A 136,753-nucleotide genomic window follows, 5' to 3' on the forward strand; every position below is an offset into this window, starting at 1 on the left:
GGCCCTTGGAGCACTATTTTACCAATTGACATCATCGATCATACCTCCCATTTAGACCAACAATGGGCACAATTCCTTCCATTCAAATCAAGGATGGGGCATTGTTTATGCCCACTAATGCCATTTTCTGCTCCCACTGGCCACAGTCCAGCCCCCTAAAGTTTTAAGTTTGGAGACCCCTGCTCTAACCCCTTTCCCTAACGACCCTAACGAAAAAAAATAATAATGAATTATTAATAAGAATTTTAAAAAAAGCTAAAAAAGCTGAAATACCTAGCAACATATGACATTTTTCTCTATTGGCTAATAAAAAAAGGGCAAAGCTCAAAAACATGCTTAGTTTAATCTCTGATATGTTTATTTTCATTATGCTGAGGTGCATTATTCTGACCCTTCAGCCCCGGTTCACACTTGTGCGTGTGCGGGGTTCGCATGTAATGTCGGAGCGCACTGCTCCTTCATTACATGCGATCGGCTGTGCGGTGCGAGTTTAGCCATACAGTTTGTATGGCTAAATTTGCACCGCAGCCGCACCAAACACGCACAGGGACCCTTTTTGGAAGCCGCATCAGGATCGGATCGCACAGCGGTTCACACTTGTGCGATCCGATCCTGTGCGAACTGCACGATCGCACTGCGATATACGATCAAACTGGGGGTGTCGTTAAGATTACATTGACACCCCCAGCGTATCGCATATGGCAGTGTGAACTGCCGGGGGTGCGTGTGCGATGCGGGAAAAGGGTGCGGATTCGCAGCCTTCCCGCACTCGCATAAGTGTGAACCGGGGCTCAGTCATATAAGAGGCTTCTCCTTTTACAATATACTTATGTTGATTACTTTCTTCTTCTCTGTATTTGTACTTGTTACATACTCTGTTTCTTTTTTTGTATGTCAAAATGTAATTTTGGGTCAGGGACTTTTTTTCTCGCAGCAGATTGCGTTTTGCGTGCAATAGACTTCAATAGGCCCACACCAAAAACGCAAGTGTTTGCGTCTTTGATGCATTTTTACATGCGTTCTTAACAACCGAATGTAAAAAAAAGAATTGTCAGCAAAGAACAGACAAGAAAAAAAAGCGCGTTCTACCCCCCCCCCCCCCCCCCCCCCCCCCGCCAAATTCATGACAGGCCCTTCGGGTCTGGTGTAAGTTTTGGGGAGAACCCCAGGCCAAAATGTAAAAAAAACAATGGTGTGTGCCCCCCCCCCCCCAAAATCCATACCAGACCTCATACGAGAATGCAGCCTGGCAGGTCAGAAAATGGGAGGGACGAGTGAGCTCCCCATCCTGAACCATACCAGGCCACATGCCCTCAACATGTTGGGGTGTTTTGGGGACAAGGGCCTCTTCCACACAACCCTGGCCAGAGGTTGTGGGGATCTGTGGGCGGGGGGCTTATTGGAATCTGGAAGCCTCTTTAACAATGGGACCTCCAGATCCCAGCCCCACCTGTGTAAATGAGTATGGGGTGTAGGCCCCTGGCTGATGACATCACAAGGGGTGGGGTCACCTAGTTACATCACCGGGTGCCTCGCCCCTTAGTTATTTAGGAACTGTTAGGCGGCGGAGCTGGCAGATAGCGGGAGTGGACTGTTTGTTTGTTTGTTTTTTCAGGTCAGTGGTGGTGGTGGGCGTCGTGATTGATGATGGATCTACATCGGGGGGACATTGTTTTTTTATTTTTGTTTTTTTAATAATTCTCTTGTCAAAAACTCTCTACTGTCATATTTTACACTACACTTTTTTTTGGTAAATTAGTAGGGGATCTGGGGGTCCCCAGTGTAAACAGGGGCTTTCAGATTCCAATAAGCCCCCTGCCTGCAGACCCCCACAATCGCCAGCCATGGTTGCGGGGAAGAGGCCCTTGCCCCCATTAACATGGGGACAAGGTGCCTCCCTGACCCAAAGCACCCCCTCTCATGTTAAGGGCATGTGGGCTGGTATTGTTTAGCAGGGGATGGGGGCGCTCACTCGCTCGCCAGCTTGGCCCAAACAAACTATGTGAAGTGCATCAAAAGCTGGAGTTTAGCTTTAAGTTGCTTTACTGTCTGGCTGCACTCACATGTTCTAATTCCCCATAAAGACGAACTGCATGCATCATTTTTTAAAGTGGTTGTAAAGGCTGAAGGACTTTTATCCTCATGTGGGTGTTCTTCCCCTCCCGTATCTGCTTTTCTATGATTTTTCAGCCCCAAAGGACAGTTCATACCTCCCGAAACAAAGGCAGTTCTGAAGCTTTGTTATCATTTCACATATCAAAAACAAGAGCGATAACACCTAGCTCCTTCATCTAGTGAATCTATAAAATATGTATTATGTATGTGACACCCAACACCCACCAACTCCCCATGCATTAAATATTATGTAAATGAGAGCTAGCTCCAGGGTATGAGTCAGGTCTGCGGAGATCCTTGACACCTCACTAAACACCCTCTATTCGACATTCTGCAGAGCCAATGCCCCATAAACATCTCAAGTCTCCAAATCTCACATCCTTGTCTATGTACAAATCTTAAAGAGACCCTGTCACCCATTCTAAGTAAAGCAATGGTGTCTGTATAAGCCTCCGTTCACACTAGGTCGCTCCGACTTCGGGGGCGACCTGTGAAGACTTTGGCGCGACTTGCACGGTCTTCATAGAATGAATGTCTATGCAAGTCGCCTCCACTTCGCTCGAAGTAGTACAGGACCCTTTTTCTAAGTCGGAGCGACTTGTGTCGCTCCTATTAGAACGGCTCCTGTACTACACAGTGGGAGCGTGAGGACCGCAACTTGTCAGGCTGACAAGTCGCCTGACAAGTCAGATCAATGTGAATGTGGTGTAATGCCCACCATAGACCACTTTATTCTCACCTCTCCAGCCTGTCCTTCCCATTCAAAATGAATTGGGATGGCCTACTGTAATGCATGACATAAACCTGCCGACTGCCTAAAGTAAATGTATGTCATTACTTTGGCGTTAAATACCGAATTATTTTTTCGTTAGGCGGCTGGCTTTCTGATAAAAGTGTGGCGGTTTCCCCATGGGATCACTGTTATAGGCGGCGGGAGAGGTGCCCCCCCCCCCCCAACACTACCGGAGCCATCGGTAAGCCTGGAACCAATCCGGTGCAGCCGATAGCCAGGCAGGAAGTCGAGTAATGGGTGGCGGGAGAGGTGCCCCCCTCCCCTCCCACCACTTCCGAGCTTACCAGAGCCATCGGGAAGCCTAGAACCGATCCGGTGCGGCCAATAGCTAGGCAGTAAGTCGAGTGAAGGCAAGATAACATTCACTCGGCTCTATGCCCTTAGAGGACTGGAGTCACATCTGACGTCACTTCCTGTTCTCGGGTAGCCCAAAACGTTTTTTTTTTTTGCTTTCAAAAAGACCCCAGATCTCTGAATAAAGAGAATCTGTCATGCTTGTTTCTATTACAAAGGATGTTTACATTCCCTGTAATGGTAATAAAAGTAATAAAAACAATTAAAAAGGACAGTGTAAAAATAAAAAATAAAAATAAGTAAGAAAAAAATAAAATAAATAAAAAACGCCCCATTCTTCCAAACTTGCGTGCAGAAGTGAACGCATACGTAAATTGCACCTGCTTATGTAAACGGTGTTCAAACAACACACACACATGTGAGGTATCGCCACAATTGTTAGAGCGAGAGCAATAATTCTAGTACTAGACCTCCTCTGTAACTCTAAACAGGTAACCTGTAAAAATGTTTAAAGCATCGCCTACTGTCGTTTGTTGCCATTCTACGAGTGTTCGCAAGTTTAAAGCATGACATGTTAGGTATCTATTTACTCGGTCATCTTTCACATTATACAAAAAAAAATTTGCCTAAGTTTACAGTTCTGTTTTTTTTTTTTTAATTCATTAAAGTGTATTTTTTCCCCCAAAAAAATTGCGTATGAAAGACTGCTGTACAAATACAGTGTGAAATAAAATATGGCAACAACCGCCATTTTATTCTCTAGTGTCTCTGATAAAAAAAATATATAAAATGCTTAGGAGTTCTAAGTAATTTTCTAGCAAAAAATACAGATTTTTACTAATAAACAACACATTTTTAGAAAAAGGCCCCATCAGCAAGTGCTTAATGCATGGTAACCTGCATGTGATAATGCAAAAGCGTAAATAAGGACAAAGCAGATTTTAAAGCAGAATTAACAATCCGACAATTTTTTTTTTTCCAGTTGGGCCTTATGAGCTTTTAGCCATAATGTCCTAGAATGCACAGCATATTTCCAAATTAAGGCAGACTTACCTGGTTAGTGATCTTTTCCAGTGGTGAAGAAAAATGGGGGAAATGAAGCTGCCTTCTGGCGGTGATATAAATAAGGGTAAAAATGTATATAATATTATGATCTGTATAATGATAAAGAAATGAGGAATAAAATATGAAGCAAAGCTAATGTACAGTATACAAAATATATAAAAGATTAATAAATAAATATTGTATCAAATAGTCAATATAATGGCATGTGCATGAGTGCCTGTAGGTGACGTGTGCACATAAAGGTAAATATATAAAAATGGGAAAGTGCTAATAAATATATACATACTGTAAACAAGGATGAAGATAAATATGAAGCAAAACTAATGTACAATATACAGAATATATAAAAATGAATAAACATTGTATCAAATGATCAATATAGTGGCATGTGCATAAGTGCCTGTAAGTGACATGTGCACATAAATTATAAATATATGAAAGTGACCAAGTGCTAATAAATATAGAAATAACTATTAATACTGTAAAAAAGGATAAAGTGATATGGAGAAGTGATGATGTAATAATCAACAGTAGTGACTTCAGTAAATATAAAATATCAATGGTGAATAAAGTGACGAGATGATGATATAAAGGTGACTCAGTGACTATAAATATCCAAAAAATGATGAATAAGGTGACTTAGTGGCTATAAATGTCCAAAGAATATATTAAATAAAGTGACAACATTTTTCGTGTAAATAATACACAATGCCGGTGACCCTGTGGTGGGTGGTGAGGTGAGGTGCCCCGTGACCCCTATAATAGGTAGCCTATTCACCAGAAATACCCACCCCACACAGGGGTATAGAGCGGGTATGTAAATAGGATGTTGGTCCCTCAGATGGATCCTTGTTCCCTCTGTAGGTCCTAGAATAGACGTGCTGGAGGGTTCCTGTAGGGAACCAGGGTACAGGGCCGGCCTTTGGGGTGTGCGAGCTGTGCAGCCGCACAGGGCGCCATGGGCAATAGGGGCGCCGTGCGGCCATCACAGCTCGCAGTCAGTTGCTCCTGATGATCACGCCGCACAGCGGGAGGTAAGCGGCGACCACGGTCTGGACAGGGTTAACACAGGCCGCGGTCGCCACTTTCCTCCCGCTGTGTGGCTGTGCCTGTGTCACCTACGGACTGCAGGACTGAGCTGTGTATGTCTCACACAGCTCAGCCTCACAGAGCCGCGGCTAAGAGATCCCCTCCTCCTCTCTGTCTGCAGGGATGCCAGAGGAGAGAGATCTTCAGCTCCTCCTCCTGCTGCCCCTTCTCTTCCTGGTCTGCCCTGCCCACATCCCCCACATGGGGATGTGTGGGCGGGAAGTTTAAATAGAAGAAAATAAAAACTCCAGACATCCTGAGGCTCCATACTGTGGTAAGTAAGCTTTCTCCTGCCTCAGTATAAATCAAATGTAAGAGGGGTTCTGTGTGTGGGGGGTCTCTGATGTAGGGGGGCTCTGTGTGTGGGGGGTCTCTGATGTAGGGGGGCTCTGTGTGTGGAGGGGGTCTCTGATGTAGGGGGTCTCTGATGTAGGGGTCTCTGTGTGTGGGGGGCTCTCTGATGTAAGAGGGGGCTCTGTGGGGGGTCTCTGATGTAAGGGGGGCTCTGTGTGTGGGGGGGCTCTGTGGGGGGGGTTCTGATGTAAGGGGGGCTCTGTGGGGGGTCTCTTATGTAAGGGGGGCTCTGTGGGGGGTCTCTGACGTAAGGGGGGCTCTGTGGGGGGTGGGGCTCTGTGGGGGGTCTCTAATGTAAGAGGGGGCTCTGTAAGGGGTCTCTGATGTAAGGGGGGATCTGAGGGGGGTCTCTGATGTAAGAGGGGCTCTGTGGGGGGGTCTCTGATGTAAGGGGGGCTCTGCCGGGGGCTCTGGTGTAAGAGGGGGCTCTGTGCGGGGTTCTCTGATGTAATGGGGGTTCTGTGTGTGCGGGGCTCTGTGGGGGGAGTCTCTAATGTAAGAGGGGGCTCTGTGGGGGGAGTCTCTAATGTAAGAGGGGGCTCTGTGGGGGGGTCTCTGATGTAAGAGGGGGCTCTGTGGGGGGGTCTCTGATGTAAGAGGGGGCTCTGTGGGGGCTCTCTGATTTAAGAGGGGGCTCTGTGGGGGGTCTCTGATGTAAGAGGGGGCTCTGTGCGGGGTTCTCTGATGTAAGGGTGGTTCTGTGTGTGGGGGGGCTCTGTGGGGGGAGTCTCTAATGTAAGAGGGGGCTCTGTGCGGGGTTCTCTGATGTAAGGGGGGCTCTGTGTGGGGGGGGGCTCTGTGTGCACTTTTTACAAAAGAAACAGATTTGGGTGATATATTTATATATCATTTTAGGGTAAATACTAGGAGTATTTTTGCGCTGATTTTTTCCCTGTTTTTATCTTGCTGCTGCACCCACTTGCAGTCAATTAGCAGCAATTATACTCTTAAATCGTTTTTCAATATATACAGCCATGTTTAGGGTGGCGAGGGGTGAGGATGGGGGGGCGCTACAGGATTAGCTCGCACAGGGCGCCTGAACACCTAAGGCTGGCTCTGCCAGGGTATATCGGGATTCCTAAAAGAGGATGGCCGGGGTCTGGTGGGGTAATGGCTCCAATGCTCCAGAATAAGGTCAACCAGTCTCAGCGGGACAGATCATGTACACATAGGCCATATAGGATAAGGAAAAGGCACATAGTAGTGTAATACTGTATGGCAAGTGCTTTAATTTTTATTTTATTTTTCCTTCCGTAAAGTTTTTCTTTATGAAAAAACTTGTTTTTCAGTAGGAATATAATCACTGCCATTGGCCAGACATTCTTTTCATTAGCCTTCCTTCCACCGCGCTGATGAAATGTTATATCTGTTTGAAGTAGGATAGAGAACATCTGTCCTGTTGGTGCCAGGCTATTAATTAGGGTTCATTATTGCACATGGAAAATATAAAGCTGATGGTCCAGATGCACTGAAAGTAATTATCCAATCACCTGAAACGATCGAAGGTGTAGACGCACCGCGTTCTATTACATGTGCATACCATTTTTTTAATAGGAAATGCAAACTGCTAGTTTATTAATTGTCTTTATATATTTAACATTTTATGATCAATCTAAAATGTAACACCTAAAACACATTCTAATTGGGTATTTGTGAAATATTGCATATATCTTCTTCATATTTACCATTTTTAGCCAGCAGTTCGCGACGTCTGAATAAGAGCGTCGACTTTCTTGAGGTTCAGATAACACTGAAATAGAATTTGAAGAGCAGGGAGATCAGATTACACAAACTTCAGAATTACTTATAGAAGAAGGATGCACCCCCTACCTCGCAGACATGACTTTCTATGTCTAAGGCCCCTTTCACACTTGTGTGACTTGTACTGCGATCTGGGGCTGCAAAGTCACATGACAAGTATTACTCCATGGTTTTCAATGAGTACCGTTCCTATCTGTGCAACTTCAAGTCGCAACGACTTCAAAGTAGCCCCTTGGTCCGATTTTGATTAGTTTTGAGGTTCATTACAAAGTCCAGTCAAAATCATGGCAAAAAATTGTGGGGGGAAAGGCGTTCCGCGATTCTGTTTGCGTGATTTTTACAGCGATTCCTCGGGTGACAATCACGACAGTGCCCATCTGGGATGCCAATAAATCGATAAGCATCTCTCCTGATAGGGGGGGTCAGCACTAATAATCAGTGCATTGATTATCATTTATCAATACAGCCTCATCAGTGATACTTGCCAGTGCCCACCTGTGTAAACCAGTAATGCCCGCCTGTGATGCCAATCAGTGCCCACCAGTGGTGCTAATTAGTGCCCATCAGTGATGCCAATCAGTGTCCATTCATGCTGCATATCAGCGCCGCCTATCAGTGCCCATCAGTGATGCATATTAGTGCCTCCTCATCAGTGCCTGTCAGTGCAACATCATCAGCGCTCATCAGTGAAATGGAAAAGTTACTTATTTACAAAATTTTGTAACAGAAACTAAAAAAAAATGTTTAAAGTTTTCAGTGTTTTTTCATTTTTTGGGCAAAAAATAAAAAATACTGTGCTGATTAAATGCCACAAAAAAAGAAAGCTCTGTCTCAAAAAAAATGATAAAAATGTTGTTTCGTTACAGTGCTGCATGACCGTGCAATTTTCATTCAAAGTGCGACAGCGCTGAAAGCTGAAAATTGGCCTGGGTAGGAAGGGGGTGAAAGTGCCCAGTATTGAAGTGGTTAAGCCAGTTTGCATTGACTCTAAAGTGACAGTTTTTTTGGAGGTTTTTATTGCCACCTGTGTCCCCAGGGGAGAGATTCCCAAGTACTTCCTGTACTGGAGACAGGATTAGAAGTCCGGAAAATTCTCCCCCATAGAGACACAAAATCGCGCTGCGTTTGGGGTGACAATGCAAGTCACGGTTTACAACGATTCGGGATAGCGGGCAGAATCGCAGTAATTCTGCCCCTGATCTGGGATGCCAATATGTGAACAGAGCCTAAAAGGGGACTTAGTCAGTTCTACACAGGCAGAAAGCAAGCAGGCAGGCATTAGGAGGTTAGTGCTGGCACCAATAGCTGCCTATGCTTACCTTGCTATCACTCTTCTATTGGGCTGTGTTCACACCTGGGCGATTTTAAAACTTTCTGCCAAAATGATAAAATCGCACAGCGTGAAATTCAGAAGCTATTTATTTTAAATTGCACTCAAAAATGCGGCACAGTTCTGCCGCGATTGTTACGCAATAAATTGTGGTGCAATCGCAGTAAAATGCATCACGTGAAGCTTTTCAGCCAAAAAGGATCAGGAGATTCTTTTGTGCTACAAGCTTCACGTGATGCTGTTTGTCGCGATCACAGCGAGATTTATCGTGCGACAATGGCTGCAGAATCGCACTGCTTTTCTAGGTGCCATTAAAATGAATGCCATCTAAAATTTGCGTTGTGCAATTTGGCATTTTAGCAGAGCGTTTTGAATTTGTGGGTGGAATCGCACCGGTTCTGCCCGCGATTCAAAACGCCCAGGTGTGAACGGAGCCTTGGGTCTCTTTCAGACAGGCAACAGTGCTTACCAATGGATCACTTTTCAGAGGGCAGAGGAGGAGCAGCAGGCATTCAGGCTACTGCTGCCTCCTGATCCTTTTTTTTTTCCTTTTCTTTTTTTTTATTGCTGAAGTTTTAGAGTGCTGCTGCACTTTGGCAGCTCAAAAAAAATAGATAAGTGACTTAATGCAGCGCCCCCTTAACTGTGCGTGTGTAACTGCAACAGGCTGGTGTAATCCGTCCCTTAGTAGTTTGTGTCTCCTTTCTAAAATGAAGAGATCTCACAATTGGGCTCCATGTTTCTTTGTTATCTATTATAGAGAGTCCATCATCATGTGAGTGTGATGCCATCATCTGGCTTTGGAATTGCTTTAGCAGGGGTACAGATTGAGGAGAAAACTAAAACTTCATAAGAAAAGAGCTAGAATAAGCCAGCCTATGTTATATTGTATATTGAATACATCCCTCAATAGCCACAAATTATATAAATCCATTTTGTTAGCACCAAAAGCCTTTGCAAATCAAGATATTATATTGTACAAGTAGCAGTGACATTATCATTGTGCTGTACATAGCCTGTTCAGAGAGCAGACTCAATGCACTACAGCCTGCCTGTAGAAAATGACAGGAGGGGGCGGAGACAAGACCAGTCACCCTGCACAAGGAGAGAGAGTTGCAGTGAGCGGTCTTTATTACAGGAAGGCAAAGTTTCACAATAAACTACTATGTACAGATCTATCCCATCACCATCTCTATGAAAGCGGTCGTGAGGGCTTGGTCCCTGGTGTCCCCCTACGCTAAATCTGGCCCCAACAGGTTTTCTCAGAATTCTGCTTTGTAACGGAATCTGGAGCTCCCTGTATTTCTCTCCATCCCGGACCCTTCTATCTGGGCCACTAAGGGTATTCGGCAGCTGTCCCATATATGCCGGGGGGATGCACTTATGACTTTTGATCAGTTGAAATCCAGACTTTCCCTGCCAAACTCCTGCATTTTCCGGTTCCTGCAGCTCCGCCACGCCTTCCAGGTTCAGTGTGGGGGCGTTTCTCCTGACTTCTCCCCAGCGGATTTGGAGTTGCTCCTCCAGGATGGGGATCTTCGGAAGCCGCTTTCCTCCATCTACGGCTCCTTGTTGCCTAGTGCACATGTTGGTCTGGAGGGGTTGCGTGTGTTTTGGGTGGCGGAGGTGCCGGAGCTGGACGTATGTATGGGACTATCCTTTCAAATATCTGGTCTCTTCCATGGACCGCCTAGTGCAGTTCAAATTTCTCCATAGATTTCATCTCACGGCATCTAGGTTACACAGAGTGTTCCCCGATATCCCTAACTCCTGCTGGCGTTGCCACTCAGATGCTCCTTCCTACACCCACATGATTTGGCACTGTCCATCCCTGCAGCTGTTTTGGTCTGAGGTTCTGCGCTTTATCACTAGGTTGACTACCATTGCTGTACCCTCTGGGACTGAGACCTGTATCCTGGGGTTTGTGAATGCATTAGCCTATTCTATTGCTACTAGAACCCTGCTGGGGCTCCTACTCTTCTATGCCAGGAAATTGGTGGTGATGCATTGGAAAGAACCTAGGGCCCAAACGATATATTGAGTGGAAGGCTCTGGTGAACTCAGTTGTTCCATTATATAAGGCGGTCTACACACACCGGGGTTGTCCCAATAAATTCACTAAGGTCTGGGGTCTGTGGCTTGAGGCAGAGGACACTGTTGTTGACCAGGATATTGTCGCTACTAGGACGCCTTGATCATAGTTACATAGTTTGTGAGGTTTAAAAAATTTGTGAGGTTTAAAAAAGACATCAGTCCATCCAGTTCAACCTATGATGTGTGTGTGTGTTTGCTGTTAACCGTACATTGTATACCCCTGTATGTTGTGGTCTTTAAGGTGCCCATCTAATAGTTTTTTGAAACTATCGATGCTCCCTGCTGATACGAATGTTTGCGGAAGAGAATTCCACATCCTTACCGCTCTTACAGTGAAGAACCCCCTACGTACTTTAAGGTTAAACCGCCTTTCCTCTAGTTTTAGTGAGTGGCCACGTGTCTTATTGTATCTCCTTTCTCTGAATAGTTTGTTCCTTATGCTAGGGTCGCCAGTACAGTATTTGTACATTGATATCATATCCCCCCTCAATCATCTCTTCTCCAGAGAGAATAAGTTCAGTGCTTGTAGTCTTTCCTCATAGCTGATGTCCTCCATTCCCCTAATTATTTCTGTTGCCCTTCTCTGGACTTTCTCCAGTTCCAGCACATCCTTCCTGAGGACCGGTGCCCAGAACTGGACAGCATACTCCAGATGTGGCCGGACCAGAGTCTTGTAGAGAGAGAGAATAATCTCTTTATTTCTGGAGTGAATCCCCTTTTTTATACATCCCAGTATTCTGTTGGCTTTGCTTGCAGCGGCTTGGCATTGCATGCCACTGCCAAGCCTGTTGTCTACCAGTACCCCCAGGTCCTTTTCCATCCTAGACTCACCCAGAGGTTCCCCCCCTAGTGAGTAGCTTGCTTTCTGGTTTCTGGCACCCAAGTGCATTACTTTACATTTTTCAACATTAAGGGCTCTTTCACACGGGCGTTCCTTTTTTTTTGCCCGATCAGGTCCTTTTTTTTTTTTTTTTGTAACGGACACGGATGACACTTGTGTCATCCTGTCCGTATGTCCGTTTTTCATCCCATCCGTTTGCTGATGAAAAACTGACATAATGCATGTCTATGTAAATACGGATGTCTGCGGATGACACCACTGACATCCGTTTTTGCTTCCGTTCCGTTTTTTGAAAGGAAGAAAAAATAGGGTTCTCCTCCGTTCAAAAAAACTGAACTGAACTGAACTGACAAAAAACGGATGTCAGAGGATGATCATCCGATGACATCCGTATTTACATAGAGATACATTATGTCAGTTTTTCATCCGCAAACGGATGGGATGAAAAACGGACATACGGAACGCCCGTGTGAAAGAGCCCTTAACCTCATCTGCCATACACTATCCCATTGTGGCCAGGGGGTAAGTGAGGGCCCTGGTTGGCTCATGTTGCACACGCTCCCCGTTGTAGTTTGATATCCTACACCTTGATACCTTTCCATGATGCTCTAAGGTATGCACATGCTTTTCCTAAAGCAGCAGCCACGGTTTGGGTTTTTTTGTCGTTATAGTTAAAGTTTTTTTTCCTGTTGTTTTTCATGTTTTTTGAGCCTGAGTATGCCCGACGGCTCTGTTTGTGTACCTCATTTTAAAACTCAATAAAAAGAATTTTCAAAAAACAAAAAAACGACTGCACAGACGTGGAAAAAATACACAAAGCACACCAAGATTTAGGAAAGAAGAAGAAGCCATGTGAGCGGAAGTGGCGTAACGCGTAGGGCCGCTAGACCGGAAGTGACGCATATACGCGAAAGTGAGGACCGCAATCTTCCCTGTTTACAAACGGAAGGCGCATTGTTTGAGCGTTATATGTAGGTGTTTTTAATCTATGTTAATAAAGTTGGGATTATATGGCAATATTGCACTATTGTGAGCCTTTCATTTGAGATTCGCTGGCCACCTGGAGATTATGGGATCTCGATCCATTTAAGGCATACTGAGCACCATCCTTGATTGGAAAAAAAGGAAAGAGAGGCGAGGAGCCCTGAGTATTTATCCCAAGGCGCATGATCTGATATATGGAAGTGAGCGATTAGCTCACCCAGAGGGGTACACGAGTGAGAAGAAGCACCCCACTAATTTAACACGGTGTTAGGTGGAGGGTGTATACCTCGATGAAGTTTTTTAACACCTGGATATAGTATTGAAATATCTGCATTTCATCTTTTGAACTTGTTTGGGTCACCTGCGGCACTTTATAAAGGACTGTGTGATTTTATACACTTTTGTTCTAATGCACTGAGCACTTTACCTTGTCACCCTATTAATTGTATGTATTTACACTATTTCAATGAGCTAAGAGTGCGAGTTCTATATTTTTTTACCATATTTATTACACTAAGGCACCTTACACCTGTTTTATTTATATACAAACGAACATTACTATTCATTTTTTCTTATTTATTAGGTATCTAAGCATTTACAAATAATATTTACTATTTATAATATTCACCAATTCACATTTAATCTGCACCTACGTATTTATTCAGAGAGTAATTAATTCACTTCCCAGAAGCGCGGTATCCCCCACCTCTTAATATTGTTTTTTTTTTTGTTGTTATAGTTAGGGCCCTTTCACACGGGCGCTCCGTATGTCCGCAAATCATCCTATTTTTTTGCGGATGATTTGCGGACATAATGTAAGTCTATGGCATTGCGGATGTCAGCGGAATACCATCCGCTGACATCCGATTTTCTTCCTGTCAGTTCTGTTCCGTTTTTTGGAACTGAACAAAACCCTTTTTTTGTTCCGTTCAAAAAAACGGAAAACGGAAAGGAAGGAAAATCGGATGTCAGCGGTGTCATCCGCTGACATCCGCAAACCCCCATAGACTTACATTATGTCCGTATATCATCCACAAACGGATGGGATGATATGCGGGCATACGGAGCGGATGACAGAAATGTCATCCGCTCCGTGGAAAAAAAAAAAAAAAAAAAAAGGACCGCAGCGGAGCTCTCACATGGAGCGGCCGTGTGAAAGAGCCCTTAAAGTTTTTTTCCTGTTGTTTTTCATGTTTTTTGAGCCTGGGTATGCCCAAAGGCTCTGTTTGTGTACCTCGTTTTAAAACTCAATAAAAAGAATTTTCAAAAAAAAAAAACTACTGCACAGATGTGGAAGAAATACACAAAGCACACCAAGGTTCAGGAAAGAATGCACACGACACATGTATTTAGGCAATATTTGCTTTTTCTGGACTTGGGCTTTATTGGCATAGTTTGCTAAGATGTAACAAATAAAATTATAGTTTGACAGAGAAGGAAACAGCTAAATACCAACTGAAATGTGCCATTATCACAGGAATACACGTACTATATGTGAAAAGTATTGTAGAAATAGCCCACAAGACATGGGCATGGGTCTGTGTGTGCCAGGCTGGTGAATTGTAGCTCACTGCTGCCACCTGCTGGCACATACAGGTTTTCATTTTCTCATTGAGAATAAAGTCTAAGTAATCCTCTTTTCTTCTGTAATCACAAAGCTTCTTACTGCAGTGTGGTTCCACCACAATACTTTACAAGGAACAAAAGGGAAAAAAAAGAAGTCCTAAAAAAAAGTGCTGTGAGCACAAAAAAAATAAATCTTTGTCCTGGAAAAAGGTTAGAATTTTTATAAGGGGGGGAGGGGGGGGGGGGTATTTAATTTGCCAGCTATGCTTCAATTAATGTGAATGTAATCTCTAACAATGGATGTCTCTTATCTGCTCCGAGATTTGTTAAAATACCATTAAAAGTCGTTGTTTTTTTTTTGGTTCAATAGGTACTGGTCGATCGTGCCAGAAATCCAATGTTGTCCGATGCACTACATGTCCAATTAGCTACTCAGTTATAGCTTCAGTACACCCCCCTCCCTGTGTTATGGAGATGAGGACAGTCTCCACTAGGATGCAAACACACAACTGTCTTTACAAAACACACGGAGGGCGCACCGACCTAGTGCATTATCCCGAGACAAATAATTTATTGTATAAAAACACGGTAAGTATTATACTCACATAGGCAACAGAAAATTGCCCATCACAGATCTCAGTAAATTCCATCCAATGCATGACCACTTATGGATATAACAGTCACTGAAGACCCTGTAAGCTGACGCGTTTCGAGGAATTACTCTTCAGAGTTCTGAAAAAGAGGAATTCCTCGAAACGTGTCAGCCCACGGAGTCTTCAGTGACTGTTATACCCACACATGTTGATACATTGGATGGAATTCACTGAGATCTGTGATGCACGATTTTCTGTTGCCTTTGTTAGTATAATACTTTGTTAGTATAATAACCTTGTTTTTATACAATAAATTATTTGACTCGGGATAATGCACTAGGTCGGTGCGCCCTCTGTGTGTTTTGTATAGTTGCAGTGTTAGACCTCCCTAAGTCTTTGAGGGCAGCAACACCGCAGTTTCCCGTCTCTAAAAGGTAATGAAGATATAAGCACATCCATCCGGAGGGGCCATTTTCCTAAGCGTAGGAGGCATTGTGTGTGTGACACAACTGTCTTTGTCATAGCATTACCAGCACCCTTCACTGGAAGCATCGTCCTAAACTCAAAAACTTGGAGGGGTGTTACCATACGTTTGGCCATATGCAGGGCCGGGACAAGGGGTGGGCAGGAGGGACGGCTTCCCTGGGCGCAATGGTTTCTTTTAGGGATTTGGGTGCCCTGATCTTAACCGTAAAGGAAGAAGAGGGCACAGTTTGGCATCTATGCCCTGGGCACTGGATGGCCTTGTCCCGGCACTGGCCATATGTGTATATTAGAAGTACAATGGGCATTCTATTCACAAAGAAGCTAAAACCTGACAACATTCTGTGATGATGTCATATGATTGTACTATCTTATCAGAACACATGACATTCTATTTTGGCCTTATGAGATGTCTGCAAGTCCCATAGGGGGTTATTTACTAAAACTGGAGAGTTCAAAATCTGGTGAGGCTCTGCATTGAAACCAATCAGCTTCTAAGTTTTATTGTCAAACCGCTTGCCGACCGCAGCACACACACACAGTGAGAAAGCACAACCTAAGCACACATTTAACCCTTTGATCGCCCCTGATGTTAACCCCTTCCCAGCCAGTGTTATTAGTACAGTGACTGTGCATATTTTTAGCACTGATCGCTGTATTAGTGTCACTGGTCCCCAAAAAAAGTGTCCCAATTTGTCTGCCACAATATCACAACCCCGCTATAAGTCGCTAATCACCGCCATTACTAGTTAAAAATAAAAAATAAATAAAATATCCATAAATATATCCCATAGTTAGTAGACGCGATAACTTTTGCGCAAACCAATCAATACACGCCTATTGGGATTTCTCTTACCAAAAATATGTAGCAGAATACATATTGGCCTAAATTTATGAAGAAATTTAATTGTTTTCCTTTTATTTATTGGATGCATTTTATAAATTTGATTTTTTACATTTTTTTTTATAGCAGAAAGTAAAAAAAGCTGTTGATTTTTTTTTTTTTTTCAAAATTGTTGGTCTTTTTTTGTTTATAGAGCAAAAAATAAAAACCACAGGAGGTGATCAAATACCACCAAAAGGAATCTCTATTTGCGGGGGGAAAAGAACATCATTTTTATTTAGGTACAGCGTCGCACCAGCCGTCGTAGTTTTGCTGCGACAGGTCAGCTCTGTCCTGTAAGACTGTACGTCGCTTTGCGGGACCGCTAGCGGGGGCAGGTGCGCAGGCGCCCATTTGCCACAGGGGAAGCTCATCAGTGGGTCCGGCGGCCATGATTGCTGCCGGACACCCGCGATCGCTCCCCGTGGAGACAGAACGTCAGTCTGCCCTTGAAAACACAGCAGACCGCTGTTCTGTCAGTTATGAACACAAGGATCCTGTGTTCCTCTTATTTAGGAACACGGGTCTCTGTGTTCATGCAGTAAGCCCATCCCTCCCACAGTTCGAAAGCACTCCCTAGGGACACATTTAACCCTTTGATCGCCCCTGGTGTGAACCCCTTCCCAAAAGCAAGAAGAACAAAAAACAAAAACAAAAAAGGACGCACCAACCTAGCGCATTATCCTCAATATAAGGCTTTATTTGAATTACATAAAAAATGGCTACTCACAGACGTAGATAAAAATAAAGCGTATCAAGCTGGATTGCTCAAAAGTCCGTGTTTAGTCCATATAATCGTTCATGATGAGATGACTGACGCGTTTCGAGGCCTAGCCTCTTCCTCAGAGCCACTCCCCTGCCAGTGTCATTTTTACAGTAACAGTGCATATGTATAGCACTGATTACTGTAGTAATGTCACTGGTCCCACCAAAAGTGTCAAAAATGTCAGTTAGGTGTCTGATCTGATCCCCAGTTTGTAGACACAATAACTTTTGCGCAAACCAATCAATATACACTTATTGTGATTTTTTTTACCAAAAATATTTAGCAGAATACAAATTGGCCTAAAATTATGAAAAAAATGTGATTTTTTAAAAATTTTTATTGGGAATGTTATATAGCAGAAATTAAAAAAATATTGTCTTTTTTTTTTTCAAAATTGTTGCTCTTTTTTTTTTTGTTTATAGCGCAAAAATAAAAAATAAAATTGCAGAGGTGATCAAATACCACCAAAAGAAAGCTCTATTTGTGGGGAAAAAAGGACATCAATTGTATTTGGGTACAGCATCGCATGACCGCGCAATCGTCCGTTAAAAGTGCTGAATCGCAAAAACGGCCTGGTCATTAGGGGGTAAAACCTTCGGGTCCAGATGTGGTTAAAGTAATGCAGTGCTGGAATGCAAAAAATTACCTTCTGGAGGTCAAGTGGATAATTGAACAAATTGAAGTTAGAAGCTGATTGGCTAGCATGCACAGATGGGTCAGATTCTGAGTGCTCCAGTTTTAGTAAATCTCCCCCATAGCACCTGATCTGATCATGGACCTCCCAGACGAGCATTGCCAGTATAGGAGACACCAGATGCTTTTCTAGCAGAGTTGAAGAACACGACCCTGTGTTATGTTAGCTGTCATTGCAAGGAAGATAACGCTGGAGATTAAAGTTCTGCATTTTATGAGAACCGTTATTTGATTTGTATGCTCACCACATTTTGGATGGAGTAGGGAACAATTTGTTGGGTTTTATACTGCTGTCTGTGCCTGTGCTGGGGACTTTCACCCTGTGTAGTTGTCCTGGCAACCACTATCATGGAGAAAAAAAGTGATGGGAAATCCAATATGTCACAGTTGTCACCAGACAAAGAGGTGAAGGGAATCTTCCAACAGGGACACCTGGCTAATGCCTCGTACACACGCATCGATTATTGGCTGGGAATTTTCGGCCAACGTCCGATCTGCCGATTTTCGGCTTGTTAGTATGATGCTTCCGACAACTGACTCCGACTTTTCGGCCAAAAAAAATCTGGTGTGCAGAATATAAAATTTTTGTTGGCCGTCAACAGAACGGCCGATTTTCCGTCAGTCAGGAGAGATTTTGGCAGACAAAAATCTGATGAGCAAGTCTGGGCATGCTCAGAGAAGAAAAAACACACGGAAAGTAAACCAGCACATGACATCACTTCTGAAGTAGATTTTTGTTGGCTGAGAAAATTTGTGTGCAGTCTAGGCACATTCCAACCAACAAAACACCACTCTGGACAAAAGTCGGACGTTCGGTCGGCCGATAATCGTTGCGTGTGTACAAGGCATAAGGCTCAATTCACACTTGTGCGACTTGTCATGCAATTTTTGGGACATCAATGTTGTATAACAAGTCATTCCCCATGTTTTCCAATGATAACCATTCCTATATGCGTGAAATAGGCCCCTTTCGAACTTGTGCCACCTAAAAGTCGTGCGATTTTGCTGCAATTTTTTGCCGCAATTTTGACTGCACTTGAAGCAATGCCTGTGTAATTTTGAGGTCTATGAACCTCAAATGCATCAAAGTCAGACCAAAGTAAAGCAGGGACTACTTAAACCACTTAAGCCCCAGAAGATTTTACCCCCTTCCTGACCAGGGCAAATTTTGTGATTCGGCACTGCGTGACTTTAACGGATAATTGCGCGGTCGTGCGACGCTGTACCTAAACGAATTTGACGTCCTTTTTTTCCTACAAACAGAGCTTTCTTTTGGTGGTATTCGATCACCTGTGCGAGTTTTACTTTTTGCGCTATAAACAAAAAAACAGCATCAATTTTGCAAAAATAACAATATTTTTCACATTTTTTTTATATGAAATTCCCCCAAAAAAAGTAAAAATCAAAATTTTTTAACATTTTGGGCCAATTTTGTTTTTTACCATATGTTTGGTTAAAAAAGAAAAAAATCGCAAAAAGCGTATTTTGATTGGTTTGCGCAAAAGTTATTGCGTTTACTAACAAAGGGAAAGATTTTTGTCATTTTTGTTGTTTTTTTTTAACGCGTAATGGTGGCGATCTGCGATTTTTTTGCGGGACTGCGACAGATCGGACCCTTGACTGACATTTGACACTTTTGGGGTTACCAGTGACATTTCTACAGTAATCAGTGCTATACATATGCACTGTTACTGTAAAATGACACTGGGAGGGAAGGGGTTAACCTTTTTTTTGAGAGGGAGGGGTTATGTGTGTCCCTAGGGGCGTGATTCTAACTGTGATTGGCTGTGGCTTGAGGTGTAGGAACAGTGATCAACGGTCCTACATAGTAGAACCGTATGATCACTATTCTTACACAGGGGAGAATGACAGGCGGCTTGTTTACATTAGCCGCCTGCCTTTCTCCCTCTCCACCTGACGATCGCGAGTGCCCGGCGGGGGCGTACGTGACCACACGGGAGTGCGCCTCCGGCGGCGTGCGCTCGCTCCTTAGACCCTCACAGGCTAGCGACGTAGCCCTACGTTACTCTGCCTGTGAGGGGCTGACCACCGACGTAAATAGTCGTGCGGCGGTCGGCAAGTGGTTAAAGTCGCTGCGACTTGAAGTCGCACAGATGTGAACCATACTCATTGGAAATCATGGAATACGACTTGTCATGCAACTTTGCAGTCCCGAGTCGCAGTACAAGTCGCAAAAGTGTGAAAGGGGCCTTAAAGTTACAGCAACTTCAAAGTAGTTCATGCACTACTTTGGTCAGACTTGAGGGCCGTAGACTTCAATGTTAACCCTCAGAAGTTGCATGAAAGTCATACCTAAATGTTATACAATGCAACTTGTGTGCAACAGTTGTCCATTATCACTGGTCAAAGCCAAAGTCGTACCTAAGTTGCACCCATCCAAAGTTGCGTCAAAGTTACACCCCGAAGTTGGCGCAACTTTGGAGTCATACAAGTGTGAATGGAGCCCTAAGGCCCCTTTCACACTTGCGCGACTTGTCCTGCGACTTGGGACTGCAAAGTCGCATGGCAAGTCGTACTCCATGATTTCCAATGAGTACCGTTCATATCTGTACAACTTCAAGTCGCAAAGACTTCAGAGTAATCCCTGCACTACTTTGGGCCAATTTTAATGCATTTTGAGGTCCATAGACATAAGCATTGCTTCAAGGCCAGTCAAAATTGCGGCAAAATCGCAGCAAAAAAAATTGCAGCAAAATTGCGTGACTTTTAGGTCACATAAGTGTGAAAGGGGCCTAAAAGAGGACTTCCTCTCACATTGGAGATATTTTCACTAATTTCCCATTGAGCAGATTCCCCTTTTCTTCCTGTCCCAGGAACACAAGGGGAATCTACTCAACAGGAAGAGGAATTCTAACCAGCTTCTATTCTAGCCAAAACAAAATAAATAATGCTGAGCCAATAAAACATTTCAGTGTGAGTTGTTGCACAAATAGCTAAAATATTTGAGACTCAAACCATTAGGCTTTAACAATTATTCGTTATCAGCAACCAAAACCAAAAATATTGACTAAGAATACCAGGCATCTTGGCAAATATAATGAATTAAATTGTTACAAAGCACACAAAAGTAAAATCAGTCTGTCTATGCAGTAAAGCATGCTTGTTATACTGTTATGGAACCTAAGGGGTTAATCCTCCGCATTGTGTAAAAAAGGCTGTTTGATCCTGTCTTCTCTGACCCTTTTTCCACTGTCCCCAATCCATCTCCTGATTGTACAGAGCCTTGGGGGCACCCTGCACGTGCTCAGTTTGGTGTGTATTGCTAGAGAGTTTTTTTTTTTTTGGAAGAGAGCATGTGATCGGCACAGGGCCGAGCGTCAGAAGTCATGCAGCCTCATAGGACAGTCAGAGGAGAATAAAAACTCCTATAAGCTTTAACCAGACACTGATAGAAGTCACAAGACTGCTATATACTGCTGATGAGAAAAGGTATTTAGCAGTTTATATTTACTAAAATAATTGCATTTCTGTTCTGTGTACTGTGGGAGATCAGATATAGTAAATACAGGCAGGGCCGCTGATAAGGCAGTACAGCCAGCCCTCCTGTAGGGGGCCCGAGCCTCATCAGTCCAAAATGGGGCCCGGGCACCTGCAGGAGAGGAGAGCGGCTGTACTGTCTTGTGACTCCTGTGAAACCCCCGGCACTGCTGCTAGCTTTCTCCCTCTGTTCTCCAGTCACTTTATTTAACCAGCTGTTCTATGCTGGCTTTGTTCTCGGGCTGCATCCCGATTTTGGAGCAGTGGGGACAGCTAGACTATCTCTCTCTCTCTGCATTTGCCTTGCAATTGTTACACTGCTGGTGCTGGGTCCTGCAACTTCCCCTCCCCCTGTGATCGGTAATGTACTCTTGCAGCGAGGAAGAAGTCTTTTACCTGCCCCTCCTCCTTCCTGAATCCCGAGCTCTGCTCTCCTGACCTCACCATGCACTTTGTGCACTGTAACCTGCAGTGGCTGAAGGGCTTGAATGTTGTATGTATCTGCTGAAAACGGGGTGAGTGGGGGGGGGGGGGGGGGGAGGGGGTGAAGCTGAAAAAAGTTCAGAATTCCTGCTGATGCACATCTCCACCAGGCCATTTCTATAAGACACCCCTGAGATCCCATTCACACTAAGCAGAGCAGGAATGCATGTTACCGCTCATATATATATATATATATATATATATATATATAATTTTTTTTTTTTTTTTTTTTTTAAGCTTGTTTTTTACACATAGGGAAGCCCATTCACTTGAATGGGCTGCCCTACCTTTTGACAAACACACCATAGAAGGTCTAGAACATTTTCAGGTGTGCGGCTTTGCAAGTTTACCACATGATTAAAAATGAATGCCACCACAATCACTATGTGATTTTGCATTACATTTTTAAAATGCGTGAGAAAACATGCGTTTCCCATACACATGTTCAGGAAATTCAAAGTGTTAATGCAGCCTAAGGACTCTTTTACATGGGTGGCTGAGCCATGGATTTACTGCCACCCCTGGCTGTGTATCCGAATCCTAACAATGCAGTCACATAGGGCTGTACACATGCTGTGGCTGAAATGTTTTACTACACAGCTGCTGCAGAGTTGGACATGTAGCACCACCTATCACACTGGGTTCACACTGTTGTGTGGAGCGGCTCACAATAGGGGATCTAGTGCGTTCCTGTTCTCCATTTCAGGAATGAATCAGGCCCAAATTCTTGGCTCAATTCAGACCTGAAACAGACCAGAAAACGCACAGGACTCTTCTGCAAACCGCTCTGCAGCCACCCCAGAGCTTTGTGAACTGGGTGCATTAAGAGCCAGTCACACTCTCCTGACATACGAATTGGATGCAGAAAAACCCACGTCCAATTCGCATCATTGTGAACCCAGCCTTACCCCCCTTTTCAGTTAAAAGGGGCTGATCTGCAACTGCAAGCCAAACACCTGACTCAGTTGCAGCGTGGTCTCGCAATGTAAAATTACCATTCAGCAATTTTAAAAAAGTATAACAAAATACAGGTGTCAGGAAGCAGAGTTAGCAAGGGTATGATTTCTGTCATGGCTGCAAAACCGCATTGTGACCATGGCATTTTAGCAGAAATGAAATTTGATATTTTTTTTTGGGGGGGGGGGGCCCTATCAGGTAGGCTGTAGGGGGCCCCGTAATTTCTAACAGCAGCCCTGAATACAGGGTCCTGGGTTTAGTAACACTTTAACCACTTAAGCCCCGGAAGATTTTACCCCCTTCCTGACCAGGGGGTATTTTGCAATTCGGCACTGCGTGACTTTAACGGACAATTGCGCTGTCGTGCGACGCTGTACCTAAACGAATTTGACGTCCTTTTTTTCCCACAAACAGAGCTTTCTTTTGGTGGTATTTGATCACCTGTGCGATTTTTGATCATGCGCTATAAACAAAAAAAGAGCGACAATTTTGCAAAAACAACAATATTTTTCACATTTTTTTATATGAAATTCCCCCCCCAAAAAAATGTAAAAATCAAAATGTTTTAACATTTTCGGCCAATTTGTTTTATGCTACATATGTTTGTTAAAAAAAAAAAAATTGCAAAAAGCATATTTTGATTGGTTTGCGCAAAAGTTATCGCATTTACTAACAAAGGGAAAGATTTTTGTCATTTTTGTTTGTTTTTTTTTAACGCGTAATGGCGGCGATCTGCGATTTTTTTTGCGGTACTGCGACATTGCGGCGGACAGATCGGACCCTTGACTGACATTTTTGACACTTTTTGGGTTACCAGTGACATTTCTACAGTAATCAGTGCTATAAATATGCACTGTTACTGTAAAATTACACTGGCAGTGAAGGGGTTAACTTTTTTTGAGAGGGAGGGGCTATGTATGTCCCTAGGGGCGTGATTCTAACTGTGATTGGCTGTGGCTTGAGATGTATGAACAGTGATCAACGGTTCTACATAGTAGAACCGTATGATCATCATTCATACACCGGGGAGAATGACAGGCGGCTTGTTTACACTAGCCGCCTGACTTTCTCCCTCTCCCCCGACGATCGTGAGTGACCGGCGGACGATCGGGTCCGCCGGTCACACGCGCGGGGGTCCGTGACCGCGCGGTAGCGCGCCTCCAGCGGCGCGCGCTCGCTCCTGAGACCCTCACAGGCTAGCGACGTAGACTTACGTCGCTCTGCCTGTGAGGGGCTGACTGCCGCAGTAAATATACTGTGAGCAGTCGGCAAGTGGTTAAAGGAGTTGTAAAGGCAGAAGGTTTTATTTTAATGCATTCTATGCATTAGGCTAAAAAGCCTTCTGTGTATAGCAGCCTCCCCAGCACCCCCTGATACTTACCTGAGCCTCATTTCTGTCCACGAATCACTTGGGCGTCCGGGACTCTCCCTCCTGATTGGCTTAGCCATTGGCTCCCTTGGCTGTCAGTGAAAGCCGGTTAGCCAATCAGGAGAAGGAGGGGCAGGGCCGAAGCCCAGCTCCGTGTCTGAATGGGGAGGTAGGAGGGGTGTGGTCAGCACTGAGATCAGAGCATGCAGCTCCAGCTCTCCTGTTCACTGTGCTGTGTCTGTCAGACATGGCAGAACAAAACTTGTCGATATTAATTAAAGCGGAGTTCCGGGCACAAAAAAGATTTTTTTTTTTGTGCCCCTCCGCTAGGTATGCCGCACCTGAAAAGGAATTGGATAGTTATTTTTTTTTTTTTTGTTTACTCACCTTTTTATTGACGATCGTAAATACTCACCTATGACAGCTTCCTCCTCCAGCGCCGATGCTCACCCCGTCACTTCCTGCCTCGCGATGATTCCTGGAAGCTAAACGTCATAGCTCCCAGGAATCAATGCGCCGCACCGACCCCACTCGTCATTTCCGGGCGACGCCGCATTCCCCTGCTAAACAGCTTCTGGGCATGCCCAGAAGCTGTTTAGGAATGCGGCGCCGCGCCGGAAGTGACGAGAGGGGCCGGTGCAGTGCATTCTGGGACACGAAGACGCGGAAGAAGACAGAGAAGAGGACCGCGCCGGCTTCAGCTGCCCACAACCGAGATGGAAACGCTGTGGAAGAAAATTTCTAAGTAAGTATTTCTTCTAAAAGGTAAGTGCGAACCGGGACAGATCAGAGGCTAGCCATTGTGGAATGTGCTAGCCCTGACTGTCCCGGGGGTATGTTCAACAAAAAAACGTTTCTCTGCCCGGAACTCCGCTTTAACAAAGTGACTTGCACCACATCAGCTTCTGCTCTTTTTTTATATTTAGAAGAGTGAGGCAAGCATGGTGCTTACATCACTCTTTGTTAATTCCTCCCATTGTGTTTATTCACAAACTGAAAAGCATTGGGAACAACTGAGTTGGCATAAACTACAAATTTGGCCTATGCTGACCATTTTGGGAGTCTCTACGTTTTAAATGGACAAGGTAATCCCAATAGAGGTAAGTGCAGGTTGTGGGACTGACATCATCAAATACTTAGATAAAATGTTAAAATTAGAGCTTTATTTCACAGTGGCGTTGCATAGTTGTGGGATTATTCTAAAACATCTCTCATGTCCTGGATTGCTATAGTTAATGCTTGGTGAGAACCGATTTATAAAATGCTGTACCAAATGGGATACGATTTGAAACTCCTGACTTTCTTGGCTTAACACATACAATGCTGTAAGTTTAGAATGTACAAATGATAAGAAGTTGCATTGCTATTGAGTATATAAGATATAGACCAGGAGGCTGGTCTGGTTTTTTTCGGCATGAGATTCCCAGGATCAAGAAATAGTGAGCAAAGTTTTACAAAAGTAAGTATCTTCTACATCAGCTGTCTCCAAACTGCAGCCCCGGCTTGCTTTTATCTTACCTTGGGGCAATATTTCATCCTCTGACACCAACACTGGGGCATTATTCCCCCCCAACGACACCAACAAAGGGGCACAATTCCTCCCAATGAACCCAACAATCTGGCACAGTTCCTTCCTGTGACATCAATGATGGGGCATGATTCATCCTCCCAATGACACCAACATTGGGGCACAATTCCTCCCAATGAACCCAACAATCGGGCACAGTTCCTTCCAATGACATCAATGATGGGGCATGATTCTGCCTCCCAATGACACCAACAATGGGGCACAATTCCTCTCAATGAACCCAACAATCGGGCACAGTTCCTTCCAGTGACATCAATGATGGGGCATGATTCTGCCTCCCAATGACACCAACAAAGGGGCACAATTCCTCCCAATGAACCCAACAATCAGGCACAGTTCCTTCCAGTGACATCAATGATGGGGCATGATTCTTCCCTCCCAATGACACCAACAATGGGGCACAATTCCTCCCAATGACACCAACAATGGGGCACAATTCCTCTCAATGAACCCAACAATCAGGCACAATTCCTTCCTGTGACATCAATGATGGGGCATGATTCTTTCCTCTCAATGACACCAACAAAGGGGCCCAATTTCTCCCAATGAACCTAACAATCAGGCACAGCTCCTTCCTGTGACATCAATGATGGGGCATGATCCATCCTCCCAATGACACCAACAATGGGGCACAATTCCTCTCAATGAACCCAACAATGGGGCACAATTCCTCTCAAAGACACCAACAATGGGGCACAATTCCTCTCAATGACACCAAACATGGAGCATTGTTTACTCCCACTGTTGCGGGGACATTTTCTACTTCAAATGGCCCCAGTCCAAACCGCCCAAGTCTGAAGGACAGTAAACTTGCCTTTAGTTTAGAATGTTTGGAGACCCCAGTTCTATATTAAAGCCCAAAACAGTTAACCCTCCACCCCAGCACTCGGCCCCTGTCCCCTACACAGATAGCATGCATTTCTGCATATCTGAGCCAATCAAAAAAAAAAAAAAGCTGGGTATAAACTTGTAGATTTTCAAATACAAATTCTTACGAAGATTTGTATGGAAATTCTCAGTACTTTCGACAGATTGACAAAAGTCGTTTGAAATTTAATTTGGATTTGATTTTGGAATGAATGCAATATTTTCCCTAATGAAAACGTATATATCCAAAAAAGATTTTCATCCTGCTCCTTTAAATTTCCTCTTCAATATGGTTGAAAATGAACATTGATGTCACCCCACTCATTTTTCTAAAATTGAACGATCATTCTTAAAGCGGTGTTCTGCCCCCCCCCCCTCCAAAAATTAAAAGTCAGCAGCTACACATACTGTACACATACTGGAGCTGCTGACTTTTAACATTAGGATACTTACCTGTCCTGGAGTCCAGCAATGTTGGCACCGCAGCCGATGTTTCCATCGACTGTCGGATTCTGCCACCGCCATTGCTGATAGGGGAACCCCGCAGTGAAGCCTTGCACTTCACGGCTGGGTCTCTACTGCGCATGCGCAAAGCACGCTGCGCTCTCTTACTGGCCTAGAAGCAGAGGAAGGAGGAGGGGGCCAAACTTTTGATGTACCTCGTCACGACAAGCTCCGATGGAAGTAGGGACAGGGTACCTGTCAAAAACAGGTACCCGCCCCCCTATGAAAGGTGCCAAATGTGGCATGGGGGTGGAAGCAGTGCTGTATCTTGGCCTAGGCCAACAAGGCCCAGGCCTAGGGCGGCACTTTGCAGAGGGGGCAGCAAAAAGCTGCACCCTGCACGAAAAAAAACCAGCCTCCTCCCGGCACGAAAAGGGTCACTGCCGGCTTGCGCTACACTTTTTGTATAGTGCCAGTCTTATGTGGTGAATTGGGCCGGGAGACAAATCAGTCTGGTGCCCCCATAAAGCGGTCACACTGCTACCTACCAGTATGATAATACCTGCCAGTCAGGACATTTTGACAGACCGCAGGCCGTCGACCACACTTAATACAACTGGCCCGACGGCCGCCAATGCTAAGAAGTGTGGCACTGCAGCCAAATGCTCCGCCTACTTTCCTCTGCCCCCAGGCACTGATGGGCACTAATATGCTGCTCTAATGGCCACTGATGAGGCGGCAATGGTGGGTACTGATAAACTGCACTGCTGGGCACTAATGAGGCTGCACTGATAAGGCAGCACTGATATGCTGCACTGATGGGCACTGATATGCCGCACTGATGGGCAATGATGAGGCTGAACTTATGGGAACTGATGAGGCTGTACTGATAGATTATGTTCGTGGTCTGTGGTTTACAGATGACAGGGTGGGTCATAAACAGGAAGGGGTGTGGCCTTTATAGGAAGGGGTGGGTCATATTTAAATTAGGGGGTGCACAAGTTTAGTCAGGCCTAGGGCAGCACAAAACCTAAATACGCCACTGGGTGGGAGACAGATAGACAGACGTTCCACTTTTGAGTGGAACTCCGCTTTAAGATGAAAATGTTTGTTCCAAAATCTACTAGTGTATCCCCAGTTTAAAGTGTTTGTAAAGTCAAAATTAAAAAAAAATAACAAACATGGTATACTTATCTGCTCTGTGCAAAACCATTGCACAGAGCAGGTTTTGCACAGAGCTGCCCCGATCCTCCTCTGTTCAGGTCCCCCACCCCGCCGAGTGCTCCGATAGCAAGCTGCTTGCTATGGGGGCCCTTGTGCGTGCTTGCTCCCGAGCCCAGCTCTGTGTCCATAAGACAGAGACCGCGACTCAGCATTCACCATCCGCCTACACCCTCCTCACTGGCTCTGATGACAGCAGCGGAAGCCAATGGCTACTGCATCTCAGCCAACGTGGAGAGAGAGACCTAGCGGAGCCTCTGTTCTCGTACAAATTGCTGGATTGAGATTGGGCTTAGGTAAGATTTAGGGGGGAGGCTGAGTGGGGAGCTGCATACTAAAGGCTTTTTGCCTTCATGCATAGAAAGCATGTAGGTAAAAAACCTTCAGCTTTTAGAACCATTTTAAGACTGGGTGCATCTGAGTTTTTTTCTTTATTAGTTTGTAATGCGTTTTTCATGTGCTCTAATTAAAGTATATTTAGGACAGTGATGGCGAACCTTGGCACCCCAGATGTTTTGGAACTACATTTCCCATGATGCTCAACTACGCTGCAGAGTGCATGAGCATCATGGGACATGAAGTTCCAAAACATCTGGGGTGCCAAGGTTTGCCATCAATGATTTAGGATGTTCTACAGAAAAAAGCTCCTGCACCTTTTTCCAGGTTTCACAGAATTGCATAGATGTGAATGGACCCCATAGACAATAATGGGATTCCTCTAGAGCAGATATCCTCAAACTACGGCCCTCCCGCTGTTGCGTAACTACACATCCCATGAGGCATTGTAAAACGCTGACATGACTAGGCATGATGGGAATTGTAGTTCCTGAACAACTGGAGGGCCATAGTTTGAAGACCCCCTGGTCTAGAGGTCGTTGTTGTGTGCCAGCCAAAGCATGGCAAATCGTACAGTTCTTTAGATGGTTAGCCAAGCCTTGTGCTTACAATAACATTTACATAGAAGGGGATGAGCCATAGTTTTACCCACAATCTATACTACCGCAATCATTTTATTTATTGACCCCCCCCCCCAGATTTTAAGCCATGATCTTGAATCCAGCTAATCACAGGGGAGAAGCATCCAATTTATTTAATACTGACAGCACTTTACAAATCATTATTGGGTAGACTGGTCCTTTAAATCAGCAATAACCAGCAAATATTTAATAGTTTAGATGCTGGACTCTGTGACTTTGTAAACCGACATAAGATGGATCAGCGTCGCACTGTTTTTACCATCTGTTTCCTTTTCCTCCATGACTATACATTGCAGCTTCCCAAATAATTCCCTGCAGCTTGCCCGTTCGGCTTTGCTGAGGAAGATCAGGTTGAGATCGAAACGTTGTGTCTGTGCCAGGCAACCCAAGATGTCCACCACTTCCTGCCACTGTACACTCAGGATGTTCCCCTCCAGTACCTGCAGGATTTCTCCCAAGAGGGCCGAGCAAACCTCCGCATGGAAGATGTGGGACAGTTTGTTGGCTCCAAGTTGCAGCAGAAAGTCGTATCTTTTCTTTACGTCTATCCTGCGCCACTCACGGGTAAATTCAAATGCATTGCTGGGTTCTAAAGGGGATTCCTATAAATAAAAATTAAAGAAAAAAAAAAACTTTAAATAAATACAGTACGTTACAGTAGGCATGATTCATATATGCAGATACACTACATTGTCAAAAGTATTAGGACGCCTGCCTTACACGCACATGAACTTTAATGGCATCCCAGTCTTCGTTCCTAGGGTCCAATATTAATCTGGCCCACCCTTTGCAGCTATAACAGCTTCAACTCTTCTGAAAAGGCTGTCCAGAAGGTTTAGGAGTGTGTCTATGGGAATGTTTGACCATTCTTCCAGAAGTGCATTTGTGAGGTCAGGCACTGATGTTGGACAAGAAGGTCTGGCTCACAGTCTCTGCTCTAATTCACATCAAAGATGTTTCTATCGGGTTGAGGTCAGGACTCTATGCAGGCCAGTCCAGTTTCTCCACCCCAAACTCACTCATCCATGTCTTTATGGACCTTGCTTTGTGCATTGGTGTGCAGTCATGTTGGAACAGGAAGGGGCCATCCCCAAACTCTTCCTACAAAGTTGGGAGCATGAAATTGTCCAAAATGTCATAGTATGCTGATGCCTTAAGAGTTCCCTTCACTGGAACTAAGGGGCCAAGTCCAACCCCTGAAAAACAACCCCACACCATAATCCCCTCCACCAAATGATTTGGACCAGTGCACAAAGCAAGGTCCATAAAGACATGGATGAGCAAGATTGGGGTGGAGGAACTTGACTGGCCTGCACAGAGTCCTGACCTCAACTTGATAGAACAACTTTGGAATGAATTAGAGCGGAGACTGCGAGCCAGGCCTTCTCGTCCAACATCAACGCCTGACCTCACAAATGCGTTTCTGGATGAATGGTCAACATTTCCATAGACACACTCCTAAACCTTGTGGGCAGCCTTCTCAAAAGAGTTGAAGCTGTTATAGCTGCAAAGGGTGGGCCAACTCAATATTGAACCCTACAGACTAAAGACTAGGATGCTATTAAAGCTCATGTGCGTGTAAAGACAGGCATCCCAATACTTTTGACAATATAGTGTATGTCTATATTTGCAAGAGTAGAGCTGGGCTTTAAAGGGAACCTGTGCTTTGTCCATACTATGGCACTGTAAAGAAAGGCCCGGAATTTAATAAGTAAAACAATAGACGGCATGACAGAGGGTAAAGGGGCTTGGGCATAAGAGGGGTCAGGAAAGTTAAAGCGGAGTTCCAGCCTTTTCACTCACCTGTCCAATGGTCCAGCGATGCGGCCGCCCGAAGCCTCGATCCTCTTCCCTCTGGTCTCGACGGCGCCGGCATCACTGCTGTGGGCACCCGGCTGTGACAGTTTGCGGCTTCACAGCCAGGTACCCACTGCGCATGCGCGAGGTCCGCTGCGCGTCTTGATTGGCCGGCAATCTTCTGGGACCTCTGACATGTCCCAGAAGATTGCAGGGAAGGAGGGGGAGAGGAAAACTTCCGTTCAGGGCGCCGCGGCGCTCCGAGCGGAAGTGGGAGCGGGTACCTGTCAAAACTAGGTACCCGCTCCCCCCCAAAAAAAATGACATGCCAAATGTGGCATGTCAGGGGGTTAGAATACCTAAAGCGGAAGTTCCACTTTTGGGTGGAACTCCGCTTTAAGGTTGTAATATATTTAGGGAATTTATGGGATTGGGGAAAAGATTGGGAAGGGAGGAGTTTGGGAGGAAGTAGTGTGCTAACAAAGGGGTGGTCTTCAGTTGTAGGGCAGACAGCAAAGAACATCTTCCCACCCTACCGCCCTGGATTTGGTTGTGGATATGCCGTGTTGGGTATCTGAAGTGGTGAGAAGTTGGGTATGGAGTTTGGCGGGGTGCAAGGTCCTTTTAGGTTAATATGGGCTCAAAAAGGTACAGTGTAGGGACCCGCCTGAGGTACGGATCCCTGGTGGTGGGATGTGTATCTGCGAGTTGTCCTCAGGCCGGTGGTTTTGCGGCTGGAGGCCTGAGAAGTGGCACGCAGGTACTGTCCTTTGGTTCTGTGCCTATAAGGACCTTGTGGCTCCATTCTTTATGCACTATGTGTCCATGTTATGTTATTTATCATTATTTGTGATTTATGTTTTGGTTAATGAAAGGCTGCTATAGCCAATTAACTCCAATATCTTGTATGTGGTTATTATTCTAAAGGGTGGGGGTATAATCACAAGCCATATTTAATACCTTAGTCATGTGTAGCACCCTCCTAGATAGGTGCTAGTCAGTGTGAATAGTATGCTCCATCTGCTTATCAGGGAAGCCTGATCAGTAGTTAGGCCTGTTACATGTGTCCAGGGTGTGATTCATCTGGGCTGAGGGAGTGTCCCCACTGTGTCCAATAGGGGAGCCTGTTGGACAGTGGAGGAAACCCAGCCAGTGACACACAGGCTTTTGTAGCTATCCCAGTGAATGAATAAAAAAGAGGGATGGTGGTGCTGCCTATAAAGGAAATATAAGGTGCAACAAAAATGCTAGTGATAAGGTGACTAATGCATATGAATGGTATTGAACCAGTGATGTCAAGTGATAAATATCAAAACAAAGTTGCAATCAACTGTAAAAATATTCTTACTAGCAGTAAATATCAAGGTGCGATATTTTAAGGTGCTAACTACACAGATTAAAAAGTGACTGGTGCTTACAGATAATATTGAATCATGTGATGCATGTGATAAATATCAAACGAGATTGACAATAAACAATAACCAGCAAATATATTAAATGTGCAGTGCATAAGGGGGTGTTTGTTAAAAATTGAACAGTGTACCAACATCCCTGTCAAACTATTCAAGAAAGGACAGGTCTGTGCAGGATCCGGGTGAAGGGTCCAGCACCAAAACCGTGCTTTCAAAAAAAGAGAAGGGAGGAGAAAGATAGAAAGAGAAAAGGAAAGGGGAACAAGAGGAAAACACAATAGAGGAATAAAGATGGAAAAAACAGAGTGGGTAGAAAAGGAGAGCTGAGAAAGAAAGAGAGAAAAGGGAGAGGGTGAAGAAAAAGAATGAGGGCTAATGGGATTTTTACGGTACTGTAATTAGAGATGAATAAACATCATATATAAAAATGTATAAATTTATTCTTTAGATTAAAAGCATGACAAAAATAAGACAACACATGGACATGAAATGAAAAAACATGTATAAAGCAATATATCAGGAATATACAGATGTGTTCTAATAGGCAATAACAATATATGTAAACCGGTGATTTACACCAAAAACACCGGGTAATGACCCAACATGTTTCGCGGTATTCAAGTATCCGCTTCTTCAGGGGTATATTGATTTTAAAGTAGATAAATTTGCCTTAGAATTCCTGTGTAAAAAGGAGATAATACATTAGAACAAACAACATTATTGTATAGGGAAGTTTGAGAACATGCACCGAAAGTGTCTCAGATCTCCATCACCTCATGACATGCAAGAGTGGTCACCCAGTGAACGCCTCCCCCACGGATGTGGAGGGGGTGGAAAAGAGGGCAGCATACCATATGTAAACGTCACACATTAGTGGATACCTGTATATAACGTACTGGCTGCTCAGAAGTTGCCTAGAGGCTGTTGACTGGTCTGTAAAGCATTTTTTTCTCTGAGAGATATAAAGTGGTGGCATTAAGATGTTATATAAAGCACAAAGAGATCATCTGCAAAGAGGTATTAAATGCTGTACTAGAATCAATCTTACCAATACTGGACAACATATACTGATAGTATATGTGCGCTGAGGTAAGCTACAGGTATGGCGTCCTCTCCAACCCAAAGAGGTGTCTCAACACCCTACAATTCGAGGGACATCAGCGTTGGTACATCTGTCAAGTAGACAGCAGGAAAAGATAGCTTGCTAAGAGGTGATTCCCTCTATTTTTTTCTTTCCCCCGGTGGCTCACTAAGGAGCGTCTAGATGGGATGGAAGGAGGTACGTATAAGCAGAGGAATAAATTTGAATAGTGCAGCATTTCAAAGATCTCTTCCCCGTGTGGGGCTCTGTGGTGCTTACCGTGCATTGTATCAGACGGCGTCAACCCCGGCAGCTGCGAGGGTAACGCCGTCTCGCCGCTCTTAAAACACCCACTCAACCCAGCGTGCATACGCACCTCCCGACGGAAGTGACGTAAACTCGTAGTTAATACGTCATCAGCAGCGTCATTAACTACGAAACGCGTACAGCGTGTCGCGTCATTTCCGGTTTTCACCATTCGAGATCGAGGCTTGGACCGCATTGCGCTCCTTCCCGTTACACGCTTGTTTGATTCTGCTCATATGTGAGTACCTCTCTACATTGTGTATGAATAAATACCTTACGGAATTACACTATGTCCCTTGTTTATGATTATTCCCTGGCATATACTTTGGAGTGATACCGGTGGGCACCCTGGACCTATCCGCCATTAGGAGCCTATTAGGATCCATTTACATCATAGGGGATACCTTATACTAGGATCAGCTAGGTTTCCTATAGGACGTCCCTATCCAGGAACAAGTGGAATCGTTGGATCGCTGGATACATTTCATACACCCGCTATATACCCCTGTGTGGGGTGGCTGTTTCTGGTAAGTGCGTTTTTTTACCAGAAGGATCACCCAACACCTCACCGTCCACCACGGGGTCACTCCTTATAAATTATCACCAGAGTGTTGTCACCTATATGGATTTGGAATCTTTTATACTTGCCTTTGGTCACTGCATGTGACATAGAGACTGTTTATTTATATTGGACTGTCCTCTGTGTGCATATTGAATATTATTTGCTGTTGGCACTTTATATTACCCCCATACCATATTATATGGTAGGGTGGGGTTTTTTATGCACTATAGCACTTTTTTTGATAAGCACTTTATATACTGCACATTTAATATATTTGCTGGTTATTGTTTATTGTCAATCTCGTTTGATATTTATCACATGCATCACATGATTCAATATTATCTGTAAGCACCAGTCACTTTATAATCTGTGTAGTTAGCACCTTAAAATATTGCACCTTGATATTTACTGCTAGTAAGAATATTTTTACAGTTGATTGCAACTTTGTTTTGATATTTATCACTTGACATCACTGGTTCAATACCATTCATATGCATTAGTCACCTTATTACTAGCATTTTTGTTGCACCTTATATTTCCTTTATAGGCAGCGCCACCATCCCTCTTTTTTATTCATTCACGGTTATAGTCTTCGGACTATTATTTAGGGAGGCTGCAGCCTATTCCTATATCACGTTTACACTTTACACATTTAAATTTGCACATACAGTTTGCACACATATCCTCCCCTCCGAATAGACCATTAGCGCAGAAGTTTTACATCTTTCAGCTATCCCAGTGAGTTGGCACAAACAGTGGTGCATTCTGGGATATGGGATAAAAGCCAGGGGCACTTGTGACAGGGTGTCTTTGGTCAGGAAGCCAGGTCCCAGGAGGAGGGTGACGGCTGTCTGTCCTGTTTGTTGTCGAAGGTGGTCACAGGCGGTCGGCCTAGTGAGCAAGAAGTGTGGTGCTGAGCCAGGAGGTCCTATGGATGCTGACAAGTGGAGTTGGAGGCAGAGCAACCTTGAGAAAAAAAAGTGTCCGTGAGTACCGGGAAGCTTGCCTGGGGCCTGCCCAGGAAGGAGACCGCTCCAGTGGAGAGTCAGTGGACAGGAGCTAGCACACACACAGCAAGTGAGAAAGGGGGTGCCAAGTTAGACCCTGAAGAGTAACTTTTAACAGGATCATATTCATTATCTTCACTTCAGTGGCAAGGTGAAGCAGCGGCCTTGCCGCAGACTACAGCTAGTTGTCCTCAGAATTGTGCATAATTCATAATTGGAGTATCCCACTCATCCCTTCTCCCATCCCAGTTCTAAATAAAAACAAAAAAAAAACCAACATCCCCTGGATTGATTATTGATTGAGCCAAGGACTTTAAATGCTATTTATCTGCTATCAGATGCTACGGGTAACCCAGGGGAATCCAGAAAGTGCAATTCTCAGCAGTCCTTTAGGGGGCAATGCTCAGTGCCATCTTAAGAGCATTAAAGGGCCCCGGGCAATGCAGTGCACTGGGGCCCGGCCTACACAATCACCCACGAGAATAAAAATGAAAATTATTGATAAGGCGATATTTATTGGTAGAGCAGTGTCAGGTAGTGACAGCTTCCAAGTTGGGCGGCTGGCTCCGGGGAACATATACACAGACGGGAGACAGACTCGACTGTCCTGTGTGTGCCTGTTCCCGTGGAGGTGGACAGGCATTCCTGCAGTTGTGGGCTTCATGGCCCAAGTGGCCTGACAGCAGCCAGTGCCGCCATCAGGGGGGTACAGCCAGTACTCCTGTATGGGGCCCGGGCACATAGGGGGGCCCGGGCAGCAGGCGGATTGGTGGGGAGAGGGATCAATGACAGAGCGATGCACTCTCTGCCTTTTCCTCCACCGGCTGAAAGCAGGTTTCTCTTCCTCTCACCGGCTTTCAGCACTCTTTCAGAGCTGGGACATGGGGACGGCAGTCTGAAGAAGTGGTGGAGTCGTGGAGAGGTAAGGCCTGGGAGGAGGTGCGCTGTGTGGTGCTCTGTGGGCTCCCCCCTCCTGTCTGAACAACACTCGTCCATGCAGCATAAGAGACAGGATCGCTCTTACATTGCATCGCACTGTACACTCACACACACACAGTTTGATTACCACCCCCTATCTCCTCCATGGGCTGCTCATCTCCCAACAGCAGGAAATGTGGGTAGGGGGCGGTGTGAGTGTACAGTCCGATGCAATGTAAGAGCGATCCTGTCTCTTATGCTGTGTGTTGTTCAGACAGGAGGGGAAAGCACAACACAGTGCACCCCCTCCTGGCTTAGTAGTGGTTTCTCCCTCTCGGTTTGGGGGGCTTACAGAAATAATAATGGGAAAATAATTTATGCCTGGGATGTTTGAGGGATTGGCAGCTCTCTTTGCTAGAAAGTGTAATGGGGATTTGGGGGGGGGGGGATTTGGTAGAAGGAGGAATGGGGGGGTATGTGCTTGTAGGAGGGTTTGGGGGATTTGAGCCAGAAGGGGGATTGGGGGGAAAGTTTGTGCTAAGAGCGGGGCTGGGAGATTTGTGCTAGGAGGGGGGAATTTGTGCTGGGGGGATGGGGTTGCGAATTTGTGGAGTTATTTGGGGGGTTGTGCTGGGAGGGATTTGTGCTAGGAAGAGAGATTGGGGGGTGATAATATAAGTTTGATATTTCTGTGGATAGTGGGGGGGGGGGGGGGCCCTGTCAGGTAGGCTGTATGGGGCCCTGGGATTTCTAGCGGCAGCCCTGACAGCAGCGCAGGGCCGACAGGTGCTTGCCACCTGCTAGGTTTGGCGGCGGGATGCACACGGAAATCGGGACTAATGCTTGGCTGGGGCTGGGTCGCTGGGCAGGTGGGGCCCCCGGGCAACTGCCCAGCGTGCCCATTCAGTAATATGGCCCTGGCAATGCTACACATGTAAGCTGTTAGCACTTTCTATCCCTACGCTTCCCACTGTCAAAGCAATATCTTATACTTCCAGGTACAGTGGAACCAACTCTGCTTCTTTACAATGCAACACTAAATGCCTGAGTGGCCCTTGTAGGTCTCACGGGAACAGGGGGATCATGCACAGGACTTTAGAAACACAAGATCAGGGTGATAGGATAAGTACTGATTACATTGTCACCTGTAAAGTGAACCTCTCCCAATATACTCATAACCCAAATGCAAAAATGTCCAGAGAAAAGCCCATCAGGACACACCAAATAGGCTCAGTGGGAATACTTTCCTAAAACAAGTACCATTTCACTTGTACAATGTGATAATTGAAGAAAAACTGCAACATTTCTGGAGGTAATCAGATGGACATATCTGGATTAAAAGAGAGGAAGGAGTTTGCAGTAATGTCATGGAGGAAAAAGGCGAGCGGCCAGGACAAGCAGATGCAATCAATTTCTTCTTCCGCCTCACCTGTAATACGGTACAAACTGCCTCTCTGGATGAGCTGCTTGTTGTAGCAGTTGGATTCCATGGCTGCTTCCTATCTCCTCCAATCTTGTCCTTCCGCTCCAAGGGTTTCAGGTTAGATGCGAGTACAATATCTCTGCAGAGTACAAGAGAACATGGAATAGATTGTTCAAAAGAAAAGTCAATACTGACAATGGCACTATATTGCTTTACTGAAACATCATCCAAACTCCTGTTACATTAAAAAAAATATATACATTTTTTTTTATAGAAGGAATTATTGAAAGCATATATCTAAATGGAGGCAAAGAAATTCTATAGAGTGTAAAAAAAGAAAAAAAAAATGTTTTCATCCAAGAGTTGGCTTTTGTAGAATTTCTAGAGAAGTTATTTTGTAACTTTTAAAGTTATTTGACCCTCCCTTCTAGATTGTAAGCTCTAACGAGCAGAGCCCTCTAATCCCTCCAGTATTGATTTGGATTGTAACTGTATTGTCTTCCCGCATATTGTAAAGCGCTGCGCAAACTGTTGGCGCTTTATAAATCTTGTATAATAATAATAACAATTTTGAAGTTATTTTGTAACTTATAGCTCCCAACTGTCCCTGATTTCGAACAAAGTCCCTCTTTCCTCCTTATTTGTCCATCATTTTGGTCTGATCTAAATAGTTATATGTTAAATGCACCTTTTATCTTTCAAAAAATGTTTCCCTGTGCTAAACCTTTCATCTAATTTCTAAATTGCTGCATTTGTAAATTTCAAAAGCCAATATAAAGGAATAGGTGTGGTAAAGAAAAAAAATGCACTTGTGTGTTTAGCTAATCATTTTTTTTTTTTTTTTTTGTATAATTCTCCTATTAACCACTTAAGCCCCGGAAGATTTTACCCCCTTCCTGACCAGGCCCTATTTTGCGATTCGGCACTGCGTGACTTTAACGGACAATTGCACGGTCGTGCGACGCTGTACTCAAATGAAATTGACATCCTTTTTTTCCCAGAAACAGAGCTTTCTTTTGGTGGTATTTGATCACCTGTGCGATTTTTACTTTTTGCGCTATAAGCAAAAAAAGAGCGTAAATTTTGAAAAAATAACAATATTTTTCAAATTTTTTATATGAAATTCCCCCCAAAAAAATGTAAAAAAATCAAAATTTTTTAACATTTTAGGCCAATTTGTTTTCTGCTACATATGTTTGGTAAAAGAAAAAAAAAAATCTCAATAAGCGTATTTTTATTGGTTTGCGCAAAAGTTATTGCGTTTACTAACTAAGGGAAAGATTTTTGTCATTTTTGTTGTTTTTTTTTTTTAATGAGTAATGGCGACGATCTGCGATTTTTTTTTGCGGGACTGCGGCATTGCGGCGGACAGATCGGACCCTTGACTGACATTTTTGACACTTTTGGGGGTACCAGTGACATTACTACAGTAATCAGTGCTATAAATATGCACTGTTACTGTAAAAATAACACTGGCAGGGAAGGGGTTAACTTTATTGGAGAAGGAGGGGTTAAGTGTGTCCCTAGGGGCGTGTTTCTAACTGTAAAGGGACGTGGCTTTTCGTGTAACAACAGAGAAATACGATCCTGCATAGCAGAACTGTATGATCTCTGTCATTACACAGGGGAGACTGACAGGCGGCTTTGTTTACATCAGCCGCCTGTCTTTCTCCCTCTCCACCCGATGACCGCGAGTGACCGGCGGACATCGGGTCCGTCGGTGACACGCGCGGAGATGTTAGGGAGTGAGCGGGGAGGGAGCGCGCCTCCGGCGGCGTGCGCTCGCCCCCTAGAGCCTCACAGGCGAGCGACGTAGATCTACGTCACTTTGCCTGTGAGGGGCTGACCGCCGACGTAGATAGTCATGCGGTGGTCGGCAAGTGGTTAAGGTGGGCGCAACAGGGGGTGTGTCCTATGCCTACATACTTTTGCTAATAGGTGTCCCTTATTCTCATCTCAAAAGTTTGGCGGTATGGTGGACCTTCACTCTCAAAAAAGCATTTTGAATATCCGTGACAGATCCACCACCCCCCCTTGAAGAAACCTTTTTTTTTTTCTTGCTTCGGCCCACCCCCTTCCTCCATTCTCACCTACTCAAGAATGATGTGTACACTGCTCTAGCAGGCTCCTGGGATATCCACTTCAGATATCCCATGAGGCATCTGCAGAGAGACAGTGGCTGCAGGAGGACAGACCTGGCAGCACGTCATCAGAGGGGCGGCTGCAAGAACAGCTGGTCCCCATTGACATAAGGAAAGAAAATGGCAGTGCGGGAAAAGTTGTGCAGTGGGGATCACAACAGAACAACACTGGATTCACAGAGCATGTGAATAGATTAATTGAGCATAACGCAGCAAAAAACGCAGGGGGTCAAAAGCTAAATTAAGCCCAGTGGGTGTCGGGTTGAGGTTTCATTTAGGTATAGATCTAACCCCAATCATTAAAATGTTATCTAAGGCTTAAAGTAGAATTCTAGTCAGTTTTTTATTTTTTTTCATTTTGAATAGAGTAAAGCCCTGCACACACGATAAGAAATTCGGAAGGGAAAATTCGTACGACGACCGATCTGCCAATTTTCGGATTGTTAGTATGGTGCTTTCGACAGCCGACTCCGACTTTTCGGCTGACAAAATCCTGATGTGCAGGCTATAAAATATTTGTTGTCCGTAATACAACATCCGATTTTCGTCTCATTAGTACAGATTTCGACGGAAAAAAATCTTAAGTGCAAGACTAGGCATGCTCAGAGACGAAAGAACACATACAAAGCAATCCAACACATGACATCACTTCTGAAGTAGAATTCTGTCGTACGGGAAAATTCGTATGAAAATAACCTCTTCACTTTCCACATCAGACTAGCATGCCACAAAAATGGACGACAGATCGTTCGATAATATGACCGTGTGTACTGGGCTTTAGGGAGGGTTATTACCCTTGTTGGTTAATTTTTTACCACCTGTGCCCCATTGGGGAGATTTCCCTTCACTTCCTCTCCCAAAGCCAAAACAGGAAGTGAGAGGAATTCCCTGCAAAATAAGGGAATCTGGGACCCCCCCCCTGGGACCCCCTGGGAAACCCCCCCCCCCCCCCCCCCCCCCGCCATCAGAACTAGGTTCCTAATTGGAAGATTCCCCCTTTATTACTTTTCTGGGGACAACCTAAAAATTTAGGATTTTGTTTCACTTTTAATTTAAATGATAATGGTAAACAGGATAAAGAGAGAGGGTGAACCTCCCTAATGGGAGCAGAGACAGCAATAAAAACCCAACAGGAGGTCTAATCCCTATGCACTCTATCCAAAACTAAAAAAAAAAAGTTTGCTTTTAGGTATACGTTAACATTTTCTTGTTGTCAATCTTTTTAAATCTGCAACTTTCATTAAGATAATATCTGGTGATCTTGCCATGAAGGTCCTTGTTTAACCCCTAGGCGTTGAAAGTACGCAAATATGTGGCCTCTCACCGGGTGGGCTTTGGCGCTGAGCGGCTGCATATTTGCGTACCGATTTGCAGACACAAAGACGCACTCTGGGCACAGTTACTGGTGGCTAACGAAAAGCTCCTGATAGCTTCTTGTGATTGAGAGCTTTCTGATCATGTGATCGCCAGCCAATCACATGATCATAAACCCCTTCCTGCCTCTCAGCAGCTGAAACCTAAAGGGCCAGGAGGCACCATTTCAAAGGGGCTCATCTCTCCCTGTTATAGGGTGACAACTTTCTTTTAGTTGTGTTCTACTGTTGTTGCTCTGTACATGCACCTCTGGTGGAGACTACAGGCAGCTGTGCACACACACATTGTGCAGGTATAGTCCACCACCAAGCAGGCCCAAAGTAATGATCTAAAGCTGACATGTAGAGAGGTGGTGGGTGAAAGAGGCTGACAGGGATTAGCAGCAATAAAATAAAAAAAAAATTTAACACACAGTGCCTTAGTAAACTAAAATGTGTAAAAATGTTTCTTGCAATCAGGGAACAAGTATTGTTAAAAAAAGGATTTCCAGTAATCATCGTCCCCTTGACTGCTTCCTTAGAAGCCCCATATATTGCTGGAGGTCAAATTACAGGCACCCCCTGCAACATCCTTCCATTTACAGAACCAGAGATTTTTTTGTGTGGTAAGAGGCAGCAGGCTCTATAAATACATAAGGGGTGCATTGTTTCCAATTACACATGGACCATTCAAATTCTGAATAGCTAATTTAAAAAAAAAAAAACTTAAACTGCAATTAAACATTTACTTGAAGTAGATGGATGGTCTGAGGTGCACACAGGAACATACGCTAGAGACTGGTCATCCAGTAGTCTTTGGTCTATGGCCAGTTCCAAGGGAAACGAATTGTTTAATAATTGGTATATAGAATCTTTACTTTGCACATTAATATTTATTATAGGGTGAACTCATTGCAATATGCGTTTTTTTCTAAATAGAAAGTCAAGCACTGTTTGTATGCTTTCTGGCATACTGCATTATTACAGTTAACACATCAGCTTTACTAGTAGAAGAGGAGGGGTTGTCTGCCCAAGTTATTTATGCCTATCTTTGCTATTGTAGGAGAAGGGGCTTGGTCCCTCCTCCAAGTCCTTCAGGTCTATCTTTGCTAGTAGAGGAGAAGGCGACTGGACCATCCTCTGGGTCACTGAGTCATTCAGGTCTATCTTTGCTAGTAGAGGAGAAGGCGACTGGACCATCCTCTGGGTCACTGAGTCATTCAGGTCTATCTTTGCTAGTAGAGGAGAAGGCGACTGGACCATCCTCTGGGTCACTGAGTCATTCAGGTCCATCTTTGCTAGTAGAGGAGAAGGCGACTGGACCCTCCTCTGGGTCACTGAGTCATTCAGGTCCATCTTTGCTAGCAGAGGAGAAGGCGACTGGACCCTCCTCTGGGTCACTGAGTCATTCAGGTCCATCTTTGCTAGTAGAGGAGAAGGCGACTGGACCCTCCTCTGGGTCACTGAGTCATTCAGGTCCATCTTTGCTAGTAGAGGAGAAGGCGACTGGACCCTCCTCTGGGTCACTGAGTCATTCAGGTCCATCTTTGCTAGTAGAGGAGAAGGCGACTGGACCCTCCTCTGGGTCACTAAGTCATTCAGGTCCATCTTTGCTAGTAGAGAAGAAGGCGACTGGACCCTCCTCTGAGTCACTGAGTCATTCAGGTCCATCTTTGCTAGTAGAGGAGAAGGCGACTGGACCCTCCTCTGGGTCACTGAGTCATTCAGGTCTATCTTTGCTAGTAGAGGAGAAGGCGACTGGACCATCCTCTGGGTCACTGAGTCATTCAGGTCTATCTTTGCTAGTAGAGGAGAAGGCGACTGGACCATCCTCTGGGTCACTGAGTCATTCAGGTCAATCTTTGCTAGTAGAGGAGAAGGCGACTGGACCCTCCTCTGGGTCACTGAGTCATTCAGGTCCATATTTGCTAGTAGAGGAGAAGGCGACTGGACCATCCTCTGGGTCACTGAGTCATTCAGGTCCATCTTTGCTAGTAGAGGAGAAGGCGACTGGACCCTCCTCTGGGTCACTGAGTCATTCAGGTCCATCTTTGCTAGTCGAGGAGAAGGTGACTGGACCCTCCTCTGGATCCCTGAGTCATTCAGGTCTATCTTTTCTAGTAGAGGAAAAGGTGACTGGACCCTCCTCTGGGTCACTGAGTCATTCCGGTCTATCTTTGCTAGTAGAGGAGAAGGCGACTGGATTATCCTCTGGGTTCAGGTCCATCTTTGCTAGTAGAGGAGAAGGCGACTGGACCCTCCTCTGGGTCACTGAGTCATTCAGGTCCATCTTTGCTAGTAGAGGAGAAGGCGACTGGACCCTCCTCTGGGTCACTGAGTCATTCAAGTCCATCTTTGCTAGTAGAGAAGATGGCAACTGGACCCTCCTCTGGGTCACTGAGTCATTCAGGTCCATCTTTGCTTGCTAGTAGAGGAGAAGGTGACTGGACCCTCCTCTGGGTCACTGAGTTATTTAGGTCTATCTTTGCTAGTAGAGTGCAAGAGTATATAGACAGCAAGCAAGCTGACATACTATTAGACACTAGAGAAAACATTTACAAATGCCTACAGAAAATGATATATACAGTGCATTGCGAAAGTATTCGGCCCCCTTGAACTTTTCGACCTTATGCCACATTTCAGGCTTCAAACATAAAGATATAAAACTGTAATTTTTTGTGAAGAAACAACAACAAGTGGGACACAATCATGAAGTGGAATGAAATTTATTGGATATTTCAAACTTTGTTAACAAATAAAAAACTGAACAATTGGGCGTGCAAAATTATTCAGCCCCTTTACTTTCAGTGCAGCAAACTCTCTCCAGAAGTTCAGTGAGGATCTCTGAATGATCCAATGTTGACCTAAATGACTAATGATGATAAATAGAATCCACCGGTGTGTAATCAAGCCTCCGTCTAAATGCACCTGCACTGTGATAGTCTCAGAGGTCCGTTTAAAGCGCAGAGAGCATCATGAAGAACAAGGAACACACCAGGCAGGTCCGAGATACTGTTGTGGAGAAGTTTAAAGCAGGATTTGGATACAAAAAGATTTCCCAAGCTTTAAACATCCCAAGGAGCACTGTGCAAGCGATAATATTGAAATGGAAGGAGTATCAGACCACTGCAAATCAGTCGTATACTGCACAAATCTGGCCTTTATGGAAGAGTGGCAAGAAGAAAGCCATTTCTTAAAGATATCCATAAAAAGCAAAATGTTATGTTTGGCGTAAAAGCAACACAGCTCATCACCCTGAACACACCATCCCCACTGTCAAACATGGTGGTGGCAGCATCATGGTTTGGGCCTGCTTTTCTTCAGCAGGGACAGGGAAGATGGTTAGAATTAATGGGAAGATGGATGGAGCCAAATACAGGACCATTCTGGAAGAAAACCTGATGGAGTCTGCAAAAGACCTGAGACTGGGACGGAGATTTGTCTTCCAACAAGACAATGATCCAAAACATAAAGCAAAATCTACAATGGAATGATTCACAAATAAACATATCCAGGTGTTAGAATGGTCAAGTCAAAGTCCAGACCTGAATCCAATCGAGAATCTGTGGAAAGAACTGAAAACTGCTGTTCACAAACGTTCTCCATCCAACCTCACTGAGCTAGAGCTGTTTTGCAAGGAGGAATGGGCAAAAAGTTCAGTCTCTCGATGTGCAAAAGTGATAGAGACATACCCCAAGCGACTTACAGCTGTAATCGCAGCAAAAGGGGGCGCTACAAAGTATTAACTTAAGGGGGCTGAATAATTTTGAACGCACAATTTTTCAGTTTTTTATTTGTTAAAAAAAAGTTTGAAATATCCAATAAATTTCGTTCCACTTCATGATTGTGCCCCACTTGTTGTTGATTCTTCACAAAAAATTACAGTTTTATATCTTTATGTTTGAAGCCTGAAATGTGGCAAAAGGTCGAAAAGTTCAAGGGGGCCGAATGCTTTCACATTGCACTGTATGTATGTATATATATATATATATATATATATAATTTTTTCACCATGCCCAAGTCATGTGGGGTGGGGGAGTCATCAGCCTTGCTCCATCACAAAGTTTAAGAAGGACTTTTAATTCAGCATAACAGAATGAAATAGGAGTGTGGGTAAATAGTTATTGTAGATATAGTAACTTAGAAGAGAACCTGTCATTCGTTAAGGTGAGATTTGTACACAGACAAATAAGGAAAGGTTTTCTGCGTTGCTTTAAAGCAACCTCTAAAAATCTTAATGCTTATAGTAAATGTGATTAATTCATAATCTCAACAAGTGTTGACAAGACCAACCAATCAGCTTCTTTATTTTGCTTTCAGTTGGAATCTGATTGGTTGCTGCTGGCACATACCTGAACTCCTCATAGGATGCCACTTTCTGATGGATGGCACGGAACTTGGCGTCGTTCTCCCTTCGGTACTTCTCATCTGCAGCCACAGCATTGGCCAGCTCCCTCTCCAGCTCACTGAAGTCGAGAACCTCGGGGCTATTCATTGTTAAGAGCTGAGAATATGGAGGTTATTAGAACAGATACACCAATGGCTTACCATCCCCACCCCCTCCCCATAATTCTAAAGTTTTGCATTAACATTTACAAACATAAGATGCACCCATGTAACGTCCCCAATCATATATTTCCCCAAACTATACTGAGGGTGGCGCTCTAGATCAGTGGTGGCATCGATATACAGTACGGTGGGCAAATGGATAGAAATCACAATGGACCATATTATGATAAGGATATCAAAGAGAAGCTGTCATGAAGTACCTGTGCTGAATTGTGACAATTGCTGACCATACACTCTACATTCTGATTGTACAATCTCCTTTAGATCTACCATCAACTATAGTGCAAGGGCCTGTCTGACTGGATACAAATTGAAAGGATTGTTTAGATTTACTAAATCTATGTAATAGAATGACAACCCTAAAGAACATTGTATAGTGCAGGGCCAGCTTTAGGAACATGCCTATTTGAAATTCCAACTCCAGCCCAAGCAGGGGGATTGCAGGCTGCTGTAAGCATGTATAGGAACCTCTGTGTCCCTACATTTTATACTTGTTGCCACATTGGGGGAGATTTACTAAGGCTGAAACACAGATCTCTCTAGTAAACTCAGTCCCCCATACAGTTAGAAAGCACTCCCTAGGAGCACACTTACATCCCTGGTGTTAACCCCTTCCCTGCCAGTGTCATTTATACAGTGACAGTGCATATTTTTTAGCACTGATCACTGTATTGGTGTCACTGGTCCCCAAAAAGTGTCTCTAAAGCCCCGTACACACGTACCGATCGTCTGCCAAACGATCGGCCGTCTTTTGTCCCCGGGCTGTCATGTCCGCTGAAAAGTGCAAAAGACTGCACACGAATTTTGTCGGCCAACAACAGCCGACTGCAGAAGTGATGTCATGTGATGGTTAACTTTCCCTGTATTTTTTCTTTTCTGAGCATGCCCAGTCTTGCAAATCTGCTGTCTGTCGGCCGAAATCTGTACTGACTGGCGAACAATCGGCCGTTCTGGTGTCAGCATACAAAAATTTTAATGCCTGCACAACAGATTCTGTTCGGCCGAAAGTGCGCTGTCGGCTGTCGGAAGCATCATACTAACAAGCCGAAAATCGGCCGATCGATCGTCGGCCGAATCTTTTCGGCCGACAATCTGCACGTGTGTACGGGCCTTTAGTGTCAGATTTGTCCGCCACAATATCGCAGTCCCGCAAAAAATAAAAATAAATAAATAAATAAAAAATAATTCAAAAAAAAAAATAAAATCGCTGATTGCCGCCATTACTAGGAAAAACAATAGAAAGTCCATAAATGTATCCCATAGTTTGTAGATGTGATAACTTTTTCGCAAATCAATCAATATACACTTAGCCCCCGTTCACACTGGGGCGACCTGTGAGGCGACCTGGTCGCCTCACAGGTCGCCGCAGGTCGCCTCCCATAGGGAAGCTGCGGACCCGTTCTGATAGGAGCGACACAAGTCGCTCCGACTCAGAAAAAGGGTCCGGAGCTTCTTTGGGGCGACCAGGAGGCGACCGCCATAGACTTCAATGTTATGAAGTCCGTGGTGGCCGCTCCGAGGTCGCGGCGCGCTGCTCGCACCGCGACCTCGGAGGTCGCGGTGCGAAGTAGCGTCGCCCCAGTGTGAACGGGGGCTTATTAGGATATATTTTTTTTAACAAAAATATGTAGCAGAATACATAATGGCCTAAATTGATGAAGAAATTTGAGTTTTAATTTTTTTTTTTTTACTGAATATGTTTTATAAGCAGAAAGTAAGAAATATTGTTTTTTTTTTTTTTGTTTTTTTTTTCAAAATTTTAATTCTTTATTTATAGTGCAAAAAATAAAAATCGCACAGGTGATCAAATACCACCAAAGGAAGCTCTATTTGTGGGAAAAAAAGGCATCAATTTTATTTGGGTACAGCGTCGCACGACGGCGCGAGTGTCAGTTAAAGTAACGCAGTGCTGTATAGCAAAAAATGGCCTGGTCATTAACCACTTGCCGACCGCTCACATTGAGCGTACTGCGGCAAAGTGGCTCGTTATCGTCCAGCGACATAGACCTACGTCGCTGGACTCCTCCCTTTGTGGGCGGCGCGCGTGCCGCCGGAGGCACAGACACAGCGGGAGTTGGGCTAGGGGAGGAGAGGCGGTGATCACCGCCGCTCTTCCCCCCGATCATCGGGGATCGAGTGTGGAAATCCGCCCGCTTGTGTAAACAAAGCGGGCGGATCTCCTATGTGACAGACAGGGACAGATTACAGGATTCAGCATAGCTGAACCTGCGATCTGTGCCGTTCCCTCCCCCCACACATGTCAGTAAGCACCAGCCATACATTAACCCCTTGATCACCAATAAAGTTAACCCCTTCCCTGCTAGTGTCATTTTTACAGTAACAGTGCATATTTATAGCACTGATTACTGCAGTAATGTCACTGGTACCCCCAAAAGTGTCAAAAATGTCAGTTAGGGGTCCGATCTGTCCGTCGCAATGTCGCAGTCCCGCAAAAAAAAAAAAAAAAAAATCGCAGATCGCCGCCATTACTAGTTGTTAAAAACAAAAAACAATAAAAATTACATAAATTTCCCGTAGTTAGTAGCTGCGATAACTTTTGCGCAAACCAATCAAAATACGCTTATTGCGATTTTTTTTACCAAACATATGTAGCAGAAAACAAATTGGCCTAAAATGTTAAAAAATTTTGATTTTTGCATTTTTTTGGGAGGAATTTCATATAAGAAAATGTGAAAAATATTGTTATTTTATCAAAATTGTCGCTCTTTTCTTGTTTATAGCGCAAAAAGTAAAAATCGCACAGGTGATCAAATACCACCAAAAGAAAGCTCTGTTTGTGGGGAGAAAAAAGGACATAAATTTAATTTGGGTACAGCGTCGCACGACAGTGCAATTGTCCGTTAAAGTAACGCAGTGCCGAATCGCAAAATATGGCCTGGTCAGGAATGGGGTAAAATCTTCCGGTCTTAAAGCGGTTAAAAATACGCTCATTGAGGATTTTTTTTGTCAAAGTCATGTAGCTAAATACATTTTGGCCTAAATATATGACAAAAATTGAATATATTGGATATTTTTTAATTGTCAAAGTAGAAAAATATTGTTATTTTTTCAAAATTGTCGCTATTTTTTTATTAATATCGCAAAAAATGAAAAGCACAGAGATGATCAAATACCACCAAAAGAAAGCTCTGTTTGTGGGAAAAAAGGAACGTAAATTTCTCTTGGGTACAGGGTTGCATGACCGCGCAATTGTCAGTTAAAGTCGCACAGTGCCAAGTTGCAAAAAGTGGCCTGGACGTAAAACAGGAAAATCCTCCGGTGGTAAAGTGGTTAACCACTTGCCGACCGCCGCACGACTATCTACGTCGGCGGTCAGCCCCTCACAGGCAAACTAACGTAGGGCTACTTTGCTTGCTTGTGAGGGTCTAGGGAGCGAGCGCTCCCGCTCCCGCGTGGTCACGGACCCCCCCCGCGCGTGTGACCGGCGGACCCGATGTCCGCCGGCCACTCGGCGATCGGCAGGGGAGAGGGAGAATGTCAGGCAGCTTGTGTAAACAAGTGACCTGTCATTCTCCTCGCTGTAAAGACACTGATCACATGGATCTACTATGTAGATCCGTTGATCAGTGTCCTTACAGCTCAAGCCACAGCCAATCACAGTAAAAAGCACGCCCCTAGGGACACACACAGCCCCTCCCTCCCACATAAAGTTAACCCCTTCACTACCAGTGTATTTTTACAGTAACAGTGCACTGATTACTGCAGTAATGTCACTGGTAACCCCAAAAGTGTCAAAAATGTCAGTCAAGGGTCCGATCTGTCCGCCGCAATGTCGCAGTACCGCAAAAAAATCGCAGATCGCCGCCATTACGCGTTAAAAAAAAAACAACAAAAATGACAAAAATCTTTCCCTTTGTTAGTAAACGCGATAACTTTTGCGCAAACCAATCAAAATACGCTTTTTGCGATTTTTTTTTTTCCAAACATAGGTAGCATAAAACAAATTGGCCGAAAATGTTAAAAAATTTTGATTTTTACATTTTTTTTGGGGAATTTCATATAAAAAAATGTGAAAAATATTGCTATTTTTGCAAAATTGACGCTCTTTTTTTGTTTATAGCGCGTCATCAAAAAATCGCACAGGTGATCAAATACCACCAAAAGAAAGCTCTGTTTGTGGGAAAAAAAGGACGCCAAATTCGTTTAGGTACAGCGTCGCACTACCGCGCAATTGTCCATTAAAGTCACGCAGTGCCGAATCGCAAAATACCCCCTGGTCGGAATGGGGGTAAAATCTTCCGGGGCTTAAGTGGTTAAGAGGTAAAACCTTCCAGAGCTAAAGTGGTGAATAATATAAAATATTCAAACATTATCAGAGGCTGGGATTGGAGACAGTTGTAATATCTGCCACCCTGCACAGAACTCACAGCGATCACACATGGAACTCACCTGGTTACATTCGAATCGGTAAAGTACAGCATCGATCACCATAGCAACAAGCTCCCTGCTTTTAGATATCCTCACGAGCCAATCAGAAACACGAACGTCACGCCCGGAGCCTAGGGAAAGGCTGCCGCCTTCTCCTTCAGCCATAGGTGTCTAGTTTATTGCCAGAAACCTATCTAGCCGTGTTTAGGGAGTTTTATTTTCAATTAAAACCAGCAGGAAATTAAGTGTATTTTAAAAACAAACTGAGATAAAATATTATCGTGTTATTTTGCAGCGTTACATATTTTTAGGCGCTAAAAGGTCAGCGCGTGTGTTGGTTGCACGGGGTCCTTCGCTGCTGGTGTCGCCGGAAGTGTTGTGTGGAGCGGCGTGAGGTGAGTGAATGGGACGTATGGGGAACGTTCCCGGGGTACAGAGCTTCTACCTTTGTATGTATAAGGCTGAGTGTATGGAGGGGGGCAGGAATGCTGGGGTTTTGTTGCTGTAAAATACTCCTAAAGTAGGCCAAAGACTGGACCCAAATCCTTCTCACCTGTCCCTCCTTTCTGGTCTGCTGTATAGACCTGTATGTATTACTTAAAGAGACCATGTCACCAACTTAAAAAAAAAAAAAAGCAAGTATAAGGGTCCAGTCACACTGTGCGCATGCTGAACTCTCCATTTTTCCACACTGTGCGCATGCTGAACTCCATTTTTCCACACTGTGCGCATGCTGAACTCTCCATTTTTCCACACTGTGCGCATGCTGAACTCTCCATTTTTCCACACTGTGCGCATGCTGAACTCTCCATTTTTCCACACTGTGCGCATGCTGAACTCCATTTTTCCACACTGTGCGCATGCTTAACTCTCCATTTTTCCACACTGTGCGCATGCTGAACTCTCCATTTTTCCACATTGTGCGCATGCTGAACTCTCCATTTTTCCACACTGTGCGCATGCTGAACTCTCCATTTTTCCACACTGTGCGCATGCTGAACTCTCCATTTTTCCACACTGTGCGCATGCTGAACTCTCCATTTTTCCATTTTCTGCTGCAATGCACCACAAAGAGGAGGTGGAGCTGCGTTGTAGCACCGCTCGCTGCGACGCAGTTCCATGCACCGCACTTCTGCGCTGCGGGAGTGAACAGGGCGCGTGGAAAACCATTGTGTTCTGTGTACCTGAGCGGTGGCCGGCGTTTATCCAATGCGCCAAATCTCCAATCACCGCACTGTGAGGGGAATTTATCATAACTGCAGGGTTTGGAGCAGCTGTGCATGGCAACCAATCACCTTCCAACCTTCATTTTCAGAGCTTTGCGGAGCAAACTGAAGCTAGAAGTTGGTTTGTTGCCATGCGCAGCTGCTCCAGTTTTGATGATGATCCCCCTGATGTGTGATCAAGCCCTAAATTCTTACCTCAGGTGAGCGCGGGTGCATTGCAAAAAAAAGCAGCAAATTGCAATGCATGTAAAGGGAGAGCCGCGCTAAATTGATGTGTTGAAAATAAATCAAACTAATAAAACGTGATAACAGTGAACTGTGCTAAAAAATAGTATTAACCAATTCTGTGTAAAACAATCAGTGATGAATATTCCATAAAGAGCAAGAAATAATCTGTTGATTTCTTGCTCTTTATGGAATATTCATCACTGATTGTTTAATGTTTTACACAGAATTGGTTAATATTATTTTTAGCACAGTTCACTGTGATCACTTTTTATTAGTTTGATTTATTATCAACACATCAATTTAGCGCGGCTCTTCCTTTACATTTACTTTTTGGTGTTTCCCACTACAGCCGCAGCTTTATTTCACATTTCTCATTTATTGCTTTATTTATTTTTTGTGCTTAGCGCGGTTATTTTTATACACTATATTGCAATGCATCACAACCCACCTCAGGATAATGGGTGTGAACAGCCACATAGAGAACAGTTGTTAGGGTCCTTTCACACGGGCGGTCAGTATGTCCGTTTGCTGATGAAAAATGAACATAATGTATGTCTATGAGACTGTGGATGTTAGCGGATGACCATGCGCTGACATCCGTTTTGCGTCCATTCTGTTCAGTTCCATTTTTTGAGATGGACCAGAGCCCTATTTTTCTTCCGTTTTAAAAAGCGGATGTCATCCGCTAACGTCTGCAATCCCTTAGACATACATGGACCCTACAAAAGTGTCATCCGTGTCCGTTTAAAAAAGTCACTGAGCCGGAACAAAAAACGTAACTGACCGTGTGAAAGGACCCTAAGAGTCCATCCACACTGCCGCGACTTGTCAGCCTGACAAGTCGCGGTCCATTGATTAGCACAGGACCCGTTCTAATAGGAGCGACACAAGTTGCTCTGACTTAGAAAAAGGGTCCTGTACTACGTTGGGGCGACCTGGGAGCGACTTCCATTATGTGAAGTCCCTGCAAGTAGCACCGAAGTCGCGGTGCACGTGACTTCACAGGTCGCCCCCCGAAGTCGTGTCGCCTCAGTGTTAATCTGGCTCTAATCCTGTGCAGATCTACATAGCTCCTGTGAGCTGGTGTGGGTGAGCCCTCCAACTACAAAGTTAAGCTGGGCTTTAACCACAAATTTAAACCAGTATTTTTTGCTAGAAAATTACTTGTAACCCCCAAACATTATATATATATATATATATATATATATATATATATTTATTTTAGCAGAGAACCTAGGGAATAAAATGGCGATCCAGTAAGGCTGCTCTCCTGCACTTAAGGCCCCTTTCACACACCATGTCCGTTTTTCTCAGCGGGAGAACAATCCCCCCACTGAGCAGGAGGATGACAGCTGTGTCTCCGTGCTGTGTGCGGAGACACAGCTGTCAGTTCCCCATGCATCTCTATGGGGGAAATCAGATGGAAACGGACCGTCCGTTATCATTCGATCCGCTGGACAGATGGAAAATAGTGTTTCCATCCGTCCAGATTTGACTTATCGGATCGGATGTCAGTGGACATGTCTCCGCTAACATCCGATGCCCCATAGGGATGCATGGGGGGACCGTTCAGATCCGCCAAAAAAACTGACAGGCGGATCGGAACGGTCTGCCTGTGTGAAAGAGCCCTAAATGAGTTGTAAAGAACTAGTGGGCTTTGGGAGTAGTTTTTGAGCTGTAAAAACTCTCTGATAAAAGCTTAAAAACACAGAAAATTTAGCTATTCGGCATTTATCAACGTTTTTGAGCCATAAGCTTTTGTGGGAGTATAGTTTTATAGCTACTGCAAAAAGCTAAAACACTTCTCCTACAGCTTTCTACTGATGTTTTGATAACGTCCAGTGTGCATGAGGCCTCAAAGTATTTGTTACCCTAAAAAAAAAAAAGAAATAAAAGAGAGATCCTGTTTCCTTATAGCAGGTTACATAGCACGGTGCTTGTGCTGTCTAACCTGCTCCTCTGAAAACTGTAAAAAAAAACCTGGCTGATCCTGCCACTTCCTGTGTCCCACTCTCCGTGCTGACCACGATAATCATGGCTAATGAGCCCTGACCACCGTGGTTGGCCTGCGTGCCTCCGTCACCCATAGCTTTAGGTCTGTCACGTGACTCCCCGCCACTCTGATAACACAATCCAGGGTTACAGCAGCAGGAGGAGCAGAGCCCCCAGCTCAGGGATCACGTGACTCCCGGTTGATGTCAGAGGGAGCGCTCGGCTCCTCCTGCTGTAGCCCCGGTTTGTTTAATGAGAGCGGCCGGGAGTCACTTGACAGACCTAAAGACACTTCTCAAAAAGGTATTTAGAGGCATTGTTTCATACAAACAGGTATACAATGCAGGATAGGAGATTAAAAGAGAGGAGCTGGCAGCAAGGCAATGTCCCCTTTCTATCCAGGGATGTCCTTGAGTTCCTCAGCCGTCCAGGACTCTCCCGATTGGTTGATACACAGCAGCGGCACCGTTGGCTCCCGTGGCTTTCAATCAAAGTCAATTAGACCATCAGGAGAGGGGGGGACAGGGCCAAAGGGCAGCTCCATGTCTGAATGGATACAGGAGCTACAGCCTGGCTTGGGTGCCCCCAAAGCAAGCTGCTTGCTGTGGGGGCAGTCAACAGGAGGGAGGGACCCTAGAAGAGGAGGATCTGGGCTGTCCTGTGCAAAACCAACTGCACAGAGGATGCACAAAAGCATGATGTATACACTTATGTCAATACAAGTGGAAAAGGTTGCCTCCCAAACTACTGGAATGCACCAATGATACAAGGAGACCAGATGGTGTCCATGGGGGCTTGGCTGATGCGTTTCAAGGGAGAACCCTCTTCTTCAGAGCTGTGGCATGTTTGCCAAAGATGTACTAAATTTTATATATTTTTAATTTTGCCTTTAAAATATCATTTTTGTGGGCGGTATATTGTACATCTATCTGCCCTGCTTCTACTTGTAACTCCTTGGTTGCTTGTCTGTCTTGTCAGATTAGGGTATGGCTTTTTTGTTAATGATGATGTGTTACATCATGTAACATTTGTTGTATTTACTTCCAGGATCTGCAGACATGGACACCGACCCTTATGATGAGTTTGGGAACTACATTGGTCCTGAGCTGGACTCAGATGATGACGACGATGATGACGATATGGGCAGAGATGACAGGGATGTTGATGTGGTGAGACACATTTCCATAATAGTATTCTGAACTGAACAAAAATGTAATGCATGTGATGTAAAGCAGCGCAGCCTGTCTGTCAGCTGAGGATTTGACATCCATTTTAGCACATCCCAACAAACATACCTTTTCAGTGTTCCTTCTCTTTGGAAAAGCCATTATCTTATCTCCTCCTCTATCTAAGATGATGTCATTCAGGAGGACTGGAGAGGCTGGGCATGTAGCTAAGAAGTGGTGCCATGTTGGGAGATGAGAAAGATTAGTGCGAAGATTGACACAGGATTAAAAATTAAGGCAAAACTTGACACCACAGGGGAGCCAAAGTTGAGTCCAACTGTTTATATGAAGGTAGATCTGAGAGTAGATGTTCTTACAAATAAATAGATAAGAAAGTTCTATAGCTTTTATTTGATCAATGGGTGGAAGATATTTTAAAAGTCAAAGTACCTTCCTAAACTGTACCTGTGAAAATGCAAGTATTTTTTTTTTATATATATATATATATAGTGTGTGTGTGTGTGTGTGTGTGTAACAAGCAGTAAATGAGCCCCCACTGACTTAGGGGCTTATTTGCCTTAAATAGCAATTCATCCTTAAAGCGATTGTAAACGATCACCTTGTAAAACAACCCATTCAGTTTAAAACTGAAACAAAAGGCAAAACGTGTGTGTGTGTGTGTGTGTGTGTGTGTGTGTGTGTGTGTGTGTGTGTGTGTGTGTGTGTGTGTGTGTGTGTGTGTGTGTGTAATATATAAAATATTATTATTACATTTTCCCCCTTTTTTTTTTTTTTAAATGATCTGCTTCCTTGTGTGCCCTCTGTTCTCAACTTCATAGGAGCTGGGGGAGAAGCAGCAACACACTGATCTTTCCAGTGATAGGGTGGGTGGGTGTCAGGACAAGTCTGATCATTGGAGGATTAGTTCCCAACATAGCTAGAGAACTGACCATGGTGTGTTGTCAGGGTTTCTTTTTTTTTTTTTTTTAGGAAAACAGAGTGGCTGGTATGAACACCAGGGATTTCACACAAAGGAAGCAATACAAAGAGAACAGGATACTTTTTCATACAAATGCATAGTACAGCAGATACATATGAGGAATGTGAAATGCTAGTGTAACAACTATTTTAAGGTTCACAGCAGAAGTTCTCTCAGTAACTCAGCTCACCCTGCCCCATCCTCCCAGAGCTTCTGCATTGGATATACATGAATTATTAGAAGGCTGTAAGACTACATGGGTGGGGAGAACAGGGTAGGCTGAACTGCTGATTCACTTCTGTCAGTGGGAGAAAGGTGTGATGGGAGGTGAAGCAGAATGCACTGAGCTGCTGAATCAGAGCAGGGTAAGGCTCCATGTACACGGGACGTTAGAAAAAACGTCCTGCAAAGCTATTTCTGACGCCGGGAAAAAGCAGCTGTTAAACGTGCTTTCAGTAGCTTTTTCCATTTGTGTTATTGCACGTTTGGCCACGTTGCTTTTAGCAGCGTTTTTCTGCCTCCATTCAAAATCAATGGTTCCCTATGGGAGCCTATTGATTTGAATGGAAGTCGCACCGCAAGTCGGATCCGACTTGCGGCACGACCTGCACTGTGAGAATCTTGAGGGGGAACTCCACGCCAAAAATGGGAAAAAAAACTGCGTGGGGTTCCCCCCCAGGTTCCAAACCAGGCCCTTCGGGTCCGGAATGGAATTTGAGGGTAGCCCCACGCCGAAAAAACGGCGTGGGGTCCCCCCCCAAAATCCATACCAGACCCTTATCCGAGCATGCAGCCCGGCAGGCCAGGAAAGGGGAGGGGACGAGCGAGCGGCCCCACCCCCCCTGGACCACACCAGGCCACATGCCCTCAACATGGGGGGGGTGTTGGTGCTTTGGGGCAGGGGGAGCTCTGCACCCCCCACCTCAAAGCACCTTGCCCCCATGTTGATGAGGACAAGGGCCTCATCCCCACAACCCTGGCCGGTGGTTGTGGGGGTCTGCGGGCAGGGGGCTGATCGGAATCTGGAAGCCCCCTTTAACAAGGGGGCCCCCCAGATCCCGGACCCCCTCCCTGTGTGAATGGGTATTGGGGTACACTGTACCCCTACCCATTCACCCCATAAAAGATAGTGTATGTAAATAATGACAGGAGACGTTTTGGAAAGTTTATTAAAAATCTTCATCCGGCTCTTCGGGGTCTTCTCCTCTCCGGGGGTCTTCTGCTCTTTTGCTGTCCGCCCTTCTGCTGTCCTCTCTTCTTGTCTTCTCCTCTCCGGGGGTCTTCTGCTGTCTTCTCTCCGTGGGGTCTTCTGCTCTTTTGCTGTCCGCCCTTCTGTCCTCTCCTCTCCGGGGGTCTTCTGCTGTCTTCTCTCGTGGGGTCTTCTGCTCTTTTGCTGTCCGCCCTTCTGATGTCCTCTCTTCTTGTCTTCTCCTCTCCGGTCTTCTGCTCTTGTGCTGTCGGCTGTCGGCTCTCCTTCTTCCTCCGGTCCTCCTCCGACGACGTCTCCAGCGATTATGCCGGCCTCTGGTCTCTGCAGCTTATTATATAGCCATTAGGGGCATGGCCGCCAGATGACGTCATCGGGAGACCACGCCCCTTGTGTCACATGTGGGTTCATCACGTTCAGTCACGTTTAGTCACGTTCGGCCGCGTTTCTGCGTTTGAAACGTCGGGAAACACACGTTCGAACGCAATATAATTGCGTTCTAAAAAAAGTCCCTGAACGCAACTGCCTGCAAATGACTGTAAACTACCATGTGTACATGGACAGATAAAATAACATGGAGCTGCGTTCAGGGACTTCTGAAAAAAACGCCCAACTGCTCCTAAACGGCCATTTCCAGCGTCCCGTGTACATGGAGCCTAACAGCTGCAGAGTCACTGCTGAAAGACGAGGAGCAGGTGTGGATCAACTACTATGTCACTTTTGGAAGAAGGGGGAACGGGATGAACTTTGCTGCTAAATCGCTGACGGGAGAGCAGGGGGGATTGCTGAGTCACTGCTAGGAGGGGGGTGCAGAGTGGGCTGAGCTACTGATCCATTACTGGGTGTGGGGAGCTGAGCTGCCTGCAAAACCAACTTTAGTGCTATTGCTGTGAACCTCAAGCACAAATAACCCCAGAGAATTTAATTCCACTTTAACTACTTGGTGCTCGCCCTATAGCTGATAGACGGTTACAGTACGGGCTTAAAATGCCGGGAGGGCGTAAATGGATGTCCTTCCGTTCTGCCTGGGGCGTGCGGGTGCGAGCTCTGTGATCGCAGAGTCCTTGGGACTCTGCTGATCACAGATTGGGTAAAGAGCCAATCACAGCGTGGCCCTTTACCACGTGATCAGCTGTCAGCCAAAGACAGCTGATCACGGAAGTAAACAGAAGCAGCTTTTTTTTTCCTCACGCTGTCAGCGTTAAGAAAAGAGGGAAGCCGTTACCCGGCTTCTGTTGGAGGGACATCGGTCCCATACAGTGTACATCAGTGCCCTGCAGTGCTGCTAATTAGTGCCCATCAGTGTCACTTATCAGTGGTGCCCATTAGTGCAGCCTATCAGTTCACGTGTGAAGGAGAAAAATTACCTGTTTCAAAACTTTATAACATAATATGAAAAATGTATTTGTTATTTTTTTTCTAAATTTTTATTTTTTTGCTTGTTTAGCAAAATATAAAAAACCCAGTGGCGATTAAATACCAACAAAAAAAGCTCTTTGTGTGGGGAAAAAAAGATAAAAATGTCATATAGGTAACAGTGTTGCATGGCCGCGCAATTGTCATTCATTAGTGTGAGCGCTGAAAGCTGAAAATTGGCCTGGAAAGGAAGGGGTTATAAGTGCCAATTAAGCAAGTGGTTAATCTGAAAAAATGCTGGCCTGTTGTATTTCATTACAAAGCATAATCTAACACTCCTCTTAAGATAAAATTAACGAGAATGTTTCTTTTAGCAGGAATGCAGCTTGGCATTAATTCACTTCCTGACATTACTCCTGTCCTGTAACAATACATTATTGGTCATTTGTCTCTATCCAGGCAGAAGATGACGATGATGATGATTATATGGGAGATGCCGATGAGGATCGGGGTGGCATGGAAGTTGTTCTCCATGAGGACAAGAAGTATTACCCCACTGCAGAGGAAGTGTATGGGCCAGAGGTGGAGACTATTGTGCAAGAGGAGGATACTCAACCCCTGACAGGTAAGTAAATACTCTATTATTTAGTTTTGGACCTTCTGTGTTTAAATGCGCTGAGGTACTTTACTTAAACCTTCATTAAGTTTTATGAGATGCCACACCCTATTTTTTAGATGTCATAGCAGCTTCTGCTGCATTCATCAGTATGCCAGATTGTTAGGCCCCTTTCACACAAATGGACAGTTCATTTCATCACGTTTTTTTGTCATCAGTTTTTTTCAGTCATCATCAGTTTCACATCCATTATCATCTGTTTTTTGTCCGATCCGGTTTTTTTGACGGATGAAAAATAGGGCTTTCATCCGTTCAAAAAAAACGGATGTTGACGGAAGCTGATGTAAATGGATGATTATCCGTTGTCATCCGTTTTTTCATAGCAATGCATTAATGTCCATTTTTCATCCATCAATGGATTGGATGAAAAACAGATGAACTGTCCGTATGTATGTGTAGCAGGTTTTCCAGGCATTGGGCCTGATGTGGGTCTGCCATTGTTACCGGTTACCTCTCCAGCCCATGTGAGCTGCGACCCTGGGTGTGAGAACTGAGACATAGACAACTCCGGCATCTTTGTTTTGTTGTTTTATTGCATTTTAGGGGATGGGAGAAGGGAATGAGTGGGATACTCCTTTAGGCTCAACTAAGTACAACTTGGGACTTTCTCAGAAAATGTCTGTCAACGCTGTCTTGACGCTAGCCAACGCTCAGAACACACTGTAACTTGAAGGAAGTGCTGAATCCCTGACTTTGGGTCCAGAAGATCCAGGACTATAGAATAATGAGCTTCTAACATTGTTGCACTGCAAAGTCACTGACTTCTTCCTCTAGCCTTTCACTGGCTTGATTTAGATTGATATGAATTCCTGTATGGCTGCAACTCTCAACCAATACACTGTACACTGTCTCTTCAGGGCCCTCACTGCAGGTTCCCCCTTTTACTCTACAGGGTCCCCTGACTAGGTACCCCCTCTGTCACTTCAGGGTCCTCAACCTAGGTACCTCCTTTACAGCTAGCTGATATCTTGATCCTAGAACCTTCTCCGGAGTGGTCCCCTCTAACATTTCAGGCAGACCCCCAGGGGCAATCCTCAGTACTCACGACCTGTGCAGGCTTTCCTGGGACTGGACTCCTCTCGCTTTCCGCTGGTTTTCGGCACTCCGGGTCCCCTCAGCTCAACTCGGCACTCTCTGGATTCTCAGGCAGCACCCGAGACATCCTCTTCCTCAAACAGGAGTCTCCATCCTGGGACTCTGCTCCCGCAAAGACACCCAGTCACGCACTTCCCACAAACTTCTACCCACTCCCAGAATCCCTTGCGGCATAATCTGCCTTCTGGGGTAGTTACAAGCCTGAATGTGTCCCCTGATTAGGTTTCCTCCACTGCCCTATGAGAAGCCTCTCACAGGGACCAGTGGGGAGACTCCCCTCTCAGCAGACACACCTGGAAGCCATGACACCATGGCAAAAAGAAATCATGGCCCTGCTGTTAGGCAGACAAGGCCCACTATACATTTGCCTAGTACCTACCTGTAGGGTGCTACATATGAAAGGGGCCTTACAGTGATTATAGATTGAAGCTATGTAACTATTTGTTGCAGTTTTTTTTTACCAACTGTGATCTGCTGGAATGTTTAACTGCAGAAAACCTTTAAAAATGTTTTTTGTTTTTCAATAAAGGTGCTTTTTTTTTTTTTTTTTTTACTATGTAACCTCTAGTTAATATTCACAAACTTCTTTTGACCAGCATTTTTACTTATCTAATTCTCTGCATTCTCTATCACTTTCCTATGCTCTAGTGGTGGACTGTACTGTTGCTTTTTACACATGCAGTTTCGCAAAGCTGACCGCCAGAGCATAGGTGAGAAAAGGATGCAGGGATGTGTCTTGTAGTTCAGAGGTACTAGCGCAGTGTTTCTCAACTCCTGTCCTCAGGACCCACTAACAGGCCAGATTTTAAGTATTACCTTGGGGGGCTGCAGATCAGAATACTGCAATTACTGAGCAGCAAATTATATCACCTGTGATCTATTTCAGTTATCTTGCAAACCTGGCCTGTTAGTGGGTCTGAGGACAGGAGTTGAGAACCACTGTACTTGCGGGAGCAGAGGGTCAGGTAAATTAAACTGCTTTTCTTGCTCCCCTAAATGTAAACGAGCATATAACACTTGCAACTTTCCTCAGTGATCAGCTTTAAATACACCTGTTGATGTCCTCACAGTCTTTGTATAATCCAGTGTTAACGTTTGTTTTTCATAGAGCCCATTATTAAACCAGTGAAGACAAAGAAATTCTCAATGATGGAGCAAGGGCTTCCTGCCACTGTATATTCCATGGAGTGAGTGTCTATTCCCACGACTTCATCCCTCAGTGCAACTATATCCAGATTGCATCTCATCATCATTATTTTTATATTTATAGGTTTCTTGCTGATCTAATGGATAACTCTGAGCTTATCAGGAATGTCACTCTATGTGGTCACCTCCACCATGGAAAGGTAGGTGATGGATGAATTGTAATATCAGATGTATTTTGCTTAATCAATTATGGCATTGAAGATGTATAAAATATAGAAAGCTGTAGCAGTCAATCAGGAGTTGGCTTACTTTAGTTACATAGGTAAAATAATGTTGTTTCGCTTTTAGTTTTTATAACTTTGCTGCGCTTTTTAAATTAGTCTTAATAATAAATCCAGATATAAAGCTGAACTCCAGACGTATGAAAAAAACAAAAAGGAATGTGGCTCTGAAATGATGAATACATCTTTAAATACATTTAAATGTAATCAGTATGCGTACCTGAATATGACTTGTATCAGCCTCTTGCAATCCCATTCGACAGCAGAGCTAAGCCTTGGAGAGAGGTGCAGGACTGCAAGGCATTTGGGTGTGTTGCATTCAAATATGTGACACTGAACATACTAATAGGAGAGAGCAGAGTGACAGAGATTACCTCTTCTGTCTGCTGCTTCTCCTTTCAATGTCCAGTCACAAGACCTGTAACTACAGCAGAGAAAAATTAGGTCTCCTAATATGCCAGACAGAGCTATGATTTGTGATTGGATTGAAAATCTTGGGGCTGGATGAACAGAAAAACAAATTCTTTGCAGGGCCGGCCCTACCATGGGTCCCGCTGGGTCCATTGGACCCAAGCGGCACTTGGAGAGGCAAATTGACTCCCATGTTTTTTTTTTTGTTTTTTTTTTCCAGCAGTTTTGTGTGTCGTTAGTTTGCAGCGCGTTACAGGTGGCATTTCCCCCATCTCATACTGCCGCTCGTAGTGAAAACTGATGAGTATGAGGAGGCGGAGCATCCCCTGGGGAACGTCCCTTGCGTGATTGTGGTGTGCTCATTGATGTCAGACATCAGTGTACTCCATCTCACGAGGGACAGGCTGGATCCTCTAGGGGGAGGGCTGCAGCAGACACATTAGTGACCAGAGGACAGACAGTGGGTTTTTGGTGCACTGGTCCGGTGGTAAAATATGGAAGAAAACAGTGTATATAATTTCTTAATGTTATATAAAATAATTGATGTGGGGGGCCTTTTGGTGGGCATGATTTTTTATTCGGGGGGGGGGGGGTGGCATTTTATTCTTGGACCCAGGCAGCACAATGTCTTGGGCCAGCCCTGATCTTTTGGCATGTAAAACAATTAAATTGTATGTATTTTTTTATTTATATGTATTTTGCTATTTGCCTGGAGTTCAGCTTTAAGCACAGTAGAAATACTCAGTACCATACTTATTCCTACCCCTTCTTTCAGACCTGCTTTGTGGACTGTTTAATAGAGCAAACTCACCCAGAGGTCCGGAAGCGCCATGATCAGGATGTGAGTACCTGTCCTTTTTATTCCTTTTTCCTTTGACAATGAACTGCATGTAGTGTGTGGACAATATGCCTTCAGTGTATTGGTATTGCCTGCACTTTGGGGGAAAAGAGTATAGGAGCACAATTTAGTGATCCTAATGTGCCATGTAAATATAACAAATTTAAATAGAGTTTTTTTTGCCATAGCAACCAATCATACTGTACTCTTCCTTCCTCAACTGTTACAAAATGGATGTATATTTGCTCCTGTTGTCATCAGGCATGCTCTGTTTTGCTGGCTATATAACTGCAGTATTTGATTTTGTTTGCTGAATGCCTTTCTGATGAGCCATTGAGGCTGATTTACTAAAGGATCTGAGAATAATTACAAAATAAATTGTGTAAAGATTCCTTATACTTAAAGTGAATATTTGCACATTTTATTGTGAACATTGGGTTTTACCAACTATATGGGAGGGGTATGTTCACAACCAGATATAGATTCTCAAATTTTGGGGCAGTCCTCCCATCACAAATATACAACAAACCAAATAAAGAGTATATAGAAATGGGATTTGAGCTGACTACCCCAAACTGAGGATTGACCATGTTACATCTGTTAATTTAAAATAACCGTTTTTTATTAAAATATACTGTATTTTTTAAAACTGTATCTAAAAATACTCATCCTCTATGGATGAGATGCAATACAAATGTTAACTTTCAGCAGCAATGATAAACAATTGTATTTCCCAAGGGAGGAAAAGAAAGCAAATATTACCTATAAGTAGGATAAACTTGTATCTAATACCCTGTGGATGCAACTCAAGATGTAGGCCATACTGTCCCTGATTCTGTTAAAGAGGAGGAAACATCCATAAAAATCATGTAGCATGAAAAGCAAACTACCATACCCAATAAGAGGAATGCAGACTACATCTAAAACAGCACCTATACCACATAAAATCATAATCGTAAAGATTGGAAATACCTGTATCCACTAATCAAAAGGCAGGGTATAATCAAGACCACTACCTGCCTCTCTACCTCCCTTAAATTCCCTGGGCTTCCCAAGGACCTCAATCCAATGGGGGCTGGAGAAGCTATAGGGCTAGCTAAGGAGGTTCTTTCCCACTGCTCCCACCCACCGCCCTAACAGAGAAACATAGGCAAGACCCACGGCATCTCCTAAATAAGGAGAAAATGCTAGGGCTGCCACTCTATGCAACCTATTGCTGTACAGTCAGAAGTGACGTACCTCAGGACTGGAAGTGCATCACCGGAAAACGGCCACCTTGCCCCACAGCTTGGACAGCAAGCCGAGGGCAGGGGTGCATGAAGCAAGGAGAGCAGGGGGACCCAGGGCATCAAGGGTCCATCAAGGATTCCCACTCAGCACCCACCAACAACAACATGGATGACAGAGGCAAATAACCCCTACAACCACCGAACGAACAGATACAAACAACAACACAAGAAAGAGAAAACGATCCAGAACAGGACACCAAAACAAGTCAAGAATACCTTGACATACCACCAAAACAGAATAAAACCAAAACAAAGTATTTGTGTATGAAAATGTAAAGTGGATAAATGTGTATTGACTGAACTGAGATTGTGAAGCATGTTGATTATGTAATGGTTTTTCATTATTGGTAATTTTGTTTACCCTTATAGATGTAATTTACCTTTTTTAATCCATCTTGTAGTCCTGAGAAAGCAATAAAGCCTTGAAACCCATCGACTGCTGCTTGGATTTGAAAAACATGTATTGTATTGCATCGATAGAGGATGAGTTCTTAGATGCAGTTTTAACAAATATATTGTAATAAAGCTTTGTTTAATTAACCACTTGCTGACTGTCTTATAGCACTTTTACTGCTACAGGGCGGCATCTGTGCGCCGAATAACGTGTGTGTGTGTGTATATATATATATATATATATATATATATATATATATATATATATATATATATTGTGGGAGATTAGCTCGGTGGCGGGTGTGGATGACCCCTTGGGGGGGTGCGTTTACACAGGGAGATAGCTGAGAAGTGGTTGCAAACAACAGTTTGGTTTATTCTTGCAATTCTCTTCACACAAGTGCAAGCTTCAAAACATCAAAATAAAACACAAAAAACACTGTGGGCGGCTACCTTCTCACATACAGGAACCTACCTACGGAGTATGTCTCCAACCTACTGTTGGGCAAACTTTGCTGATCCTACAGCAGACACTCAATAGTCCATGTTTTTTCTTCACACAACAAATGTCCATTGAACATGTCCCTTTTCCTCTTCACATTGAACATGTCCCTTTGCTTGTCTCTTCGCATAGCAAACAGTTCATTGATTTCTTCCACATAGAAACAATCCCAGACCTCACCTTGAGTAGTCTTCACACTTTTTACCCTCCTCAGCGCACATCGCTTCAGGAGGTCTTCTCCCATGCTCACACAGCGTCGGGAGGAACACATCTGACTGTCCTCCTCTCCCCAGCTTCACACAGCGTCAGGAGGCAGCAATCCTTCTCCCAGGCTTCACACAGCGTCGGGAGGCACACATCTGACTGTCCTCTCCCCAGCTCACACAGCGTCAGGAGGCAGCAATCCATAGACTTCCTTTGGACAAATTATAGAGGCCTTAATTTCCTCATTCTGAACAGCTGAAGTCTGTTCACCGTCCTTAGACAGTTCTGGCTACCTTTGCAGCCGACACCCTATAGTAATTGGTGAATTCTCTAAACCCAGCATAAGTGTATCTCCTGTCTGTGACAACATCCACAGATTTACCTGACTTCCTGTCACAAAAATATATATATATATATATATAGTGTATGTGTGTGTAATTCTGGACTTCCACCTGCAGGGGACACACGCCGCCAGTGGGCCTCCTCTCTGTGATAGTTTTACAGCAGAAGCCGACCCTGGGTGTCGGGCACGCAATGTCCTCCGGCACATGCCGATCATCGGGAAGACACAGAGAACTGAGATATGTCTATGTAAACAAGATAGACTAAAATCAATCTCTTCCCCTAGTGAAAGCAGCACACAGTGTACACAAAAACACTGGCTAGGCATGCAGTGTCATTAGTACAGTGATAGTGCATTTTTATTTTAGCACTGATCACTGTATTAGTGTCACTGGTTCCAACAAAGTGTCAGTGTCTTATTGTCCAGTGCAATATCGCAATCCCACTATAAGTTGCTGATCATTGCCATTACTAGTATAAAAATAATAAAATTTCCATAAATATATGGATTATGCAATGGTCAGTTAAAGTTTCCCAGTGCCCTATCACAAAAAATGGCCAGGTCATGAAGGAGGGTAAACCTTCCAAAGATCAAACGGTTAACGGATGTAAAGTGTTTATTCCTCAGTTTGGTGTAGTCAACTTCAATCCCTTTTCTGCATATTCTTCATTTAGTGAACATTCTCAATCCTTTAGTAAATCGACCCCATTATTTCTCTGACAGGTTTTAAATTAAAAAAATAAATAAACTATATATTAAAAAAAATAAAAATAATTACTAATCCCCTGGTTTAAATTATATACACTACAGCCTTTAGTATTTGAGTCACTAGCCATTATCTTTGCATGAAATGTTTCTTCCATTTTCAAGCACTATGTATAATTGTAGCATACATGGAGCCACTATTCTTAATGGGAAAGCTATGTTTTAGTTTTACTTTTTAGTGAATTACTGTCTTTGTGTTTGGTTAATCTGATGTATGTTCCTTTTTTTTTATTCCCCAGCTTTGCTATACTGACATTCTGTTCACAGAGCAGGAGGTGAGTGGTCACATTGTTCATGGGATGTATGCATGTAGTAGTTTGTGGTTTTGAACACACAATTATGATGTGCCTTCCTTGCAGAGAGGAGTCGGTATGAAGAGTACGCCAGTAACTGTTGTTCTACCAGACACCAAAGAGAAATCTTACCTCTTTAATATTATGGACACGCCTGGTATGTTAAATCATTAGAGGTGGTGGTGGGTAATTTGTTTTGTTTTCCTGCTCCCTGCAATGACCGATTTTTATGATCATCCTGATGGCCGCACACATTTTAGTGGTTTTCCTTTATCTACATAGTTTGTAGTCCTAGTTATGTAAGCTAGGCTCATTATATAGAGCTATATTTTGGAGCAAACCTGTGTTTTTGTTCATACAGGCCAAAACTACAGTTTCGGTTTAATGCCCCCTCTTACCCTGCACATTTTTTTTTTCACTCCTTTGATACTTCGCTCAAACAGCATGCTTGCGTATGGAGTAACATGGCTCACTCCCTTTCATACTATAGCAATGGTGCTTGGGAATTAGTCCAGTACTGTAACACGGGGCTAGAAAGAGGCCTTAGGTCTGTGTAAGCTCTGGTTAGGGCCACTAAAAGCTTACACAGGGACTCCATACATTGTTTTTGGTGGCTCAGTGGGTTATGAGGAAAGTGTGTGTGCCCTGCTGGTGAGTGGAGCACTGGAGTAAACCTTTTGCTTTGTCATTTAAATGTCTACAAACCCTGGAAAATAAAGGGAAAAAAATATATTTGTTGATGGCATGACATTCCAGTTGGAGGGAATGTTACCTCAACACATTTTAAGCCAACCAAAACTGATCAGAACAATGTTCTACCTGTACTAAGAGAATTATGTAGGGTGCTATTACTGACCTTTCAAACAATGCTAATTGCCTGGTTGTCCCAGATTGAAAGGATAAGTTCAACTTTGGGAACATGTTCCACCCGATTTTAGGGTGGGACATGTAAATAGTTCTCAGTAGTGCACCCACTGCCCCCCCCCCCCTTCCTGTTGCAGCAGTATGAGGAGAACTTCCTCGTACTAGCTGCCACTATTTAAAAACAGTGTGGCTTTGCTGGGCTCCGCCCACACGGCTGCGTCTTTCAGACACGCAGCTCCTTAGCGGCTGTCAGCTTGTATTTCTCAATGACCTACCACAGCGCTGTGGAGCGCCATGGTAGTTCATTGAATCCTGTCAGGGAGTATCTGCTTACCATTACGGAATGTACAGGTAAGCAAATAAACTGACAGTGCTCAAGAGATCTGAGATCAATGCTTTACAGGCTCCTGCAGTAAAAAAATAATGTACATTTGTTTACCTGCAAGAATAAAAAATGTGCATTTATTCATTTTAAAAGTGATTTTATCCTTTAAATGCTTCCTGAGTCACAGACCCAGAACAAGCATGCAGCAAGTGAACTCAGAAAGACCGTCTCTATATTTCATGACTAATTTTTATACAGATAAAGCATTTCTTCATTTATGAAATAGTCTTGCTTCTATCTGTGTTTTAAAGGAAACCTGTTACAAGAGGAACATGGAGGCAGCTATTGCGGATCTGTGCTCCTAAAAATGTTAGTTGCCTAGATGTCTGTTGTGCTGATACTGAATTACATACACTGATTCACCAGCCCTGAACAAGTACACAGGCACTTTTTTTTTTTTTTACTTCTTTGCAGGTCAGTCATTCAGCTTTACTAGCCAGGCTGGTGGCACTAAAGGAGGTCCAAAATGACAGCCCGCATGTTTCTCCCTTGGCAGGATGACACAGTGCAATAAGAGCATTTTTTGCAGAATGAAGACATTGGGGTAGATCCTCCCATCCTGCAGCATAAAGATATGTATTGTTACCTCCTGTGCTTTCTAGGTCATGTGAACTTCTCTGATGAGGTGACAGCTGGGTTCCGCATATCAGATGGGATTGTCCTATTCATCGATGCTGCTGAAGGGGTAAGCTTTCTTGTACCACATCTGGTTTGTGCACCCATACTTTACATCACTTGGTTCCCTTCTATTTTACATTTTAAACCATAAGGGCAAAGAGACCTTTGCTACATGTAATATGGAATAGCTTTCTATAAAGTGTTGACATTATCATAGATTTTAATCTTGTGTCCAACCAAATGTTTAAAATCGTGCAGCTTAACCTCTTCAGGAATCCTCCCAAATGAGCAGCTCATGCAAAGTTCCAGTTTTTCAATCTTTGATTTATTCATATCTCTTTAGTATTCTCTGCCTCTTTACATTGTTTATTTCTCCCTATACAGGTCATGCTGAACACGGAGCGTCTGATAAAGCATGCCGTGCAGGAACGCTTAGCTGTCACTGTTTGCATTAACAAGATTGATCGCTTGATTCTGGAACTAAAGCTTCCACCTACTGATGCTTATTATAAACTGAGGCATATTGTGGATGAAGTTAATGGGTTGCTGAGGTAAGTGGACATTTTTAGTGCTGCAAATAATATAGGGAGTCTGTCCTTTGTCTATGTAGGGCAAAACATTAGATTAGCTTTATTGCCGGCCCCCTTAGCTGCTTATATTTGCCTTTTTGCCACTCCATTTGTCCAGGAAAGCAAAATGATATATCAGGTTCATCTGTATCTAGGGGAGCTCCCCTTCCTCCCACATGACGGTGCTGGGGCTTAGTGATTGGCTGTTCAAGCCTTGTCATGTGAAGGTACAGCATGCGTTTTCAACTGTGACTTGGAGCTTACACAGAGCTTCATCTAATTTCCATGGGTGGGCAGGGGGTGAAAGTTTGTTTTGAAGAGACTTTGTTGTCAGACCATGCGTTTCCACAGATGTTTCAAAGTTACAAATTTATATAAAAGCAAGAATATTATACGTTCTTTTTAAATCAATCTTTTGCATGTTCTTTACCTGTGAAAGCCTCCTGAGAATATTGATGGGTTACGCCATCTTGGATATGATATTGGCAGCTCAGCTGACTCAGAACTGTCAATTGAGTCACACTCTGTAGTATTCCCCTTTTAATTCACCCCTGACAGTTACATTAAAGGCTGTGTAGAAAGGTTAGGAACAGAGGAACTCCAGCAAAGACAGTAATTAGCCATTCCCAAGGAAGAAGTTGTGCTACGAAATTGACTCTCTTGGAGTAGACAGATTTTTCAGCTAATTCAGAAACACATTAATAGTAATACAGCAAAAAAAAGAAAGGGGAAAAAAAACTGCAAGCAAATATTTAAAGCCCAACTTGGGGAAACAAAAGTTTCCCTTGCAGTGGGACTGCACCTGCACTTTTAGAGTTAATTGCTCATTTAGGTCTAGGGAACATTGAAAAGATAACTTACCCAATCTTCTGCACTGCTAGATTGGTCCACACAGCATCTTCTCCTCCATGCTTTATGTCATCAAGACCAATGCAGGGTCCATAGTCCTTGGGTGTTAAGACCCAGAGGGACAGTCCACTGCCAGATTATTGGGAAATCTAGAATCCGGTAAGTAAAATCACTTCTCTCCTCTAGGCAAAATGAGCAGGTAGCCCACTGCAAAGGATAATCTTAAAGTTTACTACATTTGCGCTTTAAATACTTGCTTTGTCTGTACTTTTATATGGATTTTGTTATGTTGTTGACGGGTGCTACTGGTGTATTCCTCTCTTCCAGTAATAACTGTTTGTCTCTGTCTTCAGCATGTATTCCACAGACGAGAATCTCATTCTGTCTCCTCTCTTGGGCAATGTCTGCTTTGCAAGCTCACAGTACAGCATATGTTTCACCCTGGGCTCTTTTGCCAAGATCTATGCGGATACTTTCGGTATGTTAATATTCTGTACTAATTAATGTATGACAATGCAAAATTGTATAAGCTAAAGTAAAGAGTAAAAAAAAATAACAGCCTGCATTATTAGCCTACATTATACTCTGCTCAAAAAAAATTAAAGGCACACTTTGAAAACACATCAGATCTCAATGGGGAAAAATATCATGCTGAATATCTATGGACTGGGTAATGTGTTAGGAACGAAAGGATGCCACGTCGTTTGATGGAAATGAAAATTATCACCCTACAGAGGGCTGAATTCAAAGACACCCCAAAAATCAAAGTAAAAAAATGATGCAGCAGGCTAGTCCAATTTGCTAAAAGCTTTATTACAGCAACTCAAAATGGTACTCAGTAGTTTGTATTGCCCCCCATGTGCTTGTATTCATGCCTGACTATGTCGGGGCATGCTCCTCCATGAGACAACGGATGGTGTCCTGAGGTATTTCTTCCCAGATCTGGACCAGGGCATCGCTGAGCTCCTGAACAGACTGCAGTGCAACCTGGCAGAGTTGGATGGACCGAAACATAATGTTCCAGAGGTGTTCTATTGGATTTAGGTCAGGGGCCATTCAATGGTATCACTTCCTTCATCCTCAAGGAACTGGCTGCATATTCTCGCCACATGAGGCTGGGCATTGTCATGCACCAGGAGGAACCCAGGACCCACTGCACCAGCGTAGGGTCTGACAATAGGTCCAAGAAATTCATCTTGATACCTAATGGCAGTCAGGGTGCCATTGTCAAGCATGTAGAGGTCTGTGCGTCCCTCAATGGATATGCCTCCCCAGACCATTACTGACCCACCACCAAACCGGTCATGCTGAATGATGTTACAGGCAGCATAACATTCTCCACAGCTTCTCTAGACCTTTGCACATCTATCCTGGAGTAATGCCTGCAGCTAGAAGCATCACCCCGCTACTGTTTTTTAGAGCCGGCGGTCAGCTTTCTGGCGATAACAACCGATGTGGCTCTGCAGCCGCTCGGCTGTTATTCCAGCGAGCAGGAGGGGATTCAACTTTGATCGGGTCTCCAAACATTTAACCTGGAAGCAACATCACTTCCGGTTTATTCCACTGCCAACTGCGCCGATTTAAAAAAAGAGTCAGTATTCAAAAATGCAGATTTGGGAGTTTTGAACACTTTGAAGTGCAGTGGAGGGGTCTTATAGACTCCAGATCCCTCCATACCTGTCACTGCCTATTACTGTCAAAAGGGATGTTTACAATCCTTGTGACAGTAGTAAAAGTGATCAGATTTTTATTTTTTGTTAAAAATGAAATAAAAATAAATAGGAAAAAAATTAAAATTTTTAAAGCGTCCCTGTTGCCGTGAGCTCACGCACCAAAGAAACCGAATACGTATGTCGCACCCGCAAATGTAAACAGTGTTCAAATCACACATATGAGGTATTGCCACGATCGCCAGAGTGAGAGCAATAATTCTAGCAAAAGGCCACCTCTGTAACTCTAAACTGGTAACTGTTAAAAAAAAATTTCAAGCCTCGCCTATGGAGATTTTTAACTACCGTAGTTTGTTGCTGTAACAGAACCACAACCCCACAATGTGCTTTTGGGCTTCCATCAGAATACCACTTCATTCAGTCTTGAACATAGATATCAGATATTCTAGCCGCCCCCATACAAAACTAGCCGAGAATAGCTTGTATAGGATCTGGAACATTTATTGAACAGTTTTGCACACAGTACATACCACACACAGGTCAGGTGAGCCTGATTACATTATCATATGGAGATAAAATTGTATACACAAACATAATTAACCTTAGCTATTTACCTAGCCATCTGGACCGAAACAATAGGTGAGTTAATGAACTATTAACAATGGGACAGACATGCTTAGCAGAAAACGCCTAACACCCCAATACAAAGACAACAGCAGGAGACCACCAGTAACAGACTGTCCATCTCTTTCATTGAAGAACATGGAACAGAGGCCAATGTGACCAGCTTTTTCAATGAACATGTTCAGAATCAAACAGACCAGGAGAGTCTTCATATATTTCTTGAGAGATTTTGTTGATAAATATTACTGTCCCATGTGAAGTAATCTAAACCATATTCTCAGTGTCAATTAAGTAGCTGTCCATTTTCTTGGTCACCCTGTGCCCCTAATAGACACAGTGACTTACACATAAGAAGGGCCGGGGAGCTGGAAAATTGGTTTCCAGAGCTCTCCAACGTAAGCTGGGTTCCACGGGCCCCCCAACCAAAGTGACTCCCGTCACAGTCGCCATTCCATGAGTGTGCGCACTTTTAAACCGTAACATGTTAGGTATCTATTTACTCAGCGTGACATAATCGTTCACAAAAAAATTGGGGTTACTTTACTGTTTAATTTTTTTAAATTCAGTGAAATTTATTTTTTCCCCAAAAAAATTGCATTTGACAGATTGACAAAAAAATATTGCAACAACCGCCAATTTATTCTCCAGAGTCTTTGCTATATATATATATATATATATATATATATATATATATAATATATAAAATGTTTGGGGGTTCTAAGTAATTTTTTAGCAAAAAATACTGATTTTAAACAACAAGTGTCAGAAATAGGCTTGGTCCTATTAGGTAATTGATAGGTAAATAATCCTATTAATGGTGGAACTACATACAGTATGCATACAAAAAGGGAAGGATTATGTAAAGGATTAAGTAAAGATAATTCATTGTGTTAGCTGTGATTGTATTTTGGAATCTTTGAGTGAACATTCAACCGTTTGGAACCTTTTATAAAAGAAAAAGGGCTGGTTGGTATTCCTAGATTGGACTATATTTATTATAAAACGACCATGTTGGGAAAATCAACAGTGTTGAATTTTGATTTTTTACAATTTTTTTATTGGCTTTGTTTTATAGCAGAAAGTAAACTTTTTTTTTTTTTCTAAATTGTTTCTTTTTTTGTTTATAACGCAAAAAAAACCCACAAAGGTGATCAAATACCACCAAAAGAAAGCTCTATTTGTGGGGGGAAAAAGGACAACGACTGCGCAGTTGTCAGTTAAAGCAATGCAGTGCTGTATCACGGGGCTGAAGTGATTAATAAAGGTACAACATTTAGCAACATGGTTGATGATTAAAACAGGCACATCTATGTATGAAGGCATCCGTGGTAAAGCTGTCCACATAGACCATCCTCCGCATCTCCGGCTCTCACAGCTGTCAGTCTGAAATCGTGACCGGGAAGACTACCCTGCAGTAGAGCAAACTGAAAGCGAGGGTTGAAGCGCAGCGAGGAAGGGATGATGTCGATGGCAGTGCAGTGGACGGTCTATGTGGACAGCTTTACCCCGGATGCCTGCATACTTGGATGTGCCTCTTTTATTCCTCAACCATGTAAGTTGCTAAATGTACCTTTTATTAAATGTAACTATATTGCTAAACTTAGAGGTGCCTCTCTTCAGTTTTATACTCAGTTGTGACCTGAAGTTAAAAAAAAAAAATTGCTTGTCTTGCAAAACGCTCTCAATCCAAAGTTTTATTGAAAACAGTCACTTGTAATTCACAATGCAATACCCACAGTAAACCATAACCTGCCTCTGTAATGCATACATCCAGTGCCATCTTAAGAGCATTATAGGCCCCTGGGCGAAGCAGTGCATTAGACCCTGCCTACACAATCACCCACGAGAATAAAAATGCAAATTATAGATAAGACTATATTTATTGGTACAGTAGTTCCAGGCTAATGACGGCTTACAAGTTTGGCGGCTGGGTCAGGTGAACACACAGACGGGGTCAGACTCAACTGTTCTGTGTGTGCCTGTTTCTATGGAAGCTGACAGGCATTCCTGCAGTTGTTGGCACCCCCTCCACGGCCCAAGTGGCCTGACAGCAGCTCGGGGCTCACAGGCATCAGCCACCTGCTAAGTTCAGCGGGGGGATGCACATGGGAGTCGGGACTAATGCTTGGCTGGGGCTGGGTTGCTGGGCAGGTGGGGCCCCTGGGTTGCTGGGCAGGTGGGGCCCCCGGGCAACTGCGCAGCGTGCCCATTCGGTAAGACAGCCCTGCATACATCCGTGAATACAGTTTTTCATCAATGTATGTTCCTGCAAAGCAATATCAAAATTGCTACTTTAAAGTAGAACTATAGGCAAAGGTTTTCTTTCATTTTGGATAAAGGAAGGTTATAACCCTGTCAGATTTTTTTTGCCATCTCTGTCCTATTGCAGAGATTTCCCTTCACTTAGAACTATAGGCAAAAACATTTTTTTTTATTTTATTTTGGCTAGAGTAAGACCCCTGTCTTTATTTCATTATCTGTGGACCTTCGAGGAGATTTACCTTCACTTCCTGTCCCATAGCCAAACAGGAAGTGAGAAGAAATTCTGGAAAATTAAGGGAACTCTTGGGAGCCCCCTGGTCACCAGAACTAGTGTCCCTATTGAAACATTTCCCCTTATTTACTTATTTACTTTTCTGGGAACAACCCAAAATTTGGGATTTTCTTTCACTTTCAGTGATAATGGTAAACCGGGACAGTGAATCTCCCTAATGGGGTCACAGACAGCAATAAAAATTGACAGGTGTGCCAATCCATCTCCCCTATATCCAAAACGAAAAAAAAGTTTGCCTTTAGTTATACATTAACCTCTTGCCGTCCACCCCATAGCCGCTACAGAGTGGCAGCTGTGCGCCACATCACGTGTATCTATACACGTGATTCTGAAGTTTCGCCTACAGTGGGCGCGTTCGGGCTGCCAGCGAGCCGCTTCTGCTGTAATAGTTCACAGCAGAAGCCGATCTGCAGGTGCTAGGCACTCAATCTCATCTGGCACCCGCAGACCGTTAGCAATACACAGAGAACTGAGATATGCCTATGTAAACAGTTCTGACAGAGGGGAATGGATGGATTCTGTGTTCATGCAAAGCAGGGACTATAATCCATTACTTCCCTTAGTAAAAGAAGGAAACGCATTTAACACACAAACACTGGCTAGGCACACAGTTAACCCCTTGATCGCCCTAGATGTTAACCCCTTCCCAGCCAGTGTCAGTACAGTGACAGTGCATATTTTTGGCACTGTATGATTGTCATTGCTTCCAAGCAAATTGTCAATATCAGAATGTCCGCCGCAATATATGATTCCTGCTGTATTGTGCAGCATTGTATGACCCCACAATTGTCAGTTGAAGTAACGCAGTGCCGTATCGCAAAAAATAGCTTGGTCATGAAGGGGGTAAATCTTCCAGAGGGGGGGGGTCCGACATCCCCTCCCGCTGCCTGTAAAAGCAATCCAGCTGCTAGTTATCTGGTAGGATTGCTTCTACAGGTGAGCCGATGGCCTGCTCTAAAAACAGCCTGCATGCATCATTCCGGTATAACCACTTGAAGTCCAGGGACGTTCGGGTATGTCGTTGATCAGTACGTTTTTAAAAGTGTGTGTTTGGCTTTTGTGGGCAACGTCTTCGCTTTTCTGTCATGTTTTATTGAGAAAAACACAGGTTGACATCTCTACTTTTCACTGATCTGTAGAAGTTTATACTGTTTTGTTGAAACTTTAACAATGAAACCCCTATGGTTTCCTTAATGTAGACAAATATTAGAGTTATTAGAAGCATCTTGTAACATTGTCATGTTTTCCTTAGGCGATATCAACCACCTGGAGTTTTCTAAACGACTGTGGGGCGATATCTACTTCAATCCAAAGACGTAAGTATTTCTTTAAAAAGACATCATATATACAGTTAGGTCCATATATATTTGGACACAGGCACAATTTTAGATTTGTTAAGGTATTTACCAAAAAGTATTCAAGTTATAGTTATATAAAGGATATGGGCTGAAAGTGCACACTCTCAGGTTTAATTTAAGGGGGTATGTACATACAAATTGGAGGAAGAGTTTAGGAATTAGAGCTCTTAAAAATCGCCACCCCCCCCCCCCTCTTTTTCAAGGGACCAAAAGTAATTGGACAATTGAATCAAAAGCTGTTTCATGGCCAGGTGTGGGCTACTCCTTCGTTATTTCTTCATCAATTAAGCTGGTAAAAGATCTTTAGTTGATTCTAAGTGTGGTATTTGCTTTTGGAATCTATTGTTGTGAACCCACATCATGCGTTCAAAGGAGCTGTCAGAGAGACAGCAGCAACATTAGGAATGGGTGATTCAACAGTTTGGTACATTCTGAGGAAAGAAGAACGCACTGGTGAGCTCAGGATAATAAAAAAGCCTGGACATCTGCAGAAGACAATAGTGGTGGATTATCGCAGGATCCTCTCTATGGTAAAGAAAAACCCATTCACAACATCCAGACAAGTGAAGGACACTCTCCAGGAGGTGGACGTTTCATTGTCAAAGTCTACAATCAGGAGAAAACTTCACAAGAGCAAATACAAGAGGGTTCACCACAAGGTGCGAATCATTCATAAGCCTGAAGAATAGAAAAGCCAGATTAGACTTTGCCAAAAAAACATCCAAAAAAGCCAGACCAGTTCTGGAAAATCATTCTTTGGACGGAGTTTTCATTCTCCCCAGATCCTCTGTCTGGACAGTGCTGATTGGCCCTGTGCTGATCACATGCACTCCACCAAGAAAACGGAAAAAAAACTAGCAATACACACCAATCTGAGCATGTGCATTTTTTATATAGATGCGTTACACACGGAGTGATATATTTCAAGCATTTCTTTCTTTTAATTTTGGATAAATATGGTTTACAGCTAGTGAAAACCCAAAATTTAGTATCTCAGAAAATTTGAATATTACATAAAATGATTTAATACAGAAATGTTGGCTTAGTGAAAAGTATGTCATGTACAGTATAGTATGCAAGGAATACTTGGTCAGGGCTCCTTTTGGCATGAATTACTGCATTAATGCGGGGTGGAATGGAGGCGATCAGCCTGTGGCACTGCTGAGGTGTTATAGAAGCCCAGGTTTCTTTAATAGCGGCCTTCAGCTCATTTGCATTGTTGGGTCTGGTGTTTCTCTTCCTCCTAACAATACCCCACAGATTCTCTATGGGGTTTAGGTCAGGTGAGTCTGCTGGCCAATCAAGCACAGTGATACTATGATCATTAAACCAGGTATTGGTACTTTTGGCAGTGTGGACAGGTGCCAAGTCCTGCTGGAAAATGAAATCAGCATCTCCATAAAGCTGGTCAGCAGAGGGAAGCATGAATGGCTCTGGAATTTCCTGGTAGAGGGCTGCGCTGACTTTGGACTTGATAAAACACAGTGGACCAACACCAGCAGATGACATGGCTTCCCAAATCATCACTGATGGGAAAATTTTTCATCATTTGGAAATCAAAGTCCCCGATTCTGGAGGAAGAGTGAAGAGGCACAGAATCCAAGTTCCATGAGGTCCAGCAGTGTGAAGTTTCCACAGTCAGTGATGATTTGGGGAGCCATGTCATCTGCTATTGTTTGGTCCTCTGTGTTTTATCAAGTCCAAAGTCAGCGCAGCCCTCTACCAGGAAATTCTGGAGCACTTCATTGATGCAGTAATTTATGCACACTGAGCCCGGCCAAGTATTGAGTGCATACTATACTGTACATGGACATACTTTGCAGTAAGCCAACATTTCTGTATTAAAAATCTTCTTCTTTTTTTTTTTTTTTTATTGGTCTTATGTAAAACTCTAATTTTCTGAGATACTAAATTATGGGTTTTAAATAGCTGTAAGCCATATATATCAAAATTAAAAATGCTTAAAATATATCACTCTTTGTATGTGTAACGCATCTATATAATGAGTTTCACTTTTTGAATTGAATTACTGGAATAAATTTAACTTTTTGATGATATTCTAATTTTATGAGATGCACCTGTATATGCGTGCATTGCAACTTGGTCCTCATTAGATCTGTTCTAAACAAATCAGGACACATTGCAGACCTTTTAAAGGTCTTGCATGCATTGTATGGTCATGTGTGCATCACTATTTCTAAATTTCCATCTTACGAATTGTTTCTAAATTGTTATTTTTTTCTACCATTTTTCAAGGCGAAAATTTACCAAGAAAGCTCCAACAAGCAGCTCACAACGCAGTTTTGTGGAGTTTGTCCTTGAACCCCTTTACAAGATCCTGGCCCAGGTATGTTGGGTTTGAAATGTGTAGGTTCTAGTCCTGGTGCAAATTGATCTGATTTATTCATTGTTAATTTTCGTTGTGCAGGTGGTGGGTGATGTAGACACAACTCTGCCTCAGACCCTGGAGGAGCTGGGAATCCACCTTACCAAGGAGGAGTTAAAACTGAACATCCGACCTCTGCTGAGGCTTGTATGTAACCGCTTTTTTGGAGAGTTTACAGGTAAGCTCACAGGATCATACAATTTATGTATATCCTGTATGCATTTTTGGCTCAATCCAAGGTTGCACATGATTTGTATATACTAAATGGAAAAACGGTTGTGGACATCTGGCTGTTTAACAATTGATTACAAACTGTGGTCTTCAGCAGCCCTCACTCTTATGGGAAGGCTTTCCACAACATTTTGAAGCGTGTCTGTGGGGAAATGTATCCATTTGTGAGGTCAGGTACTGATGCTGAATGAGAATATCTGGCTTGCAATTGGCATTCCATTTCATCACAAAGGTGTTTAGTATGGTTGAGGCCAGAGCGCTGTGCAGGACACTCAAGTTCCTCTTCTCCAGACATCTGAGCTGAAGAATTTGGAGGGGTGTCCACATAGTTTTAAACACGTAACAGCTGTTATGATCAGGTGTCCACAAACCTTTGGCTATATAGCGTAAATTTGTGGTTTTTATAGTTTTTAATATTTATATGCTGTTCAGTCTTCATTTTCTCAATTTTATTGTTATTTTTGGGGACAGTTGGTTGGTGGGCAGTTTGTTATTATCAGGCTAGGGTCAGGTGGTGTTGCAGATTTTTCGCTCTCCTCTGTAGCTGTCTTAATTTGTCTTTTTTCTTCCTGCTTCCACAACCTAAAGGTTTTGTGGATATGTGTGTCCAGCACATCCCTTCACCTAAGAGTGGTGCGAGAGCCAAGATTGAGCACACATATACTGGAGGCATCGATTGTGACCTAGGAGAGGAAATGAGCCAGTGTGATTCAGATGTGAGTTCATATGATCCTTCCATTTCATGAACGCTAAGAACAATTTTACAATGCAGCTTCAGATAATGCTTTGTGCTATGCTTTTGTATGTCCCAAAGTTCCACATCTCCACTGTTATGGGCACAGCAACAAAAAGAAAAAGTTCTCAGAATGCAGACTTGCCTTATGAAAGTAAGCAGGGAGGCCACTGAACATTGCACAGGGAGGGTGACTGTCCAGTGTTACAGCGTATAGCTTGGTGTTATGTATATTATTTTTTTTCTGCCATCAAGAGACATTCACTAAGCCTTTCTCTCAATTTTCCTTCAGGGCATACTGTGGCCTTGACCAGCAAAATATTTGGCTGCAGACATTGGAATTTATTTTTGTCAATTTCTTTATGCTACCTTTAGAAAAATAAATGCAACTCACAATGCCAAAATCTTATTTCTTTCTCAGTCACTGATTGGCACAGGAAGTCTTTAACCTTCTGGTTATACTGCCACCAACAGAAGGATTCAACACTAGGCCAGCCCAAGATAAAACCTCCTATTACCAGCATGCTTCAGTTTTTTTGTTAGTGTCCTTTAAAGATTGACATCTTTAATTCAGCTCTGCTGTGTTAAAGACTAAACTATTTTTTCTGGCATTTTTTCCTTTATATATATACACAGTATCTCACAAAAGTGAGTACACCCCTTACTTTTTTGTAAATATTTTATTATATCTTTTCATGTGACAACACTGAAGAAATGACACTTTGCTACAATGTAAAGTAGTGAGTGTACAGCTTGTATAACAGTGTAAATTTGCTGTCTCCTCAAAATAACTCAACACACTGCCATTAACCCCGCTAGCAACAAAAGTGAGTACACCCCTAAGGGAAAATGTCAAAATTGGGCCCAAAGTGTCAATATTTTGTGTGGCCACCATTATTTTCCAGCACTGCCTTAACCCTCTTGGGCATGGAGTAAACCAGAGCTTCACAGGTTGCCACTGGAGTCCTCTTCCACTCCTCCATGATGACATCACTGAGCTGGTGGATGTTAGAGACCTTGCGCTCCTCCGCCTTCCATTTTGAGGATGCCGCACAGATGCTCAATAGGTCTGGAGACATGCTTGGCCAGTCTGTTACCTTTACCCTCGGATTCTTTAGCAAGGCAGTGGTCGTCTTGGAGGTTAGTTTAGGGTCATTATCATGTTGGAATACTGCCCTGCGGCCCAGTCTCTGAAGGGAGGGGATCATGATCTGCTTTAGTAAGTCACAGTATATGTTCGCATTCATGGTTCCCTTAATGAACTGTAGCTCCTCAGTGCCGGCAGCACTCATGCCGTCCCAGACCATGACACTCCCACCACCATGCTTGACTGTAGGCAGGACACACTTGTCTTTGTACTCCTCACCTGGTTGCCACCACGCACGCTTGGCACCTTCTGAACCAAATAAATGTATCTTGGTCTCATCAGACCACAGGAAAGGGTTCCAGTAATCAATGTCCTTAGTCTGCTTGTCTTCAACAAACTGTTTGTGGGCTTTTTTGTGCGTAATCTTTAGAAGAGGCTTCCTTCTGGGACGACAGCCCCAGATTTTGATTTGATGCAGTGTGCGTTGTATGGTCTGAGCACTGACAGGCTGACCCCGCACCCCTTCAACCTCTGGAGCAATTCTGGCAGCACTCATACGTCTATTTCCCAAAGACAACCTCTGAATATGATGCTGAGCATGTGCACTCAACTCCTTTTGGTCGACCATGGCGAGGCCTGTTAAGAGTGGAACCTGTCCTGTTAAACTGCTGTATGGTCTTCGCCATCATGCTGCAGCTCAGTTTTAGGGTCTTGGCAATCTTCTTCTGGCCTAGGTAGAGCAACAATTCTTTTTTTCAGTTCCTCAGAGTTCTTTGCCATGAGGTGCCATGTTGAACCTCCAGTGAGCAGTATGAGAGAGTCGGAGCGATAACACCAAATTTAACGCAACTGCTCCTCATTCACACCTGAGGCCTTGTAACACTAACGAGTCACATGACACACGGGAGGGAAGGTGGCTAATTTGGCCCAATTTGGGCATTTCCACTTAGGGGGTGTACTAACTTTTGTTGCCAGCGGTTTAGACATTAATGGCTGTGTGTTGAGTTATTTTGAGGGGACAGCAAATTTACACTGTTATACAATCTGTACACTTACTACTTTACATTGTACTATCTCAGGGCTACAAACTGGAGTTTCACTCCCTGCCCCCTCTTCAGTTTCTCACCTCCGCACAGATTGACAGATCTCCATTGAACCCTATTGGAACTGTTTCAGGAGTTTTACTCCAGCTTTTGTTCACTGTTCCCAAACCCAAAGAAGACATCTGTCCCATCTTGAATCTCAAAGCTCTAAATGTCTTCATTTGGGTTCAGAAATTGTGCATACATTTTACAAAATCTGTCCCTTCACCAGATTCCTGTTTTTTGCACTGCATTACATTTTAAACAATGTGATCTACTATATAAGTAGTTTTGTTTTGTTGTAAGAGAAGAGTGCACAATAGTTTTGTGTGAAAAGATTGTCCTACTTTAAAGAATGATATTCCTACCTGCTTTGTCTGATCTGTAATTGTCTTTGCTGTATGTATTAGGGACCTCTAATGTGTCACACCACCAAGATGTACAGTACAGATGACGGGGTGCAGTTCCATGCCTTTGGCCGGGTGTTGAGTGGCACTATTCATGCTGGGCAGGCAGTAAAAGTGTTGGGGGAAAATTACACTTTAGAAGATGAAGAGGACTCCCAGGTCTGCACTGTGGGAAGATTGTGGGTGTCCGTGGCCAGGTGAGTCCACAAAAATAAACCTTCAACTTGCATGCATTCTCTGTTTTGGGCCATGTAGACTAAACACACCTGCTTCTTTCCATGAAAAGTTAATGTGGCTCCTTATAAACAAGACTTGAATAAATTCCTGGCATGTCACAATATACAGTAACTGTATAAGCAGTTTTTATCATTAAAAAGCACTCCTAGTTTTCCAGTTTAGTTACTTTGCCTAGGCTGAGATGTTGTCATTAGTCTATTGAAGGTTGGAGGAAGCATTTACTCAATCTTTTTTTTCCCCAGTGATCAGTCAAATTGTTCATTGTATGAAGTCACAAGGAGGGAGGCTTCAGCAGGTGCTGATCAATGTCTGACATTTGTGAACATGCCTCACAGACACCAGAATTTACATGATTGTGGTATCCTTGAGCCAGCATCTCCATCTCCAGTCCAGGAGGAAGATGCTGAACCAGGATTTTGCATGAACAGATGGCTCTGTTCTTCTGGAGAGAAATTCAGATTAAGGCATTGTCGGGGGGGGGGGGGGGGGGGGGCAACTGTGATCTCTGTGAGAAGTAATAAATATCTGTAAGGGTTACATCTGCATGTTATTTGTAATGTGTTAACCTAATAAATATATTTTAAACTAGGTACATTTATCTAACTTAATATGCTTAGTAATTTAGTATATCATAACCTCTGCAGATATGTAGCATGTATCCTTCTCTGATCATTTGTTATCCAGTAACACCTGTTCAGTTTTATACCTAGGCCTCACTGCTGGCAAGAGACTTAGCTTCCAACACTGTTACATTGTGAGATTTTTTGCATTCTTCATCCTACAAGAGGTGTGTTCTGTTCTTCACAGGTATCAGATTGAAGTGAACAGAGTGCCAGCTGGAAACTGGGTTCTTATTGAGGGAGTGGACCAGCCAATTGTGAAGACTGCCACAATAACTGAACCACGGGGCAATGAAGAGGTAAATATGAGGCTGAGTTTGGCTTATTTAACCACTTGCGCTCTGAAAGATTTTACCCCTTTCATGACCAGGCCATTTTTTTGCTATTTAGCACTGCGTTACTCTAACTGGTAATTGCGGGGTCACATAATGCTGTAACCAAACTAAGTTTATACCATTTTTTTTTCTCACAAATAGAGCTTTCTTTTGGTGGTTCTTGATCACCACTGGGATTTTTATTTTTTGCGATATAAACAAAGTCCAAAAAATGTTTCCATTTAAAATCAAAGAAAAATTTCTTCATAAATTTTGGTCCAAAAATGTATTCTGCTACATGGCTTGGTAGAAAAAAAAATCGCAATTAGTGTAAATTCATTGGTTCGTGTGAAAGTTATAGTGCCTACAAACTATGGTGTGTGTGTTTTATATACTCAAATTTTTTTTCTTTTTTTATACTACTAGTGGCGGTGATCTGCGACTTATAATGGGACTTCGATAGGGTGGGCAATCGGACACTAACTGATGCTGGGGGGTAACTGACCTACTGCCACTGACCTCGCCAGTGACATACAGTGATTTCAAACAGTTGATCAGCAGTTCCCGGCCGTGAACCATTGACCAGGACTTGCTGGACAAGCTCCCACTGTGTTCATTCACAGCCGGGGGGGGGGGGACATATGGGTACCTCACTTTGTCTGTGCAGGCTGCCCATCTGCAGTACATTGCAGACGGGCTGTCCGCAAGTGGTTAAACGGGTTTTCAGTTGCATCAACATAATGGAAAGCTGATCAACATGCCACCATCCTGACCAATAGTATCCATGTGTAGAGTACTCTTTAGGACCATTTATAACTTGGTAAAAAATGCAAATGTTAAGATTGTCTCAGAGCATTAGCAGAGAAGACTTTCAGCAGCGATGTGTGTCATAGATAAAATTTCAACAAATTTTAAGGAGATTTTTACTTCCTGTTGCGTCTCTGGAAGAGGATTGTAAAAAAAAAATGTATGCAATGAGACAGCAATAAAAATCAGACAAAGGTTCTAACCCTTCGCTCACTATCCAAAATTGAAAGAAAAGAAAGATTTGGCTCAAGTTACACTTTGAATATAGTTATTTTGTTCTGGAATATGTAATATTGCAAACCAAAAGCAATCAGCATGGTAACATTCTGTACATTTTGTCTTTCTAGGCTCAGATTTTCCGGCCATTGAAGTTCAACACCACGTCAGTCATTAAAATTGCTGTGGAGCCTGTGAACCCCTCAGAGTTGCCAAAGATGTTAGATGGATTAAGAAAAGTCAACAAGAGTTACCCTTCACTCACCACCAAGGTAACTTGTCTTTCTAATATATGTCATTGGCTGTGTCTACTGTGAGTCTGTCACAGTGACTAATTCTGTTGATGGTTTCCACCATTTGAAGTAGTTATTAGAAGAAGCTTACCTGACGTGGTGGACACCACTGAGAATGTTTTTTTTTTAGAGGGTCAGCACTGGAAATTTAGGGACTGAACTCTTGAGTCATACAGTGTTGCTCCTGTATAATACATTCTTTACTGCAGTAACTTTATACATGTGTCTAGGTGGAGGAGTCTGGGGAGCACGTCATTCTGGGTACTGGAGAGCTGTACTTAGACTGTGTCATGCACGACCTCCGCAAGATGTATTCAGAAATTGACATTAAGGTGAGTGTGGTCATTACAAATAAATTGTTTGTTTCTTATAGGAGCAAATTAAAATGTTTACCAGGCCGTACCTGTTTTCTCTTAAGTTTGTTTGTGTTCTTTCCTTTGCCTGATGGATGAATACGTAGCTTTTAGATTTATGTCATCAGAACAGGCATCAAGCTTGCATTTGAATGCCAAAAACATTGTTTTAAAAAGATTTCCACCAACAGCCCTAAATATGAACTCCAGGCAAACCGCTAACTACACCAATGAAATATATATATATATATATATATATATATATATATATATATATATATATATATATATATATATATATATATATAAGGGAGCTACCTACCAAAAGATTTGTTTCCTTTCATCTAGTCCTGAGATTTACACAGCCCTACCATGCCACAAAACTTTATCTGGCTGGGCAAAATACCTGATCTTCCTCTAATGCAGTTAAGTAACATCTACAGGTCTTGTACCTTCCCTAGCCTGTAACTGGACAGTGAAAGGAAAAGCTGTTGACTGATGAGCTTATATTTCAGTCATTCTGCCCTCTCCTATCAGCATGTTCCATTTTAGAACAGGAGTACTGCGGCACAACTGAGAGGCTCCTTTGTATGGCTTCTTCCTCTCCTATTCTGAGCTCCGTGCGTGTTTAAGACCCACTCCAGGGTTGCTGAGGTTGGAGAGAAGGAAAATACTATAGTGTGTCACTGGAGCGACTGCTCTGCTGGGGCTGCTGATTTCACATCCAAGATGGCGGTGCCCAGCAGCAGTTTCAGAGCTTTTTGATATCTGTAAAAGCCTCCCTTGTATAGACAACATACCTGAATAGGTTTAATGCACATATAATATACTGGGAGGCTGTTGAGATGAATGGTCTGACGTAAGGTTCTCTTTGAGATCAATGATAACTTTACTGGCCCTACAGGTGGCGGATCCCGTGGTGACATTTTGTGAGACTGTTGTGGAAACCTCGTCATTGAAGTGCTTTGCTGAGACACCTAATAAGAAGTAAGGATTGCTATTTCAGTATTTATGTGTAAACCTTGTGTCCTGGCTGTTTGGTAGCTTTTTCATCAACATTTTTGTCAGTATCTCTGGTCCCTAGTCATAGTAAGAACTGCTGTTTTGTTCTCATCTTGAACATATTGACTCTTGCTTATGGCTGACATGTATCCTCTTGTGTGAAGGAATAAGATCACAATGATTGCAGAACCACTGGAGAAAGGGCTGGCTGAAGACATTGAAAATGAAGTTGTGCAGATTTCTTGGAACAGGTGAGTTCTGTATTGGATGAAGGGGAGATTATTCCTGCATCGCTGTTCTTTCATCATTTACAAATATATTTTAAGAGTTCTGCAATTTCTACTGATTAAAACGATTTTCGAGGTGGGGGGAAAAATAGAAACTCACAGATATTTTTGAATGTCATTACTTTGCCACAAGCAGTTTCAGTGTTGAGCTTTAGTTCCATCTATTGGTTAAATGTGGTATTGCAGAAGTCGTACTTCAAGTTAAAGTGGAAGTTTAGTCAAAACCTAACTAACTCGTAAACCTATTTGCAGCCACATTCTAATCTATCTATCCCTGTAAAGAAAAAATCGCTATACTTACCTGTTCTGCAGCCGCTCTGGTCTGGTCCCATCCTGAGCTGTCAGCGGTGGCTTCATAGTGTGAGGGATTGTGCAGGAGAGGCAGCTGACAACAGAAGCACCATAGTAAGTCTATGGGTGACGTCCCTTCCTGGGCATTTCACAGTCATTGTCTGTTCTCTCTTGCACACAGCACCTGCCCCTGGAGACCAGTCCAGATCGGCTGCAGAACAGGTAAGTATAGTGATTTTATTTTCTTTACAGGGCTAAATGGATTAGGCTTAGAATGTGGCAGAGTGTAGTTTTAGCGTTAGTTTTGACTAAGCTTCCACTTTAACTCCTGCATGCATCTGAAATTGCATTTTTAGGAGTGGCACTACATGACTAGCTGCTGTTCTTTCTAACCATTTATCGTCCTGATCAACAGGAAGAAACTAGGAGAATTTTTCCAGACCAAATATGATTGGGATTTGCTGGCTGCCCGTTCTATCTGGGCTTTTGGGCCAGACACTACTGGACCTAACATCTTGGTAGATGATACTCTGCCATCTGAGGTATGTGTCTGTCTGCAACCATGTGTGTTAAATGTAGAGGAATGACAAGCAACAGCAAAACAAAGTAATTTTTGGTAAGGAAGACTCAGAGGAACTAAATAAAAAAAAAAAATGTAGGTTATATATAGATACTTTATGTACACATTAACAGATCTTTGTGGATACATTTATAAAATAAAACCAGTACACCTCTCTAACCCACAAAGTGCATTGTTTATATGATCAGAACATAGGTCAAACTGTTAAGCATCCTTTGGTGTGTTAAGATCTTACCATTATCAGAAACTCTTGTATTAATACCACTCACATTAAAGTGGAACTGAACTTTTGCTATGTTATAAGTAACATCTTGAAGTGTTAATTGTGCATAAACATTACCCTGAATTGTCTTGAATTTCTCCTAAAATATAGCAGTACACTTCCTGGTATGCCTGGCCGCTTAGTTACTACTGTACATGTAGCCTCATCTCTGTATAATCTACTGTATGAGATCTAGGGCACTGCTGCCGCTGACTGCTAGTCTCACTAGATTTGTAGTAAGATCTGGTGGTATCACTACTAGGGATGTAACGATATCAAAATCTCACGGTACGATACAATTTCGATATTGACCTCACGGTACGATATTTATTGCGATATAGTGGGTGGGGATGAGGATGATGGAGTGGCATGCCGCATTGTGAAAATGGATGAGGATGATTCTGAGTGGAGATGAGAGTTACATTGTGGAGAGCCTCTTCACTATGTAACTCTCATCCCAACTCAGAATCATCCTCATCCATTTTCACAATGCTACTCCATCATCTTCATCCCCACCCAGGCCAGATTCATCCATCCCTTTCCACATTGTATCCTCATCCCCGTCCAAAAATTCCTGGAGAGGGATAGATTCTGGGCAGGAATTGGAATACATTGTGCAAAGGGAAGGAAGAATCTGGCCTGGATGAGGATGATGGAGTTTCATTGTGAAAATGGCTGGGGATAATTCTGGGTGGGGATCTTTTCTCCACCCAGAATCAACCCCAGCCATTTTCACAATGCAACTCCATTATGGCAGCTTGTCTGGTGTCTGTGTCCCATTAGAGGAGTCCAATCAAAAGTACAGGCAGCACAGCAGCAGCACCTTGCTGCACACCCATAACTCTGTCAGTGACTTCCCTCCACACTGCAATCTCGATTCTACTTCATGCACCTGCAAGGCTGGGGCCACTTCCCTCATTGAGCAACTGACTACACCCCCATGCCCGAGTGCTGCCCAATCAGATAATACTTAACTATCTTTGAAAAGCAGGCTCTGCCTCAGCAGGGAACTAAATGGAGCGGAGCAAGTGTCCAGGTTTTACTTGTGGGGAGCAGTGTTGTAACTTGTAGGCGAGCTGGACTGGTGAAAGATGCTTTCATCTCACTTGCAGGTGCCACACGGGGGAAAGCTGGTGACATGTATCACTATCACGGCGGCTCTCTGTCTCTCCCACAAACCCTGCCAACACAACACCAAAACAGCAACCCCCCCCGGCACAATGCGGGGGGGGGGGGAAGCTCAGGCCCCTTACACACTGCCTGTACCCCCCTGATGGCGGCCCTGTTTACACATTACTCACCTGCGGTCCAGTGTCACTGGTTTGCCGTGGTGCCTGCCTGGAAGCATGGCTCTGCTCCGCCCAGTCCGCCGCTCTCCTGCGCTGGCTCTGCCTCCGCCCCACAAGCCCGCCCACCCACACTGCTCCAAACCAACTGGCAGCCGCTCGCCTCGGCTCGGCCAGTAAGCACTGCAGCATAGAGGTGAGTGTCAGACAGGAGCCGATGAGACACAAAGACGGCGGCCAGACCGTGCACCCACCACGACGATATCGGGCCATGTGAACCACCGTGATACCGCGATAGCGGCAATATCGTTACATCCCTAATCACTACTACCCATTTTTCTCCTTGCTGGAGGCTCTGACATGAGGAATCAAAGATCTGCCTGTATAAGGATGGCTGCCTCCATATAGAGACATAGTGCAGAACAAGGTATGGCTAATCAGTAATGGGGAAAGATCAGCTCCGGTAATAAGAAAGGTAGTATTGATGACCAGTCCTTTGCTTCTGCCTGCCTTTTTTGAGGACATCTTATAGAGTTCAGTTCCACTTTAAGGTAATTTTTAGCTAAATCTTCCTTGAGCCCAACGTTTACTAAAAGTTCAACCAAGGAGCGCCCTCATCAATGCCTATTAGTGTCCATCTTTTGTCTGCCAGTACAGTGCCTTGAAAAAAATATTCATACCCCTTGAAGTTTTCCACATTTTGTTACAACCAAAAATGTAAATGTATTTTATTGAGATTTTATGTGATAGACGAACACAAAGTGGCACATAATTGTGAAGTGTAAAGAAAAATGATAAATGGTTTTCAAAATTTTTCACAAACAAATATCTTAAAAGTGTGGTGTGCATATGTATTCAGCCCCCCTGAGTCAATACTTTGTAGAACCACCTTTTCGCTCCAATTACAACTGCAAGTCATTTTGGGTATGTATACACCTGCTTTGCACATCGAGAGACTGAATTTTTTTTTTGAAAATTAGCTCAAGCTCTGTCAGATTGGATGGAGAGTGTCTGTAAACAGCAATTTTCAAGTCTTGCCACAGATTCTCTATTAGATTTAGGTTTGGACTTTGACTGTGTCATTCTAACACAGGAATTTTCTTTAATCTAAACCATTCCATTGTAGCTCTGGCTGTATGTTTAGGGTCCTTGTTCTGCTGGAAGGTGAACCTCCGCCCCAGTCTCAAGTCTCAGGTTTTCTTCTAAGATTTCCCTGTGTTTGGCTCCATCCATCTTCCCAATAACTCTGACCAGCTTCCCTGTCCCTGCTAAAGAAAATAATCCACACAACATAAAGCTGCCACCACCATGTTTTCATGGTGGGGATGGTGTATTCAGAGTGATGTGCAGTTTTAGTTTTCCGCCACACATAGCGTTTTGCTTTTAGGCCAAAAAGGTTGATTTTGGTCTCATCTGACCAGAACACCTTCTTCCACATGTTTGCAGTGTCCCCCACATGGCTTCTTGCAAATGGGACATCTTATGGCTTCCTTTCAACAATGGCTTTCTTCTTGCCACTCTTCCATAAAGGCCAGATTTGTGGAGTGGATGACTAATAGTTGTCCTGTGGACAGATTCTCCCACCTGAGCTGTGGATCTCTGCAGCTCCTCCAGAGTTACCATGGGCCTCTTGGCTGCTTCTCTGATTAATGCTCTCCTTGCCCGGCCTGTCAGTTTAGGTGGACGGCCATGTCTTGGTAGGTTTGCAGTTGTGTCATACTCTTTCCATTTTCGAATGATGGGTTGAGCAGTGCTCCATATAATGTTCAAAGCTTGTGATACATTTTTTATCACCTAACCCTACTTAAAACTTCTCCACAATTTTATCCCTGAAGTGTCTGGTGTATTCCCTTGCCTTCGTGATGCTGTTTGTTCACTAAAGGTTCTCTAACAAACTTCTGAGGGCTTTACAGAACAGCTGTATTTATACTGAGATTAAATTACACACAGGTGGACTCTATTTACTAATTAGGTGACTTCCATTCGATTTTAGTTAGGGGTATCGGAGTAGAGGGGGTTGAATACAAATACACACCACACTTTTCAGATATTTATTTGTAAAAAAAAATTGAAAACCATTTATCAGTTTCCTTCCACTTCACAATCATGTGTCACTTTGTGTTGGTCTAGCACATAAAATCCCAATAAAATACATTTACATTTTTGGTTGTAACATAAATTGTGACAAAATGTGGAAAATTTCAAGGGGTTTGAATACTTTTTCAAGGCACTGTATGTGTCCACTTTGAAATAACAATATTCTCTCATCTAACTTGTTTAAGTTTATTATATTTTACTTTAACCTATTGTAAACAGGTTAAAGTAAGTAATTTTCAGTAAACTATCAGATGATCCTTCTGTACTTTTTCTTTTAAAATAGCCCCTCTATTGCAAATACACACTCCAGATGATCAGCAGAATTTTCATACTGTCCTACCTCTGCTTTATCTGTATATAATAAATTTTGATATTTGTTTATGTACATCACCCTGCAAACACATTCACAACAATTTTTTTTTTCAGGTGGACAAAGCTCTGCTGAGTTCAGTAAAGGACAGTATAGTTCAAGGATTCCAATGGGGTACAAGAGAGGGGCCTCTCTGTGATGAACGTGAGTATTAGAAAAAGGAAATAAAATCGTATTCTAGTTTTAAAAAATTGATCCTATGTACAGAATCTTAAAATTTGGGAACAAAAGAATGCAAAAAGGCCTCTGGCACGAATTAGCATTCTTCTGATGATCTAGCTAGGGTAGGGATAAACAATGATTACATTTACCAAGTACAGTGGATAATTAGCACACTTGTTCACTACAGGGCACTACTCTGTGTATGAAGATGTACATACATTCCTAACAGGACAGACCCATCAGGGAGCTCTAGATCAGGGGTAGGCAACCTTGGCACTCTAGTTGTAGCAAAATACAAATCATTTTCATGTCTTTGACTCTTGGAGTAATGTCTGTGGCTGTCAGACTCTTACAATGTCTCATGAAATTTGTCATTCCACTACAGCTTGAGGGCCAAGTTCCCCTACCCCCGCTCTAGATAATGTAACCGTTGATGAGTTTATAGATGCATCAAAGATTTTCTCTGACTTGACAATTTTCCCTAAGAGTTTTTTGAAATATTTACCTGCATGCCTATATTGCTTGTTAAAGTGTATTTGTAGCCAGAACATATTTTGTTTGTTTTAGATTGGGGAGTAGCTAGAACGTCTTTCAGGATATTATTGCTGCCTATGTCCCCAATAAGGAGATTCCCCCACCCCCCCTCCCATTTTTCATTACTTGATCATCACTTAGACAGACAGGAAATCCAGAATGTTACAGTTGTCAATGAATCTGGATCAAAAGGGAAAATCTGTCAATCCAAACTCCTGTTTAGTTGACACAGAAGAGGGGTTTCCTCTCACTTTAGTGGGCTTTCCCCTGACTTCCTGTTGTGTCTGAAGGTAAGTCTCCCCAAAGAGACAGCAAACAAAACAATAAATCTGATATATGGATATATTTTAACCTAGATGACAAGAGACAGGCTGCAGTTCTAGAGTTGTATCCTAATAAGGCCATAGCCACTCTCTTAGGGGTTGATTAACTGCTTACAGTGCATCAATCAATTCTGTGCTTTCCTGAAATGCACCCTCTATTACTAAACTCTGAATTCTCTTTCTTTGTCTCTTTCTCAGTGATCAGGAATGTGAAGTTCAAGATCCTGGATGCTGTGATTGCACAGGAGCCTTTGCACCGCGGTGGGGGACAGATCATTCCTACAGCCCGCAGAGTGGTATACTCTGCCTTCCTTATGGTGAGCTCTTGTTTTGCATCTGCAAATTGTAATCCCCCTCAATTCGTCAGAAAGTTATATAAATGGTTGTTGTCCCTTTCCATTTTATCCAGAAAATAGACACACTTGTTATCACATTCCTCATGCTGATCGATAAAACAAGTCGTGGAGATTGTTCACAGCATAAAATGTGTGGACTTAGTTTAGCCAAACAATCTAGTGCCTTTTTTCTCAGATGCTTTGGAAGAGCTGGAAACACTTGTTATATGCTTATTCTGAAAATCTGATTGTTGTGCTCACTGTAAAATGTTTTTCTTTCAGTGAAAGACATAGAACTGTAGGGTATTCGAATGGTACTAGCAGATGGCACTGAGAGACAAGCATCTGAGTGCATAGCCCCTCTCACCAACTTCTAGTCCTTGTACAGCACCCACATGCTAAGAGCATTTACCTCCCATGATAAAGGTTGCTGCCAAAATTGAGTAAAAACTGACACTTGCATCTGATGATCATTACCTAACTCACAGCCAGCGAGATCAACCCACAAAAGGACAGGGACAGCTTGACCACTTCAGTTGGGTCGGTTTTATGAGGCCTCAACCAGTCAAAGTTATAAAATATATTTAAGAACTATGTGTGTCCAGTCATCTTCAGCACATCACAAGTGTCAGTTTGTTTTAAACATATCTGCCATTAGATGGCCTTGAAGCATTTTTTTTTTGTGGGGGATGTGGATAATATAGTAGGTTTACAGTATATTTCAGCATGAGCTGAAGTTGAAGCTGTACCTAGTTTTCTTGCAGCACAGGTTATAAGACAGGTTATAGAATAATTTAGACTACTCTAATTGATTACTCTGGGCAACACATATTGCTTAGACCAGGGTTCCATGGAACCCTAGGGTTCCTCCTGAGGCTGCTCGGGGTTCCTTGAGAAATGGGCAATTTCTGCCTCTCAAATAAGTTCCCAATGACTCCATTGTTCTTTTTAGCTATCTGTAAGGGGGTAAATCTTCTCAATGATGACAAGAGTAAGGATCATTCTTCCCACTGACTGTCACACTAAAGTGTCAGGAGTTGTAGATTTTTAATTTTTAGTAGGGGTTCCCCGAGACCAGAAATGTATTTCAAGGGTTCCTGTGTTTAAAAGCTTGAGAAACACTGACTTAGACACTTGAATAATGGAAACTTGGCATTTCAATTGTATCTGGCACTGTGTTGGACAAAACGGTAAATGATTCATGCCACAGCTACAGTAGGCTGTTAGGGTAACCATCACCAGCTTGCCCTAAAAGCACCTTTAGACTTGTAGAAGTAAAAAATGAAGAGACCATTCCCACTGAAACCTTCCAAATGGATGCAAAGTATGGAAGAACACCACAGCGAAAGCGGCTCCTGAAAACTCTTATGAACCTTTATGAGAAATTGTAACGAAAAACCCTAAAAAAAGGGGCACTTCTTTTTTGGTGTATTACATTCAGACTTGCAGTTGTTCAGTAGAAGTCTAACCCTTTTTGTGGATCTCTAATTTATATTTGGACAATTGTTCCCTTGCTGATTTCACCTTGCATATGAAAGAGAAGGGCCTTGTGTATTGGGCTAACATTAGAGGGTGTCTGGCCACACACAGATATGGAAGAAACTTTATAGAGACTGAGCCAGGCAGCTTTATGTGTGTTCAGAATATACTTCTCTGAGTCCCTGTCCCCTTCTTCCATCATGACAATAATGATCAGGTACAGGAACTGTCTTTTTTTTTTTTTTATTGAGGAACGAATGAAACCTCAAATAATGATGAGCAAGATAACATCATGATTTTTCCTGCAGGCCACACCCCGTCTCATGGAGCCGTATTACTTTGTGGAAGTGCAAGCTCCAGCAGACTGCGTCTCCGCTGTGTATACTGTGCTGGCCAGGAGGAGGTGGGTGTCTGATATTTTGTCTATATATCCAATAAATACAGTGTCCCTCTTTTATTAATTGTCTGGTTATTTCTTACAGAGGCCACGTCACACAGGATGCCCCTATACCTGGATCCCCACTGTACACCATCAAAGCATTCATCCCTGCTATAGATTCTTTTGGTTTTGAGACAGATCTGCGCACACACACTCAGGGACAGGCCTTCTCCCTGTCTGTTTTCCATCACTGGCAGGTAAGTTGGGACCATACACACAGCTGACCATACACTGTTAGTATTTTTTTATTTTTTCCAGCCAGCGGCCTGAAAGAAAAAACAAAACTAGTAGATTCCTCTGTTTACACAAATGAGATGTATGGAGTAATCTACATCACCAGGGTATTGTATTCGGACAGTGGTACCCACAGCTGTCAGAATTCACTGATCAGTGTGTTCTGCAGCTATTGATCGAGAACATTTTTCCAACAGTAATCAATCAAATGATATTCTGTTGAGCAGGAACTGCCACACACTGCTTAATTAGCTGAATTTTGATCAGTTTATGGCCAGCTTAAGTCATCTCAGTAGTACTCATTTGGGATTCTACATATTACGGTCCAACCTACTAATTTATTGTATTCTACTGCCAGATTGTGCCAGGTGACCCCTTGGACAAAAGCATCATTATTCGACCTCTGGAGCCCCAGCCAGCACCTCACCTTGCCAGGGAGTTCATGATTAAGACAAGGCGCAGAAAGGTATGTAAAGTTTAAAGTATTTGGGAGTAAACTTTTTTTTTTTTTTACCCATTGGGGAATTGTTCACCTTAAAGTAGTTTATTTAAAAGCTGAAGTTTTAATCCGTTTTTATTTTGCTTTTCCTGGTTCCTCCTTTTTCCCCTCATTAACATGCTAACCACATTTTTTACATAAAACTTTTTGTTTTCTTTACCTTATGTTAGACCCATTGATGTCATGCTGTGCTTCTTTATGCAATTCAGGTGGATCATGGTTGGTGGGCAGAGAGCCAATAGTGTACAAGACTTTGAGAAGTCACATGACTAATCTTGCTGCCTGGCTTTTTCTTTTTTTTCCTCTCTCACTGTTCATTTCACTAGCATGCCACTTGCTTCAAAGTACTAAGCACATACATGAAGCATGTCACTGTGCTTAAAAAGTGCAGTTTTTTTTTTTTCTTATTGTCTGCCCATAATGCTACGTGTCAGTCAACTATTGACCCTTTGTGATGACTTATTACACAAGACATTACTCATATGATGTTTCCATATTTCAGGGTCTGAGTGAAGACGTGAGCATCAGCAAGTTTTTCGACGATCCTATGTTGTTGGAGTTGGCCAAACAGGATGTGGTCCTGAATTATCCCATGTGAGCGTAAGAAGCGGCCGCCACCCTGATACCTGTCATTCTGAACCGTTAATACCAGCCCGTCACAAACAACATTCTGGGTCAGCCCTCCTTATTGCAGTGTAGTGAGTCCTCACCATGGAACCCTCTGCAGCCCTGGATGTGTTGTCTCAGTGAGTCAGTAGAGCCCCCTGCTGGTTGTGCTTTTCACAGAACTTTGACATTTTTTTTTACCATTGGAGCTCGCCTTGTGATGTGTACATACTGTTTATTTTTAGTTAATAAAATAAACTTTAAAGATTGTTGGATTACTGTCTAAAAATCAATCTCTGCTCTTTGTCATAAAACACTGAGGCTTTATTTAAAGATCACTAAACATGTATATACAGATTAAGAAACTAAAATGTCTATGTAAACATTTCAGAACCAAATATATTAGATGCAACTGTCACGATCCACGGCAGACTTGCTTTTATACACATTGGCATTCCTCTAATGTTTCTAATTTAAACTTCTGTAGTAATATTGGTTACTTGGTAATGCCCAGTCATAAGAGCTGATGCCTTGTACTCCCTCTCCTGCTCTTAGGATTTTGTCCTTGAGGGGCAAAAGAAAATATTGGGGGAGATTTACTAAAACTGGAGCACACAGAATCTGGTGCAGTTGTGCATAGTAATCAGTCAGCTTCCAGCTTTTATTGTCAAAGCTTAAAGGAGAGGTTCACCTTTGGGAACATGTTACATTGTCCACCCGTTTTTAGGGTGGAACATGTTCCCAGTGCTGCTGCCGCTGCCCTCTCTCCCCTTGGCAGCAGTATGGGAAAAAGTTTTCCGTACTCGCTGTCACATTTTAAAATCAACGTGGCCATGTGGGGCTCTGTCCACATGGCCGTGTCATTTATTCACATAGGTCACTGTGTGAATGAACTACAAACCCTGGCATCCTTTGCAGTTGTTGTCTTGTAGTTCTCAATGAGCTACCACAGCACTGTAGAGCGCCATGGTAGTTCATTGATTTGTTCCTGTTAGTGTATCGGTCTGTCCATACGGGTATACAGATATACTGACAGGTCTGCATGAGACCTGCCTGGCACCAGCAATCGTCTGATGCGATGCTTCAAAGGCTCCAACAGAATAAAAAATAATAAATGCACATTTTTTTACCTGCAAAAAAAATATGCCTTTATCATTTTTTTCTGAAAGGTGAACTTATCCTCTAATTGAACAAGGTGAAGTTAGAAGCCGTTTAGGTACTATGCACAGCTGCACCAGATTCTTTGTGCTCCAGTTTTACTGAATCTCCCCCATTGTGTCAAAGGAGAGAATTTCCATCAGAAAACCTAATAGTGTACTCCAGTCTGAAGTGACCCCCTCAGTATTTTTTAATCAAATTATACATACTTTTACCAAGGGTATTTTAACTGGTCTAACATCTATTTAAACTCTCCTCTGGTGGTGGCAGTTGACAGTTCCTTACTGCCGCACTGAGGTTTGTTGAATGAAGCTCGCTGTCATTCATTCCAGAAGATTGAGGAAATCTAGTAGTGGAAACTAATTACCTTGTGATGTTGGGCTGAGTGAGCACTAGATTAGGGTTAAGTATTGCAGTAAAAGTTGTTTTTTGTCATCCTGATATTTTATTTATATAAAAAAAGGACTTTTTTATTTTAGAGAGAACCTGTCATTAGAGACCAGGGATGGCAATGCTTACCAACTTCTGCAATTGCTAGTTACCTGGCTGTTATATTCTAACCCTCTGGCTTCAATATTCTGAGTCACCAACCCAACACAACTATGCAGTTCAGAAGTCCCTCTCTGCATATTTATTCTAGGTCAGTGACTCAAATCAGTGAATCAAGAGAGTCTGTATGGGCAGACAGCCAGGCAATGGGAATTTACCAAAGGAGAGATATGCAGTGGTAGTCTCCATATTTTCTCATGGTGAATTTCCTTAAATTTCGATAGACAGTGCTTAATGCTTCAAATTGGCTTCTAGCTCCACAACCTGTACGGGCATGTTTTTGCATCAGACTGGATTTATACAAGTCATTGGGGATGCAAAACTAGTTTGAAGCATGTGAAATGCAGGTCAGTCCCAATCCACTGATACAACACCACTATGTGATGGAAGATGTCTGATTGAGAGAAATTTTAGTGTTCACCACATGAACCGTCACTACTGATAGGGAATGGACTCTTACCAGAGCGAACTGACTCAAATCAGCCTGCAAGTAATATCCTGTCATGAAATGCTGCAACCCATATTGGTTAATCAGATTCCGGTGGTGCCTCCAATTTCCCAGATGTATATCAGATATACATGGCAACCATTACATTGCGAGATTCCACCATGAAATCAGAATAGAAATGACCACATAGTGTGAATCCGTAAGAAACCTTTAGAGGGTAACTGCTTTCGTAAAAATAAAATAATAATTTAGCATATACAATTGCGACACAAGTCCTATTGTATTAGAATCTTTTTAAAAATTACATTTTTCCTTAATCTGCAACACTGTAATTTTCTGTGAAATGCAATGCAATATGGCTACCTTGAGGTGTTCTGTGCACAGCATGTATGCTGACCTCACCCCAGATATGTAATTTTCTGCTTGATTAATTGTCTCACTGATTTTCCCAAAAGTCTGCACTAAGATACAAATCAGATTTCAGGCATCCCCTGCAATAAAAATGTAATTTTTGGTGGGATACTTCCAAAAGGAAATCACATCTAAAGGGATTCAGGTCCTGCAATTTACCTCTTTGGAGCCCTGCAGGTACAGCATCTGGTTGATAATTAAGAAACCACTTCCTTCAGACTCACTTCTGCACATGGACACAGACAAACACACAGGGATTTCTTCAGAATAACAAAAGATAGAAATCTGCAACAAAGTTTGTCACAATCCTTGTAATGTACATAAATCACCCAGAAGTGAATGTTTTTTTTCTCAACAAAAGTAGAGTTACACTTTAAAATCAAAGTGTAAAACTACTTGCATGTGAGCCATGAGAAAAGCGCTGTTCATATAAAATATTCCCCAGCAATATTGCAAGTATCTCCAAGTAATACGAACAATTCAAACAGGGGTGGCGACTTTGCATGCGTTAGTTCCGCCCAACGTGTTTCATCATTAATGCCCCTGATGACATCTGTTATGAAGAAACACGTTGGGAGGAGCTAACGCACGCATTGTCGCCACCCCTGTTTGAATTGTTTGTATTACTTTGAGATACTTGCAATATTGCTGGGGAACGTTTTATATGTACATCACTGTTTTTCATGGCTCATATGTGAGTAGTGTTATACTTTTGACTTTCAAAAAAGTTTCACACTATGTGGGCATTTCTATTCTGATTTCACGATGTAATCTCGCAATGTAATATTTGCCATGCATTTCCAATATACATCTGGAAAATCGGGAGACACCACAGGAATCTGATTAACCAACATGGGTCCCAGCACTTCATGACAGGATATTACATGCAGGCTGATTTATCTCCGTAACAGTCTGTTCACTCTGGTAAGAGTCCATTCCCTATTAGTGGTTGACAGTTCACGTGGTGATCACGGATTGGGACTGTCACTTTTATTATATGTGCATAAAAAGTGGACTTTAATTCTTTCTTTTTTTTTATTTTCAGATTTTTTTGCTTTTCACTAATACACTGAATTGGTGTGTCTTGCATATTGTCATTATTAGCGTGGCAAAAAATGTTATGAATTGGGTTGCACAGTGTGTCTGTCAGCTTTTTTTTGTATACCTGCCAGCGCATTTTTTTACTACAAATACGTAATGTATTGTTCTGTACTTACAGTGTTTTCTAAGAGAGGGTGGAGTATTTTCAGGCTTCACATATCTGTCTGTGCTGTGGCAATTATATTTTTAGGCACATCTGACAATAATTCCATGTAAATCTGCAAAGTCTCCCAATCCTAGATCATTGGTTTGGATCCACTTTTCTGCATCGAACAAAGATTTCGCTTTCTCCAAAAGTAAATCTGCAGTATTGTACATTTATGGTCTTCATTTTTATTGCTGGTCAGAGAACACTGATCTGTGGTACATATAATATGTGATAGCCTGCAGTGTGTTAGAATGTACAATGGAGGAGAAAATGAATCTGTATGGTAAGTTTGTTGAATATATTTTGTTTTTTATAATCTAGAATTGCAAGACTGTAAATTGAAAGTAACCAATCAGATGAAAAATACAAGCGTTGGTTCCCTGTGTTATTTGGTTGTATAGTCTATTCCTGGGTAGAGTTTTCTTCAATTCGTTGCATGGCCTCCCTCTCTGCCTTCTGCCGCTGTCTGTATTCCTTGTACATTGTATAGGTTGTCCCTGGGGATAAGAACAAATGTTGAGTACAGCACCTGCAAACACCCAACTGGGTGATGACAAAATCTACCAAAAATTATATGAATTTGATTTCAGTTACCTATGGAAAGTGTTTGAATACTGATTTTGCTGCAAACATGAAAAGCAGATCTTCTAATCACAGATAGATTGGTACTTAAAGAATACAAATATGAACAAAACCACATTGCTAGCATTTGTTAAAAGTAAAACTCCAGTTTCATAAAATATACATATCTATATATAGATCAATATATATATATATATATATATATATATATAGTGTGTGTGTGTGTATGTATGTATGTATATATATATATATATATATATATATATACACTATATTGTCAAAACAATTGGGACACCTGCCTTTACACACACAGGAACTTAATGGCATCCCAGTCTTAGTCCATAGGGTTCAAGAAGCGCAAGGTAGTCTATTGGGTTGAGGAACTTGACTGGCCTGCACAGAGTCCTGATCTCAACCCAATAGAACACCTTTGACCCCACAAACGCGCTTTTGGAAGCATGGTTAAACATTCCCATAGACACACTCCTAAACCTTGTGGACAGCCTTCCCAGAAGAGTTGAAGCTGTTATAACTGCAAAGGGTGGGCCAACTCAATATTGAACCCTACGGACTAAGACTGGGATGACATTAAAGTTCATGTGCGTGTAAAGGCAGGTGTCCCAATACTTTTGACAATATAGTTTATATATGTACAGTGCATCTTTCCCCCTTTGAGAAAGCTACGGGTGTTTGTAGCGCAACGCGTCAGAGTAAGCCGTATTGACGTCACTTCCAGTCTTCGGCCGAGACCGGAAGCTTCGGACCCCACCGCATCGGCGGTTATTGGAGACTGTCTGCATGTTATGATCTTCTTTAATGTGAGTAGCCTGTACTTTGTCTAAATAAAAAACACCCTACGTTTCTGCACCATGAGAGCCTCTCTTTGTTTGAGTACCAATACAGGAAATATGGCATTATGAGTTCCCTATGCTGATATAATCCCATTACTCAATCAATTATTATTGGAGGATACCAAGCAGTTGGCGGAAGAATTGTGAGAGTTACCTGGATATTTATATCTAACGCTCAGTCTGAGTGTTGTGGAGGTGAGCGGCCACTGCACTCAGTTTGGATTGTGAGCTCACCGGGACACACTCACTCTGCTGTGTTTAAATAAAATCACTTCATTTCTTGAGTGCACTGGAAAAGATCACCTTATATTGTTTGGCACCTTGCACTTTAATCACCATTGGGACTGTCATTATTTATATATATAATTTTTATGCATACATTTGATTTGTGGACATTTTAAGCACGTTCCATTTTGTTATTGCTGTACCTTTTTATTGATCAATATCACCATTATATGTCGTGATGTGCTTTTTATATTCCGTTATTTATTGCGATTCATTATTTGGTTGATTATATATGATCTGCACGTCATTCTGTTTCACTTGTGATTGCACTAGACCACTATTTGTTTATTCACCTTCTGACTTGATGAGTATTTGAAGATTTATTTTGCATTCACTATTTTCATCACTATTTCACTGCATATATTTTTTTTTTATTTCTTTCTCATTTCACTTATACATTCAGAGATTTTGATCACCATTTTTTTTGGATCTATAGTTCTGTTAACACGATTACATATTCCATATTGGAGTTAGAGAGAGTGGGCCCCCTCATTGAGAGTTGAGCGCTGATTCTTTATATTTTTTATGTTACTGACCTGTTGCCAGTTAATCTAATTTGTTGCAAAATGTTCTTTCATCTCTTCCTTGTTTGTACCACTTACTTTGCCAGCTTTTTGTTGCCGTGTCCCAAACTTATTTTTTTTGCAAATATACAGTTTATTGAATACAGCCGGATATAGGCAATACAAAAGACATAAAGTAGTTTTTAAAGCGATTGTGTACTGAAAAAAAAAAACCTGCAAGACAAAGGCATAATGAGCTAGTATGCATCGCATACTAGCTCATTATGAAATACTTACCTTAAAACGAAGTACCAACACGGACCCCCAGACACCGCTGTGGGAGCTGACATGCTCCCTCGGCATCTTTTCCGGGTTTGGCGGCTCCGGCGCTGTGAGTGGCCGGAGCCGCGATGATGTCACTCCTGCGCATGTTCCCGGAAAGGAACTCTGAAGGTCCGCCGGACCTTCAGAGCGCATGCGCCGCTAGTGTCAGCGGCTGCATGCAGGGCAAATATCTCCTAAACCGTGCCGGTTTAGGAGATATTAATTGTACCTACAGGTAAGCCTTATTATAGGCTTACCTGTAGGTAAAAGTCACAAAAATGAGTATACTACCGCTTTAAGTTGTGTAGCTGCCAGCAGTTTCAAAATGATTATTTTTTTTTTTTTTTTTCTTAAAATGGTACATTTTCTCAGTTTAAACATTTGAACATATGATAGGTTTTCTATTGTGAATAAAATATAGGTTTATGAGATTTGCAAATCATTGCATTCTGTCTTAACATAGATTTTACACAGTATTCCAATGTTTTTCTTTTTTGGAATTGTGGTGCACACACAGTAGAGCTGCACGATTCTGGATAAAATGAGAATCACATTTTTTTTTTGCTTAGAATAAAGATCACGATTCTTGGTGTAACCTCATCTTTTACATTATACAAAAAATTGGTCTAACCTTACTGTTTAGTTTTTTTAAGATTCATTAAAGTGTATTTTTTCCCAAACAACTGCATTTGAAAAACTTTTGCGCAAATATAGTGTGACATAAAATATTGCAACGATCGCCATTTTATTCTCTAGGGTCTCTGCTAAATAAATATATATAAAATGTTTGAGGGTTCTAAGTAATTTTCTAGCAAAAAATACGGATTTTAACTTGTAAGCAACAAGTGTTAGAAAAAGGCTTTGTCTTCGAGGTTAAACTGCCCTCACTTAGGCTGCATTCACATGTCAGCTTATAATCGCGGGCAGAACCGCCGCGGTTCCGCCCGTGATTCGGAGATTTATTGCAAATCGCGGGACGCCTAGCGTTGCCCGTTGATTTGCAATAGCCCCCCAAACGCCGAGCGATGTTGCCGCGATTTACGCCCGCCGAATCGCGGCAACATCGCGCAAACAAAATCGCGGGACGCAATACGCTCCAAAGAAGCTCTTGTACTTTTTTGGAGCGTATTGCGTCCCGCGATTTTGTTTGCGCGATGTTGCCGCGATTCGGCGGGCGTAAATCGCAGCAACATCGCTCGGCGTTTGGGGGGCTATTGCAAATCAACGGGCAACGCTAGGCGTCCCGCGATTTGCAATAAATCTCCGAATCGCGGGCGGAACCGCGGCGGTTCTGCCCGCGATTATAAGCTGACATGTGAATGCAGCCTTACAGAAGTCCATTCCTTTGATCTAAAAGAACAAAAAGATACATTGTAAAACATTGTGTTTAAAGTTATCTAGCAGCCTTAACAATGTTGATAAACATTTGCCAGAGCTTTTTTTTTTTTTTTTTTTTTTTTTTTTTTTTTGACAGCTGTGAGTGAGCAGAGAACGGCTCTATAAGAATCGAGGACATGCAGTTTTAAGATCGTGAGGGGGGGGTGAATCGAGATTGCGATTTTTAAACGATTAATCATGCAGCTCCAACACACAGTTATGTTCAAAATAATACCTGTGCAAAATCACTAACCAGATCAATCACTGTTTTTGGTAAAAACTATATTTCTACATTGCAAATAATTTACTAGTAGGAGTAGTGGAGTAGCAGAAAATCAACAGACCCAACAGTTATGACATGCATGCTGCTGATTCTGTGTATTTGAATCATTATTGAAAGGCGGGGAGGGTTCAAAATAATAGCAGTGTGCACTTCACTTAATGAGGTCATTAAGTTTGTGAAAAACAGGTGGCCCTTATTTAAAGAAGAGTTCTGCCCCCCATGAAAATAAATTAAGGTCAGCAGCTACAAATACTGTAGTTGCTGACTTTTAAATATTAGAACTTACCTGTACAGGTTTCCCGCAATGTTGGCACCCGAAGCTTCAAGGTAAGGGATTTCGGGAGCGAAGCCTTTTGGCTTCACAGCTGGTTCCCTACTGCGCATGAGCAAAGAGGGCTGCGCTTTCTAATTGGCCCAGCTGCGGAGGAAGAAAGAGGGGGGCTAAACTTCCGAGGGACGGTGCCGCGGCTCTGTCTCCTGGAAGTGGGGAAGGGTTCCTGTCAAGAACAAGTACCCGTTCCCCCCCTGAAAGTTGTCAAAAGTGGCACCGGAGGGGGGGGGGGGGGGGGGAGGAAGCAGATGAGCAGAAGTTCCACTTTTTAGTGGAACTCCACTTTAAGGAGGAAGGCAAATAATGTACATGCTGGGTATAATGCATGTCTCTCTGAAAATTGGAGTAAAATGGGTCCTTCCGGACATTGTTCAGAAGAACAGCGTACTTTGATTAAAAAGTTGATTGGAGAGGGGAAAACTTTTAAAGAAGTGCTGAAACTGATAGGCTGCTCAGCTAAAATGATCTCAAATGCTTTAAAATGGCAACCAAAACCAAAAAAACATGTAAGAAATTGGGAAATCTACCATTTAAATGGATCAAAAAATAGCCAAAATGGCAAAGACTCAGCCATCGATCAGCTCCAGGGTGATGAAAGAAGGTGTAAAGCTACCTGTGAATACTGTAACAATTAGAAGGCGCTTATGTGAAGCCAACCTTTTGGCAAGAAGCCCCAGCAAAGTCCCATTGATGAAAGCAAGATTGTTCTTTTTGGGTCTAGGGGCCGTAGACCGTTTCAGACAACCCCCAAACACTGAATTTAAAGCCACAGTACACTGTGAAGGCAGTGAACCATGGTGACGCAAGCATCATGATATGGGGATGTTTCTCATACTATGGTGTTGGGCCTATTTATCGCATACCAGGAATCATGAATCAGTTTGAATACATCAAAATACTTGAAGAGGTCATGTTGCCTTTATGCTGAAGAGGAAATGCCCTTGAAATGGGTGTTTTCAACCAAGACAATAACCCCAAACACACCAGGAAGTCAGCCGCATCTTGGTTCCAGACCAGCAAGAATAATGTTATGAAGTGGCCAGCCCAATCCCCGGACCTTAATCCAATAAATAACTTGTGGGGTGACGTCAAAAGGTAAAGCCAAGAAATGCAGAGGAACTGTGCAATGTAGTGCAATCGTCCTGGGCTGGAATACCTGTTCACAGGTGCCAGAAGATGTTTGACTCCATGGTTATACAACTAAATATTAGCTCATTAATTCACAGGAAAGCTGAATCTTCAAGCATTTTTCCGTTTATACGGTAAATGTTTAAAACGGAGTTCCAGTCTTTTTTTTTTTTTTTAAATCACCCCTGTGATAGTCGCCAAATATATATATTAAAAATCAGCATATACTACATCTGACAACGTTTTCTGTGTTATGAAAAATATTGGTACTCACTGTACCCTCCTAATCCACCAAGTGTCCATCCTTAGTGTGGGCATCTGAAGCCCAATTGGAGTCTCTTCCGGGATAAGGTGTTGCTGGCTACCCAGCAAGTACCCCCCCAATCTTGCGCATGTGCAGTGGAACTTTATTACGGCCGTAGCAATGGAGCCTAGCATCCTGTAATTTCTGGTTTAGAAATAATGCTATGCTAGCCGTGGAGGATGCCTATTGACTCCTGGGATTGATTACACTGGTATCTCAGGAGCCAATGCGAAAAAAGGATATGATGTATCTCGCGAACGGGTTTGGATGGAAGTGGAGCTTTTTTAGCAAAAAAAGGTACTATATATTTAAAAAAATGACACTGTCCAAAAAGGAATGGCGGAGCGATCAGCAGCACATGCCAATTAGGATGGAATTCAGCTTGAAGTTTGTAGAGAAAAATGCAGACTACTATTTTTTTTTTTTAAAAAAGACATTCCTTTTTCTTCACTTTCTGTAAAATAATACATTTGAAACATTTTTCCCACCTGTTTGTGAAACTGGTTCATTACTTTTCCCAGATATTAGCATAGAGCCTACAGTAAGGTTTCAGGCATTTTATCTATGGTAATCTAGTCAACAAGAATACTGCTAATTGTCCATGGGGAAGAAGGGGTCCTCTGGTTCCAGGCCTCAGCGCTACATTAAAGCTTGCTCATATCATTTATGCTGTTTCCTTCCCTGTCTCTTAGTCTTAGCTTCCCAGGACCCATGTCCTTGCTCCCAGCGCTGTAATCCCCTGACATTCCCTGGAATACAAGCTCATGCTTCGTGCTTTTCTAGGAAAACCATCTAAATAACCGCTTGGCCCGAGGGCTGCTGTATTGTCACATACACAAGAATATTTTACTACAGTCAGCAAAACACACAATATACTTCCAAAACAAAATTGTACTTGGCCATATTTAATGTTTCTGAATTTCGACAAGTTATACATCTCAAGATCCTAAATACAGGAAGGGATATACATGTCATCACTCCCAACACATCAGAAAACGAGATGTGCTTTATTTTTGGAGTGGCCAGAACCTCTAACCCAGTCCTGTTTACTCTAGCCCTCCATGTAACACCAATCCTTTTTTTCTGGAACCTGCAGGGTAAAGCCATAATGTGCTAGTATGCATAGCATACTAGCACATGTGAAACTTGCCTTAGAACGAAGCCTTCCAGCGGCGAGCTGACACCGTTGACAAGGCTTCCATCTTCATCTGTCTTCCTTCTGGGTTTGCGGACTCCGGCTGTGTGAGTGGCCAGAGCCACAATTACATCACTCCCGCACATGTGTGTGGGAGCCGCCGTTTACAGCACATGACTGAAGGAATGGCCCGTATGGCTGTTCCTTGAGAGTGCATGCGCCTCTGTCATAACCGGCAGCACGTACAGTAAATATCTGCCAAATAGTGCACGTTTAGGAGATATTTACTGTACCTATAGATAGGCCTCATTATAGGCATACTTATAGGTACAATTTATGCATGGGAGTTTACTCCCACTTTAAAGCAAGCCTGTGCCTTGTACTTGTTTCCCCTATCTCCTGCTTTGCCCTGTGGCTAACTGTGCATCCCGAAACAACCTTATTTTATTTAGAGCCCTTTTCCCAGCTTGAAAACACTGTTTTAGACCTTAAATTATTATTACCCTTAAAACCCATTAACGCCATAATGCATTGTGCTGCAGTGTACGTGTTTAAATAAATGGGACGCAAACACACTTCAGTGCATGAAAGAAATCATGCACAATTTTTTTTCAAGGCAGGGCACCGCAACGCAATGCATACAGCAATATGCATTTGTGCGGTGGGCTGCTCTATAATGCAGGATTGTTGCATCGTGCTGCAGATCTGTATTATAGGGGAACTACTAGATCAGACCTTTCATCTTACTCACACTCTATCTTTGCAAGCAAAGCAAAGGTAAGCTGGTACTATACTGCAGTAATGCTGGGAGTTCACTGCTTAGTAATGGGTGGACATAAGGAAAAAAAACTACTGAAAATCCAATTGACCCAATATGAAGATAGTAACAAACCCATATATATATATATATATATATATATATATATATATATATATATATATATATCAAGGTTCAAAAATCAATAGAAATCAATAAAAGTCCATCATATTGGGGAAAATTATTGCAGTTCCATCATAATTAAAGTGGTGTAGTGCCAGGTGCTGTAAACACAATTTGTGCACTCTGTGCTCCCCTCCTATGTGGCCACTCACTCACCAGCTGCCATAGACTTCCATAACAGAAGTCATGTGTGCTTTGCAAAACATCTCAGATGCTGGGATTAGTAGTCCTACAACGGAGCATCTTCTTTGTGGATGCGGATTCCCTTCATGTATAGTATATAGCAAGGGTCTTCAAACTATAGCCCTCCAGTTGTTCAAGAACTACAATTCCCATCATGTCTGTGAATGTCAGAGTTTTAGAATGTCTTGTGGGATGTGTAGTTCTACAACAGCTGGAGGGCTGTAGTTTGAGGATCCCTGGTATATAGTATAACGCCAGAAAAGAGGAGGAATATATAGTGTAATTCTGTTTATTAAAATTATACTAAAAAACACATTATTGCACTCACTTTTATACAAGGTAAAACAAGCATAAAAACCAGAAACCAGAGGTACGCCGCCACTTGCGTGTCTCCAGCTGGATCTGACGTCCCCACCCGCGGTCAACTGACACATTTTCGTCCCTCCCACAGGATGTTACCAAAGGCTATCCTTTGAATTACACTATATATTCCTCCTCTTTTCTGGCATTATATTATACATGAAGGGAATCCGCACCCACAAAGAAGGCGCTCCGTTGGAGGACTACTAATCCCAGCATCTGAGATGTTTTGCAAAACGCAGATGACTTCTGTTATGAAAGTCTATGGCAGATGGTGAGTGAATGGGCACATAGGAGGGGAGCATTGAGTGCACCAATTTTGTTTACAGCATTTGACACTCCCGCACTTTAATTATGATGGAACTGCAATCATTTTCCCCAATATGATGGACTTTTATTGATTTTGATTTCTATTGATTTTTCTATTGGGTCAACTCTATCTTAATGGCCATGGTTTTGGAGTGGAATATCCAAGAAGCTCATTTACTTTAGGTTTGATGGTCAGGTGTCCACAAATATTTTGACAATGTAGTGAATGGCAATTGATTGTGGGTCTTTATTGAGCCCCTTGAACTGCATTGGTATCTTTCTCTATATTTAAAGTTATTCTGAATGCTGAAGGTTTTTTATTTTCATGCATTCCATGCATTTTATGCATGAAGGTAAAAAAACTTTCAGTGCGCAGCTCTCCCCTAATACTTACCTAAGCATGATCTCGATCCAGTGATATGCACGAGAGCTGAGGCTCCCCCTGGGTTTTTCACTTCTTATTGGCTGAGATGCAATCAGTGAAGAGGGGGCAGGGCTGAGCCATGCTCTCTGTATCTTATGGACACAGAGAGCCAGCTCAGGAGCGAGCACACACGAGTGCCGCCATAGCAAGCAGCTTGCTATGGGGGCATTCGGCAAGGGGGAGGGGCACAGAGTGACGGCAGGGGCATGAGAATAGGAGGTTCAGAGCTGCTCTGTGCAAAAACATTACACAGAGCAGGTAAGTATGACATGTTTGTTATTAAAAAAAAAAAAAAAAAAATCCTTTACAAACACTTTAATAATACAGATTCTTTAAGATCATATTTTTCTACTATGACTTTGTTCTAGATTTGCTTACCCAGAGCAGTAGCTCCTACCACACAGGCCTGGGCAGCGACCCGTGTATGAATCAGGTGAACAGACATCTTAATGTTGCCCCTTTCCTTCAGGCGGTAAAGTCCATAAGCTACTATGACGAAAAAGCCAGCCAGGCCTGTAGAATCAAAGAATCAATGAACAGGTTACTGACTTGGTTTTATTAAAGTAAAACTATAAGCAAAACTTTTTCTTTCCATTTTGTATAGAGCAAGGGAAGTTTAGAACCTGTTAATTTTTTATTTTTTTTTCTACTGTGTGTCCCATTGTGGAGCTTTCCCCTCACTTCCTGTCCCAAAGCCAAACAGGAAGGGAGAGGAAATCCCTGCAAATTAGGGAAATTCTTTTGGGACCCCCAGGTCACCAGGACTAGTGTCCCTATTGGACAACGTTCCCTATATTACTTTTCTGGGGACAACCCAAAATTTGGAATTTTCTTTTTACATTCGTTTTCAATGATAACGGTAAACAGGACAAATAGAGAGGGTGAATCTCCTTAACCACTTGCCGACTGCCGCACGACTATTTACGTCGGCAGTCAGCCCCTCACAGGCAGAGCGACGTAGTACTACGTCGCTTGCCTGTGAGGATCTAGGGAGCGAGCGCGTGGTCACGGACACCCCCCGCGCGTGTGACCGGCGGACCCGATGTCCGCCGGTCACTCGGCGATCGTCGGTGCAGAGGGAGAAAGGCAGGCGGCTGATGTAAACAAGCCGCTTGTCATTCTCCCCTGTGTAGAAACAGTGATCATACGGTTCTACTATGTAGGACCGTTGATCACTGTTCCTACACCTCAAGCCACAGCCAATCACAGTTAGAATCACGCCCCTAGGGACACACACTCTCAAAAAAAGTTAACCCCTTCACTGCCAGTGTAATTTTACAGTAACAGTGCATATGTATAGCACTGATTACTGTAGAAATGTCACTGGTAACCCCAAAAATGTCAGTCAAGGGTCCGATCTGTCCGCCGCAATGTCGCAGTACCGCAAAAAATCGCAGATCGCCGCCATTAAGCGTTAAAAAAAAAACAACAAAAATGACAAAAATCTTTCCCTTTGTTAGTAAACGCGATAACTTTTGCGCAAACCAATCAAAATACTCTTTTTGCGATTTTTTTTTTTTTTTTTTTTTACCAAACATATGTAGCATAAAACAAATTGGCCGAAAATGTAAAAAATTTTTGATTTTTACATTTTTTTGGGGAGAATTTCATATAAAAAAATGTGAAAAATATTGTTATTTTTGCAAAATTGACGCTCTTTTTTTTGTTTATAGCGCATGATCAAAATATCGCACAGGTGATCAAATACTGCAAAAAGAAAGCCCTGTTTGTGGGAAAAAAAGGACGTCAATTTCGTTTGGGTACAGCGTCGCACGACTGCGCAATTGTCCGTTAAAATCACGCAGTGCCGAATCGCAAAATAGGCCCTGGTCAGGAAGGGGGTAAAATCTTCCGGGGCTTAAGTGGTTAACAGGGGCGCAGATAGCAATAAAAAGGTGTTCTAATCCCTCTAGACTCCATCTAAAACTAAAAATAAAGTTTTGCCTTGAGTTATACTTTTTAAAGTACACATTTTTTTGTTTTAGAGTGGAGAGGGATTAGAACATTTTTTATTTTTTATTTTTTTTTTGGGGGAGATTCACCTTTCTATGATGTTGTTATTACCCTCCCTTACTTACTTTTTACTTTTATTTTCAATGATAATGGTAAACAGGACAAAAAAAAGGGGGCGAATCTCCTTGCCGGGGGGGAGGGGGGGGCTCTGGACACAGAAAGCAAAAGAATTGACAGGCATTCTATATCCTCTCCTCGCTGGTCAAAAGTTAAAAAATGATTAGTTATTAATTTAAGAGTAACAATGCATTACTTTGGAATAATAAGACATTACAGTACATAAACATTATTTTAGGATTTGTAATTTGGGCAATCTAGAGATTTGTACACATCGTTCACACTGCACAGGTAGCACACAGGGCTTGATTTACTAAAATGGGAGAGTGCAAAATCTGGTGCAACTCTGCATAGCAACCAATCAGATTCCATGTTTTTTTTCTTTTTTTTTTTTTTTGGTCAAAGCTTGAATGGACAAGCTGACGTTAGAAGCTGATTGGCTACCATGCACATATGCACCAGATCTTTTACTCTCCAGTTTTAGTAAATCAACCCCACATAGTCCCCAAATAATTAATTAAGCAATTCATCTTCCTAAAATCACTGGACTTCTGCCAGCCACCTGATTGGACAATAAATCAGCAACCTTATATCCAGTTAGAAGGGAGCTAACCTAGATAGAATCAAGGCTCTATTCATTGCTGGGGAGTCAAAGGAAATACAGTACTCCTGGGTATGGAGGAGCATTTGACTTACTCCATGTGACAGTGCTGGCCATAGAGTTCTGTGACAAGGAAGTATCATATTTTAGGATGTCACCACAATGTCACTTGTAAAGTAAATATAGCCTTTAAAAGAAGAACATCTGTACTTATCTTTTTGGTGGCCCGTTTCTTCAAACGAATGCCCCGTACACACGTACCGATCGTCGGCCGTCTTTTGTCCCCGGGCTGTCGTGTCCGCTGAAAAGTGCAAAAGACTACACTCGAATTTTGTCGGCCAACAACAGCCGACTGCAGAAGTGATGTCATGTGATGGTTAACTTTCCCTGTATTTTTTCTTTTCTGAGCATGCCCAGTCTTGCAAATCTGCTGTCTGTCGGCCGAATTCTGTACTGACTGGCGAACAATCGGCCGTTCTGGTGTCGGCATACAAAAATTTTAATGCTTGTAGGACAGATTCTGTTTGGCCGAAAGTGCACTGTCGGCTGTCGGAAGCATCATACTAACAAGCCGAAAATCGGCCGATCGGTCTTCGGCCGAATCTTTTCGGCCGACAATCTGCACGTGTGTACGGGGCTTTAAGTCATTTGTTGCTGCTCCGCCACTGCAGGTATTCAGGACTTAGGATGGATCCTGTATTGGTATACTACAAGAAATACAGCATGTTGTAGGGGAAAGTGAAATTCACACACCTTGAAGTGTGGAATACCCAGAGCAGCTGAGAAGCAGAAAAGTGCCAAAGTTTAAAGACGGGTCACCAGAAAGCTTACGTGTAAATGCTCATTTTACAGGCTTGGCTTTGTCTTTAAGGGACCTGTTGTTTCAAGGTCACTTTAACTTTGGGTTGGATAAAATTATTTTGGCGAGGATAGGTCCGGTTTTGTTAAGAGAAAATGGATCTGAGCAATTACCCCCACCGGCCCAGTCAGGCTGCCCTCTATGTTAAAATCATAGCAGGAACTCTTAAATGCTTTTCAAAGAGCAGAAGTGTCCTCCTCTAGATCCAAAGAGCCCACTGCTTCTTTGATTCTTCTAATTTCTTGACCCAGGGTGGTTCTGAGTGAGGTAGAGTCCTCATTGGCTGTGCTGATGGGGCTCAGACAGCCTCTTATGCAAATATCTACCCCAGCACTGTGCCAGGCGGCCTTCTCTGACTATCCACACAATTACCAAGTCAGCAATATTATCGGGGAATTAGGACAAAATGTATGAGTCCGTGCCAGATTGCTATGAATGCAGCCAGTGTGCTCTGGCGCTAATGATTTTCCTATGGCAATATTGCTTACTGGCCAAAAAAAAGTGGTATTCTTCATACCGGACAACAAGCTATAATGCCTTTTTAGTCATTTTAGAATGATTTACTGAAAACAATAGAAAATGTATGTAAATGTGCTTAGAATAAACAAATGTTTAGATGTAGAAAAAAATTAAGACCTCAAATTATTTTTAATAAAAAAGGAAAAAGGGGTCAGACTTGATGCATCGCATAGTCTTCTTCTGCCGATCACCTACTAGTTTACGATAAAGCACTCGAGGGCTTGTGCTTTGGACAGAAAGAACGGTGGGAGGTTGCAAAATACAGTGTTCACAGTTTTAAAAGCGGACCCAGCATCATATATTTTTTTTTCATATGAAGTGCATGCATTTTAAGTACATTGTAAGTGCAAAAAAACAAATTCTAAGTTCAGCAATTCCAGGTGTTTATTATCTTTTACTGAGATCACAGCATTCCCCTTGACAATGCCTTCATCTGCTTTTCTCTCTAGGAAGATGGAACCATCTTTGTTCAGGCATCCTCATCTTAGCCCCTGATCATCTGAAACCTCTCACCTTGTCAATTGTTACAAAGTTGTAGAAGGAGAGTAGACTGAGAAAATGCTTCTAACAGCCTGCAGGCTGCTGACATCATCCCAAACGCCACTTCACTGGAGGTTACAGGGTAAGGAAACTTTCAAACCAAATGTCCTTACCTTTCTACCCCCCACACTCCCAAGCTGTGATAGCCCAACCCCCTATCCCACCCCCCCCTCCACCCCCAACCCCTAAATCTCCATACCACATTCTCCCCACCAAGGTCTTCTTAAATATTTACATCCTTTGTGCTAATATTCTTCATCCAGTGTCCATGCATGTCCAGTAGACTCCTATAGACTTCTATGGGGCTGGCCGATTGGCTCACATCTGTCTCTTAGCCCAGGGGTGTCAAACTAAATTTCATTGCGGGCCGCAACAGCATTATGGTTGTCCTCAAAGGGCCGGTTATATCTGTAAGAATAGATGTCCAGAGCATGCCATACCCCCTTACACCCTTATATGAGATGTCAAGAGCCCCCCACCATCATAAGTCAAGAGTCGCCCACCCTTCCTTACATCACAATGGACCCCCTTACCTTGTGCTACTGCCAGGAAGAAGATGCGGGTGGATCGGGAAGAAGAAAGTTCAGGGTCTGGAGGAGGACCAGAGGAAGGCTGGAGTCAGCTTCCAGAGTCTGCTGAATGCTGAGGCCAGGGGAGGCGGAGACAAGGTAGTGGTGTGGCTGCACAGAGAGGTGCAGGATCTGTAGGAAGAGTTCTGCCCTCCTCGCTGCTGTAGAGTGCTGAGACAGGGGGTGGGCAAAGACAAGCCTTTCTGCTGCACAGGATCTGGCAAAGGAGTTCTGCCCTCTCTGCTGCCAACTACTGAGACAAGGTGGGGGCAGAGACAAGGGGGGTGCCGCAGCTGCAGGAGAGGTGCGAGGGCCACATGAAATGGCCTGGGGGGCCGCATTTGGCCCACGGGCCTTGTGTTTGACACCTGTGTCTTAGCCCTATAGAAGTCTATTTTCAAAAAATGTTACTGTTATATATTGTAACATCAGGGATTTGTTAATAATGCAGATTGTAAAGTTACCAAACGGTCCATTTTGTTTACCTTGCCTGGCCACCTCTACACACTCCCAAGGTAAGGGAGCTGTTGAACTTTCTGTGAAAGGTGTGCAGGAGCTGCACAAGTAGATGACTGTAACACAAATAATATGCACCCATGTCCTCCTCTTTCTACGGGTTCTTGATTGCTGGATTAGACAATTCAATGATGCATAGCAGGGGTCTCTGAACTTTCTAAACAAAGGGGAATGTACTGTACTTTAGACTTTAGGGGGGCCAGACTGGCCGGCGGAAATAGAAATAGAGTAAACAATGCCCCATCTTTGGTATTAGGGTGGGGGGGAGGGGTAAAAGTGCACCATTGTTTGTGTTATTGGGAGAATTGGCCCCCCATTGTTGATGTCAGTGGCAGGAATTATGCCCGTTTCAGTTGGATGAATAATGCGCCAAGGACCGGATAAAGGCAGGCATGCTGCTTCCAACAACAAATTCTTAGTGTACGGAGCCTGTAAATGGGGTGTCATCATCTAATTCCTCCTAATCGCTCATAAGTTAACCACTTCACTGCCCAGTCTCTGCCAGCACTGTGAACATTTCAAATCAGGCTCTGTATGACAGCCTAAAGCCTTTTCTAATGCTGTCAATGGATGCACACATTCCTTGGATCATTATACACGCCTTCTGGTTCCTAATTTGGACTGTCTGCCCCTTTGCTTAATGCAAAGTAACAGATGTGGGTCACACAAAAAATATCTTTCTAGAGACAGAATATTTGTTGAAGAATGTTCTAGCTTCTTAGCACATTTCATGTTTCTGTTATATCTATGGTGGAAATTAGTTGTTTTCAGCACTGATGGCTTTGGCAGCATTTGGGTAACAGAGCAGGACTGGTACACCCAATAGCTATGGATGCCAGGCATGTTAAGTATGGTGCTGTAGGGGTATAATTTCAGGGTAAGGATGAAGTGTTTGGGTAAGGTTAAGTGATAAGGCATCATTTCAGGGGTTATGTTAACATTTTTAGTTTGGATAGAGTAGATAATGGATAAAATTTTCATTTGATTTCTGTGTTCCCAGTTCCCATTAAGGAAAATTCCCTTCACTTACTGGCCTGGAGACACAACAAAGTCCAAAGTGAGGGGAAATAAACTGATTATTATGAGAATATTTCTCCTCACTTTCTTGTTGGCAACAGTTTAATGCTGGATCAAAATGATGGTCCAAAAGTGTGTTATTTATTGTAATGCTTGCTTACCCACTGGGACGAGAGGGGACTGCTTCATTTTACGTTGCAATTTGCTGGTGACAGTCTCCTGGTCCTCTGGGACCCACTCATCTCTGTCTGCAGACATGTTGCCACCTTTGTACCAGCCTGTCACATGGTGTTTAACTCCAAACTTATCTTCAAAAGAGGAGAAAGTGGCATTAATGTGGTATAAAATAAAGGGATAACAAAATCCAGAATGGAACTGTAACTGCCACCTTCAAGGGATCTCGAGGAACACATACCCCATGACATCCAAAAGACCCTCTCCTTACATGGTTTGGAAATAGAGATACATCCATCACCTCCAACCACAACCGCAACAAACTCTCTATAGGCTCAGTTTACAAAGCTAATATACCAGGATCAGTAACCTTATTTTATTATACAGTTATTTACAGATAAGTCCAATGACAAATGAATATTCTCATGGCTGAAATAGAGTGGCTTAGATTGGTATTAAATCTTTGTAAATTTAATCTTGTGTGCGTTGAGGCAGATGCACAAAAGACCGTTCAAGAATATGAGCCTAATATTTAGATTTATAATAGTTATAATGAGAACTATAAAGAGTTTGCAGTGCCCATAACAACCACAACTTCACAAAAGCAATTTGATATTGCTAAAAAGCAAAGACAGGCAACCAATTGGTTGCTCCATGTCACATTCTTTTTAGCTTCTATAAATCTGACCTAACCATTTCATTTATCAATTGATCAGGTTCTCCCATAATAAACTACTGATAGTAACAAAGTCAGATTTTCTGTCAGACACTTTAATGATGTCTCTGGATAGCATCTCAAGAGACTGGTGATGATCATATGTATACATAGATTCCAAACTGGTGTATACAAGACAAGATATATGTCAGCCAAAAGAATCATATGTAAATGAATGGACAGATTATGTACACATATGGATAATAACCAGGCATAGATAAACAGGAGACAGATAATGAGTGATACCCACCTATATGAGGGATGCATCGGAGGAGCACACAGGCCTGTCCTCTTTCCAGGTCACTCTGGGAGGAATGGATGCTGCTCTCACAGAGGTGCTTTATGTACAAGGAGGACTGGGCTGCTTTCCATGGAGAGCCTGGGAAGAATAGCCCGGGTCGCTGGCTGACCTTCTATCACACACATGAAAAGAAAGAGGGAATTCAATTTGGCAAACACCTCATATCCCGACCTAATGGCACCCTCTAGACCTGACAGCGGGAGGTTAAAGATGAGACGCTTATCTTCATATGTACACTGAGCACAAGTTCTTCCATCTGCGAGACTTCATTTCTACACAACTGTACTTAAAGCCTGACTCCAGACAAAACATATATATATTTTTTTTATTATTTTTGCATAGAGGGGAGTAAAGCTATAGTCAAGTATTTGTGTGTGACCCTATTGGGGAGTTTTTTTCTTCCTTTCTGTTCCTATGACACCCCCGCACTAAACAAGGAGTGCAGTAGGGAGGAGAAGGCAAGATAGCAATAAACACATTTCAAAAGGTCTACCCCTTTCTCACTCTCCTAAAAATATGTTTCTCTTTCGTTTATTGACAGACACAGCTCCTGGTATTTATAACCATTGGGTTATACTGCCCCCTACAGGAGTAGGACACTAAGCAGAAAAATATCCTGGCTACACCCATGGGCAGTGCCAGGGGGTATACTCCCTCTCTCTGCTATAGCCACTCAGTTGTTTTCTACCTAGTCAGCAGTAAGGACCTAGTTCCTTGCTGGGATTTTTGGCCATGGCAAATCTGGGTGGTTCGGCAATGAGGCCGGTATTTACCATTGCCCTAGTGTCGCAAACTCTGACAGAGTGGGCTAAGCTGTTACGCCGCGACCTGAAGGAGGAGGAACAGCTCCCCCCTGCCTTTGCCAGACTGGTGAATCAGCTGGTCCAGGGGCTGCAGTTTATCTGTGATGCCTCTTTGGATGTGGCTCCCCTGATGGCTCGCCTCTCGGTTTTGGTAGTGGTCCTTTAGGCGTGTCTTTTGGCTCAAGTGCTGGTGTTCAGATCAGACTTTAAAAAAAGGCCATGACTGATCTTCCTTTCCAAGGAGATCGCCTGTTTGAAGCTACCCTGGATGACATCATTAAAGGTCTCACAGGGGGGGAAGAGTACTTTTCTTCAATAGACTACTAAGGGCAAGGAACCTCGTCGTAGATTTGGGCCTTCCTTCTCAGCTCAAAAAAGGTTTTTCCGTCCCTCAGGGTCGACTGACAAGGGCTCGAAGACTTTCAGGGCCTTTTCAGGAGGATCCAAACGAACCTGGTCTGGCAAGCCAAGATCGGGCTTCTCCAGACCCGTGGACAAGGCTCCTTTAGCATGAAGGTGCACCCTCACCCTTATTGGAGGTGAGGGGATGTCTTCGCTGGTTTCCGGACCCGTTGACTTCCCTAGTGCGAGACAAGTGGGTCCACTAAGTAATTCAGTCCAGCTACAAGATCGAGTTTTGCTCTTGTCCCCTGGCAGTTTTTTTCTTCCAATTTGCACATGTCCCCAAACCGCTTACAGGGCCAGTTTGGGGAGGTACAAGACCTGTTCCTTCAAGGGGTGATTATCCCGGTTCCAATTTCGGAATGCTTTTAGGGTTTTTACTCAAACCTGTTCACAGTCCCTAGGAGGAAAGGCAAAATGCATTCAATCCTAGACCTCAAGGCGCTAAACTGCTTTGTGTGGGTACAGAAGTTCAGAATGAAGTCCATTCAAACGGCTGTGGCATCCCTGCATCAGGGGGATTTCCTTGCCTCTATCGATATCAAGGATGCCTACCTTCACATTCCAATATGTGCCAGTCACCAGCGATTTCTCCGCTTTGCTGTGGGAGAGGATTATTAGTTTGTGGCGTTACCCTTTGGTCTCGCCTCTGCTCACAAAAGTGTTAGCCCCGGTGCTAGTCTTGCTACACCAACAGGGAATCACAGTACTGGGCTACTTGGACAATCTCTTTCTGGGAATGGAGTCTCCCTCTGCTGTAGTGGACAAACTGAAGATCACAATACGTACTCTGCGGGAGTTTGGCTGGATTCTGAATTTTCAGACGTCTGCTCTGGTTCCGTCCAACAAAGCAGGACTATCTGGATATGACTCTGGACTCAGCCTTAGCCAGAGTACTCTTTCCTCTGGACAAAGTTCAGAAATTGCAGGCTGCAATTCGTCTACTGCTGTCCAACAGATGGTCGGCCCTCCGGACTTGCATACGAGTGCTGGTTCTGATAGTGTCTACCTTCGAGGCAGTTCCGTTTGCACAGTTCCATACGAGGTCCCTGCAAAGGGAGATTCTAACCAAATAGGACAAGACTCCCCAGTCTCTAGACTATCAGATCCGGCTGAGTCGGGGAATGAGGGAGTCCTTGATATGGTGGCTTCGTTCTCCTGCGCTTCGGCTGGGAAAATCCTTCCTCCCCTTGTATTGGACAGTGGTCACCACGGATGCCAGCCTGTCCGGCTGGGAAGGCATCCTCTGCAAGCGTACTGGTCAGGGGATTTGGACGGTGGAAGAGTGCAGACTGCCGATCAATGTCTTGGAACTCCAAGCGATCAGACTGTGTCTGGATCATTGGACAGATCATCGTCAAAGTTTTCCAGTGTGCATTCAGTCGGACAATGCCACGGCTGTGGCTTATGTCAATCATCAAGGGGGCGTAAGAAGTGTCTTCACAGCTCTGGTCTGAGTTAGCAGCTATTCTAAGGTGGGCAGAATGGTTCGTTCCAGCCCTCTCTGCCGTACAAATTCCCGGTGTGGAAAATTGGCAGGCGGATTATCTCAGTTGGCAGGTGTTGGGCAATAGGGAGTGTTTCTTTCATCCAGGGGGTGTTTCATCAGCTGTGTCTCCAGTGGGGCATTCCCCAGGTGGATCTGTTGGCATCTTGGCTCAACAGAAAGGTGCAGAGGTTTGTGGCTCGGTCAAGGGATTCTCTGGCGGACGCCACAGACACGCTGGTGGCCCAGTGGGGTCAGAATCAGCTGATTTAGGCCTTCCCTCTTCTCAAGCTTCTGCCCAGACTTCTATGCAGGATAGAGGCAGAAGGGATTCCTGTCATGTTAGTGGCTCCGGACTGGCGTCGCCGGGCTTGGTATGCCGATCTGGTGCGGCTGGTCGATGAGGACCAAGGACCAATCTTCCATCCTGCTTTACAGTCGCTGGTTATGATGGCTTGGCTGTTGAACGCCAGGTGCTAAAGGATAGAGGTTTATCTGAGTCGGTGATTCCTACCCTGTTGAAAGCTAGGAAATCTACTTCTAGGAAGATCTACCATTGTACGTGGAAGACATACATTGCGTGGTGTGAGTCTCTTGGGGTTCCTCCTCCCTTCTTCTCGGTGGCTTGGATCCTAACCTTCCTTCAATGGGGGGTTGAACAGTAATTGGGCTTGAGTACCATTAAGGGCCAGATGTCGGCTTTGGTGGTCTACTTCCAGCGACCTTTGGCCACACACTTCCTGGTGCGTACCTTTCTTCAGGGTGTCCAGCATTTGGTTCCTCCAGTGCGGGCCCTGTTGCCGCCTTGGGAATTAATTTGGTGCTTTCAGCTCTACAGAAGCCTCCTTTTGAGAATCTTCGACAGATTCCCTTGCTTACGCTGTCTCAGAAGGTGGCCTTTTAAGTGGCTATCACTTCTGCGCTCAGGGTGTCGGAACTGGCAGCGTTATCCTGTCATTCACCTTACCTGGTGATTCTGTCGCCCCTGTCCGTCATTCCTTCCAAAGGTTGTCTCTGATTTTCATTTGAATGAAGACATTGTGTTGCCTTCCCTGTGTCCCAGGCCTAAACATTCAAAGGAAATTGCCTTGCATACCTTGGATGTGGTCTGGGCAATTAGGGTGTGTGTACCTGGCAGCTACGGAGTCTTTCAGGAAGTCAGACTCTCTACGGCGGTTCAGGCATATTCCATCAGAGACCAGGTTCCTCCTTTCCCTGTCAAGGCGCACTCTATTAGGGTGCCTAGTGCCTCATGAGCCTTCAGTCATCAGGCATCAGTGACGCAGGTTTGCAAGGCGGCCACGTTGTCGTCGGTGCACACTTTTACAAGGTTTTATAAAGTGGATGCGTTGGCATCTTCGGATGCTTCCTTTGCCTGCAAGGTTTTGCAGGCTGCTGTTTAACCCCTTGCCAACCGCCCGCCACAGATATACTGCGGCAGGCTGACTCGGCTGCGCAAATCGCCGTACCTGCGATCAATCTACTTTGTTTGGGATTTTCTTTTACTAAAAATATGTAGCAGAATACAAATTGGCATAAAATGATGAAAAAATTAGATTTTTACATTTTTTTTATTGGGAATGTTATATAGCAGAATGTGAAAAATATTGTTTTTTTTTTTTTTTCAGAATTGTCACTATTTTTTTGTTTATAGTGCAAAAAATAAAAATCGCACAGGTACTCAAATACCAACAAAAGAAAGCTGTATTTGTGGGGAAAAAAAGGACATCAATTTTATTTGCGTACAGTGTTGCACAACCGTGCAATTGTGCGTTAAAATAACGCATTGCCGAATCACAAGAAATGCCTGGTCATTAAGTGGGTAAAACCTTCTGGTCTAGAATGGGTTAAGAGGACCTGATCCTCTTTGAGGGTGTATTGTTTTTTTTCAGGTGGGCTCTGGTTGTTTAGTTGAGCCCCTGTTGCCTGGTTTGCTAATGTTTAGCCTTGGGAATTTTTTGGTTGTTACCACCCTTCATGTTTAACACTGCTTTGGGACATCCCAATGGCTATGAATACCAGAAGCTGTGTCCGTCAATGAACGAAAGAGAAAATGGGATTTTTGACTTACCGTAAAATCCATTTCTCTGATGTTCATTGACAGACACAGCACTCACCCCTCTGCGGAGTTATTATTCTCCTGACACTGCTTGTTACAAAACTGAGTGGCTATAGCAGAGAGAGGGACTGCCCATGGTTGAAGCCAGAATTTTTTTCTGCCTAGTGTCCTACTCCTGTGGGGGGCAGTATAACCCAATAGTTATAAATACCAGGAGCTGTGTCTGTCAATAAACATTACAGATTACAGAAATGGATTTTACGGTAAGTCAAAAATCCCATTTTTTGTTTTATGATTTGGGGACGTTTTCCATTACTTCTTGTCTCTAGTAGTGAAACCCTGAAGCATCCACCTTTAAAATCACCTTTAAAATATGGTTTTTGCATATATATATATATATATATACAGTGCATTGCGAAAGTATTCGCCCCCTTGAACTTTTCGACCTTTTGCCACATTTCAGGCTTCAAACATAAAGATATAAAACTGTAATTTTTTGTGAAGAATCAACAAGTGGGACACAATCATGAAGTGGAACGAAATTTATTGGATATCTCAAACTTTGTTAACAAATAAAAAACTGAAAAATTGGGCGTGCAAAATTATTCAGCCCCCTTTGTAGCGCCACCTTTTGCAGCTATAAGTCGCTTGGGGTATGTCTCTATCAGTTTTGCACATCGAGAGACTGAAATTTTTGCCCATTCCTCCTTGCAAAACAGCTCGAGCTCATATATATACATATATATATATATATATATATATATATATATATATATACACACCAGTACATACAGTATATATATATATATATATATATATATATATATATACACACACACACACAAACACATACACCAGTATATATGTATATATATATATATATATATATATATATATATATATACACACATACATACACCCACAAACACACACACATACATACATACAATATATACACATATATATATTTTTTTATTATTAATTTTGAACCCACTGGTGCTGATATATAGGAAGAAAGAAGTCTTCTTCATCTAATAGCACCAGCTTCTCTCCCTGATTCTCCACCTCTGAGCTGGAAAATCTGAAATGGAGATATTTCAGAGTAACGGCTGTGAGATCTTCAGATCTCACTTTTCTAAACTGGCCGTTTGTGACAGAACTGTCATGTACTGTGATGAGAAGCGAAAAAACATGTTCTCTGCGGATCCTGAGGATCACGGCTTTTCTCTGTTTATTAAAAATACACCTAACTCCAAACCTGAATTCACTAAAGCACCTAGTTGAAGTTTTAACTCCAGCAGCTTCACCTAATTAAGATGCTAATGAGTTTAGGTTGGAGTTAGTTTTGGAGAAGTGAGCAGCTCTAGTCCAAATTTATAGTAAATTAGGCCCTTTGTCTCTATTGCCAGTCAATATAGATGCAGGCAGGGCTGAGAATCTCTGGGGACAGTGTAGGAGCTTGATTGTGTCCCTAGAGATCGAAAGGATGTTGGTGCTGGTAGGCTTCCCACTGCCAATTGCTGTGATTATAGATCTGAATGGGGAGCATGCAGCTATATACCCACCAGCAGCTGTTTCTGATTGAGGGTCTTGCACTGGTTGAGGTCTGAGGGGAAGAGTATCTCCCCTCAGGGCCACCAACCAAACAAATCCTATTAGTACTGCTCCCCATCCTCCCTTGGGTATACTCGCAATGTGTTTTTGTTTTACCTTTTATGCTAATTAAGAAATCGATGTGAAACAATAAAATAGCGCCCCCAATTCCTTATATTTTACTGCACCAGGTATGACCGGACCATACCTATGTGGCTTTTCCATAAGTCCAGTTTAATAAAGAATACCATGTGTAGTTCATAGCAGACATCTGATTCTTATTTTTATGTTTTTACTGGATAAGATAAAGGATATGATTGGCTGCCATAGGCAATATGGGCATTTCTTCTGTCAAGCTTAATGCATGAAGCACTCAGCAGCCTAGTTCTATAAAAAAATAAAGGAAAGACAACATCCCAGACAATCCATGTAACGTCACTGATGCAGACTGGTCTTTGTGCAGGTTACTATGGGGCATGAGAAAGGTGTATGTTATTTTTCTTACCAGCTAAAATTAATTGAACTTGGCTAAATTTTGCGTACGTACATCATCATGTCATCTAGTCATGCATTTTCTCAACAATGATGATAATTTAAGCAACGTTGTTTGTCTTTGTTAACCCTTTGCTGTACCATGTTTTTTTTTATATTTCTAAAGTGGAATTTCTGCCAATACAATTCAATAAACAATATAAACTTGTCAAGATTACCACTTTGTTATGTTATTAAAGCCCAACTCTTGAGACTTTCTTCTTTTAATAGGGCTCCATGCCAACAGTATGTTGTGCTCTTTTTTCTTCATTACTTTCTCTGATGTCTTCTTTCCTGCCACGTACACACAGGGTCCTCTTTCCCTTTGATCTTCTCCTGTTACTGGATGATGCACAGAGTGGGGATGACTTGATAACATCAGGGCCACTCTCGGCATCAATACACTTGACAGTGCATGGTATTGTGTTCAGCGGGTGGGACCACCACACCCTGTACTCACAGTCTTTCCTCAGTCTTCTGGACCGTGTGATCCTGAGTGTCATTTAACACTGAAGGCTAAGGACATCTTGTAGTCGGTGGTGTATTTAGGTTTTGCGCTGCCTTAGGCCTGACTAAACTTGGGCACCCCTAATTTAAATATGACCCACCCCGTCCTGTAAAGGTCACACCCTTTCCTGTTTATGACCCACCCTGTCATCTGTAAACCACAGACCACAACCACAGTCTGTCAGTGCCCAACAGTGAAGCCTCAGCAGTTCCCATAAGTTCAGCTACATCAGTGTCCATCAGTGCAGCCTTATCAGTGCTCACCAGTGCAGCCTCATTACTGCTCATCAGTGCAGTCTCATCCAATGGTGTATTTAGGTTTTGTGCTGCCCTAGGCCTGACTAAGTTTGTGCACCCCCTAATTTAAATATGACCCACCCCTTCCTGTAAAGGCCACACCCCTTCGGGTTTATGGCCCTCCCTGTCATCTGTACACCACAGACCCCAACCAAAGTCTATCTGTGCCCATCAGCATAGCCTTATCAGTTCCCATAAGTTCAGCCTCATCAGTGCCCATCAGTACCGCCTCATTACTGCCCATCAATGCAGCCTCATCAGTGCAGCATATCAGTGTGGCCTCATCAGTGGCCATCAGTACAGCCCCATCAGTGGCCACCAGTGTAGCCTATCAGTGCCCATTAGTGCAGCCTATCTCTGTGACTGCTTTATAGGGGTGCCAGACTGATTTGCCTCCTGGACCCTGCCCTCTGGCCCAATTAACTCCATAATACTGGCACTAAACTAAAAGTGTAGCGCAAGCCGGCGGGGACCCATTTTGTGCAGGAGCCGGGAGGAGGCTGGCTTTGTTCATGTGGTGTGCAGCTTTTTTGCTGCCCCCCTGCAAAGTGCCGCCCTAGGCCTGGATGGTCTCATCAGTGCAGCATATCAGTGCAGCCTCATCAGTGGCCATCAGTACAGCCCAATCAGTGGCCACCAGTGCATTATATCAGTGCAGCTTATCAGTCCTGCCTCATCAGTGGCCATCAGTGCAGTCTCTTAGTGCCCATCTGGGCAGCATATCAGTGCAGCCCCATCAGCTTTTTTGCTGCCCCCCAGCAAAGTGCTGCCCTAGGCCTGGGCCTTGTTGGCCTAGGCCAAGATACAGCACTGCTTGTAGTGAAGAAGAGGTACTAAGGGGTCCAGCTTTAGGCTGGAAATGAGTATTGCAGGAGGAACATTAAAAAAAATTAGCCTGGAGTTACCCCTATCTTCATCACCAATCTTTACCCCTTTTTTCTCTCAAATAGGAGTGGCCAAGGGGGAGTTTGCCCACTAAACACTGACTTGCAAGTCCCCAAACTCTGCATACTATAAGAATATATGAAGAAAATATGTCAGCAATCCTTTCAATTCTAAAGGACAAGGTAAAATGTGAACTTATAGGAACACAAGAAAAAATGGAAACTGACTACTCAATGGGCTATCGCCTTCCAATGGAAATCTACAGAGGTCCCATCTATACTCAGAGATAGATTAGATTTGATTCTACTTATGGAACGTATATATCATATGCTACATCACATAATACCCTTTTACCATAAACAATGGGATCACTGGTAGGAATGTAGAGACCTATTTCTATAAACCCTGGGATTGGTATAAGCAGTTGGATGACATTTAGAATTTTACGGTCCATTTTGAAACTGTTGTATTGGTGTGACTTGTTCTTTTGAACTATAAATTAAATATTGATATATGTCTCATGTCCTACCTTTCACTGATAGTCACATCAATGGCTTCATTACTGTGTTGTACATGTATACTATTTTTTCTATGTAAAACCTTTCTTCATAGGCATCTTTGATGCTTCTCTATGTATGATGTTAACTTTTCAATAAAAAGTTTGTAAACAAAAAAAAAAGGGAAACCCGAAGATACATAAATCTTTCATTCCAAGACAAAATTATAAACTTAAAGTAGAACTGAAGGCAATTTTTTTTCATAGTTTTTGAATTGGATTGAATGGAGAGTGATTAGAAACATGGTCAGGTTTGTATAGCTAACAAACAAAAAAATCTCCTGTGCTCGGGTGGTATGTGACAAAGGACGAATGATCCTATGTGGTCTTTATAGGTACCGCTTTAGGTCTTGCCGCCCCCTCAGGACCAAGGGTATCCAAAATACACTGAAAAACATCAACAAGAAAAGGGCGCACTGACCTCGTGCATTACCACTAAAAAGGTTTATTAAAATCCGAAAGCAACATACATTGTACTCACAAACGAATGATGATAGCACACATATAACACAATGGAACCGGTCATCTCCAAAGTAGCCAGGGAACCCCTGTGCTGGATGACGTGCTGGTGCCCGCAAATATCTGGCTAAGCTGATGCGTTTCGAGGGAGGACCCTCTATCTCAGAGCCAAAAAGTGCTACTACTTGGGGACAGGGGTCTCTTCCCGACAACCGTGGGCTGTGTTTGTGGGGGTCTGTGGGGGGGGGGAAGGCTTATCGGAATCTTGAAGCCCCCTTTAACAAGGGGGCCCCCAGCTCCTGCCCCCCTATGTGAATGGATATAAGGTACATCATACCCCTACTTATTCAGCAAAAATAAATAAAGACAAAAGCCAGTTTTGGACAAGTCTTTTATTAAAAAAAGTAAATAAAAAAATAGTGTCCCCCGATGTAAATTCATCATCAATCACGTTGCCTGCTGCACCGAAAAATAGAAAAAAACCCGCTCCCGCTGCTTCACACGCCTCTTGGCGAATGAGCTGCTAGAGCTGTGACAGCTCTTTTATAAGAAAGGGGAGGGGACATCCGGCGGTGGCACCGCCCCTTCCGACGTGACATCAGTAATTTATTCGCTGCACCAGTGCAGTGCATTATGGTGCTGGTGCAGCGAATAAATTTACTGACCTCATGTCTTATCTTATAAAAGAGCTCTAGCCGATCATTACACTGGACGTGTGTGAAGCGGCGAGAGCGCCTTTTTTTTTTTTCGGGTGCGGCAGGCAAACTTCCCACGAACGCCCAACCTTTGTCATTAGTACTGATCACTATATTAGTGTCACTGGTGATGTCAGCGTCATTTAGTCAGTTCCCACAAAGTGTCAGTTAGTGTCAGATTGCCCACCTCACTCCGCAGTCGCTGATCATGGGCATTACTAGTATTAAAAAAAAAAAATAAAAAAAAGAAAGAAATAAAAATTCCAATATATTGTATATACCATTGTTTGTAGACTAACTTTCACGCAATCCAATCAATATACACTTTTTGGGATTTTTTTCTTTTACCAAAGACATGTAGCAGAATATATTTTTGCCCTAATTTATGTAGAAATTGGATTTTAAAATGTTTTTATTGGATATGTTTTATATCAGAAAGAAAACAATATTTTTTTGTTTGTATAGTAAAAATCCCAGTGATCAAGTACCCCCAAAAGAAAGCTCTATTCGTGGGGGGGAAAAAATTATATAAATTTTGTTTGGATACAGCGTTGCACGACTGCGCAATTACCAGTTAAAGTAGTGCAGTGCTAAATAGCAAAAAATGGGCTGCTCATGAAGGGGGTAAAATATTTAAGAGCTGACATGGTAATGACAAATTTGTGAGGTTGAACTGAAGACAGCTAATTGCACAGCTGAACTATATAAGTGAACTGTTAGGCTGGGTTCACCCTGGGGTGGCTTCAAAGTCACCCGACTCTGAAGCCGCCATGTGCAGCGCGACTTCAGTGTGGCTTGCAAACGACTTCTCTAATAGAAGGTCGCCTCCAAAGTAGTGCAGGAACCTTTTTCTAAGTCAGAGCGACTTGAGTTGCTCCGATTATAACGGTTCCATTGCACTGAATGGAGTGCGACTTGTCAGGCGGCTAGGTCACTTGGCAAGTTGCCCCAGTGTGAACCGGGACTTAGACCCACCGCTAGACCATAGCCTAATCCTGGACTTCCCTGCAGAATGCTCAGCAGTACAGTCTGGTTGAGAACACACCCCAGCACACCGATGAGGTCATCCTTCGTGCTCTCCCTTCCTGTGTAGGCTTATGCCTGGTACACACGATGAGATTATTGGATGAGTGCTCAGCCATTTTTTTTTTGCATGCTAATCTCATATCGCAAACAAATTTTATTTACTAAAGTTAGGAAAATTCTCATGCAACAGATCAAAAAAATCAGAAGTGATGTAATGTGTTGTATTTGTATTGTATTTTATAACGACAATTGTACTGATTAAACATACAGTTGTGTTCAAAATGATTCAACCCCCCAATGCTGTAAAGGGTTTAGGGAATTTAGTGTACATTTGTAATTGTATTCAGAATGAAATCCTACAAGGACTTCTTAAAGAACCATATGCAACTAAAATTACATCAATTGGTTTTGTAATACAGTAGTAAATGTTTCTTTTGTGAATTCTTCATTGACACAATTATTCAACCCCTTAAAGACTACCACTCTGAAGAACAGAGGTTCATTGAAGTGTTTTCAATCAGGTATTAAAAACACCTGTGGATGTCAGGGAGCAGCAATAAAGCCTAATAAGCACCAATTAGGCAGCTTTAAAATGACTGATACTCAGCTCCTTCTAGACATTTACTGGTGTGGTTACAAACATGGTGAAGTCAAGAGAATGGTCCAGGAAGACAAGAGAAGAGGTGATTACTCTTCACAGGAAGGGCAATGGCTATAAGAAGATTGCAAAGATGTTAAACATACCAAGAGACACCATAGGAAGCATCATTCGCAAATTCAAGGCAAAGGGCACTGTTGAAATGCTACCTGGTCGTGGCAGAAAGAAGATGCTGACTTTGACTGCTGTGCGCTACCTGAAGTGTAGAGTGGAGAAAAGTCCCCGTGTGACTGCTGAGGAACTGAGAAAAGATTTGTCAGATGTGGGTACTGAAGTTTCTGCTCAGACAATACGGCGCACACTGCGTAATGAAGGCCTCCATGCCAGAACTCCCAGGCGCACCCCCTTGCTGTCTCCAAAGAATAAGAAGAGTCGACTGCAGTATGCCAAAAGTCATGTGGACAAACCACAGAAGTTTTGGGATAGTGTTCTGTGGACTGATGAAACAAAATTAGAACTGTTTGGGCCCATGGATCAACGCTATGTTTGGAGGAGGAAGAACAAGGCCTATGAAGAAAAGAACACCTTGCCTACTGTGAAGCATGGCGGGGGGTCAATCATGCTTTGGGGCTGTTTTGCTTCTGCAGGTACAGGGAAGCTTCAGCGTGTGCAAGGTACCATGAATTCTCTTCAGTACCAGGAGATATTGGAGGACAATGTGATGCAGTCCGTCACAAACCTGAGGCTTGGGAGACATTGGACCTTTCAACAGGACAATGATCCCAATCATACCTCCAAGTCCACTAGAGCATGGTTGCAGATTAAAGGCTGGAACATTTTGGAGTGGCCATCACAGTCACCAGACTTAAATCCGATTGAGAACCTCTGGTGGGACTTAAAGAAAGCAGTTGCAGTGCACAAGCCTAAGAATGTGACTGAACTGGAGGTTTTTGCCCATGACGAATGGGCGAAGATACCCGTAGATCGCTGCAAGACACTTGTGTCAAGCTATGCTTCACTTTTAAAAGCTGTTATAACTGTAAAAGGATATTGTACTAAGTACTAAGATTGAATGTCACTTGGGGGTTGAATAAAACTGATAATGATGTGAGCACAGAAAAGACATTTGTGGTTATTTCATTATAAATGTTATGTTATATTTGTCTGACCTACACGTGCCTCTTTGATTTAATTGTAAGCAGGATGACTGAATGATCAAAATCAATGTCAAACTGGCCAAAACAATCAATTTCAGTGGGGATTGAATAATTTTGAACACAACTGTAAATCGTACAATTTGGTATCGTAGGAGAAAAATGTGTGTGCTTGTCCAATCAGATAATATCGGATGAACTGTCATGATCGGCTCTTGAAAGCTGTTTATTAACGATAACATTATTGTACGATTGCGTCGAAAGCAGTGTTGTTAGTACGATTTTCTGATCATGTGTGCGGGCCTTTAGGGCTTGTATCTATAAGCAATTTTAACTTGCTTTTGACATCAATCTAAGATGCTTCTGAGATCATTCGGAATTTAACAGATGCTTTTGATCTCCTTCCTTCTGACCTCCACTGGACCTGCTTCAAGGTGTTTTTGCATTCCTATAGACTTGTATGGGGAGAAAAGGATGAAAGCCCAACAACACTGGCCCTAAAGCCCCGTACACACGATCAGATTATCGAACGATCTGTCATCCGTTTTTTGTGGCATGCTAGTCTGATCTGGAAAGTGAAGAGGTTATTTTCATACGAAATTTCCCGTACGACAGAATTCTACTTCAGAAGTGATGTCATGTGTTGGATTGTTTTGTATGTGTTCTTTCGTTTCTGAGCAGACCTAGTCTTGCTCTTAAGATTTTTTTCGGACGAAAACTGTACTAATTAAGCGAAAATCAGACGTTGTGTTGACGTACAATAAAAATTTTATAGCCTGCACACCCAGTTTTTGTCGTCCGAAAATCCGTAATCGGCTGTCGAAAGCACTATACTAACAATCCGAAAATCGGCAGATCGTTTGTCGGATGAAATTTCCCTTCCGATTTTCTTATTGCGTGTAAGGGCCTTTAGACTGACAGGACTGTGCAAAGCAAGAGAGACTGATTGGCTCTGTGTTACTATTACTATGTAAAAATACATATATGAGTTCTGTTTTGAGCCTGGGTTCACACTTTCGCGATAAAGGGAACCAGCGCGATTCTAGTGCGGGTTTCCGCATCGCATCTCACTCGCAGGCAGTTCACACTGCCCTCTGCAAACCGCTGCAGGTGTCAGTGCAAAGGTAATGACACCCCCAGATCGGTTCGCAGATCTCAGTGAAAGCTGTGAATTCGGACAGGAATCAGATTGCATGGATGTGGATTTTTCCCCTAGTGCAGGGGGGGGGGGGGGGGGGGGGAGGAAGGTTCCTGCACCTTTTTCGTGCAAATCCAATGCGAGTTCAACTATACAACTGTATGGCTAAATTTGCATTTGCACAGACATATGGGATCTGTACAGCAATGCGGTGCGAATCACATGAGATGTCTGACATTGTACATGTGTGAACCCAGCCTAAAGTTTCTCTTTAAATACAGCATGTCCCGTTATTTTTTTTGCTGTCTTATCTTGAACAGGAAATCTCCTACATTTAACCCATTCTACACCATGCTGCCATTTGATGATGAGGTTAGTGATAGCTTGAGCAGTAGGGCACGAAGAGTGACACGCAATGTGCAGTCTTCCTCCAGCTGTGAGGAAACGCAGTTCCCATCGGATGAGACCGCATGTTTCTTTCTCATGGTCTTGTGTTTACACACGGGGACAGACTCATAAATGGACGTCCATGAGCCTCCTCTGTGCTTAGAGGATGTGGGGGACACTGTGTGCCTATGAGAGGAAGGGGGGGGGGGGGGATCTAGGGGGACAGGGACAGATGAGATAAGACAGCCACATCCGTGATTGATGGACTCCCTGCCTAGCTGGAAAATAGAACAAAAACATGCATAAAGCATATGACAATGATGGAAGTTTGAGCATTCCAATGTACTTCCTCTGTTAGCGAAGTGCAATGGCTAGCACTGTTAAACTGACCATATTATAATGACTAGTGTAAAAATAAAGCATATTTCTTCTCTCGTGGTGACCACATAGGGGCAAGAAAGGGGAAAATTCTCCCAACAGGGACATAGACTAAAGAAAAACCCACAGAGACTCTAACGGTGTATCTATAGAGAAAAAAATTGGGGAACTATACATCCTGAGAAACTGCATGTACTGTACATTTGTTCTTTGCATATGGGAGCAAAATTAACATTATTAGGCTTTTTTTTTTCTTTAGGTTGAATGTCATTTTTCATATAGAATAAACCAGGGGTGTCAAACTCAATTTCATCTTGGGTCGCATCAGCAGCATGGTTGCCCTCAAAGGGCTGGTTGTATTTGGGGGTGCGCTACATACAAAGTGCAGGGTTCAGAATTACGCTATATTCTGAGGTCAGAGTTCAAGAGTGTGCTACTTTCTGGGGTGCCCTATGCACAGAGTGCAGTTCCAGGGATGCCCTATGCACAGACTGCAGTTCCAGGGATGCCCTATGCACAGAGTGCAGTTCCAGGGATGCCCTATGCACAGACTGCAGTTCCAGGGATTCCCTATGCACAGAGTGCAGTTCCAGGCATGCGCTATGCACAGAGTGCAGTTCCAGGGATGCGCTATGCACAGAGTGCAGTTCCAGGGATGCGCTATGCACAGAGTGCAGTTCCAGGGATGCGCTATGCACAGAGTGCAGTTCCAAGAATGCCCTATGCACAGAGTGCAGTTCCACCAGGGATGCCCTATGCACTGAGTGCAGTTCCAGGGATGCCCTATGCACCGAGTGCAGTTCCAGGGTAGCCCTATGCACCGAGTGCAGTTCCAGGGATGCCCTATGCACAGAGTGCAGTTCCAGGGATGCCCTATGCACAGAGTGCAGTTCCAGGGATGCCCTATGCACAGAGTGCAGTTCCAGGGATGCCCTTTGCACAGAGTGCAGTTCCAGGGGTGCGCTATGCACAGAGTGCAGTTCCAGGAATGCCCTATGCACAGAGTGCAGTTCCAGGAATGCCCTATGCACAGAGTGCAGTTCCAGGGGTGCCTTATGCACAGAGTGCAGTTCCAGGGGTGCGCTATGCACACAGTGCAGTTCCAGGGGTGGGCTATGCACAGAGTGCAGTTCCAGGAATGCCCTATGCACAGAGTGCAGTTCCAGGAATGCCCTATGCACAGAGTGCAGTTCCAGGAATGCCCTATGCACAGAGTGCAGTTCCAGGAATGCCCTATGCACAGAGTGCAGTTCCAGGGGTGCGCTATGCACAGAGTGCAGTTCCAGGGGTGCGCTATGCACAGAGTGCAGTTCCAGGAACGCCCTATGCACAGAGTGCAGTTCCAGGGGCGTCCTATGCACAGAGTGCAGTTCCAGGGGTGTCCTATGCACAGAGTGCAGTTCCAGGGGTGCGCTATGCACAGAGTGCAGTTCCAGAATGCAGGATTTAGGGGTGCGCTACAGGAGTGCGTTACATACAGAGTGCAGAGTTCAGGATTATGAAAAAGCCAACCCCCCCCACCCCAAAGTTTCCTCACATCTTTCACTCCTACCTAGCCCGGCTTCTCTCTCTCTTATATTGAAGATCTTTCCCCATTGTGTACTGCTGTGAGTGTGTGCAGGGATCTGTTCGCTCGCGCTGAGCCTCTGAGAGCAAAGCCGTTCCTTGTACCCTTGCAAACACAGAAAGCTTCTGTGTTTACAAGTGGCAGCGGGGAGCCGAGGGTTAGAGTCGGAGGTTGGAGAATGGAGTTCTGGCTGCAAAACAGGGTGCAAGGGCCTGATGGGCTGGATTCTGCCACAGGCCTTGAGTTTGACATATTTGGAATAGAGGGAATCAGGAAAATACTGCATTATGGCCACTAGAGGGAGCCAAAAGTCCATCTGACCGTCAGCTCCATCGAGTGGCTTCAGCGTAATATTTTTCTGATTTACTCTCTGCTGTATAAATGAAACACGTTCAATCTAGAGTGTCAAAATAACCTAATAACACTTGTTTTGCGCCAATTTACAAATAAAGAATGTATACATGCAGTTTCACACTATGACTAGATCTGTTTTTTTTTTATAATTAAACCAGTAAGTGTTTACCATTCTACTGAAAAAAATACTTTTGATGTTTTATATCATGTTATTACTTGTATAACTTTTTTATTTGTAGAAAAAAAAAACATTTAATACATGGTTTATGCATGACAATTTTCAGAGAATGTTATACTTCCTAATAAAATAACTAACACTGCCTGCCTGCTTTTGGTAGCCTCTTTATAACTGACTTCTAAAAATATTTCCATTTCTGTTAGCAGAAGAAGGGGTTAAGACAGAAGAAAATATATAAATAACACTATACTCCATGTATTAGGAATTCTGCTATCTTAATGTACATCTGTGATGAAGCCGGTGTTGCTGTTACTAAACTCTCCTTTTTGTCCTGCCTGTCAGGTTAATGTTTTTGTTTTTAATGCTTCTGCATCAGCATTATGCTTGTCCTTGGTCTGTGACTAAAAGGTTTGGAAGCCGACACAGCCGGGCAATTGGAGGCCAGCAATGGTAGCCCCATACTTCTATGACAGGTGCACTATAAAATGTATTTGTGTGATTGTACGTTTATACAGATAATTGAATGTCAGTATGGAGAGAAATTGTCCATTAACATCATCTTCCTGCTACTGGTAGTTTAGCAATTCTGGAAATAATTTCTTCAAACTGCAGCTTCAGAATAGACACACAGCTTAGGTTCAAAGGTTAGTTACCCTCCGTGGGAATCTCAGTAATAAGCCTCTTTGTAGAAGCAGTACTTCCTGTCTATTAAGCCTTCATGAATATTATACACCAACCAATTGATGACTAAACAACGATCTGTTGTTTAACACCCATCACTCCCATCTATCCATGCTTTGGACCATAACCCTCTACCCCCTTACTTCCATTTAAATTCCTCCTTTTAAATTGACATAGCCACCTTGCCCATTCACAGTACAGTGGTGTCTTTGTAAAGGGCTCTGGTGCCCATTTATTCTCCATTCTCAAATGTAGGAGCAGTGCCCTTTAACCCTATTACAACACTCCCTGGGTTCTTGGACATTGTCAGAGGAGAGAGGTCCCATAGCTTCTCTCCCTCAGCGGCTCAGAGAGGTCACACGTGATATGGCAAGGGTAGCTTGGCAAGTGACTTGCGACTAGGTGGAAGGCCCTCCACGGTCAGAACCGACGTGCAAGTATCTGAGCAGGAGCCTAATTGCATGCAGCATTTCTGATTGCGACCAAATTACTGCAGTTGCAGTGAAGTGACTCCCTTGGGCCTGGGATCCCTCCAGCCATTCACCTAGGTTACCAGAGCTAACCTGGACAGCACAGTGGCTAAGTGGTTAGCACTTCTGCCTACCAGCACTAGGGTCATCGGTTCCTCCCACATTCGATCCGTGCAAACGGACAAGTGATCCATAGAGAGTGGTCTGTGTCCATGTCCGTGTCCGCTCTACATGAGCGGACCAGACACGGACCTGTCATCTGCCTGCTCAGCAGGGATCAGCGGCGAGGTCCCCTGTTGAGCAAGCGGATCGCAGCCACCCCAGCACATGTGTAAGGGGCCTTATAAATGACAATAAAAAAATATATATTTATATATTTTTTTAACTTTCTGTCATAAAACATATCCAATAAAAAATATTTAAAAAAATCTATTTTCTTCATAAATTTTGGCCCAAATGTATTCTACTACATGTCTTTTGTAAAAAAAAAAAAAAAAAAAAAATCCCAATAAGTGCATATTGATTGGTTTGCGTAAAAGTTATAGCATCAACTATGGGATATACTGTAATTTTTTTTTATTTATTTTTTTTAATATATACTACTAATGGCAGTGTTCAACCACTCATAATGGGACTGCGATAGTGTGGCGGGCAATCTGACACTGGGGAGGAACTAACTCCCACTAACATCACCAGTGACACTAATACAGTGATCAGTGCTAATAATATGCCCTGTCACTGTACTATTGACACTGGCTGGAAAGGGGTTAACATCTAGGGCGATCAGGGGGTTAACTGTGCCGTGGTGTGTTGTTTACCTACACAGGGCTCTCTTCTGCCATTTGTTCAGCCCATCAGTGGGTTCCGGTCATAAATCATTGGACGGGACCCACTGATCAGCTTGTACTATAGAAAATGACAAGAAAGCCAGGGCGGGCGCACACCTCCTACCTGGAAATGCAAAATCAGGTATTTATTTGTGACTCTGTGCAGCTGAGCCGCTTTATAGCAGTACAGCAACAGGAGACAATCGGCAAGTGGTTAAATATGCTGTCTGCATAGCATAGTCTCTCTTACTATGTTACCCTTATTGCCATTCTGACCATGTATGCCTTATTCAGTGCCATAACAAGGTCATCTAGAGCCTAGGGCGAACATGCCAGACTGCCCCCCCCCCCTTTAAAATTATGTGTCAGCAAAAATCCCCCCAAAAGATTGAGCACTGATCTGCATGCTTACAGCCTAAGCATAAATTCCCCCAGTGCAAATCTGCCCCCCTGCTAAATCCCCCCTCCCAGCACAAATCTTTGGCCTCCATCCTCCCAACACAAATACACCTCCCCAAAAAAAAAAATCCCTCCTAGCACAAATACTCTACCACTCAAATTCCTCGTCTGAGTACACATCCTCTCCCCCCCCCACTCCAAATCCCCCCCAGCATAAATCCACCCCCTAAATCCCCCCCCCCCCCCCAGCACTAATCCCCCTCCAGACAAAAATGTCCCCTCCCAGCACAATTCTCTTCCCCCCTTTACCATATCACCTCTTCTAGCACATACCCCCCCCCCCCCCCAAATCCCACCTCCTAGTATAGCAACAAACAGTTTTTGGAAACCAGAAATGGAGTCCGGATGCAAACTTCAGGGAAAAAAAACTTTTATTCACTAATGAAGAAGACTTAGCAACGACTCAAGTCAATTTGCCAAGCACCCAAGTAAGGTACATCCCATATATACCAGCAGTTACGTCACAGATACATATTTTCCTAACTAGTTTGGCAAGCAATACAGATATTCCCTGTAACTTCTTATCTATGGCAATTAACATTCCCAGTTTCACACTTATCTGTATTCTCGTTAGTTACAGGCAGGGCCATCGTACGGAATGGGCACGCTGGGCAGTTGCCCAGGGGCCCCACCTGCCCAGCGACCCAGCCCCAGCCCCAGCCCCAGCCAAGCATTAGTCCCTGTCGGCCCTGCGCTGCTGTCACAACTGCAGGAATGCCTGTCCGCCTCCATGGGAACAGACACACACAG

The 136,753-nt window shown here is 43.3% G+C and overlaps 3 protein-coding genes across 4 annotated transcripts; 1 reads left to right on the forward strand and 2 right to left on the reverse strand.

The window, feature by feature from the left end:
* Window positions 1-29,166: 29,166 nt before the first annotated feature.
* DNAAF19 (dynein axonemal assembly factor 19) lies at window positions 29,167-50,176 on the reverse strand. The gene is made up of 4 exons (XM_082272930.1): window positions 50,087-50,176; window positions 45,460-45,611; window positions 37,621-37,753; window positions 29,167-29,710 (listed from the first exon to the last, which is right to left on the reverse strand). The coding sequence occupies exons 1-4, from the start codon at window positions 50,126-50,128 to the stop codon at window positions 29,303-29,305; spliced, it is 735 nt and encodes a 244-aa protein (XP_082129056.1). The 5' UTR covers window positions 50,129-50,176; the 3' UTR covers window positions 29,167-29,302.
* A 214-nt stretch (window positions 50,177-50,390) lies between these two features.
* Window positions 50,391-95,812, forward strand: EFTUD2 (elongation factor Tu GTP binding domain containing 2). 2 transcript variants are annotated; one of them, XM_082271395.1, is made up of 28 exons: window positions 50,391-50,460; window positions 54,559-54,680; window positions 58,679-58,844; window positions 61,099-61,177; window positions 61,261-61,336; window positions 62,604-62,669; window positions 66,402-66,437; window positions 66,522-66,612; window positions 68,307-68,389; window positions 68,707-68,873; window positions 70,094-70,218; window positions 75,841-75,904; window positions 78,203-78,293; window positions 78,375-78,510; window positions 79,152-79,279; window positions 81,876-82,069; window positions 82,917-83,028; window positions 84,198-84,338; window positions 84,590-84,691; window positions 85,617-85,699; window positions 85,879-85,965; window positions 86,708-86,834; window positions 90,944-91,031; window positions 92,105-92,223; window positions 94,029-94,123; window positions 94,203-94,356; window positions 94,752-94,859; window positions 95,395-95,811. In XM_082271395.1, the coding sequence occupies exons 2-28, from the start codon at window positions 54,570-54,572 to the stop codon at window positions 95,488-95,490; spliced, it is 2,925 nt and encodes a 974-aa protein (XP_082127521.1). In that variant the 5' UTR covers window positions 50,391-50,460; window positions 54,559-54,569; the 3' UTR covers window positions 95,491-95,811. The 2 variants fall into 2 exon arrangements, with proteins under 2 accessions (XP_082127521.1, XP_082127522.1); XM_082271396.1 differs by lacking the exon at window positions 50,391-50,460 and adding an exon at window positions 50,492-50,514 and having other exon boundaries at window positions 95,395-95,812.
* A 3,791-nt stretch (window positions 95,813-99,603) lies between these two features.
* Window positions 99,604-115,623, reverse strand: HIGD1B (HIG1 hypoxia inducible domain family member 1B). The gene is made up of 3 exons (XM_082271966.1): window positions 115,485-115,623; window positions 109,011-109,145; window positions 99,604-99,810 (listed from the first exon to the last, which is right to left on the reverse strand). The coding sequence occupies exons 1-3, from the start codon at window positions 115,579-115,581 to the stop codon at window positions 99,716-99,718; spliced, it is 327 nt and encodes a 108-aa protein (XP_082128092.1). The 5' UTR covers window positions 115,582-115,623; the 3' UTR covers window positions 99,604-99,715.
* Between the last annotated feature and the right edge of the window lie 21,130 nt (window positions 115,624-136,753).

Source organism: Pelophylax lessonae, assembly GCF_965119305.1.
Source record: "Pelophylax lessonae genome assembly, chromosome: 11".
Lineage (NCBI taxonomy): Eukaryota > Metazoa > Chordata > Amphibia > Anura > Ranidae > Pelophylax > Pelophylax lessonae.

Excerpts from the sequence above, each read along its gene's own strand:
- DNAAF19 (XM_082272930.1), bottom strand. The coding sequence starts at position 50,128 with ATGGTGATCGATGCTGTACTTTACCGATTCGAATGTAACCAG. Across the intron at positions 45,612-50,086 it reads ACCGATTCGAATGTAACCAG|CTCTTAACAATGAATAGCCC; the intron begins GTGAGTTCCATG and ends CCATATTCTCAG. Across the intron at positions 29,711-37,620 it reads CAGTTTGTACCGTATTACAG|GAATCCCCTTTAGAACCCAG; the intron begins GTGAGGCGGAAG and ends TTTTATTTATAG.
- EFTUD2 (XM_082271395.1), top strand. The coding sequence starts at position 54,570 with ATGGACACCGACCCTTATGATGAGTTTGGGAACTACATTGGTCCTGAG. Across the intron at positions 86,835-90,943 it reads ATGATACTCTGCCATCTGAG|GTGGACAAAGCTCTGCTGAG; the intron begins GTATGTGTCTGT and ends TTTTTTTTTCAG. Across the intron at positions 94,357-94,751 it reads CTGTTTTCCATCACTGGCAG|ATTGTGCCAGGTGACCCCTT; the intron begins GTAAGTTGGGAC and ends TTCTACTGCCAG.
- HIGD1B (XM_082271966.1), bottom strand. The coding sequence starts at position 115,581 with ATGTCTGCAGACAGAGATGAGTGGGTCCCAGAGGACCAGGAGACTGTC. Across the intron at positions 109,146-115,484 it reads GTCCCCTCTCGTCCCAGTGG|GCCTGGCTGGCTTTTTCGTC; the intron begins GTAAGCAAGCAT and ends TTGATTCTACAG. Across the intron at positions 99,811-109,010 it reads GGTAGGAGCTACTGCTCTGG|GGACAACCTATACAATGTAC; the intron begins GTAAGCAAATCT and ends TCTTATCCCCAG.